We start from the raw sequence: 144,179 nt of genomic DNA, 5'->3' as shown, positions 1-144,179 counted from the left end.
TTTTCAGAGAAGCACACAATATTCACAGGATCTTTAAGCCGCAAGCATATGTGATGGAGCCATACAAATAGTTAGGAAAGGGATAGTTTCTAACTTCCATAAGCTATGACTGATCTGTATTTCTTGTCAGTTAGCATGGTCAGTTTTATAGTTTTCATGTTTCTAAGTAAATAACCTTATATTGAGCAAGGCAGTCTAATGGTATGCTGGAGAGGATTTAGAGGGATTGAATGGCAGAAAGAAATTTGAAAGAAATTCTGACTAAGTCATCAAAAATTCCTCAGGGGCATTCTCATGAAGTGCATGCCAGAATAGTGACAGCACTGCCTTGTATGAATTATATTATTGCTGTGCTTTTGGATTAGCCATAAAAATAAATATGGCAGAGATGGACAAATATATTTAATTCAAAATAAATTTGGCAATTTATTAAAAAAATCTGTTGTCAACTATGTTGCACAATAGTGTAGCATAACATTTATGCATAGGCAAGACCTAAAAATGTATACAGTATAAATCAGTGGTGCCCCAATTTAAATAGCATTACTTAACATCTCATGGGTCTGGAAATTTGGAAGCAAAACAAGTGGTGGCAGCATTAATTGTTGTGGTTCTTGGAGCCATGGGGTTAATGCTGCCACTGCTCCCTTACTATCAAATTGCTGGACCCATGAGGGACCTCATGAAATGGTAACATGGCTACATGTCAAACTAGAAAACAAACCAGTGGTTTGTTGCAAGGTGCATGTAAAGGATAGGCATTCAGCTGTACAGTCTTTGTAATATGAATATTTTTGCATGCGTTGATCATCAGAAAAACAGTTAATCACATTTAAAATACCATCATATAGCCAAAGAGTTAACAGCTGGTACCCCTAGAAATAAGCAGGGAATGGTTTACACTTCAGAGAATCTTGTTTTTATAGTCTGTCTTTGGACTTGGGAAAATATCATTACATCAGTTTACACCCAATTCATTTTTTTTATAGCCATCATAAAGGCTGTGGTCTGTCTACAGATGCAGTGACTGCTCACACTTCCAGTTCAGTTCAGCAGCAACTGTGAGTGCTTTCAAATATCTTTTTCTTTTCTTTTTTTTTTTTAAATAAAGCCAAAATTCCAAGGCATAAGACAGCAACCCGCTCCCCCACCCCCATTTGCTAAGATGCCAAAGCCTGCCAATTCCTAGCTCTAGATCTGCCTAAAAGTAATAGGATTAAATTAAAAATAAAAAGAAGTAAACTAAAGACCGAGGATCAGGGAACAGAACAGCGAGTTGTGTGAAATGCAGAACTATCTCCTGGGGGATGTGGAAGAATGAACAATGAACTTAAGAACACTATTCTTGTGAACACGCTTGCTTTGGCTGCAGAGGAAAAGGACTGATGTGATGACCTAATAGGTGTTTTCTAGCTCTGAATGATAAAAGAAGGGAAAAGAGACTAACAATAAAATACAAGCCCTTCCCAGGTTTTTTTTCTGAAGATTTTGGCTTTCTTGGGTTTTCTTCGCTGTGTCAGAGAAACTGTACCTGTTTCAGCTAACAGCCCAACACAGCGAGTGATTGCCAAGTACAATTTGTATTCCCTCTCTGTGCACAAGGGGGGCAGGAATTGTTCAGTTCATACATCATTTACAATGGGCTGCAGTGATTCCACCAAATCTGGAGGCTTCAAAAAATTAATGAGAAAGTTCTAGGGTACACTCACTGGGGCACAGTGAGCACAGTTACCAATTTCATTTTATTGTCCTTAGTGACAGAAAGTCATGTATCTTTAAATCAGCAAATACAGAAAAGAATGGGATGGAAAAGCAGAAGGAATCCTAGCGCTGTTCAAACACTGTGCAATGTTTAGATGCATTCTGACACAGATTTCGCCTCATTACAGCACAGTGGTCCCAAAGAGGATGGAGCTAGACTGTTCTCAGTGGTGGCAGATGACAGAACAAGGAGCAATGGTCTCAGATTGCAGCGAGGAAGTTAAGGTTAGATATTAGGAAAAAGTCTCTCACAAGGAGGGTAGTAGAGTACTGGAACAGGCTACCCACAGTGAAAGTCGAATCTCTATCCCTAGAGATTTTAAAGACCTGGGTAGACAAAGCCTGGGCTGGGATGCTCTAACTGGGAATGGTCCTGCTTTGAGCAGGGGGTTGGACGATGACCTCCTGAGATCCCTTCTAACCCTCATTTTCTATGATTCTGTTACACAGCACAGCTGCAACTGTGCCTTGACAAGCCAGCACCAATAAAAGCTTGCGATTTCAACTTCTGAGTTTTATTTTCCTATTTCAGGTTGGCTAAGATTTCGCCATTCGTGCAGCTGATTCATTTCCACCCCATTCTAGTCACAGAACTGAAGTGGAGCATTGGGTCAGAAATCACTCCTCCCTTGACCCCCGAGGTTTTCCTTTCTTTTTATCTCTAAAACAGCAAACAAACTGAAGGCAGACATTCCCCCTCAAAATTCCTTGTCTCAGGTCCTCTCTCTTTTATCATCTGAAGTTAGTGCGAGTAAGACCCAGATGTTCTGGCTGCCAGAATGAATCACCACGCTGGCTCTGAATCTCTCTGCTGGATACTAGAGCCTCTCACACTCTGCTTAAGAAGAAGCCACACAGACAGGAGTTTTGCTGAAATTCCTCTTTCAATGACTGCCTCTCCAAATAATAGAATATACTCATATAGAATTATTTGGTCTATCCAAAACAATTGGCTGGGGGATTTCAAGTTCAGCAAATATATATAATGCCTGTGACACTGCAGTGAAATCAAGTAGTGAGTCATAACAGTGCTGCTGAGTATCCTAATTCAAATATAACATGTTAGGGAAAATGCCATGGTAAAGAGTCCTTGTCATGGGTCAATAGTAAAATATAAAAGTGCAGTGGATGGGATATGATCTTTATTTGCAAATGTATGTGAGGAACTAAACTTTTATCATAGCTAATCAGGGCAGGTACCATGAATCAGTAGGAGTCAGGATGTCAGGTGGCATTCTTGGTGTCTGATATGAAGTAAATCACATCAGTTCTCTGGGTCAGATACTGAAATGTGAGAAAACCAAGGGAAGTATGTGGGTAGATAAAGGGAAGAATATGAGCCAGAAAGTGGCAGTACCACACCTATACCTGCTCCCTGTCCTTGCCTCAAAACCCATGATGCCAATCCTAAGGATTTCTCTTTCCTCTCTACCCCAGATGCATTTGAACATCAGAAGTGGGAGTGGCACTGACCCCTGAAGTTCACCTGGAAACTTCAAGTTAATTTAAAATGCAGAGGGCAGGAAAACAAGCAATAAGTGCCATGCTGAACACCGCATTATGCCAATCCAGCATATGCTTCATTGGCTTTTTAGCTGCTTCTGAGGTCATTTCAAGTTCTTGGTGATCCATTATACGGATATGATGCATAGTTTAGGTACCCTAGAGACCATCTCTCCCTATGAACAAACTTGCTAGTTGCTAAAATCTGAAACTTTTCTAATAACCCCTAGTTCTCATGTATTTAAGGAAATGCATGTGCCGGGCATCCACCTGAAGAAGTTGTTTTCCTAAATGTATTGACATTTTGAACCCGAAGTAATGCTCCATCTGTATTCAAGGTGCCTGGTTGAAGGCTGCTGAGAAGGACAATTATAGTGGAATACTACTTGTGTTGTTCTCTCTGTTGCGTCTTAATTTTATTTTATTTCACAGCAGCACACTGACATTTGTGGAGAAGGCTATTATATGGATGCAATTTCACTTATGATTCCTGCATATCACGTCTTGTCAAATGAATGTATTTTTGAAAATTCAGTTTGGCCCTTGGGCATCTGGAAATTTGCAGCCACCAACATCTCAAACTTCTGGTGGTGGTGCTTTATAGATTTCTAACTAAAAGTTATTTAAGCACAATGCCAATACACTGACAAGTGGAACACATGTCAAGGCAGTGCCTTTACTAATTCTGGTGGGGTGTACTACATTACCTCTGAAGGGAAGCTTTCACAACTATTCCTGGTATTGGTTCTCTGTCTTCTGTGCCATTGAGATCTTGTGCCATAGGACATAGTGTGATTTCTGTAACATAAAATAGGCAAAACATTATCATTTCAGTAATATACTACTGAAAAGCACCAATCAGATTCTCACTATTTCATGTTTCTTTCCCAGTCTGTTAATGTACCAAAGACCAAGACCTGTTGTAGTACTGTCAACAGCTAAAGGATTTGTAGCAGATGATATCTTAGGCTAGAATTAACTATGTAGCACAGAAGACATCTAAGAGCTAGTGGTGGAGAAAACTAAAATCCACAACAAAAGAATCAGGAGCAGAGTGATAATAGTGATGCTCTTAAAGCACACAACCATGTTATGGTTGGATGAGGATTGTTATAACACCAGGGAGAGCACTTTCTGTGATACAACTGTGAATGATTACCTAGATTGTAGATACTGGCTGTTCAACAATAGAATATCCAACAAAACACCTGCAGGTCAGAGATGGACAGCTATATTCTACACATAACACTGCTAATCATCTTACTGAAATCACCAGGTTTTTGACTGAGATTGAATGTGAGAAACATGTTCTCATCAGAGTTTAAAAGCATTTTTTTCCTGCTCACTAAATGCTTTAGCTTCAATTTTCACTCCCCTTCCATTAGACTGGATTTCTAGCAGTGACAGTGAATGCAAAGAAAGAAAATTGCTACTGATACTGAAAATTGCTACTCAACTGATATAAAGTGGTGCGTTATTATAGTCAGTAGAATTTTACTGATGTGTACTAGCTGAAAATTAACACCAAGTATGCTCAACTGCTAATTAGTAATTGGCATTCGCTAAAATAATTAGTCCAAACATCCAACCCATGTAGGAAAATTGCAGGGTGGGCTATTCCCTTATCTATAGGCTGCTTGTTACCTGCTAAGCCTCCTCGGTTGTGTTAGATATTTTTTTTTAAATTCTTATTCCTAATTGTGTTACTGTTCTTTACAAATAAAAGAAAAACAGAGACCATTCTGTGAACTGAATGCGAACCAAAAAAAAATCACCATCTTCTACAGGAGATATGTTGTACTGAAGGCATTTCATGATATGAAAAATTGGCACAACATCAAGGGCAAATATAATCTCACCTTAATCAATACAGTGACAAGCTAAATTCGATGGCAGCAGCCTTCACTGAGCCTGTCCTCCAAATGAACACTGAGTTCTCTCCAGAGGCCTTGTGGAGGTATGGGGTTTTTCAGTGTACATAATTGTTTCCCCAGAATAGAAACCTCCAGGGATGGTTAGTTTTATCTACTATACACACAGCTATATTGGTTTATGTCACTTTCCTCTACAGATTGATGGCATGCTGTTTAAATATATTCATATTACTACCATAGTGTGATGCTGAATCATGCTCCCAAATAAGTGGGAGTATTAGTAAGTGCATGCAATATGTATTTTGAATTAATCCCAATTACAGAAGCATTTTCCTTATGAAAGATTTGCCAAATTGAATGATTTTTCTTGGTTTAAAACTCTGGGTGGGTTGAGATGAGCAGCCAGCCAAATAATCACTTGTACAGAACTAAAGAGGAACCTCTAAAAGTGACTGAAGATTTTCTACAAAGTATAGTAAAAATATGAATATATTAAGTTTAAGTAGCATTATTTAATATCCCAGAACCACAGGAAGACAGATAGATACAAGCAATGTGGTTTAACTTGACTCCAACTATATAAATTTTACACAACTGGCAAAATCTGGCACTAATTTAACTAGTTCCTTCCTAAACCCATGCTACTTGCCCTCTACCTAGATATCTCCAAACCTTCAAACTAGTTCCAGTACCGGTGCTGGGACTATTCCAACATGTAAAACTGAACACATGCATAGAACATAAGAACGTAGAACTGGGGAAGAACTGAAAGAAACCACCTGGTTGAGCCTTATCCCTTCTGAACACAGGCAAATATGAGATAAACACAGGGCTTAAATTATGGGGCAGCTTAGAGGGGCTGAGTCCCCCCATAAGAGATAAGAGCCCCACTGCAAGATTTGAAAATCATAAGCTGGTGTGGTCTCCAGTTTTATTAGGGCACTGTGATAGGCAGCCCAATTTTTTTGCAGACCCCTCCAACAATCAAAGTGTAATTCAAACCCTGGATAAACATCTGTCCAGAAAGGCCCTGTGCTCGGCTTGTCCTATGCACCAGAGCTACAAGGCAACCCATAAACTTAAGAGCAAACTAAATCAGAAGTACCAACAGTCCACCACAGGAAGAAAGCTGAGAGAAAAGGACTTGGTGAATGCAGTGGCAGGGAGTTTGTTAGCTAGACCAGGGGTGGGCAAAATTCGGCCCATGGGCCATATCTGGCCCACCAAGCCATTCTATCCAGCTTGTGGGGCCCCTAAAAATGTAGAAAATAAATATCTATCTGCCCCCAGCTCCCTGTCAAAGATGATGGCATCCAGAGGCAGCAGGACCCAGGGGAAGCCACAGCAGACTCCTGTAATAGCAAGGCCCACCCACCTGGCCCTGCTTCCAGCCAGAAGGCCCTACCTAGCAGGGGAGCATGGTGCACGGCCTGGGACCGTGGTGCTGTTCACGCCTCCCAGGGTAATGTAAGGAGGGGGGGAAAGAAAAGTGGGGAAAGTGGTGGCAGGGGTGGAGGGAGTGGAAGTGAGTGGTGTGCGGGAGTGTGGGGCCCATGCTGGTGCTCCAGGTCTAGCGCTGGCGGGGGGCCCAGAGTGGGGCAGCAGGAGCACGAAGCATAGACTGGCAGGGGTCTGTGGAGCTGAGCTGGGCTGCACCACCAGGGAGAGAGGGGAGCTGGCCCGGCTCCACAGAGCCCCTGCTAGCCAGGACCCCTAGCGCCTGCTGCTCACTCTGAGGCACCAGCATGGGCCCTGTGCTCCCGTCTGGCTGCCACTGGCTTCTGTGCACCCACTCACTCACAGCTCCGCCTGCCTGCAGTACAGGCAAGGATGACCATAAGCAGTCCCAACCCCATGCTCACCTGTCTGGGCTGAGCAATGGTGACAGGGAACAAACTTCTGCTAAGTGTGAGGGAAAAGCACCCCCACACCCACCCCCTCCTTCCACCGGCACTCCCTGTTGCAACCACTCTTTTGTTATGTGTCAAGAAGACCATCATGATTTTTCTCCACAAAACCCTTTCTTTGCTTGTTTTTTAAACCTGAGAAATACCAGAAACATCAAGTTTAGTCTCAACTATTTTGCGTTTTGACAATCTCACAACATGTTTTGTGGGCTCTTACACCTTAATTGAAGGGTGGAGGATGGAGATTATTTAGCAGAACAATCCCTGCTCCAAGAAGTTCATTAACTGTTGGAATTAAATAGGCTCCAAAGCAAACAAAACGTAATACTTTAAACATTCTCACTACAAATCCCTTCCCTTTGAAATTGCTCAGCTTTCATTTCCTTGACTCAGGGTGTCATCATTTCACTAGATTTTTTCATTTACCATAGTGTCTCCAATAGCAGGTAAATACTGACATTTTACTGAAAAAAGAAAACAGTCTTGCCTCTGGTTTAGGGTGGGGAATGGAAAGGGAAAAAAATCTCTCTCAATCTTTATGTATTGCAGAGAAATAAAACAGGGCAAGAGGCTAGTTATTTTTCCCCATTACAAATCACATTTGAAACTAATTCTTACAGCATGTGACCAGAATGCAGGCCTTGGGATACTTCTTCTGTTTCTCATTTTCTTATAATAACATTTTTCTTACAATTAGAGAAAGGTGTTGACACTACTGTTCACTATCATTTTCAAATGTTGCTAAATTTGAAATGCAGTGCCCAAGGGTAGGCAGACGTGCCAAAATTTCAGGAAGGACCTCCCACACCCAACCAATCGAATTTCCTCACATAAGAAACTTCTTATTAGAGACATAGTTGTAAGAAAGTAGTGTATATGTTGTATGGTGACAGGATTGAAAATAAAATGACTTGCCCTGTCCTGCAATTAGAATGACTCATCCTCCTGCCCCTGTGGCCTGATTGGCTGTCATATCAATCTGCTTGGTTGACACTGGTGCACAATTTACAGAAACCAGATTAGCCATTTAAATGGGATTAGAGGAGTACTGAGAGAAAACATCCCTGGTTCCCATCATGTCTCCAGCACTAGTTCCTGCCTGGGTCCCATTCACTTGACCCTTGCCTTAAACTGCATTTGGACTGGCCTCTGGCTTCTGATCTATGTTTTAGTCCCCGTCTAGCACTGTGGGTTTGGGATTTTACTGGTTACTAGCCCCAGACTCCAGTTCTGACAGTCAGACTAGATGACCCACACACTCATCCTGACACAGCTTTAAATCTCTGAGGTATAAACATTTGTATAGAATGGGAGGATTTTTGTTCTTCTGTTTATTGAAAGTGTCATCCTGTTTCTTTGGATCCTCTGCCTGTTGTGCTAGGACCCAATGCTGCATTTCCTGCTTGGGCAAGCACCAACTGAAGCGAAGAGAATCTCATATAAACAAAGACAGGGCCCTTGAAGAAGTGAATAGCCAAGACAGTGTTGGCAGAGAAATCAAATGTGTGTTCCACAATAACTGCCAAGTTTGGGGGAAAAAAGCTGTTTCCCAATTGGGAGGGAAAAAGCTACAACTTCAGCATGTCCATAGAAAGTACATGTTACAATGGGTTTCTCTACCCTGGCTCCCTACAGCTCTCAGCACTGCATGTAAAAAATAAGTCCTGTTCACCCACTTCCATACCATATGTCCTGAACTGAGGTGTTGTTTCACAGATACCCTTAGCCACCAACCTCAAGCACACAGGAAAAAGGGAACTTGAGAGCAAAATGGAGTGGAGGGCATCTGAGGAGCAACCTCGCTTCATCAGATCTAGGCCTGAAGCATGCAGCATGGGAGTAGGTGAGAAAGACTATAGTACAGAGAGATGTAGTGTAGACGCACCCATTAAAACAGAGTACTTTTGGAATAAAACCTACTTCCCAGAATCACCTAGTTGCTGAATTAAATCTGTCAGACTATTGTTAAAGGGACAATAAGTGCCTCCGTGCTTTCCCCCATATTAAGCGATGAATATGCATACTGCCAGGCCTTCCAGCACCGTGGTAGCCCTCCCATGTGACTGCTCAGAAGCAGGAATCCCATACCTTCTAGATTCAGAGGGCAGCTTTTCCCCAGATTGTGGGAAGTCTGTCAACCAGGTGGCCAGTTGGACTGGAAGTTTGGGAGCCTGTCACAGACTTTCCAATCTCCTGACTCCTGACAATCAGGGTTTCTAGTCGGCTTGCCACAGAGCAAGAAGACTAGATCCTGATTGCCCCACGTAGTGCAGAGGCTTCTAAGATAGCCAGCTCCTCTTGCTGCCCAGCTCTCCAGACAGCTGGCTTGCTGGACTGAGGAAGTTGGGCAGACTGCATATCCAGCTGGCCTTGGAGTCTGGAAACCCTTGGCTTTCACCGTTAGGCAGTCCACATTGCAGGGCTGGCCCAGAACCGCAGACTATGCAAGCCCGGTGGTCCAAACTCTGCGGCAGTCTCTCAGATCAGCTGCCATGGAGCCAGGGACACAAGCTGGCAGGAAATTAGTCAGGTCTAGGAAACTGCCTACCACGTTTTGAAGCCCTGCTTGTGTCCATCAGAAGATTTGTCAAAAGCAAAAACATTTTGCGGGAACGTATCACATTTGGCAAAACTGCATTTTCTAACTTAAAAAAACCCAAACCATTGTTTGGAAATGTTGAAAAAATCCAGCTAGAGCTAACGTAAAATCCCTGATCTCAAATCAGAATGAAAGAAATGATATTGCTTCATGTACCCAAGTAGAAATAAAGAGGTTGGTTCTACTGAGCCCCTGAGGAAACAAGGGTCAAATGTTCAATACCTGGCAAAATGACTCATATAATATAATGCTTCCATGGTGATGAATGGACTGTAGCATTTATAATGATGAAGGCCAAAGACAGAATTACAAGCTTTTCTGAAAGATCTGAATACATTTTTAATTTCCAAAAATGCTCATCAACAATATTCACTTCTGATTTTCCTGTTTTATTTTCCTTACACAGAGATGGTTATCTAAACCTGCAAATACAGCTTATCTGCCAAGTTTATGAAGACAAAGGATTTATGTCTAGTGAGAAAATAGTTTCCTCTGCCCCACAAAGTTTGGCTTTTCAGTTAAAAATTGAGAGATTTGCTTCACAGTGATGCTGCACTTCCTTGTGAGATATAGGTTTAGTAATTTTTTTTATTTCTTCTCCTTATTTTAACAACTTAGGAGGAGCACCCACTTTTCAGTAGCTTGTTAACCTCTGCCTCACATGTCATCTTCTCATAAAATACAAGTTCTATTCAGTTTGTGACCATTGTGGGGCAAGAAGGACCTACATAATTTGTTGGAAAAACTTATTAGGTAAATGATTTGACAAATATTAATGGACTAGCCCTAATCTTCAGATGTATGTAAAATATTTCTTTTGGATAAAAGATGATAGCAGACATTTTCTGAGGATACATAAAGTTATCATTTTGTTTCTAAGTCTGCCTATTACACTTAGAATGGGAAAACCATTTGATTAGCAAATCTGAATATACTACTAATTGGATCCCTATATATTTTGAAGTCGCAGCACCACCAATGCTAACTTTAGTTGTGGGCAAGGGGATGGAGGGGCAAGCAATAGTGGTGTTTACCTTCTGGGGTCTGGAGCTGAGTGCATTTTGTTTGTACAGTAACTATTTTGTAAAGACGTTGTGAAGTACCAAGTTACTGCATGAAAGAGAGCATGAGGGTGGAGAAGTGTGAAATTTTACAATAGGACAAAAATTACAGTTCTTAAACTTAACCAGAATTTATATCAAGGAAAAGTTGCTCATATGTTGCTTGCTTACTTTAACTAATATAACTTATTCTTAATAGTCTTATAACAAGTTAAGCTAAATGCTGTTCTACTAGCTAAGAGAGTTTAGGGTTTGAACTTACAATCAGAAAAACCATACAGCCTCTCAGAATATCTAAGTAACTTTAGTGAGAGTCACTCAATGTATATGTCAATGCATGTCTACATTGCCTCTGTGGCAAACCTCACTCATTCACGCTCAGTGCATGTTATGCAGTGGAGCCAGTGGTGTGTGCCCCTGAGCACATGCCCAGAATCACATCCAATGCAGGAAGCTCAAGAGTAGCTCTGGAGACATGCTTAAGATGAAGCTAAACCAGCTACTGCCTACTTTCAGAGCTTTAGTACACTGCAACAGGTTGAGAGAGCATGCTTCTTGGCAGCACTCCAGGGTTCTTCATGGAGGCAGTGTAGACATATCTTAAGTGTCTGTCTAAAGGGGCCAATTCCAGGACCCCTGCAGTGTTGGCTACATACGGTCATCCCCAACCATGAAAAATCATGTGCCGGGCTCAAAAAAATCATGAAATCACTAACACATAATAAAACATTCTGGGCTCCTTTAATTTGCCTTCTGTTTTTGAGCCTATAGGGTACGGTGGGGGTAACATTTTATTGTTTCTTCCTTACCCTAATGTTTGGAATGTGAACGAAATGAAAAATGATGTTCACGCATGACTCCAGGAGCTAGAGCTCTAAAAAACACTATTTTTCACAAGAGTGTCAATGCCAACAAACAGTTACGTTGCTGACTCTCGTTGCTTTGTATTTTTTTAACAGTAGATTTTTTGCTATGTATGAACAACTATTCACCTTGATCAAGCATTTCATGGGTTTACAATATGTTGTCTTAATATTTATTGGATGCATTAATCTCTGATGGATTAGAATTAGTGACGTTAACTAATTCTAATACATCAGAGAAATAAGAGTCCGGAGGCATGCAAGCTGTTAATATCTCATACTTTCACAGTACTGTACAGGAAAGTATTGTCTTCTTACCCAGCTAAGAGATAGGCTATTTCATATTTCACTGAATAACCCCTGAAAATTCAACTGTTTAGGGTGCAAAACTCAATTTAACATTCAAACAGGACTACAGGAATAGTCTTGGCATATGTTGGAAACTCTATGCTGGTCCAAGATGATTTTTGTCATGTGTTTAAGTTAGATATAAATATAAATGGGATCTTAGTTTGCTGCCAAGTTTAAGAAATGATAGATGTTACCTTGGTGAGCTATATAAGAGCCTAGCATTCTGTACTGAAGATGATTAAATATCAAAGTTTGGTCTGTCATTGTTTTAATGTAGTGTTCTCCCAGAAGGAAGACTTTGAAAAGCTGGGGCACATGAAGAATAAAGTTATCTTTAATGAGAAAATTTTAAGAATTGCAAAATAATTTCTTTCTAAGTTAACGAAAACTAATTTCTGTTTACAAGAGTTGCTAATTCTAAATTTGTAGTTCCAAATTGAAGGATGTGCCGTTGTAGAACTATGGTGGTGGTAATGGTAGCATGTGTACATTTTCTTTAATGGTGTTTGAGATGTACAATTCTGCATGAGTTTCTTTTTCATATTAATCTTAGTGTTAACCCTTTCACAACATTAAAAATAAGAATTCCTACATTTTTTTACGTAGTTCATGTATTTTGTCCTCATCCACTATCCTGTTCTAGTGGAAGAGGTGACATACCACAACCAAAACCCGTTACAAAAAATTTTTTTTGATTTGTGAGAGTAAAATGATAACATGATCACTGGGGGTAATAGTGGGTAGAAGCAGTGCTGAATGAAAGATGAAAATGTCCAATGGGTCCCTTTGAAAATGAGCATTGTCAAACAGCTTCCCAGAGATCAAACTGCATTTTAAGAAACCATTTTAAGAATACCATCCTACTATGTGTCAGAAATGTTATTTTAAAAGACAGTTGCCTTTGATGTACTCATAAAAAGAAAAAAAAATGGCAGTAGATGTGGAAAAATACAGGACCAAGCAGGAATTCTTGAGCACAGCCATGCTTCCTGCAAGATAAGACATTAGAGGGGCCATAAAGTTTAGCCTTGAAGCTAACAAAAGAAGACTGGCTACTGTGCTATGTACAATGTTGTGAGCAAACACAAAAATGTCAAATTTAAGAAAACAAAATAGCTGGTCTTTTTATGACAGCTGCAAGTATCAGCTGAGCCCTGATGACAGCAACTTATGACTTTCCAGGTGCAGCAAAAGGCACTGTTCAACTCTATTTTTGCTGCAAGCTGGCAGAAGGAAGATAGGACAGGGTGGCTACTTAGAGATTAATTGTTCAGAGAGAAAGGAGCTGTCATAGGTAACAACCTACTGCTAGGAATGGATTGGCACCTAATAAAGTAGGTGGCTGCCAGCAAAAGCTCATGTACTGGAAACCGTTCATCTCTAAGGTGCTCCCCTGCCTGCCTTCAGACTAACATAATCAATGGCATAACTAGGGTGGGAGAGAGAAGGGCAACTAACTCTAGCACTGATGGTGTTGGGGAGGGGAACCATGCAATTGCAATCACAGCCATGCCACAGCTATGCAATTGCAGTTACAGCAGCAGCAGCAGAAGGCAATTGCTGCTACCCTTGTATACACTACAGCAGTTGCCCCAGGTACCTTGTAGTGTCACTACGCTGCTGAACCTCTGTTACAAGTTGAGAAGGTCAAATTCTTCTAGGTTGAAATAAATTTATGAGAGGGAAACAAGACACTCTACAGGAGGTGTTTACTGCAGTTGCCCAGTTATTAGCTCCACAATAAATATCTCAGCCTCTACACATGCAGTGCTATTAGGATGGAGTAAATTAACTCCCCCATAGGTTAGTACTTGTAAACAGAACTGCTATCCTGTGGTGGAGTTTTTTACTCCACAGCAATGCACATGTAGATGTTAATGAGGCTGGCTGGGGCATGAGGGTGCTTCAGTGTGGGGGCCACCTGCCAGCTATCTCTGTACTGAAGCACCTTTGTGGCTCAGCTAGCCCCTCTGCAGCATTATGAGCTGATCCTCCCTCAGAGACTCTGAGGCAGACAATCTTGCTCCAAGACAAGGGTGGCGAGCTCACCCATTTGCTTGTTGCACTTCCATAGTCAATGCAAAGCTGTCAGCTGCAAAACTACTCAAGGGGGAGTCAAGGATTCCTCCTGACACAGGCAAGCTCTAGAGTTTCTTACCATCTCCCCATTATTTCTATATATGGGAGTGAGATGAGGGTAGTCAGTCAGGCTAAAGGCAGAAAGTGTGAACACAGAACAGTGCTAGGATCAATCTTCAGCTAGTATAGCAGTCCCTCTGGCCAGCCAGAATGTATCAAAACAGCTTACTGCTACTTTCCCTACACCTTTCATGAACAGCAGAGATTCAGCTCTAAGAATAGACTGTATTCCCATCCCCATGAGTTATATAGATAAAGATAAAACTTTAGGGAGGATTATACTAATAGCATATGATCAGATAATTATAATCCATAATATAAAAAACCCTCTATATGTTCGCCAAGATTCAGGCTTGAGAAAAAGGTTTATAGTCAAGTTATAAACGTCAGAAAATAGGACTGTGCAATGGAAACTACAATAATGGATCTTTAACCATAGAGACACAAACAGCCCTGCTATAATTACAGCTATCAGGAACCATAACAGGCTGAATCAAGTGAAGAACAAGGAACACAGATATTACAACCCCTGCTGTTTCTGCAAACATTTTTATTAGATAGAGAAGCAGTGGAATTAGACCAAAGGGAATGAGTTTCTGGAATCTGTTTACAAACTATAAACTAGCAAAAGAAAAGGGAATTCTAGTTGTATTGCAAGCTATTAAAGGTTCCCCCTCCACTTCCTTTTTTTTGACTCTCCACATGTCTATTCAATATGAAGAATAGCTCCCTGTCAGAGGGAACACTTTCTAACCCCTTCCAATCAGCAATCCTCATTGCTTTTTTGAGAGAAAAGTAACACTGTGCATCCAAAGGATTTTACTTAGCAGACATAAAATTCTGAATCAAGACTCTCTTCAGTGAAAGCAGAAACTGAACAATACATTTGGATCCATCTATGTCAAATAAATTTGCCTTGGACCATCTAATTCTAAGATGATTTAATCCATCTCAAGTCAAGTTGTGTAAAGTGATTTATTTACTGAAGCTCAGACAAATTTTCATTTAACACATTTATTGTCATCATCATCATTGTCATCAATCACTTTTTACAGCACCTAAATGTGTGATAGACACTAATCCATACTGATACATAAAAACATAAGTGCCAATTTCCTACTTTAACTTTCATTTTCCTAAATTTTTGTGAGGATGGATTTTTTTTCCTTATGTTTCCAAGCCCTTTAAGATAGAAGTGACTAAAGCTTTTTCAAAAGAATAGTATTTCACTGGGAAATACTGTTTTGTCAAAATCAAAAAGTTTTGCATGAATGCATTTATGCCAATTAATTTTTTCAACAGAAACATTTCAAAACAATTTGAAATAGAGTGGTTTGTCACTTTCTCATTTAATGCTGACTCCCATTCTACAGATTAAATATAATACATTATTTGAATTTTTGGATCCTAACTTTCAGACTGATGCCATATTTACCAAATTATATGGCCTGGCTTTAGGATACTCACCTGGGAAATTTATTCTCCAAATGCCAGTTCTTCACTCTAGTGAATATTTAAAGAGAACCCATTCCAACTGTAACCTCCATCTTCTGGTGACTAGGACACCCACCTCGAAAGCGTGAGATGTGTGTTCAAATTTCCCCACGCAGGAAAAGGGTAGGGTGTTGAACCAGAATCTCCCAGTGAGCACTCTCACTGCAAAGCTATTCATTAAAAAAGATGCTTGTACCACCCTCCATATTGTGAGCCTAAGTGCTTCTTCATCTGCCCTCTACCCCTTACTCAGCCCCACTGATTTAGTGGCACTTTGATGAGTCTACCCCTTTTTCTCCATCGCATTGGCCACACACATTTCTTAAAAGTCCCAAATCTTTCAATGCAGGGACTGGACTTGATGGCCTCTGGCCGCACCTTCCAGACATTTTCCTAAAATGCAACTTTTCTTTTCACGTTGAACACAACATTGTGCCAAACATGTGATTTGGAGGAGGGGAAAGATAGAGGGAGGGGTTTCATTTCAGCAAGAAAAATAAACAAGAAGTTTTCATTTTGGCTCAGTCCCTGTCCAATTTTATTTTATTTTTCAGTTAAAGCTGACAAATCAGGAAAAAAGGGACACTATTCACATAGCAATCACATGCTTCTCAGTAATGATCCACAGTTAGCTATATACAGAGAGAAACTAAATCAGTTTTGCCACATGCAGCAATGTCAAATTTGCAATATCAAATATTATTTAATTTTTCAGTTAAGCTGCCAAATCAGGAAAAGGGATGCTATGCACACCGCAATCACACGCCTCTCAAGTAGAGAATACATCCGTTTTTCCCACATGCACCAATGTCAAATTTGCAGTCTTTACCTCCAGAAACACAACCTCCCCTCAACTGAGCTAACAGGGATAAATCTCTATTAGTTGTCAGTAGGGAAGTTAATAACTTCTTTTCAGGGCAGCTACTAAAAGGGTGGCACAACCAGAAACGTATGAGGAGAACTTAAATTGCATCTAGCACAGGTAGAATATACTTTTAAGCTTCTTCCTTTACTACCTTCCAGTTAAAGACTCTTTGTTAAAGAACACATTTTCTAGACAGAAAATAAAGTCCTATTCACCCTCTGGGAAGATGGCTATTAAGAGGCAAGCAACAGGAATAATTCATATCAGCTTCCTATCAAAGCCTTGATGCCATAGTCCTTCTTTTGCTTAACTACACTGTCCCACTGGGCTGGAGATTTCCAATCCCCATTAACTGAGGAAGGAGAAGGGACATAAATGTCTATGTCTTCATGTAAATTCCTTCATTCTAACAACATCAGACAGACATAAATATGTGTACCATAGAGGAGTTTTATTTCACCAACATTTTACAGCCCCATCAGCATCCTGTCCTAGATCAACAGTTTTCATATATCAAGACCTCTTGTCTGTGGAAGAAGCCACAGAATTCTTGTATAATGCATACAAAAACACTTAAAAATAATTACTGTTTGCAAAGTCAAGCACTAATAAGGCAGGCAAATGCCAAACTTCCCTGCAGTCCTAATTCAGTCCCCTTGTTCCCAAGTTCCTGTTTTCTTCTCTGGATTCTTCTTCCATGCTCTCCTATTCACCATAAGTTTTTTAAATTTTTGCAAAAAGCAAAATAATAGAGTATGAACAAACAAAAATCCCATTCTTTTAAAAGGAATCAATTATAAATATAAAAACTAAATCACACTACCTTTTCCAGTAAAATCTGTGTGTCAGCTGTTTTGCTTTACAATTAAAAATAGAAACTGTAAGGACTACACACAGTTATTATATCAATGCACAATCTACACAGATCACTCATTCCCACAGGTAGCAGCCCTTTGCACGTTGTACATCTAGAAATATTCTCCTAGCCCACGAACTATCTTATGGAAAAACAGATCAAATTCTGAGACATCTGAATGTATCCCTTTGGAAATATTTAACACACATTTAGTACATATATAATATACATATATCATTGAGACAGTATAGCTAGCAGCCTTTTTCCTTTTCTGAACAACCCCCCCCAAAAGTTAAGAAATTAAGAGTGCAGAGTTATTGGGCATAGGTACATGTTTACAGGACCCAATCTATAACCATGGGTCTTACTTTAAGTGGCATGATCATAGATTACTACTTGTGCACATGTCCACTAGTGCCAGGAGCTGCACTTGAAAAGTAATCTAAGTCAGGGTGAGAGGAAGGCCCACAACTGGCAGGATAATGGCCGGGTGGGCAATAGGCTTGGGAAAGGGGAGTTGTCAGAAGGCTAAAGATAGCACAGTTGGAGTAGCGGGGTTAGAAAAAGTGAAGCCCTGATACCGGAGCAAGTTTAAACAGCTGGGCTTTCCCAGCTCCTGGGCCACATACAAACGTTTCTAGGAACCAATGCACACATTCACCAGTGCCAGGAGCCATACCAGGAATGTAATTTAAGAGGGAGATGGGGATGCTAATGGGTCCAATGTGGTTGGCAGGATCAGGGAGGTTTGTGTGTCTGTGGGGGGCTTAGGGAAGACTAAAATTAACCCAGTTAGGATGGGAGATGCAGAAAAAGCACAACTCCAGGGCTAGGGTGAGTGACTGGGCTTTCCCAGCCTCAGGACGGTGCTCCAAACATACCAGTAGACCAGGCTAACTTATGCTCAGTCTAACTTAGTGCACCTCCTAAGTGAACTAAGTTAAATCAGGCCAGCCATTTTTTTGCCTGATCTAATCTTCCTGAATTTATGTACAGATTGGCACTCAGATTGATGTATCACAAGTTAGATCATTCTAATTGTAAGGTCTGCACATGGGTGAATTAAATTAGATTGGGCAGCCATTTATTTTAAATGTAACCTCCCCAAATGTCTGCACAGATGGGCACTTAGATCAACGCTGGGTAGGTTGATCTAAGTGTAACATCTGTGTGTACCCATTGTCAGTCATGAGTAAGGAAGAGTGATTAAAAGGTATGTAGTGCAAGGGAACAGGCCAAATCCACAATGATTTGTTTTCCCAATTTCTAATGTTGATTTAATTTTGTTGGAGGCAATGCTTTGAGATGTAAAATATTGTGCGAAGACCAGGAGAGGTATAGTAGGTGGATGCTCTTAGTGGACTTTATTAATCACACTTTCACTCTTCCTGTTATTGCTGATCTTCATTTTATACTCTCTAGCTCTTAGCCATCCGTAAACTTGTATTATCTTCCTTTCAACTGACACATCCAAATCCATCATCAGCCACAGAGACTCAGCTTTTCAGAACACTTTATAGATTCATAGATTCATAGATGCTAGGGTCGGAAGGGACCTCAATAGATCATCGAGTCCGACCCCCTGCATAAGCAGGAAAGAGTGCTGGGCCTACATTACCCCAGCTAGATACACATCCAACCTTCTCTTGAATACCCCCAGGGTAGGGGAGAGCACCACCTCCCTTGGGAGCCCGTTCCAGACCTTGGCCACTCGAACTGTGAAGAAGTTCCTCCTAATATCTAATCTAAATCTGCTCTCCTCCAGCTTGTGGCCATTATTTCTTGTAACCCCCGGGGGCGCCTTGGTGAATAAATACTCACCAATTCCCTTCTGTGCCCCCCTGACGAACTTATAGGCAGCCACCAGGTCGCCTCTCAACCTTCTCTTGCGGAGGCTGAAAAGGTCCAGTTTCTCTAATCTCTCCTCATAGGGCTTGGCCTGCAGGCCCTTAACCATACGAGTGGCCCTTCTCTGGACCCTCTCCAGGTTATCCGCATCTTTCTTGAAGTGCGGCGCCCAGAATTGCACGCAGTACTCCAGCTGCGGTCTGACCAGCGCCCGATAGAGGGGAAGTATCACCTCCTTGGACCTATTTGTCATGCATCTGCTGATGCACGATAAAGTGCCATTGGCTTTTCTGATGGTTTCGTCACACTGCCGACTCATGTTCATCTTGGAGTCTACTAGGACTCCAAGATCCCTTTCCACTTCCGTGCCACCCAGCAGGTCATTTCCTAGGCTGTAGGTGTGCTGGACATTTTTCCTCCCTAGATGCAGCACTTTGCATTTCTCCTTGTTGAACTGCATTCTGTTGTTTTCTGCCCACTTGTCTAACCTGTCCAGGTCTGCTTGCAGCTGTTCCCTGCCCTCCGGCGTGTCCACTTCGCCCCATAACTTAGTGTCATCTGCAAACTTGGACAGAGTACATTTCACCCCCTCGTCCAAGTCGCTGATGAAGACATTAAAGAGTATCGGTCCAAGCACCGAGCCCTGCGGGACCCCACTGCCCACACTCTTCCAGGTCGAAACCGACCCATCCACCACAACTCTCTGGGTGCGACCCTCCAGCCAATTCTCCACCCACCGGACTGTGCAGTCATCCAAGTCACAGCCCCTTAACTTGTTCACCAGTATGGGGTGGTATACCGTGTCAAAGGCCTTCCTGAAGTCCAAGTATACGACATCCACCCCTCCTCCTGCGTCGAGGTGTTTTGTGACCTGGTCATAAAAAGAGACTAGATTGGTCAGGCACGATCTACCTGCCACGAACTTTAACTACTTTTCAATTCAGAAAAATTCCCTCTATGACTAAGCTCTATTTTTGTATCTAGGGCCATGCCCCCATTTCCCCAGGGGAGTTGGTTATATCCCTATTTTCCCCCATGAGTCTGGGCCCTGCTCACTTTTCTCGTGTCGGGCTGGGTTGCGCCTGGACCATGCCCCTTTACCCCACATACAGCTGGGTTATGTCCTGGCAAACCCTCTTGTCCCACTGTGAGGCCAGGCTTCCCTCCCACTCCCATATCCAGATGGTGGCCATCCCACTGGTGCCAGATGCTGGACTGAAACCACCATCTGACCCATCCAGCCCACTAGGCAAAAAGTTTTGAGCACCACTGTACTAGGATATTAACATATAATACACATTACTGGCAATACTTTGAACTCAAATATTCCTTTTAACTGTACTGTGCATACTGATGATGTACTGATTTTATGGAGGACTCTACAGAATATCACTGAGTTATACATGTTAAAAATAACTGTAACTAGGAGTTTAACCTTCTAGACGCTACCTTAAATATAAGGCATCTCTACAGTAACTCCTAATATTATAGTATTTTTTTTTAAATACAGTAAACAAAGCAATTCCTTCTGCCTCATGGAGGTGGATGTCCAATATACAGGCAGACCTCGGACTTACGACACAATTGGTTCCTGAAAACCATGTCTTAAGTTGAAAAGTTGTAACTCGGAACCAATTTTCTCATAAGAAACAATGTTATAAATGGGGGATTGGTTCCTGAACCAAGGCCCAATACCCTATTTTCACAAAAAATACCCCAGAATTTTGTACTTGATCAATTATAGATGAGTAATATAGCTACACTGATGTATTTATATTGTAAATAGCAGTCATATTGATTTGCAAGGACTTCCTTGAGGTGACTTTGTTGGACTTTTTGAAGGGTTCTCGCCTGGAGTCTTCTCAGGAATCTTGGCTGCAGGTTCTTCTGGAGTCTTGTCTGCTTTCTTAAAGACAGTGTCCAAGGAAGTTTGGACAGATGTTCTCCAGGGAGATGAGCGATGCAGCAAACTTGTTCACTGGTGCGGCACTGCATTGGATCAAGCATTGTAAAGTTGAAACTGACATCATAAAGTTGAAACAGTGTCAAGTTATAAATGTAAGTGTGAAATGTTGTAACTCGAAACACTGTAAGTTGAGGACTGCCTGTACATTTCAAGAGGTGTAGGCCTACATGGCTAACTGGATCAGTTTTCAAGCTATTTCAGTTGGTTTAAAGTTGGCAAGGCAATGAAAAATAGTAGCAATTCTGATTTCTACATATGTTTCTTAACTATACCCATACATGGGTATATATTACACAGAGCATTGGATTACTCCAGTCTTGACTTTACTAATTTAATCCTGCATCTATTTTCCATCACCTGTAAGAATTGTCATGGAATAAGAATTTAAGTTCCTCTCTTGGATCTCTTGTTACTGGCAAACTTGAAAGTTCCTTATAGTGCATTAGCGTTCCATATGGTGCAAAATGTATTTTGGTGCATTTCATGGCAAATCATATGTCCCAATACCCACCTAAACATTTAAGCATGAGGGAAATTGCAGATTTCATCATGGGGCTCTGGAAAGCAATAGGAATATATTCAAAGGGCAAAAGCTTTACTGCCATGGCATGATCAGGAGAGAGTGATGGGAGGTGGGAAAGCATTAATGTCTACCCAATTCCTAGCCCCTCCAAACCTATAGGTTGCAGTAAAATAAATCACTTCAGACAACATTGTTTGCCCTTCCATACAATGGAATTCATATGGTTTCTTTTCTTGAAAAAAAAACAAAAACCCTAATTAGAGTCAATGAGATGTTCCATATTTATTTATTCATTCATTCAGTTTAACTTGCATGTTCTCTCTCTCTCTTTCTCTATTCTAATAGAGGGAAAGTTGAAATTACTGCCAATTAGAGTCATGTGGGGATTTTCTATTCTAAAATACACACAAGGTGCTTCATCCAACATATGCTTATGGAGGTATGTTAGTTCTGGTGAATTGTCCCATTGAGATCATTGGTACTATTTATATGAGACTGTGTAAGCATTTGCATAATTAATCCCAAGATTAAAATAACCATTTATTTTTCGTTATAGCTACAACATTTCGTAAATTAGGGTCCCCCCAGATGACCACAATTAAATCTCAAAATTTTTAAAGCAATTAGAAAACAAAGCAACAAAACTAGAACCTTAATTTAGCCTCTTGGCCCATGTTCTAGATGCTGTTTTGCTTTTATCTTTCTGTCTTCTCAAAATGGGAGCATCTATTTCTCATTAGACCACAGATATGCACAACATCAGAGGTAGCAAACTGTTGTGCCCTGAAAAATGTTGTTGCAGCAAAGTTAATAACAAAATGTGTCTGGTTCATTGGAATATTTCGTTGGTACATATATTTCCTCATGGTAAAAGAAATACACATGCTTTTTCTTCCAATAATTAGAACCATATAGGAAAGATTCAAGAGTGCTTTAAGAAAATAAATTCCTTCAATAAAACCTGTTTCTGTGCATACATTTTCTTACTGGTATCAATGCACAAAGATCAAGCATAGTGCTAGTCACAAATTTTCTGATAGAAGGTTTTTCAGTCATAAAATGCCAGTTTATCAAAGGTTCTAAAATCTATGGAAGCCTTTTCTCAGCAGTCCTGGCTTTCTAGCTTCCAACCCTATAGGGTAGAGGGTACCCAAGTCCTCCAGGTTTCCATTTTAGGACAGCTCTCCCCACCAAAAGTGTTTCTTTTATGTTTGATCCCTGATTGCTTTCTGGGTAATGAGCTGGGGTTCCTAGACACCCTGCCTCTCCAGCAAGCAAGCTGATAGGCTGCTCAGATCCCCAACAGAGTGTTTCCCTCACTTTGTGGGTGCATCCACACATGTGCATTTGCATCAGCTCAAATAGAAGCGGTGCAAATTTGAGCCGGGGCTTTTTGCTTCAGCGCACGTGCTTGGACATGCACTTTGTTGTGGAGCCATCAGGGGTCCCCCCCATGGTCCTCTCCCCTCTCCTCCAGCCCCCCTGACCCCTTACTCACCAGCAACACAACCCAAACCCCCACACAAGCCCCATACTCCACAACAAACCTCCCCCCTACACCTCCTGAAGGTGCATGGCCCCAGGCCAGGCCAGGCCTCTGACATGCAGCACAGGCAGCACTGAGTCTCAGGGGGCTGGGTCCATGCCATACAGTGGGGGGCTCTGCCAGCAGCAGGCCTTGAGTGCTTGACGGCCACTGCTGCTCTGGGGGAAAAGAGGGCAGTGTGCTGTGTGGGGGCAGGTAGGGAACCCGCCTCTCCAAAGCACCCTCCCACACCCACACAGACCTCCCACACACCCACAGGCCCCTACCATTACAGTCCCCCCCCAACCCTCACATCCCTACTTACCCAGAATAGCTCCTTGATCTAGGTCAAGCTGCAGCCTTGCCCCACTCCTATTTGCCCAGCATGCTAGGGAAGCAGGGGAAGGGGGCAGCCATAAAGATGCTCTGGCTGGATGCCAGAGCATGTCTTTGGAGGATTCAGCCTCCAGTTGCCTCAGGGCATGCTACAGGAACAAGCCCCGCCTGGGTTTTTTCCCGTGGGTTTTTTTTTTTTTTTTTTGATACCTGGATTTGCACATGTCAGATTTAGAGCCCACACTACAAATATGCAGCATGGGGAACATTTTTTGTTCCCAGCGTGCTTCTTGCCACGTCTCAAATTGCTTTGAGATGCTGCAACAGGCACATGTGCACTCACCTGGATGTGCCCTTGTGGTGCAGAGCATAAGCCAATCAAATTCAGTATAACCCAGTGAAGAAGCCTCCTCTGTTCCTTGTTTGTCCAATATGAGACTGATTACTTTTTCCTCTGCTCTGAAGCATCAGGCAGTGGTCATTATGAGAGACAGAAGATAGGACTAGACAAAGCCCTGATCTTAATCAGCATGGCAATTCTTATCTATGTTAAAAACATTTTATGGCACATTTCACAGGTACAGAAAATTTTTTTCTCTCTCTCTCTGGACCATTTTAACTCCACAACAATTTTTATTCATCACATCTTTTGATAAGCTATCTCATGATATATGATGAAAGGTAAAAAATGTTTCCTGCTAATAAAGATGACTTCATGTTATATATCAAATGGATCAGCATATTATATACTCATTAGTTTCATGTTGCATGAAAACCTATTAATAAAAATTAGTTTGTCAGCCACTTGTAGCAACAAAGATAGCTCAATTAACTGGCTACTGCATTTCCTAAATTACTTTTGCAAATTGAATCACAGGAAACACTTGTTACTGGAAAATCCTTTTGTTACTCCTCACCGGGTGATTGCAAATACAAAAAGGTAACACATGTCAGTACATCTCATGTTGAAATCCCAGCAGCCAATCTATGCCCACACTGCTGAGACTAGAATAGTACAGCTGGATTAATGTCATCAGATACTGTAGCCATCCTGAAGAAGTCTGAGTCTTCTGAGTAATCTGAGCATAAATTCTCATTAGGAAAGAGAAGAAAAATAAATCTAGCCAAACAAAAGGTTGCAGGGAAATTTGATCTCTGTGTTACTCAAGGAATTTTAAATAGCAAAGAGAAATGTTTTGCTCTAAGTCTCACACTGGAAAAAAGAGCACTCATATACTTCCAATATAAGGCCCAGATCCAAAAACAAAAAATGGACCTAGATAACACGGTGCTGGGTACTGTAATACAAGTTTTCAGATTCCTCAAATCCACCTACAACTCTGTATTAAATGTTTTGGCTCTTTCTAAAATGAACATGGGGCTGAAATGGACAACCTGAGTCAAATTCAGTACCTTTTATCGCATGAAATATGGCATATAATCCCCCTCATTAACTGACTGAGCTCCACTTTAAGTTTTTTTCTCCCACTACTCTGATGGCTGTCCCAGCATCTCACACATAGATACAGTCTTTTAATCCCCAGCCTAAATTTACTCATGAACAGCACCCCTGGTTAAACTTGTGCCACCCACTGGAAAACATCAACTCTTAATTTTCACACTTTTTTTACTACAAGAAAATAGTATAGCAGTTTTTCTCTCTAGTGTAGCAGGAACACAGCTGTGGGTTTGTTTGAAACCTCTCATTTTATCCTGTGAATTATGTTTGCAAATCTAGCAGCACTAACATGGCATGGTAGCCACAGCATCCTTGAAAGGATCTCGAGGCACCCCGCTGGTTGAGAATTTTTATGGCGAGTATAAAATCTCCCTTTTGTTAGGATAAACAGGCCAGGAACTTTTAGTCTTCTCTCATATGATTAGCTCTCCAGTCCTCTGACCTATTAGCCCTTTTCTGTATCTTTTCTAATTTGAATTAATCTTTCTTAAGACTGGGTGATCAGAACAGCACACAGTATTTCAGATGAGGTTCTACAGTGCCATTAATATTTTCCTATTTCTACAGGAAATATTTCACCTGATATATCCTAGGATTACATTTGTCTTTTTCATCACATCATCATAGTGGTTTTTCATAGCAATTCTGTGATCAGCTAGTATACCTGGGTCTATTTGCTCATCTTTTTCCAATTGATAAGCTTCTTGGCTTATAGTAGAAGCTTGTATTATTAGTCATCAAGTACATCATCTTTTTCACTATGAAATTTCATCTCATTTCTATTATTCCAGGCCTCAAAGTTATCCAACTTTCCATACAACTTCTGTATTATAATGCTTTCTAAACTTTGTCATAAGCAAATTTCATCAACACATTTCTTTCTTTTTGTGCCAATGACAAGAATTAAATTATTGTGCGAGCCTAAAATGTAGGGAACTATGATTTCTCCATTCTTATACTTCCCCTCTTAATACTACCCATTGCTGTCTCCCCTTGAAAGTGAAAAGCAACAGAGAAAAGGTTAGGAAATACAGAGTAAAACAAGAATTATTGGAAGACATGTCTGAATGCATTAGCAAGTTCACAAAAGAAGTGATGAATATGTCTTAACAGAAGCTGTGAATTTGGAGAAAAATATGGGGGAATACTGGAATGAGGAGGTACAGGCCATACCCTGGGGGAAAAAAAGTAAGTTCAAAGTGTGGGAGAAGACTAAATATAACAGCTTAGAAGGAGGCAAGAAAATAGTGACAGAAGCAAAAACCAAGACCTGGAAGATCTGTATAACAAGCTGCAAACACAAGGTGATGAATAGGACATATACTATCTGGCAATGGCTAAAGAGAAGCAAATCAGAGATTAGGGAAGTGTGTTGTATAAAAAAGAGAGTTAAAATACTGACAGAGCCAAGAAAGAATTACTTTGAGAGACTTATACATGAAAAGAATTGTAGCCGTGTTCAGAGAAGTTCTGGAAAACCAAACCTTGGTCAAATCAATAGTAGAGAAAGAAGTAGAAGATGCCCTTGATAAAATGAAAAAGCAAAAGGCTGGGGGGGGGGCTGAACAGAATATAAATAGAGGTATGGAAAGCACTGGGATGTGATTATGTAAGTCTCCTCACCAAGTACCTCAAAAAGATCACATTTATAAGGGAAAATTCCAGATGCACAGAGAAAGTTTTACAGTGCCTAGTTTTAAAAGTGGAGGCATTCAAGATTGTGGTGGTTAGAGAGGTATAAAACTTGTGAACCATACCATAAAATTATAGGAAAAGATAATCAAACAAATATTGAGAAGAGTCAAAACTGGCACCAGTAACTTCATATTCATGTCATGTAAATCAATGATTGATGCAATCTTTGCAGTGAGATTGCTAATTGGGAAGTAAGAAAAAAACAAAGGAAAAATTCTTTACCTGGTGTTTGTTGACATGGAAAAAGTGTATAACCAAGTGCCAAGAGAAAGGAGGCGGTTGTGCATGAGGGAACGATTTGTTCTGGAAGACTAAGTGAGACTTGTGCAAGACATGTACAGAGTCTCAACAAAGCCAACAAAGAGCATGTGCAGGGGGGTGGACAATTTTCTGATCAAGGTGGCAGCTCATCGGGGTCAATAATTAAGACCATTCCTATTTGTGCTAGTCCTGGATACACTCACCAGGACTAGCATTCACAACACCCCTTAGCACACAATGTTCTCAGGTTTTTTCAGAAGTTTGTTATTAATTACAGAAAGCAGACAGCAGGTTATGACAGTCCACCAGGGTGACCAGCTTAGTAGGTAGAGCCAGGAGTGGGAAAAGGGATTGCAGAAGTGGGGGTCAGAAGCCAGGAGTCAGGAACAAAATACCAAGCCAGGGTCAGGATCTGGGGATCAGAGGCCTAATTACCAATCCAAGGGACAATCCATAGCGCAAAGTCCAAGAACAGAGCCAAGCTGGGGTCAGAAGCCAGGAAACAGATCTGCAGGTAAATCCAAGATAAAAAACCAGGAACAAGCAAAAGGCAGGACCAGAAACTAGGAGAACCAGAGAAGTTGCCAGGACAGAAACTGCTTAAAAACTGGATACCAGTAAGTTGTACAGCAAGGGTCAGGTGTTGGATGAGTTTCTTAAACGCAGCCCCAGAACCAATCAGAGGGAAGGGACTGCGATTCACCAGGTCATGATTAGCTGACCTGCTACAAGGGCTGCAGGGAAGGTGGCTTACATAGGTCAAGAGCGACTGGGGTGGACAGAGGCACGTCCTGGAAAGGCACAGTCTATATATTAGCAGGAAAATTGGATTACGTCCTACATAGTTTCAGACAATACTGAGGGGATCACATCTATAGCACTGAATAACCAGCACATGCAACATGTGCAAGTTCAATGCCGTGTGCAAGAAAACAGAGAAAGAGACAGAGAGAGAGAGAGAGAGAAAAGTTAAGGGCAGAATAAATAATATATGGAGAAAACTGAGTGAAGTAGATTGGGACAGGAAATTCAAATTTTTGAAGGGAAAAATCCACAAGACAGTGATATGGAGAATTCTTTTGTATAGATCAAAGTACTAGGCAGTGAGGAAACAACAGAAATCCAAGCTGAGGTGACAGAAATGAGGGTGCTAAAGTTGTGAAGTCAGAAAGAAATTGTGAGAAATTAAGAGGTAAAAGAACAGCTAAAGGTGACATCAGCAGAGGAAAATCTGAGTAAGTGTAGACTGAAATGGTTTGGAAATGTAACCAGAAGGCCTGAAGAGTATGTGGGAAAAAAAGTTCAGGTCAAGATGGGAAGGTCTATGACAAAGTGGTAGCAAGCATACAAAATAAGGCTCCAGAACATTCAGTGTTTCAGAAGAGGTGGCAGTAGAGTAGCTTGTGGAAAATGAGTAGGGAGCTACTGAATTCATGGCAGAAGTGGGGTACGTTGTGGCTCTTTAATCTTGCAGATTGGTGGAGGGGCCTCACCTGTAGCTTGCTCCTGATCAGCGGGAAGTCAAAAAAACTGTGGTTTTAAACATGGTGCTGTTTTTACCTCCCACCAGTGATTGGCTGAAGGGCCCCAAACTGCCCTGCTGTTTGCTGCTGACGGGCAGGGAGGCAAAAACGGCGCCATGTTTAAAACCGTGGTTTTAGCTTCCCTGCTGATGACGGAAGAGTGGTGGGGTCCTCCACTAATCAGCAGTGGGGGGGCAGCACGCAAGGAGCAAGGTGCACGCAGGGGAACATGCAAGATTAAAGGAGCCACTGTGCACTCTACTTCTGCTGTGAATTCGACAGGTCCCTAAAAATGGGAGTCCAAATGGGGATACCAACTAATGGGAAACATGCTCAGAAGAAAATTTCTCTAATAAAATATTTCTATCCAAATGTGAAATATTTAAAAACCCAGAGTTGCAATTTCTTCAGCTGCAAATTCAGAATTTTTGTATAGAAATTATGCAGTGCTCCAGACTTGTGTACATTAAGCTATTTGAATTTTGCTTTCACCACAGTTGTAGTAATTTTCTTTTCCTTATCTAAATTCTCATTCATCCTGCTTTTGTCTCTGTGGTCAACATGACTGTCCCTATTAATTTAGTATTTGGGCCACACCTAAATTATCTCCAATCTCTACTTTATTGTCATTGTACTGTAGCCCAGAGTCTTCCTTTCATGGTCTTTTTATTTAAATAACTGAAATACATTTTTATGCATTTTCTCCAAAGAAAATTTAATGTAAAATACATTTAAAAAATTGGTCTTCCCTGTGAATGCCAAACCACTACACTCTTTATGCTCCTTGCATCTTTCTGGACCAAGAAATCACTAATTCTCTTATATGAAGTGAAATAGCTTCACCAGAAAGGATGGAGATCCCCCACTGTTTTGAAATAGCATGATTGCAGAGGCATTCACCAGAGAGGTGGGAGATCATAGAATCACAGAATCATAGAAGTAGGGTTGGAAGGGACCATGTAGGTCTTGAAGTCCGAGCCCCTGCCTGGGCAGGAGAAAAAATGGTCTCAAATGACTCTAGCCAGGTAGGCATCAAGCCTCTTCTTAAAGACCCCCAGGGTAGGAGCCAGCACCACTTCCCTTGGAAGTTGGTTCCAGATCCTAGCCGCCCTGACAGTGAAGTAGTTCTTACAAATGTCTAATCTAAACCTCCTCTCCAACAACTAATGGCTGTTATTCCTTGTTATGCTAGGGGGCTCAAGGGGAAACAAGGTCTCCCCCAAACCCTTCTGGTCCCCCCTGGAGAGTTTATAGATGGTGACCAGGTCCCCCCTCAGCCTTCTTGTGTGAAGGCTGAACAGTTTCAGGTCCTGCAGTCTATCATTGTAGGGCCTGCCCTGTTGTCCCTGGATCATGCGGGTGGCCCTCCTCTGGACCCTCTCAATGTTGTCCACATCCCTCCTGAAGTGGGGTGCACAGAACTGGACACAGTATTCCAGCTGTGGCCTGACCACTGTTGTGTTGAGGGGGAGAATCACCTCCTTAGCCCTACTTGAGATGCACCTGTGGATGCATGACAAGGTCCAGTTAGCCCTGCCAACCGTGACCTCGCATTGTCAGCCCATGTTCATCTTGGAGTCAATGACTCCAAGATCCCTTTCTGCCTGTGTGCTCTCAAGAAGCGAGTATCCCATCTTATAAGTGTGCTGCTGGTTACTAGGGCCCAAGTGCAGCACCCTGCACTTGTCAGTATTGAAACGTATCCTGTTTTTGTTAGCCCACCCCTGTAACCTATCCAGGTCTTGCTGCAGTCTTTCCCTCCCTACTAGTATGCTCACCTCACCCCAAATTTTGGTATCATCAGTGAATTTAAACAGGGTGCTTTTCACGCCGTCATCCAAATTGCTGATAGGACCAAGCCCTGGGGGACTCCGCTGCCCACTTCCCCCCAGGTCGAATGTGACCCGTCCACCACCACCCTCTGAGTACGACCCTTCAGCCAATCTGCAATCCATCTGACTGTGTAGGCATCAATGCCACAGTTGCCTAGTTTTTTAATGAGAAGGGGTTGGGAGACAGTGTCAAAGGCCTTGCTGAAGTCCAGAAAGACTACGTGCATGGCGACACCTGCATCCAATGCTTTTGTGACCTGATCATAAAAGGCAATCAGGTTGGTCTGACATGACCTGCCCCTAATGAAACCATGCTGGTTGCCCTTGAGCATCATCCCTGAAGCCGGCCCATCGCAGATGTGCTCCTTGATGATCTTCTCAAAGAGTTTCCGTAGGATTGAGGTAAGACTGATAGGCCTATAGTTGCCTGGGTCATCCCTCCTCCCTTTTTTAAAGATGGGGACCATGTTGCCTATCTTCTAATCATCTGGCACCTGGCCTGAGCACCATGAGTGCTCATAAAGCCATGCAAAGGCCCTGCAATAACCCCTGCTAGCTCCCTCAACACCTTGGGGTGGAGAGCATCTGGACCCGCTGATTTGAACATATCCAGCTCCAGAAGCTCTCTAACCCGGTCCTCCCCAACCTGAGGTCTGGAGGCATTCCCCTCAAGTCCATCTTGCATCATGGTGGGGAAGTCCCGGTCCCTGCCTAAGAAAACGGAGGTAAAGAATTGGTTAAAGAGGTCTGCTTTCTTCTCTGGTGCAACCACCAGATTGCCCAGAGAATCTTGCAGGGGCCCCACATTTCCCAGTGCTTTCTTCATCCTCCCTATATATTTGAAAAAGGACTTATTATCTTTGATTTTGGAGGCTAGTCAAAGCTCTGTGTCCGCCTTAGCTTTCCTTACAGCCCCCCTACAGGCCTGAGCAGAGGAGGTATACCCCCCTTCCACCAGTTGTACACCGCCTTTTTGGCAATCAGGCATTCCTGGACACCCTTGGTGAGCCAGGGGGGCTTTTGGGCACTCCTGCCCCCTTTGCTTCTTGTTGGGATGGTCACTCCTTGGGCCCTGAATATTGTCTCCTTAAGGAACGATCTTGGGCACTGAGTTCCCCTGCTCCCGAGAACCCCAGCGCCTCTCCCACTAATCTCCTCAACTCCTTGAAGTTGGCCCTCTTGAAGTCTAGGGCTACCGCCTTGCTGCAGGCCCTTGACATCCTGCGCTGTATGGTGAATTCTAGCAAGTGATGATCGCTATCACCCAGGTGGTCAAGAACCTGGAGGCCCCTTACCAGATCATCACCTGTGGCCAGGACCAGGTCCAAAAGGGCATTTCCTCTGGTGGGACTGTGCACCTCCTGAATTAAGTGGAGGTCCTGTATCTCGGCCAGGAACCTCCTGGAACGGTCCGACCTGGCTGACTGTTCCTCCCAGCAGATGTCCAGGTAATTTAAATCTCCCATGACAACTACATCCCTTGCCTTAAGTGCCTCAGCAAGCTGGTCCAAAAATTCCTGGTCCAGCTCCTCCCCTTGGAGGAACAGAATGCAGTTCAACAAGGAGAAATGCAAAGTGCTGCATCTAGGGAGGAAAAATGTCCAGCACACCTACAGCCTAGGAAATGACCTGCTGGGTGGCACGGAAGTGGAAAGGGATCTTGGAGTCCTAGTGGACTCCAAGATGAACATGAGTCGGCAGTGTGACAAAACCATCAGAAAAGCCAATGGCACTTTATCGTGCATCAGCAGATGCATGACAAATAGGTCCAAGGAGGTGATACTTCCCCTCTATCGGGCGCTGGTCAGACCGCAGCTGGAGTACTGCGTGCAATTCTGGGCACCGCACTTCAAGAAGGATGCGGATAACCTGGAGAGGGTCCAGAGAAGGGCCACTCGTATGGTTAAGGGCCTGCAGGCCAAGCCCTACGAGGAGAGATTAGAGAAACTGGACCTTTTCAGCCTCTGCAAGAGAAGGTTGAGAGGCGACCTGGTGGCTGCCTATAAGTTCGTCAGGGGGGCACAGAAGGGAATTGGTGAGTATTTATTCACCAAGGCGCCCCCCGGGGTTACAAGAAATAATGGCCACAAGCTAGAAGAGAGCAGATTTAGATTGGATATTAGGAGGAACTTCTTCACAGTTCGAGTGGCCAAGGTCTGGAACGGGCTCCCAAGGGAGGTGGTGCTCTCCCCTACCCTGGGGGTATTCAAGAGAAGGTTGGATGTGTATCTAGCTGGGGTAATGTAGGCCCAGCACTCTTTCCTGCTTATGCAGGGGGTCGGACTCGATGATCTATTGAGGTCCCTTCCGACCCTAGCATCTATGAATCTATGAATCTATTGGTTGGGAGGTCTGTAGTAGACTCCCACCATCAGATCCCTCTTCCCATGGACCCCTTGTATCTTGACCCAGAGCACTTCAGCTTGCCCCTCCTCTGACCCCATTTTACTGGCAGAGGATGTGTATTCCTCCTTGACATAGAGTGCCACACCCCCACCTCTCCTTCCTTCTCTATCCCGCCTGTAAAGCCAAAACCCCCTAATGCTAACTGCCCAGGTATGGGATGAATCCCACCATGTTTCTGTAAGCCCTATAATGTCTGGGTCTGAACTGGCTATTCTGAGGGCGAGTTCCTCCTGTTTGTTTCCCATACTACATAGGCATTTAAGGTCTTGCCTAGCTGCGTGTGCCACCCCCCGATTTGGGAGACTGTCTGGACCCCTGTGTCTTACCTGGGTACTCCTTGCATTTGTCACCTGTCTTGCTCGGGTGGTGTCTCCTCATCTTCCTGCAGCCCCCTCCCCCGGTGAGGCTAGTTTAAAGAGATGTGGTTTTGCATTTGCTTAGGAAGAGGACAGAACTGATCCTGTCTCTGACATCTTGTGTAAGTGTTCTAACCACTGAGGTATCGTAGAAAAGGGATAGCTCTTCCTCTAGTTTTAAATTTTGGACACAGTCTGATCTGATAGATGTGCTATCTGATGAGATAGAGGAGAGAAAATCCTCTTTTATGGATTGCAAAGGAGCTTAGGCATGTGCTACGTGTTCAGCTGCTTAGCCCTATCAAAGCTGAGGTGCCTTTGGATATGCTCAGAAGCAGAACTTTCAAGCACCTTGGAAGCTTTAATGGTCAAAATGTAAGTCCCTAAAGATTTTAGGCATCTCTAGAGTTAAGTGGCAGATGAGGGAAGGGGGATTTTGGGGACTGCAGTTCTAAAAGTTGTGTAGTTAGGAACTTAAATTTCACTAAAGTCCCATTAGGTACCTAAGTCCTTTTTGGACCTGGGCTTAACCTGCTTGTTTTAAAGGTAAGGAAAAACACATCAAGATAAGAAAAAACATAAGCAAAACTGTCATGTGGGATCATGAAGTGCACATATATGTGTGTCCCCTGTAACAGACTGTATCTAAACAGAACATGAAGCGACAGATGCCATATATTCATTGGCTAATGCAGCTGTAAGAACTGAATGTGCAAATGTGCAGACAGTTGCATACATTTCTATTCATAGATTAAAATATGGTGTTTACTGCTAACTTTCTATTACTTAGGAACTGATTGTGCTCAAACATTTTTGAGCTACCTCCTGAATCTTTTCAACCAGGGCATGGATGCCCACAGAAACAGTTAAAGCAGAATTAAAAGTTGCAGCAAGGAGGGGGGTCTTTGCACAACTAGATTAAAAACTGAAGTCAGGAACTACCAATCAGAAAGCTGAGAGGCAACAGCAAGATGCCAGCAAAAGGCAAACCTGGTCATGGAGCCTGGACAGATAGGGGCAAGGGCAGGTACAGGAGAAAGATCTAGTGAGGATCTAAAGCAGGAACATGAAAGAAGACTTCGTCTTTGTGGGGTACAACTCTGAAGGAGATACACTGAGCAGAAACTTGCCAACAGTTGCTCAATCCCTTGATGGCTGACTTTGGGAAACAGACATTGTTGTATACTAGCAAGGTTTCAGGCAGGGCATGGCCTAGCCCAGTTATTTCATGTTCCGTATATAGTCTTTGGAGTATGCCCACTAAGGTAGGGCTGGCTACACAACAATTCCATTCCCCCCATTTCTCCCCTGAAAAAGGTCCAGTATTTCATTAAAATAGAGACTAAAAATTTGGAAACATTTCACAAAGATCTTTTAGGATTCAAGTCCTCTATCTGAATCAGGTGGCTATTTTCAAGTCATTGAAGAATGTCGCACATCACATGAGCTACTGGCATATGCTATAAATCCATGCTTTGTGTATAACTTAACAGTTCAAAATACAATCAAATATCTATTGGAACAATTCATAATTATTATTAAAATAGATGACTGCTGATAACCATTTCTCTGAAATGCCTGTTATCTGGTATGTACAGAAAACATAGTGCTATGTATGCATCACTCTGCACCTCAGCAGTTAACAGAATGATAGCATTTGTTCTGATTACTTTTATTTGTGATCATTAAGATTATGAGAGGAGGGGGAAAAAGGACAAAAGAAAAATGGAAAAAATCACATATTTAAAATAAGTTGCTTCAGCAGCCCTGAATTATCATTGCATGATTGTGGCAGTTGTGAAGCCTGAAAAATGCCTATGAATACGTAATGATCAAATACCTTGTCAGTTAAACTTTTCAACTTCCTTAGTTTAAAAAGAAAGCACTACTGAATACTAATCATTTTTTTCAAAATGATTTTTCACCACAGACAGGTGGTATTCAAAGCATCCAAGGAGACAAATTATCTGCCTCGAAATACCAGTATGAAAAGATAAATCCCAGTCATCAGTCTCAAAGGAGCAGAAAACCAAGGGAAATATTTTCTATTAAGGTGTCTTGATGTGATGTAATTGTTATTCTCTTATCAAGAAAGGGCTTGTTTTGCATTTTTTAATGTTTTTTATTTGCACCTAATTTACAGAAAGAAGGAATCTGTTTGCTGTTGACAATTCTTGCATTAGTAACAGTTTTTCCTTGAAATTTGTCTAAAGTACAAAGCTGCAACTTTGAAACTTCCATAGCAGGATTTACTTATTTAGCCACATTCAAACTTCCCCTCACTCACCCATCGCTATCTTCCTCGAATTATTCCAAATTCCCAGCTCTATCCATGTCCTTTGAGGCAGCTGATAACAGCTAGCTCTTTCATTGATTTATTCCCTGACTAGGTCTGGCCAGAAAACAAGAATTCCACTTTGTGAGGAGGCAGGGTGGATTAATGAGTTTTCAATATTTATACAGTCTCTCATAAGAATGACAACTAAACTCGATGAACCTATTCACACACACAAAAACAAAAGCACCCATCACTTGACAAATTATATGAGATTTGGGCACATCATTTTGATTGGTTTCTCTTCTGAGTGAAAATAACACACTTTAAAGCTTTTCATGAAAAATCACTGAAGTTCAAGACCCTATTCTGAATCAGTTAGGTCAGGAACCTTTGGGCCTCCCATATTTCTAGTGAGGTCCCTCAATGCTGGCTACTGTACAAGAAGGGTCTTTTGCTTCCTCTTCTATTGTTCTGACTAAACTCCTAGACCCTATCAAACCTTTCCACCAAAGCAGCATTTATTTGTCCACAGAATAAAATTAAGGCAAAAAATTCTCAAGCAGTTCTATCCCTTAAGCCTTAACCCTTTAGCCAGTAACTCCCCCATTTGCTGCATCTTCATTCATTGTAGACCTATCTGCTGAAATAACTGACTTGTATTTCCTATAATTGATTATTCACTGGGTCAGTGCTGTTAAGCTTATTAGCTCCAATTTGTTCATCCATTGCTGGATTTGTTTGCAAACATGTTAGGTGCGACTCATCTATGGCTCCTTTGCAATGTTCCATACACATCTGCAATGAAACTTCTGCTCTCTTCTTCTCATCTCTCCACTTTCACTCCACTTTCCATTATTGGTTAACACTCACTCCTCTATAATTCCAACAAACTCTGTTCAGCTTCTTTTATCCACCCTCTTTCAGTCCATGACATTCTTTACCGATATGTCTATCCTCTTTTAACTTATGCCAATTCTACATTTCCCTTTCTCTTGATGTCTAGAATGCTCAATCTATCTCTAGAAATCTCCAGTCCAGCCTCCATCTCCTCCACTGAAGGGGTGCTCACTAAAGTCTCTAGTGACCATTCACAGCTAAATGGAAGATAAGTACTGCATCTTCCTCTTCCTATCAACTGGCTTTAACATGGAGGGATCCTACACATCATCTTGATACTTTACCTTCCCACTATTCCCTGGATTAAGTCTTTGTCTAATTTGCTTTCTACCCCTCTCATTACTCCTTCAGTGTGTCATTCAGAGGTTTTTCCTACTTCACCTGCAACTTTCTGTTGAGGTTCACAAAGATGTGTCTTTAGTTCCTACTGTTCCTCCCCTACTCCTTTCTAACTAATCAAATCCTCAAACACAAAATCAGCTCTCTCTCTGTGGATGACTATCAAAATTGTCTCTGTACCCTAGACCTGTCTCTTTTTTCTAAACCAAAACCTTGGCCCGTATCTGTGACATCTTTTCATTGATATCCATCTATCACCTGCTCAGGGGCAACCAACATGGGTTCATCAGTGGCAGGTCTTGTCAGACCAACCTGGTGGCCTTTTACGATCAGGTCACCAAATCATTAGACGCAGGGGTTGCTGTGGATGTAGTCTTTCTGGACTTCCGGAAGGCTTTCGACACTGTCTCTCACCCTGTCCTCATCAAAAAGCTGGGAGACTGTGGTGTCGATGCCCACACGGTCAAATGGGTCGCCAACTGGTTGGAGGGCCGCACCCAGAGGGTGGTAGTGGATGGGTTCTTCTCGACCTGGAAGGACGTGGGCAGTGGGGTTCCGCAGGGCTCAGTCCTCGGGCCCGCACTGTTCAACATCTTCATCAGTGACTTGGATGACGGGGTAGAAAGCACCCTGTTCAAGTTTGCTGATGACACTAAGATGTGGGGGGATGTGGGTGCACTAGAAGGGTGCAATAGGCTACAAGCTGACCTTGACAGGTTGCAACGGTGGGCGGATGAGAATAGGATGGGGTTTAACACTGATAAGTGCAAGGTGTTGCACATGGGGAGGAAGAACCGGCACCACACTTACAGGTTGGGGAACTCCCCTCTTGCCAGCACGGAGACGGAAAAGGATCTTGGAGTCGTCATTGACTCCACGATGAACATGGGCCGGCAGTGTGGGGAGGCAGTCAAGAAGGCCAACCGTACCCTGTCATGCATCCACAGATGCATCTCGAGCAGGTCCAGAGAGGTGATCCTCCCCCTCTATGTGGCACTGGTCAGGCCGCAGCTGGAGTACTGCGTCCAGTTCTGGGCGCCACACTTCAAGAGGGACGTGGACGATATGGAAAGAGTTCAGAGGAGGGCCACTCGTATGATCAGGGGTCAGCAGGGCAGGCCTTATGAGGAGAGGCTACGGGACCTGAACCTGTTCAGCCTCCACAAGAGAAGGCTAAGGGGGGACCTTGTGGCCTGCTACAAACTGGTCAGGGGGGATCAGCAGGTATTGGGGGAGTCCCTGTTCCCCCATGCGCTGCCAGGAGTGACCAGGAATAACGGTCACAAGCTGGCAGAGGGTAAGTTTAGATTAGATATTAGGAGGCGCTACTTCACAGTCAGGGCGGCTAGGGCCTGGAACCGGCTTCCAGGGGAAGTGGTGCAGGCTCCTAGCCTGGGGATTTTTAAAAGGAAGTTAGATGAGCACCTTGCCGGGGTCATCTGACCCCGGTGCTCTTTCCTGCCAAGGCAGGGGGTCGGACTAGATGATCTACCTAGGTCCCTTCCGACTCTAGCTACTATGAAACTATGAAACCTTAAGCTCAACCCAAGAATTCCTAACTTTTTCCACTCCAGCCCATTCCTCCCTCCTTTTGCAATCACTGTAGACAAACACCACTTATCTGTCACTCAGGTCTGTCATCCGGGTGTCATCTTTGTCTTGGCACTGTTTCTAAAGTCTGCCATCCATGCTGTGTCTAAATATTGATATTCTAAAATATGGCTTTTTCTATCATTCACACAACTAAGAGTCTCTTACAGGCCATCATTATTTCATAGCTCAGTTGCAACTACCTCTTCGACATTAACAAATTCAATTCTGCTATTAAAAATTAGTGCCACATTAGCCTGTTACTTTGACCACGTTGCCTCTCTACTTGCGTGCCACTGGGTTCCTTTCTTCCTTCACACTAAATACAAGAAACTTATCTTCATCTAGGTCATTCTTACTTAACATTTCTTACACGCTATTGAAACATTGGATCTCACTTCAGATTGGCTAAAAGTGCCAATCAATCTACTTGTTCTTAGGAGCACCATTTAAGCAGTACTGTTAAAATTGTTAAAATCTCCTCTATTGCCCCTCTCAGATTTGAGAGGACATCCCCATAAACATGCTCAGAGCCTCATTGCTGCTCCTCAAATCCTTCCTTAAAACTCTTTTGCCTTCATGCCTGCATAAAACCTGGCACCAATTAGGCAGCTGCTATGCTGTAACAGCTGCCACACAGCACACCACTGCCTGTTTTCTCACACTTTTTACTCCTATGATCCTTCTGTATCTACCCATTGCTTCTTACATTTTATTGATTGTGCACTTGTTAGACCCTACACTGCCATTTTGTTCTGCTTGTGCAGTGCCTATCACAAGTGGTTCTTGGTTTGTGACCTCAGCAGTAGGCATAAGTGCAACGTAAATAATAAGTGATATTGTCCACATGCATCCAGGTATTGTACAGAATATACTTGACAATCTGCACTGGTATGATGTTCATAATTTCAGTTGCTCTCTTAGAATTAGTTATGAATCAGTTACAGGCTATTTTGCAAACCCAACTAGAAGCAAGATGCTTGTTAAAATGGATAAGGCTTATAGGAGAAAGAAACAACATTTTGCATGGTGTTTTGCCATGTAGCATCTTTCTCCCCACCTCCCCCCCATTTCATTAGTTGAAGAAGTTGCTTCAAGAAGTCTTTTTGATATCAAAGTTATCTGAGAATTGAGAGATTTGATACTTCATTAATTAATGTGAACATTGCCACTTATATAGAAAAGCCCTTTAGTGCACACCTAAGTTTACACATCAAGAACTTGAGGCATAGAGCTTTGCATAGGTTTTGCCTATGGTTACATACAATTTTATTTTTTAAAACAGGCGTTCAGTCCTTTAAAACTTAAATAACAATTCTTCCATGAGTTACATTAAAATAAATACCAAGAAAATGGAAGCGTATGATGGTACAGACTCTTCAGCCTATATACAATTTTCTAAAATCTTGCTTTCAAGATTTCCTTTTGCTTATGTCGACATAAAACCTGCAGTTCACCCTAGACAAACAGTAATCTATCACACCAGGTCTGAGAAAGTTGGAGATGTGGAATATATGGGTTTCAGCAAAGTGGCATGCTTTGTAAGGAACTGAAATATGCTTCGTGTGGTAAGTTACTCTAGATAGTCTTTTTTGTAAGGCACTGATAAAATTCCTTTATCTGGGATACCAAATTTCATTGCATGATAGAAAAAAAGAAACCTGGGGAATTAGATAATACTGCATGATAATATATGGCTTTGCTTTTGCAATCTGCATTCTTAGTTACATATTTAAGATAATGAAGACAGCTGTAAAAGATGTAGTCAGTGAAAATTAGAGAGATACAAGTAAAAGCTTAGATATTATTAGACTACAATGGGTAAGAAGTTTGAAATCTTCAGGTTAAGACTGCAGGTGGCTTAGAGGAAAATTGAAAAAAATGGAGATAACAGTTGATGGACATGATGTTATCCAAGGAATACTAAGCATGGTAATAGCAGTCAGAAATCAAACTGATGACCTGGAAAGAAGCTCAGATTAAGAAATATAAGGTTGGTTCATGTTCCTTAAGGCAATGAGACGAGAGAAGTTCAAATATATTTTTCATAAAGGATTATGGATGGGCCAGGAATAGATAACTTTGAAATCTATTTACAATATGCCTCAGCTTGTCATATTTTTCTTCTGAAAGTCAATTATACATCATCCCAACATCTTGGTAAGATGAGAAGTTTTGAGAGAGAAAAATCAGGTTTTTTTTGTGTTCAAGAACAGTATTTTTGATTTGATGGTTCTGGTAGTGAATATGAATTAGGTAATACCTGGGCTACTGAAGTTTTTGGAATAATTATTCTTCCCTATTATATCTAACTGTTTTAACTCTATAAAATGTGCTCAAGTCTATTCTGCAATTTTATGTGGCTAGCAGGCAGTCCTTCAAAATAGCAAATTTATCATTAAATCCACATAAAAAAAATCCTCAAATCCCTCAATACTCAATTTTGCTGTATTGCCAGCAAAAAATCAACTAATGATAGCTAAATTGTGTAGTGTTCCAGGATAAATGATTACACATATTTGAAAAATACTTCCAGATTATTTCAAATCATACAAAAACATCAACTTTTCCAAGAGCAGTGTGTGACTCTAATCATACAACTTATGCCCTCATGCAAAGTCTATTCCTACTCACTGCTATGCACAACATTTCAAGAATGGACTTACGTGCCTATTGCTCTTCCTCGTTTTCTCCCTTCTTTTATTTGTTATGCTCACTCTTTGCATCATGTCCCAAAATCAGATGGTATCATAATCAGGACAGAGACTTGTACATTGTCCAGAATCACGGGGCCCCACTCTTGACTGAATTCATTAGATACTACTTAATAATAAATATTACCAGTAATTAGATATTATTACATTTAAAACATTTGTTTAAATCATGCTGCTTTCAAATCCTATTACAGCTAAAAAAATTCACAACTTTTACATTTCACCATCAGTATCTCCATGGACTACCTTTTGCCCCAAATTCAGTACCAGCAGATTGTTTGGTTTCCTTGTAGGAACATAAGGATATTGTGCTTCGATTCAACTCATTGCCAAATCCTGACATGTGCTATAGTCAATAGAAAAAAAAAAAAGCCTGGGTGTAAAAGTTTCAGGTTCCACACATCATAATTAGAGAGTTTCTGTAATTTCATTCTTGCTCTGTTCCTAAATTTCTGACTCTTCCTATGGGATCTATTCCAGCTGATTAACAGGAGAAAATATTGTGGCAAATTATCTTATGAAACAGAAATAAAAAACAAACACGTAAATCCTGCAAGTAAACAATCTGCTCAGACGATCATTCATTTTAAAAAAAACTTACAAATGTGGCAAGCAGTAAGTAGCTGCTTTCAGTATTTAAAGCTCTCAGATGGAGAACAGATCCTTTCCAAATGCCAATCAGCTTTTTCTAGGAGCTGCACTATCTCTACACAATGGACACCAAAAAGGAAATACACTCAATTACCACTCACTATTACTCTAATAGGGATATTATGAGGAGATGAGAAAATAATATCACTGAGACTCTGCAGATCAAAATGACTGGTTGAAATATCCACCCAACAGTAGTCAAAATGTAGAGTGCAGTAATGGATGTTGAGAAATACACGGGCTACCTTTTACTTAATCAAGCAAGCTAGAAAAAAAAGCAGTATTTTTAAAAAGGAACATTTGCTGGCACATTAATAGACAAGGCTTAAATACCAGTGGGGGAGGAGGGAGGAAGAAGAAAACAAGACTACTAGAAAGTCTTGCTAATTACTGCTGTAACTTGTATGGGTGCTTGTACATGTGATGGGGATTTAGTCCCCTAACTTGAAATGGTGGGTTTTTAATTGTGATGATTAAAACCCCACCATTTCAGTTTAGGAGCTTCTGTCACTGTTACGGTAAGGAGCCAGAACCCTTTTTTTTCTGTGAAGCCTGTCTGCCTCTCCCATGGCTAGGGGTGAGATGCTGGTGGGCTGAGTGGCCCTGGAGCTGTGGGGGGGCCCAGTCCTTCTCTTTGTGGTGGTGGTGCCTCCAGGGCCGCCTGGGCAGGCTGCTAGCAGGCAGGGCTGTCCCAGCTCAAGCTCAGGAAACAGTTGGATCAAGCTGAGTGATGCCTCCAAGACGGGGCAACTCACCTGGGTGGCCCCAAGGTGCACTGCCACTGTGCAGGGAAAGACCAGGGACTTCTAGGCCCACTGGCAACTCACCCCGCAGCCATGGGAAAGGCAGGCAGGTTCCACTAAAAAAGGATCGGGCCCTCACTTCTGCCTTCAGCCTCTTCCTCCTGTGGTTGTGGGGCAAGCTGTTAGATTAAAAGCTGCAATGTTACAAGTAGCTACATTGCAAACTAAATTACATGGGGATGTGGTTTAGCTTGCAACCAACTCAATTAAATCACAAAGAAATCCCGTATGTATAAAGTGTGATGCAATTAAACTGCAAAAATGGGCAATTTTCATCACATGTACAAGCTCCCTACAAGCTAGTAATCAGGAGATAAGCTACTCCAGTTCCAGTAACACTACATCTCCTTGGACAATAGAGTAGTAGTTCATAATAAAGTAGGAATGGGTATTTTACTACCTTGTCATCACTATCACTTTCAAGGCATGTCTGCATGTGTATTTAGGTGCACCTATATTTAATATGCCTATATTCAAGGCTCGTGCCTACATGTGAATGCATTAAAACACATTGATGCCATGTGTGTGGACTGACATGGGACTAAACCTATTCCCAAGTCAGTCCATACACAATGTTAATGCACCTTAACACATCTGCATGTATGTTAATGTGCTTTAGCTATTCGTGCCTAAATTTGATACCCACTTTTGCAGGTATCAAATTTAGGCACAAACAGCCTAAAATCGCCATTTTTAAGGTGCATTAAGGGAGTTCACATGTAGGCGCACATCCTTAATGAGTCTTAAATCAGACTAAAGTGTTTTAAATCACATGTAGACATGACCTTAGCTGCCAAAGTATGGATTGGTATAAATTATTCTCTGAATTAACTAAACTGCTTCTGAAATGCGAAGAGTATTATTATAGCTGCAATGAAAAAGGTAAAATTTCCTCACTTCTCTAAAGCCTATAGTTGTGGCTCTCAGGTTGGATTCCCAGAACTGACCCACCTTTACTGTGAAACTCCTTATTGACTTTTCCCATTTGTGCTTATAGTAAAATAATTATCTGAATTGTACTAAGTGAACAAGCCCACCATGTACATATGAAAGTCTTAATGATTCAATGAAATGCATTAGTTTTATTCTTTCCATGATCCCTATGAAGGAGAGTTAATGTGAACAGTGAATCATAAGACCTCAATGTGTACTATGTTTATACGCAGAACGAAACAGACTTAGTTAACATCTCCAGCTCAAACAATTAAAAAAAAGTCTGGTTGTTAGGTCAGAAGACAGAGTGGAGAGCCCTGGAGGTTGCTTGGATGATCAGAAGGTCATTGCAGAGAACCCCACCTTCAAAAGAATTTTTAATACTGTACAACTCTGCAATAAAAATGTCTCCCCAAAGGAAAGAATACAGCCCTGAAGGGATCTGTGACACAGACAAAGATCATAGCATACGAAACTCTATGGGACACCTCTTTGTGTTTAGAAGAATGGCTGGGATAGTAACTGACTGGGCACATCGAAAAACCTAAAATGTGCAATGGTCCTATGAAGAGGGGAAGAAAGAGCCAAAACCAATATAAGCTAGACTTGCAAACACTTACAGGTACACCTGTAAGGTACTTACATGAGCTGAGCTGCCTACATGTGAACCTATTTTACCCTGCTTGAATCCCTGGAAAACAGTTAACATAAAAGGTGGAGGGGTCCTCCTCCTACTTGCTGCTTTATGGCACTTAGTCTTAAAGCTCGGATGACGATATGTTCCAAAAAGAGGCATTTTTCTCAAGTCCTAAAGCAGGGTAAAACAGCTTTACACTTTGATCACACTGGTCACATCCAGACGAGTGCAGCTGTTCAATATGTGTCACCGCAGACATGTCTGCAGCACCAAATACTATACATTCAGCTGTTCTCTGCACTGCAAAGTAGCAGCGCGGGGGGCAGGGGAGGGTTTGTGATCTCAGGGTCAAAAAAACCTGTGCAAAATAAAAGCACAGTGGGGCACATGGGGACGCATGCCACCTAAAACTGGAGACAGTCTAGCAGCTGGGGCCACACTCTGGCTGCCAGCCAGGCTCCAAGCAGCAGGATCTCCACTGCTGCAGCCCCAAATATCCCCAGGACCCCAGGAAAGGCTTCTGGAGCCAATCCAATGCTGACCCCAGCCTCTTCTACCCCACCTGGGGTAACCTTCCACATGCCAGAGTGTGCGTGGCACAGACATTCCCTGGGGACAAGTAGCAGTGGCACAAGGTGTGCTTCTGCTTCTTGTTCCCAGGAAAACAAACATCCACACTCATGCGGACATGGCCACGAAGTCTACTTTGGTACCAAATAGATGGAATGTAATCTGGCCCGAAGTGCTCCCACAGAGTGCTTTCCATTACAGAAGTAGGACTGCAAGGCATCTCCAGAGGCCATTTAGTCCAACCCCTACCAGAGGTCATCTACTCCAACCCCCTAGTGGGGCTATCCACTTAGGAAACACCCATTTTGTATTTGTGTTTTTGATTATTCTTCCTGAGGGGTAGCACCTGGCATTTATCTGCATTGAACTTCATTCTGTTATAGCTTTGATGACTAGAAAATATGTAGTTTCTAAAAGCCTGTTTATGACAAAATTTAATTGGTTTCCAAAAGCCTGTTTATGACAAAATTTCATGTTCTCAGCTTTCAAGGCCCACTGTGTCAGAAGCTAGCAGAGAAACAGGCTGGAAAATTAAAGACATACAATACATTGTTCCCTGAAAACCCATAACAAAGATAGGCTTGCCGCATTGGTGCTAGGTCACAATGCCCAGCTGCAAAGGCCCTGGAATTTATGGTTTTGGTGGACAGACCAAATTAAAAAGCCAGGGTTGCCCAAATTAAGACACTGATAAATGACCAAATTAAGATGGATGCATGTGATGTGTTTGTGGAAACAGAGAAGTATGCTGATGGAACAGACAGCATGACGACCCCAGCAGGACAGCATGGCGACCACAGCAAAACCGATCAACAGTACCTGGAAATGAAGAATCTTCAGAGGAGAAAGAATACAAAAGGAGGGATTTCAAAGCAGAGCATCCCCTGAGGGGGGGAACCTGATGCCACCATGAACAGAGGGTGTACTACCAGACCATCTCACCCACCTCACTGGAGGGAGAGATGGCCCTTGGTCCTCAACCTCCACAGCTTCTGACATCTCCAAGGCCTCTGCCAGTTTTTTCAGTACCCTGAGATGAAGTTCAGCCAGCCCCATTGATTTAAATTCATTCAGACCCATCAAAAGATCTCTGACAATTTCTTTTTTATCCCATCCCTCAGTTTGCCCCTTCCTTATCAAAATAATCCTTAGCAGGTATCTGGCTGTAGCTTAAATTTTTTTGTGAAATCTGAAGGAAAGTAGCTGTTGATTAGCTCCACTGTCATTGCACCTTCTATCATGAGTTTTCCTTGGCTTGTTAACAGTGGATCCACAGTGTCCTTGGTCCTTCTCATCTGGCCAACATATTTGTATAACCTTTTCTTGTTGCCCTTAACATCCTTTACCAGGTGCAGCTCATTCTTTATCTTTGCCTTCCTAATTTTGTCCCTGTAGGTTCTTGTTTTTCCTGGTACATTTCCTTTGTGATCTGCTGATTCTTCTGTTGTTTGTATGCTTTCCATTTGCATTTGAAGCATTTTAGGAGATCCTTGAGCAGCCACATTGGTATCTTGCCATTTTTTTTTGTGCTTTCATTTTGTTGGGCCAGTTTCTTGTTGGCCTTCCAATACTGTGCCCTTTAGAAGCTCACTCCAGACCACCTAAGCACCTTTATCCTTCAATATATCCTTCTATGACACCATGCCTATTAACTCCTTGAGTTGGATGAAATCCATCTTTTTTAAATCTGGAATCCTATTTTTGCCTACCTCATGCTTCCCCTATTTCAGGATCTGGAATTTTATCATATCATGATTGCTTCCTCCCAAGTTACCCATCACATTCACTTCCTTTGCTAGTTCTTTTCTGTTGGTCAGGACGTGCTCCAAAATTAATGATCCCGTAGTTGTATTTTTCATCTTTCATCTTCACTGAAATGCATTCTGCTTTTTTGTTTTCTTCATCCTGAATCAGGGAACAAGTGTATGTGTTTTTGAGCTACAAGGCAATCCCACTACCTTTTCTCTCAATCCTGTCCCTTCAAAACAGTGTGTAATGCTCCATGTTAACATTTTAGCTATAAGAGCTGTCCCATCAGGTTTTGGTAGGCATCTTTATACATGTTCTGGGATGGGAGAGAGGTCCTTTTAATTAGAGTGGCTCTCAGGAGCCACTCTAAATTAAAACACTCGCAATGTCTCATGTATTCAGCATCCTGCACTTCAAAATGGTGGTGGAGGTGCTTTAACTACAATTAATTCGATAAGCTTTAGTTAAAGCACCCTCCCCCCCCACCATTTTGAAACACAGGGATGCTGAATACATGTGATGCCAAGGCTGCCAGAGCTTTCTAATTAGAATGCTCCAGCAGACTTGATTAATCAAGTAATTGATTAATTGAGTCTGCTCTGATGTGTTCTAATAAGAACGTATCAGAGCAGGTGTTGGGCACATGTATAGGTGCCCAGTGATACCAACATTATAGTTCTTTACAGAGGCTCTAGCTTTCAGCTCATCTTGTTTATACCTCATACTTTTGACATTTGCATATATGCACCAATGTATTTTGCATTTTGACCTACTTGCTTCCCTTTTGTGCTACTTGTTGCAGTCACTAGCACAGAGAAAAGCCTTTTCAAGGTGGCCCCATAGCTGAACTGCTTATCCTAGATTAACTTCTGTTTACTTCTCAGTTTACTCATAGATTGTACTTAGACCAAATTTGGCCACGTATGTAAATTAATCCTCTACTGTTTGTAAGGGGCAGTCTCTGATCATTTTACTTATGCTGAGGAATACCTCATCCCCCAGCCTAGGATTACAGCACTTTGCAGCACATTAGTAAATCAGAATCTAACCCTAAGAGCTCTTGTATAACCAGTCAGATTTATTTCTTGGTATTTTCTATGTTCAAAATAGCAAAAGATTTACTAGGGCATGTGTAGATGAAATGGGGGCTCTAAACTGAAGCGGTGGATTTTATAGATTCATAGATGTAGGGTCGGAAGGGACCCAAGTAGATCTTCAAGTTTGACCTCTGCCCTGGGCAGGAGAGAATACTGGGCTCATATGACCCCAGCTAGGTAATTGTCAAGCCTCCTGTTAAAGACCCCCCAGGTAGGAGCCAGCACCACTTCCCTTGGAAGTTGGTTCCAGATCCTAGCCGCCCTGACTGTGAAATAGTGTCTTCTAATGTCCAGCCTGAACCTACTCTCAAACAAGTTATGGCCATTATTCCTTGTTACTCTGGGAGGTGCTCAGGTGAAAAGGGTCTCTCCCATTCCCCACTGGTCCCCCCCTAGTAAGTTTATAGACGGCCCCCAGGTCCCCTCTCAGCCTTCTCTTGTGAAGGCTAAACAGGTTCAGGTCCCATACCCTCTCCTCATAGGGTCTGCCCTGCTGTCCCTGGATCATGCAAGTGGCCCTCCTCTGGACCCTCTCGATGTTGGCCACATCTCTCTTAAAGTGCAGCACCCAGAATTGGATGCAGCATTCCAACTGTGGCCTGACCAGTGTCACATAGAGGGGGAGGATCACTTCCTTGGCCCTGCTTGTGATGCATCTGTGAATGAATGACAAGGTGTGGTTGGCCTTACTGACAGCGTCCTCACATTGGCAGCCCATGTTCATTTTAGAATCAATAATGACTCCAAGATCTCTTTCTGCCACTGTGCTTTCGAGAAGGGAGTTCCCCAGCCTATAGGCATGCTGCTGGTTCTTACTGCCAAAGTGCAGTACCTTACACTTGTCAGTATTGAATCCCGTCCTATTCTCATTCGCCCACCCCTGTAACCTGTCCAGGTCCAGCTGTATCCTCTCCCTCCCTTTTAGCATGCCCACCTCGTCCCAAATCTTGTTGTTGTCAGTGAATTTGAACAGGGTGCTTTTCACCCCCTCATCCAAGTCATTAATAAAGAGACTGAATAGTGCGGGCCCAAGAACTGAGCCCTGGGGGACCCCACTGCCCACATCCCTGAAGGTCAAATATGACCCGTCCACCACCACTCTCTGGGTGCAGCCCCTCAGCCAATTTGCAACCCATATAACTGTGTAGGCATCAATGCCACAGTCACCTAACTTTGTAATGAGAATGGGGTGGGAGACACTGTCAAAGGCCTTCCTGAAGTCCAGAAAGACTACATCTACCACGTCACCTGCGTCCAATGATTTTGTGACCTGATAGTAGAAGGCAATCGGGTTGATCTGACAGGACCTGCCCCTAGTGAACTGGTTGCCCCTGAGCATTGTTTAAAAAACACTGTTTCAACCCCCATATCATGCACACACCCCGCTGACTTACCTGCCTCTTCTTCAGGGAGGGGAGGGTGAGCTGCCAGCAGGCAAAGCAGTCCCTGGGCTGGGCTGTGGGGGGACTGGTGCTTCCCTCCACAGCAGTGGTGGCTCCTCTAAGCGGCACCCATCCACAGGCACATGGCTCCGGTGGTCCTAGGGGGCACCGCAGTCACGGACGTTAGCACCAGCCTCCCATGCAACTCAGGCAGGCAGGCTCCAGGGGTGAAAAAAGAAAAATCAGGCTCACCACTTTTCTTGGGCGGAGCCTGCTTTCCCAGGATGCTGCCAGGGAGCCTGCAGTGCTTCCTGCAAACCCCCTGAGCTGCATGGAGCCCAGTGTTTCGCTCCACAGCTGTAGGGGCAGCAAACTAAAGCTCCTCAAAGGAGTTTTAGTTTGCTGCAGCCCAAGTCATTTAAGGTGCATTACGCCACCACATTTCCTACAGCGGCTGGAATTAATATGCAATACACCCCCCGAGGCGTGCAAACACTGACACCATTAACACAGTGCAAAAGCATTAAGCCCACTTTAAAGTGTCATGCATACAGGCCTCTTGTTTCATCTACACAGGGCTTCATAGTTTCCATCTTACAAACCAGCACAGATGATTTTAATCTGAAGAGACTGGTCATCCTGGTTAGCACAATCAGTAGCTATCAGATGGGTCTTAGAAGCAGGTGCTAAAGATCAGTCTGTTTCACTGGTAAGTAACATATTCTTATTCTCCATGGATTAGACACAGATGAGGATACACAGGCACACAGACTAATGTATTAACCTTTATACAGACAGCAAAGCCCTTCAGCCAATACAAAACATGCTGGCACACAAATGGGATGGAATGAAAAATAGTTTTTAGTTAAAAATACTCCAATAAATAAAAAGACCTACCTAAATAAGCAACTAGGAGGAAAGGACCTATCTGGAAAAGGATAAGAGTCATGGTCATTGAAAGACACTAGTATTGGACTAACCCCATGCCCAGCTTCAGTCCAATGAAAATAAGTTGTTTTCCTTTTTGGAAGGCAATTAAGAACCCAGATGCTGGGCTTTGAAAGATATTTCTCTAGCAGCAGGATCTGACTCACTGGCAGACTCGTCAAACAGTTTAGCTGGCAACCTTAAACTTGCCTCTGAGTCAGTAGCTCCATTAAGCAGCTCAGAGCAAGCTTATTTCACTGTATGCCAATTCCTTTGATAATGGTTGCTCTCTCATAAAAATACACAAATCTTATTTGCAATTTTGGCTCCTTTGATCACAATAAAAACTACTGTTTTGTTTGGACATTTTTGTGGAAAGGAATATTGTTTTTGTATGACTCACTATGTTAACACATATTGTGTTGAGTTGTGTATACAGTCAACTTCATATAATGCTTCAGTGTAATATACCACAAAATTAGTGTAACGTAATGTATTTAAAAATGTTCTAAAAACATCCAATATTTAGATTTACAGAAATTTGATAAATTATATAATTTACTTTCCATGGAATTTGCTATTAAATTATACTGTATATGCCTCTCCACCAATCAGCCGCAAGGGGCAAGGCTGCCAGGAAATGCCCATGAAATCAGTTCTTCATGCCACAAGCAAGCTGCAAAAATTACTTTGTCTTGCTGTGAGTTAAGTACACCCGTTTATAGACAGCCGGTTCTAATAATCTAATAAATGATGTCTAGGTGGTTTTACTTACATTTCTTTGTTTTCCTAAAAGTTGTTTTGGTTTTACAGATTATCTAAGCATCTTAACAAAAAACATACCTGTTACAGCAAAATAACATCTAATTCATATGGTAACATCAATCACTGCTACTAATACTTTTAAGATAAAGCTATAAAACAGTATATTTGAATTATTTAATGTATGGTCTTCCCTTATAATGTCTCCTTTCAGGCTTTGCGCATTGTTTAATTCCATTTCATTACTGGGTTAGACAGAAATGTTGATGGCTTTCTCTACTGACCAAACCAGTCAGATCTGAAAAGGCTCACATCACAGTCACTCAGAAAAGGGCTTTGAGACCTTTTGCTTAGCTACACTTCTGCAGCTTAATTGATTAATTGAGTCTGCTGGAGTGTGGTAATTACCAGCATCATGTGTATCAGCGTCCCCATGCTGAAAAATGGCAGTGGGGGCGCTTTAGCTAAAGTTAATCTAATAAGCTTTAGTTAAAGTGCCCCCCATTGCCATTTTTCAGCACAGGGGCACTGATACATGTGATGCTCCAGGTGTTTTAAAGTGTCCCCCAACCTTCATCTCCCAGGGCATGTGTAAAAATGCCCTCAGTGCCACAGTTCCAGTTTATAAACTGGGTACAAACCACCAGGGATTTACAACCAGGGATTTAATGGCTGTAAATGGCACTTATATTATCATAAGAAGTGTCAAAAAACCCCAAAACATTTGGAAAAAAATTATATTCTTTCAACAGCTGGGGTTGGAAGCTGTGCTGCAAAATAAGGCAGGGGGTCACACACAGAACAATAAGAAGATAAATTACTGCACGTAGGCCTGTGTGAAGCCTCCCATGCTGCCCGGGGGCTCTGCTTGCTGCCACTTCCCCCAGCCCCTGCTGCAGCAGCTCCAGAAGCAGCTGATACCAGCTGCCTGCACCATGGCACAGTACAGCCCAAGAGCTGGGGTGAGTGGGGACAGGCAGAGCACAGTGCAGCCCTGGGAATGGCACCCCTCCCCCTACCCCTTCCCTAGTCCCAGCTTCACTCCCTCACGACCTGGGAACCTATCCCTATTTATTACACGATCAAGTGGGTTCGCTTTATGCAAGGTAAACCTATACAGCCTATGGCTAAATCTCCGAATCAGCCCCGAATCTCTCCAAATTGATTTGGAGGCTTCTGATTCGATTCAGACCTTTTAATGGATCTCCTGGTTCAATTCAGATTTGGAGATTCGGCCGCCAAATCGGGCCAAATGTCCTCCAAATTGAATTGGCTACCAAAGATTCACACAGCCCTACTGAACAGCGGCTCATTCAAAAACCAACATCCACCCTGTACACTAAAAGGGTCTTGTGGATAAAACTGTATGTCAGTATGTAATTAATGGCTATACTAGACATACACAACTGGGTAAAATTAAGGTTACATACCAACCTTAGTTCTATCATTTTCTAGTTTTTGAGTGCCTTATTTTGCCATTTTAATAATATTCTTTGCATGTAGTTTCCTGGAAAGTCTGTCTAAACCTTAAAGGGCAGGCTCAAGAAGGTCCTATTTACGGAAAAATGTTGTATGTCAGTTACTTTGTTTCTCTGTCCTCTTTCTCATTCATACCCAAGCCCTTTAAAAGGGAAAATAAGACAAGCAAAATTCTTTGAGAACAGCTCTTCAAGATTTATTACCAAACCTGTCCCTGTATCTAACAAAAAAAAAATGGGTCCTCAAAGGTAATGTGACTTTCCAGAGACTACCATGACTTAGTTTTTCAAGCTGAACAAAGCTGAAAAAGAAGAGGAAAATGGTATTTGCATGGATTTGCATGCAGGCATGAATTTGGATGCTTAAACACTAAAGAAAACAGGATGTTTACAGCAGCAGATCTAAGATTTTGGAGGTGGGGGAGGCTACAGTGGACAGTTCACTGGTGTGAGGGGTCCAACTGGCAGTGGAGACCAGCAGCTGACCCCAGAGCTCTCAACAGCAGTCAAAAGCGAGGGGGGGAGGTACAACGCCACCCCAGTTCCTCTATGAATCTGCCCCGAATGTTCATACATGCAAAACAAACCTATTTTGCAACGGTATACACATAATATACAAGCCACAGCAAAAAAGCCGACAATGAAGAATTAAGCAATCTGAGAGTAGAGATATGCACGCAAGTTACCACAGCTAGTATATATTGAGGACCCCAGTCTTAACTGTGACACTTGAGCCATTTATGCCTTTCTGTAGCAGCTTCCCTAACCTGCATGGTGGACTTGGTTTTCATAAACAGTGGGGTCAGTGAATTTGATTAGTGATATATCACATAAAATTAAAACAAGACACATAACTATGACTGAAATGAATTCTTTGAACATTTGAAAATGAAGTAGCAGCTACTATTCTAAACAAGATCGGGGTGACTTATTTAGTGAAAGGGTGGTACTAGCCACCTGGAACCCCAATAGGAGGCAGATTCAGGTCTGTTATATAAGACATAGTCTAACTGGTAATACCTATGACCAAAAGACTATTTATGAATGATTAGATGCCCTTAGATTTTTGTGCTTTTCATTTCCCCACCTTTTCAGTTTTGTACCAGCTATGTTAAGTGCATCTGGAAATTGTTGCTCAATGATGTTTTTGTTGCGCATGAATACCTAGCTAGTGACTACATTTATGCTAAGTTCTGTCTTCATTCCCAACTGATCCAACACAATCCCCATCTAAAACACAGCAGGATACTCAATAAAATATTTCTACGAAGTCAGAAACATCCTTTGACTCATTTCTGTTAAAGAAAAAAAAAGAGATATGGGACTTGCACAAAAACAGGAGAAGCAGCAGCTTCACAGACCACATAAGAAACAAAATGATTTCCACAGCCACAGCAAGTTGCTATACACAAGCGCAACTGATGCACCGTGAAACAGCTGGGCCAACAGATACGTGAAAGAAATAACTCCAAACCTACTATGTTAATAAAAAAACTGTTTCCATTTGTCTCTGCATTTTGTGTTAGAAGAATTTTCAACTGGATTGGCAAACGAGAACCTGAGAGTATTAGATCAATGGGTTTTGCTACCAGATGAAAAGCAGCAGGAGTGTTAAGACTGAATCCTGACCCTGGTCAAGAAACAACAGGGATTGCAGAAAATATCATTCAGTGACAGAACTGTATATACCAAATTGCCTAATCCCATTTTACTTTTTTAATCATGGCCTCCAACTGGCTTTGACTTTACTTGACTCTTCAATAAAAAAGTAAGTATGAAATTTAACTGTAGAAGTACCTTCACAACCCACAGATGGCAAAAAGCTAACCTAAATTACTCCAGTGTTATAACTACAAGACAGATAAGTTGCTCTAAAAGTTGCAACTAAAAGGCTGACATGATGACAAGAGTATCAAGCTTTTGCAAAATATCTCTATAGGGCTATGGAAAAAGCACCTTAGAATCCTATTAAATACAGAATCATATGCAGAATCTCATTCCAGTCTATAACCTTATTCTATATAAAGTGGAAAAAAGAAAAACCAGAGGAATGGGAACTTCATGAATTTAATCAGCTGAGTATTCTCTTCAAAACTTACTCAAAAACAGGCAAGACAAGTTGTCAAATAATGTCTTGTATTTATTATTATATATGTTATTTATATTTATTTATACCAATTTATATCACTGTATAAATACTTTTGTTATGTTAGATTAATCCTGAAATAAATTCCTAACACAAAAATGCTGCCAAACAAATGATTGCTCAAATTCCAAGTGCCTTTTTTGGGTGAAATAAGTTTGATAGACCTGTGCAAAACATCACCATTTTGTTTTGACTTCTGTTTCACAGTTTCAATGGGACAGTGTGTCATTTCAAAGTTTTATTTTGAAGCACCATTCCACTTTGTTTTGTTAAAACTGTTTCACTGTTCGGATGCTGTTTCGACGTTTTGCCCATAGGTTATAATGGGGAATCACAAAACTGCCTATAACTTTGTCATTTATTGCTTCATTTGAATGAAAACAGCAGGGATTGTAGCACCTGATGAGGCCAAAAAGCCTGCCAAGTTTCAAGGAGTTAGGTGCAGGGGTTTCTGGGAAATCATACCTCAAGCTGCTGACGAGCAAAACTCATTACGTTTGTGATGTTGTGTGTGTGTTAAGGTGTGCCCTCGCTGGTGCTGGGGCCTCTACATGACATGACAGTGTGCCCCAGTGAGGTCTCCTCCTCCCCTACAGCCTCAGCCTAGTGCACCACTTTAAATAACAACAGGTAAGCAAGCAGCACAGTAGCACTAGCATCTCAGGCAGCCAAATTGTCACAGAGCCTTTCTTTCCTTTCCTGCAGAGCTTCTTCTCCAGCAGCTGCCAGGGAACTCGCCTTGCCAGCCTCAGCCCTGGGGCTTAGATTTGCCCAGGGCCGTGCCTCCTTCCAGTCAGCTGACCAGGGACAGGTGCTAGGGGTGCAGCTTGTAGCTGTGTTGGTCTAAGGACATGGAACTAGCAGACAAGGTTCTTTGGGTCAATCTGGTAGCTTTTAGTAGACCAACTGAATAGTTGAAGGAACATATCTTAGCAAGCTTTTGGGTTGAAGAACCCTTCATCAGGCAGAGGAAGCACCTGCAGTTGGTGTGTGTGCTGTTCCTAGATGGAAGGAATAGTAAAAAAAGCCAGAGGCTGGCATGCAATGCAGGCAAGAAAGCCACTCAGTAAAAATGGAAATGGAGGCGTCAGGGGGTGAGGGACAAGCTGGGGGGCGGGGATAGCAGTTAAAAGAGGAGAGGTACCTGGGGAGTCAGATGTCTGGCAGGTTGTAGTACATCATAATCCCAATGTCTATATTGAGTATATGAGTTTCTGTACCTAGGAGGTTGATTAAGTGCAGTTCAAAGGCTTGTCTGTAAATAGTGGTTTGTAAATTAAAACAAGCACTGAACCTTATTAACCTCATCATTGAAAGCCAATTTCCTACAGCCCAAAACACACTGAATGGATCCAGACTATGCCATGACAAGACATGCAAAAACTGCAAACAATATATCTAGTATGGTGGTATCTTCACAATACAATACATACCTCCATCAGGGCACCAAGTGCCCTGATGGAAGGTATGTAGGAGACACCAAGCAACAACTGCACACCAGAATGAGTGCACATCAAAAATCTATCAAAGACAAGAACAGAATACCACCTTTCTCCAATTTTTCAGGCCTGATCCTCAAAGGGAATTTACAAACCACTTTTCAAGAAACAGGAATCATGGAAACGAGAAAGAAAGGCACATCTCAGCTATGGAAGTGAAGAAAAAGACAAAATGCATACAATATAGTGGCTCACCATGACTTAGAAACAGCCAGTGCTAAGGGGGACTGTGCTTAATGGGCAATTCAAGCCACCAATGCAATGCCACAGCTGGCAAAGCAAATAAAACTCTGGCTTGCATCTACTGATGCATCTCAAGTAAGACCCAAGAAGTCATCCTTCCACTTTAGTCGGCCTTGGTGAGGCTGCAGCTGGAGTATTGCATCCAATTCTGGGCTCCACACTTTAGAAAGGACATGGATAAGCCTGAGAAAGTCCAGAGGAGAGCAACGTGCATCACTACAGGTCAAGAGAACAGGCCTTATGAGGAAAGGCTGAAAGGCATGGGACTTTTCAGCTTGGAGAAGCGAAGGCTCAGGTGTGACTTGGTGGCAGCCTATAAGCACATAAACGGTGTGCATCAGGAACTGGGAGAATGTCTGTTCACCAGGGCACCCCAAGTGAAGACAAGGTCTAATGGTCACAAACTTCTGGAAGACCATTTTACACTGGACATAAGGAAAAACTTTACTGTCCAAACTCCAGAATCTGGAATAGACTCCCCCCAGAAGTGATGCAAGCACCTGCTCTGGATACCTTTAAAAATGCTCAGATCCCTATCTTGCTGGGGTGATCTGACCCCAGATGACTTCCTGCCCCTTGGGCAAGGGGCTGTACCTAATGATCTTGCAACATCCCTACCAGCCCTAATGTCTATGAAATCTATAAGGTTTTTCTGTAAGAGACTGAAGAAAAATTAGAGCAGGAGAAAGCAAAGAAGATGGAAGAAAAGTTAAGCTTAAAGGAGATATAGGAGTCCTTCTTCATCATGTCTCAATTCCAACCTTTCTATATGGTCTGCTCCCAATATTTTGCACCAGCCACTGCTTTTGGTGTCAGTGTTACTAGATCTTGTGGGGTGCATTGTGGCATTACAGGGCATCTCAGGAGATCCATGGTTTGCTTCTCTTGACAGACACATTGGTCTGTTGTGTAGAGGCCCCATGATTTCATTAAAAAGTTGCATCTGCCAAGACCTACTCAGTCTGTTTAGGCTCCGCCCCATGTACCATTTATGATTAGAGCTGAATGCTAACTCCTCACTGGGGGTAATTCCCCACCAACTGCATTCATCAGCTTTGTCACCTAGTTTCTTCCATTCTTTTTGCCAGAGGGTAGTTCTGGCTGATTCCAGTGATGTGGTCAATGTTATGGTAGAGGACAAAAAGCTATTTCTCAATAAGAGATGATGGTGCGCTGGTTGATGTTCATACCAGCTAAAATGGGTATGATGGGTAGCAATCATTTGACTTTTGTACCTGTCAGTCAACGTAATCTGCTACTTTCCTCCTGATGTAAGGGGGTGCTGTGCCAGGTAGTTCATATAGGCAGGGAACAGGGGTGGGTTTTAGGCAGCCTGCTAGAATTCTGCATGTATCAGTTAGGGTGGTGTCAATATTTTTAACGTGACTTGAGCATCCCCAAGTGGTCCAGGCATATTCAGCCACAGAGAAACTAAGTGCATAGGGTGGATGGATCTATTCCCCACTTGGAACTTGCAAGCTTACGTAGAATATTGTTTCACGTGTTGCCCTTGGCTTTGGTATTTAATATGTGCTTTTTGTAACTAAGTGTATGGTCCAATGTTACCCCTAAGTAGACTGGGTGTTTCTGATGTTTGAGTCTCTGATCACCCAAGGTGACATTCAGGTGTCATTCCACATCTCAGTTTCTCAGATAGGGGTTTTGCTAGGGTTGGGTTTAAGAGAATTATTTAGGTAGTAATCTGACATCTCTCACTCAGTACTGTCTCCAGGATCGATTTTCTCTTTGTTCTCAAAATTATTCTGCTGTGTGGTAATGCAGAGATTGCCAACATAGATGAAATGCTGACACTTGGCAAGAAGTGGCTGATCCTTAAGGCAGATTTGAATAAAAGTGGGGCAAGGACACTGTCTTGTGGTAAGCTGTTTTTTTGGAAGTGCCATCTACTTTTCTGGCCATTTAGTTCCATGTAGAAGCGTGCCTGTTTTCCAAGAAGCTACAAATGGTTTGGCTTAGATCTAAGCTGTCAGCCGTAAGGTACAGTTTGTGGATCATGATGCGGTGTTGGACAATATAGTGTACAGCATATAGGTCAATAAACACTGCGCTGGTGATCAACTTCTGTTGGAAACCATTTTCAATGTGCTATTTTAGGTTAGTAGTTGGCCTGCACAGGATCAACCTGGTCTAAAACCCTCTTGGTATCATGTAAGTTTAGAATCTACCAAGGGTGAAAGTCATTGCAGCATAATAAATTTGTAGAATTTGTAGGTGATGCTGAGGAGAGAGGTCAGTCTATAATTTTTTGATGAGGAAGTCTTTCCCTGATTTGGGCAGAGCTATGACCCTTGCACAGTGATGGTATATGTTTATTCATCATGCATACATTGAATAGATCAAGGAACCATTGCCTTGCAAGGGGTCCTAGGTGTTCTTTCATCTCAGAGAGTATGTCATCTATTCCTCCTGCTTTCCCAAGTTTTAGTAGGCCTATGCTGACTGTCAGCTCCTCCATAGTAAATGAATGGGTTAGGATTTTATGTGGTTTTTATATTAGGTGATATAATACAGCGATGGTGTTCTCTGGTGTTTCTTCTATGTGAACACTTCCCATTGTTGAGTAGTTGTTGTGCAACCTGGTTGGCAGTAACATTTGATATAGTTGGAGGTGTGATGTTGTCACCTCCTAGTTTTCTTATAGTTACCCAAGCTTCCTTGCTGTTATGAGTCAGATTGGTGTTCTCAATCATCTCTTTCCAGGCGTTGCTTCTCTCTACTCCTATGTTGTCTATTAGGATGTCTCCCACGGTAATGGTAGATTCTGAGAAGTGGTCAAGATGGTATTCTCTCTCGTAGAGAGCATACAGGTCATATGTTGAGTTCAACATGCCTGTGATGCATCTTGCATGGCAGCCCCTTGGGATGGACTGGCAGGCACTTCTCTTCACAGCCCTCACAAAATTATTATAACTGTCATGGGTAAGTGTAATTTCCCCAACTGAGTCCTCCTTCTGTGAAGGCTGCCCAATTGGCCTTTTTCAGGCTGAAATGTCTGCAGAAGGGAGTGTTTTGCACCGTTACTGGGGACTGTGAGGGAGGAGAGGATCCGGACAGCAAGCACCCTGAGCTTACCCCAGCATGGAGTGGCTCCAGGAAAGGTATGTCCAGAATGCTGCAGCACTTCTGGAGCTGTTTGAAGCTCTGGATTGGAGGGGGAAGTTAACCCATGGGGGAAGCTGACTTCCAGCCCCAGAGAGTGGGACAGTGTTGGCGAGTAGCTGGAGCAACAAGCTGGAGTGCCTCTCGGTGGAAGACAACCGGAGGGTGCAGCCAAGCTGCTTGCTCAGCAAAGGTGGCAGGGTGCTCAGGGGAGCAACACTCTCCTGGTACGGAAGCTGATCCGGGACCTGATGACTGCCAATGACTAAGAGATGCTGGGAGCAACTACAGGCCAGAGGGACCTGGGGTGAAGGTGAACCCAGCAAGTTGTCTGGGTGCTTTGCCTGAACAGGCCCTGTAGATGACCATATTGGGCTAAAGGAGGCAACAGGAGTCCAGAGCCCCTTGTGACCCTTCCAGCACCGAGTACAGCACTGGGGCAAAGGATCTAAAGTGATCCACAGAATTTAGGACTAGACCTGAGACTAAGAGCCAGTGAGGAATATTAACATCCTATAAGATGGGCACTGGGACTTGAGCCATGGGGCTCAGGACTGAGTTTTGTCAAGGGCTGTACCACTTAATTAGTGACAGCTGAAGCTTACAGGAACCAGGCCCTAATCGGCCCCAAGGAAGAAGGTGGCTGCTGCAGGGTGAACATGGAAACATCAGGCTGTTAGAGTCATCAGACTCCAGATAAGATCTATCTCTGTAAGAGTCTGGATGTGGTTAGGGTGGAGTAAAGGGGAGGTTTGGAGCCCCATGAGAGAGAACAGAAGAGACTGGAAGGTTGCAAATGGGGAACTGCTGCCCATAACTTACCATCAAAGTCATGGCAGGAGAGAAATTATAACATTGTAGGCAGACCAAGTGACCTAGTCCAGTCCTGTCACCACCGGTAGAGTGAAGATCCCTGGGCCAGGGTTATGAGTCTTATAATACGTACAGCCGGCGCAGGGACCCTAGATTAATACTTATAAGGCAATGTTCAGTGTGAGGTATGGGCTCCAGCACTGCTTTCTTGTATATCTGGCTTATTCCATTGCTCACAAAGCTGATATCTGGAAGAGGTGCTATCCTCTTCTCCAGTGGCTACTGTTAAATGATTGGTTTGTTTAGCATCATGTACCATCAGGTTGCTGGTCTCTGTCCATTGTTCAACTAGAATGCCAGTGTTGTGTTATCCTATCCTCATGCTGTATTATGCAAGTTAAAGTTGCTGATCACGAAGCTGTATTTGTGTGTGCTACTGTCAAACAGATTATTCCACTGGAAAGTACTAGATGGTGGTTTGTATATAGATATTATGGTGATGTTCTTAAGGCTAAATGTGATGGTTTCTAGGGCTGTGTGAAGCTTCAGGTGCTGATCTGATTCAGAGGTGATTCAGCCCAATTTGGTGGCCAAATTTCTAAGTCCGTATCAAATCAGAGGACTAATAAAAAGGTTCAAATTGATTCGAAGAGCTTCAATGATTCAGGCAGTCCCCACCCACTGCAGCAGGGATCTGGAGCCAGACCCCATGCCAGTAAGTAAGGGCAGGGAGGCTGGGGGAGGGCCCCCACCATGCCCCATCCCCCTGCCTGCTCTCCCTAACTTCCACCTGCTCCTCCAGCCCCCCCCCCATGGCTGCCCCAGCTGCCCCAGCTGCTGGTGCTTTAAAAAAAAAAAACCCTACTCACTGGGTGCTGCTTGGTGGGGAGGCAATCTCTGCTGCCCCCCACTGCCCCACACCACATGGGGGGCTCTGTCACAAGCCCACCCCTCACTTACTCCCACAGCTACCCCACGGCTGCCCCAGCTCCCGGTGCTTTAAAAAAAAGCCCTGACTCACCAGGTGCTGCCAGGCAGGGGGGGCAATCCATGCTTCCCCCAACTGCTCCATGCTGAACAGGGGGGGTTCTGCACAAGCCCCCCCCCACCCTCCCCATGGCTGTCCCATCTGTGCAGCTCCAGCTGTTTAAGGAAAAAAAATGAAAAAAAACGCTGAGACTTACTAGTTCCTTCAGCAGCCTTGGGGCTTCAGCAGGCTCGTGAAGAGCCCCCAGTATGGTGTGGGGCAGCAGGAGGCAGTGGGGATCGCCCCCCACCCAGAAGCACTGGGTGAGTCCAAGGGTTTTGAGGGATTTTTTTGCTTAAAGGGCCAGAGCTGGGGCAAGTGGGGCAGCCATGGGGGACACTGGGACAGTGGGGAGGGTCAGAGGGCTCATGGCAGAGCCCCCCATGTGGCATGGGGCAGTGGGGATCACCCCCCCCGGCACACACACCCAGCAGCACCCGGTGAATCAGGGCTTTTTTTCAAAGTGCAGGGAGCTGGGGCAGGCAGTGCAGCCATTACCAGGGCTGGGAGAGCAGGCAGGGAATGGGCCTGGGTGATTCAGAGATTTGGCCGAATCAGTTCAGGACAGTGATCTGAATCACTGAATCGAATCACTGTCCTCCGAATCAGCTGAATCTGAAGCGAATACTAGCCACTTCACACAGGCCAATGGTTTCAGTGTTATTTTTACTTGTGCTGGTATGCATTTGCTCAATTTGCATGTCAGGTCTAACAAAAACCATACTGCCATATTGCCTATGTCTTATTTCAGCAACGACTGTTTTCTCTTCAATGATCAGACAAGAGTTATTAGGTCTTTTGTGTGTCTCAGGCATGCCCACAGTATCATACTCTTGTGATATTACTGCCAAGATATTAGCTTAGCCTGTAAGTATCCTTCAGTGTTAACTGAAAGGAGCCAGGAGCAGTGGGGAGAGGAGGGATCAAGGCACACGTGTGTCCCGCACGCACATGTGCCCCCTTACCGGACCCAGAGCAGAGGCTAACGCAGCAGCAGCAGCAGCAGCAGAGGTGAATGCTGCAGCAGCGGGGGCAGCAGCAGCTGATCCCCCTAAGGTAAGTGGGGCAAAGGGACCGATGCAGCTGAGCCAGATCCAGAGGGGAAGCACCCCAGATCCCTCTTAACTGAGCCAGTAGGGGGCCACGTGAACAGAGTGCGCAAACAGGCGTGTTCTGTAAGAGCACGCCAGCATTTGTGTCGGCATTCGCGCCGGCAGGCGAGCAGGAAGGGCCAGGAGGGAGACTCCTGCTAGCATGGGGCAAAGGCACTGCACTCAGCCAGAAACAGGCAGCAACTCCTAAGATGGTGTCAACACGGAGTGCTGCCAGGGCCACTGCCCGGTGGGCACAGCCTTCCCAGGGCTTGTCTGAGGCCTCCACCCAGACAAAGCCCACAGAGGGGCTGGCGTCCCCCCACTCCCTGGCCTGCGGGAGGGTCCCAGCAAGGCCTGGGGGGGCAGGGATTGGGGACTTGGGATTGTTTGTCTATGCACAATATGTAAGCCTGGTATGCAAGGCAGTAATGGAGGGGGAGAGGAAAGTCAGTGCATATCACCCAATTTCACACAGCTGCAATTTTGAGGCAATAGGAGTATATAAGATCTCTTTGAAGAGTCCATGAGTGTGGCAACCTCCAATTCATTGTATCAGGATGGAAGGTTTCATGCAGAGGTATAAAATAGGGAAGGTAGGGCTGGAGGCCCTGAAGGATTGTAAGAAATGGATGAAAATGGGAAGGGAGAGACAGGATGGCACCAGTGGGAAACTTCACAGAAGGACAAGTGGAGAAGGTGTGAGGAATGCTGGTGGGTAAACAGCTAAAAGAGGAACATACTGACCTAGCATGGATGGTTGTAAGAAATATCTTGCCAGTGATGGATGCAACAGAAATGGAGCTTGATGAACTCATCAAGGTGCCCAAGGTAAAGGTGAAGAGAAGAAGCAGCTCTGTATGTGTTTTGGGAATATACAGATTCATAGATTCATAGATTGTTAAGGGCTGGACCTCACATATCATTGGGTCCAACCCCACCCCCACTATAGGCAGGGAGACAACTGGGATCAAGTGACCCCAGCAAAGTGATTGTCCAGTCTCCTCTTGAAAACCTTCAGGGTAGGTGACTGCACCACCTCTGGAGGGAATTTATTCCACAGTCGGACACCCTGACTGTGAAGAAGTTTTTCCTGGTATTAAGCCTGAAGCGGCCTTGCAGGAGTTTGTATTCATTGGTTCTGGTCCTCCCCAGGGGTGCCCTAGTGACCAGTTGTTCACCTAGCTCCTGATGCACATCTCTGATGTAGCGGTAAGCCACTATCAAGTCCCCTCTCAAGTGTCTCTTCTTTAGGCTAAAGAGACCTAGGTCGCTCAGCCTTTCCTCATATGGCTTGCCTTGCAAGTCCCTGATCATGCGCGTGGCTCTTCTCTGGACCCTCTCAAGTGTTTTCCATGTCCTTATTGAAGTGCAGCACCCATATGCAAAGGGGGTGTGGGACAGAGTCCACAGCTTTCTGAGCATCACAAAAATAAACCCACTGTTGGCTTGGAAGTAGGTACTATATGGATTCATAACAAAGGAAACTTTATTAAGGACTTTATTAGCATGTGTTAAAATTACTTAATGAAAAGTAAGAAATCTCTGAGTTTTGAAGGGGTTGACTTTCACTGAAAGTACATGAACCTGGGCCTGCATGAATGAAACGCTATCTCGATCGGGACAAGGAAGAGATCAGAGAAGAGGAGGAGGAGGTGGAGAAAGGCCTGGACATGCTTGTTTCACTGAACCAACAAAAAGGACTGATGGAAAGGGCAGAGAGTTTGAGGTGGAAACTGAGGTAAAATTTTTTCATGGGGTTCTGTATGAAGAAAAAGATTTCTGTGAAAGTTTGTTTTTTGTGGAAAGTTGATGTATACTAAGGGTTTAATATATGTAATGGTATGTTTTTGGATATGTAGTTGTTTCTGCAATACGAAGTTTTGCTAAAACAAGGATGCTGAATACGTGAAGCTTTTTAAGTGTGGGGTGAGAAGCGTGTTTATTTAAAAAAAAGTTCCCATCAGTATGCTTGCCCTGCATGGGCCATGTATTATACAGTCATGCTCAGTGCCGGCTGCATTTAATCAACTTCATAGTTGGTTTCCATTACTGACCACCTGCTGCTTTTGCAGCAGTTTATTGATAGGCAGTGTATTTAATGATATTTCCTTGTATGTAAATGTAAAATGAGGGGCTTTTTCCCCATGCTGATGGGTGGGTGGAGGGTGGGGGGGGAGAACCTTGTCTTTTATTCAAGTAAATACGGCAGATATGAATGAGGTCAATTCCTTTACAGCTATTTTTTCAATTTATCTCAATAATAATTTACATTGAAATTAATCTTACCATTTCATTTTTAACGCTTAATGTTCATTTTTAAAACCAAAATAAACCCAGTTTAAATACAGTCCTTTTAAAAGAAGACATCACATTCTTTCCATTCTCCCTAACAGACACACTCCTCCCTAAAGTAAAATTATCAGAATAAAATCACTATATCTGTTGTTACTCTGAAATACACCTTCTATTAATGTTTTGGAACTGACCTCCAGAAGCATTAAAAAAAAAAAAAAAAACCAGTGTAATCTCGCTTGAAAAGGTTGAGATGTTCTTAATCACAAAATTTAAGAAAACAATAAATATCTAACTCTTTTCATTTACTATTTGTTGCTTGAGCATCTTTTTCCTATACCCTTAAAGGGTGTAGAAGAGTTAAAAACTTCATTTAAAAAAAATAAAAGCTGACACTTATGTAGGCAGGAGAATCCAGAAAAATCCTGATGAAATCATGAGTTGGCACCACTAGAAATGAAACCATCACTCCACACCAGTGGAGACGGGATGGCTGCTCTCTGATAACAGGGTAAGTCCTTCTGTCACTATGAACAGAGATGACTCCATCCTATTTCCTCAGGAAAGTATTTTCAGCCTGGACTCTTGCAGAGCAGAGGACTGTTTGCCACTGAATAGCCTTGCAGCAATAACAATGAACTCCAGTTCTGAACAAAGCTAATATTGTTAAATCCCTCATATGAGCTATCCTTCCTTTTCTCCCTCCCTACTTTTTCTCATCTCCACTTCTGTGGTGGCAGCTCTGTGAAAAATACCTTCATTTGTGGATCCAGATATTTGGTCACCCAGTATCCACGTATCTCAAGGTAGACTGTGAGTGTTATGACTGTAATGGGAACTCCATAAAATAGCTTTATGTTTTCTTGCTTTCAAACTGTACCACACAGAAGCTTTGAACACCATGCTGAAGACTCAGGAGGCAAGGGCTAGAGTATAATTTCTTTGATCTGTTTGTGTTTCCTGCCTGTACGGGTATGCTGCAGTACAGCTCCAATGTACAGCCTACTTCATCACTGTCCAGCTACTGAGGAAGCCCAGGTTTTTTTTATTCATAAAACACACAGGTGTCAACGAAGCCTGATAGTTGGAGCAGAGGTGCACTGCCATACCAGAGACCTTCAGCTATTTTGTTAGTGAAGTCAAGGCCTTCACTTTTTTTAGCTGGCAGGAAGGGAAAAAATTGCTAGGTGAAATTGCTAGGTGATCCACTTTATATCCAGACAGGGACAATTATGGTCATCAATCATGTCTCTGTCAGACCATCTCCTGCTGAATTTTCTGCTGTGCCAGCCTCAGAGGAGGATTAGCTGACTAGTTCATTGAAAACAGTAAATGTAGCAAAATACATGCCAGGTGGCAAAGTGTTTTAATGCACAATGGTTTTTTCAACTGCACGGATCTGATCCAACATCTACTTTATGTTGGTAGTAAATAAAGTGGCACTGAGCAAGTTTAGCAAAACAGGTTACAGCAGGAGGCATTTTAAAAAAAATAAATAAAACCTCACAAAGCTCATGGTCCAGGAAGAAAACTTAATTTACTGTTTCTCTAATATAAATCTGCTTCACAGAGCTGTCAATACAGAAGCTGGACATTTTTTCCAGGAACTTGGTCTGTTTGTGATGCAGCTATAAAATCCCATGCTAAACCTCTTTAGCAAACTGTATATTAAAAGACAATGCAATTAAAGAATTAAATAGGATATGTAACCATTTTCTACTTCATGTCTCCCTCCCTGGAGTGCCCTCCCATTCCCCTGTAGTTAACAGCTAGAAAGCAAAGTACAGGAATGCTGAAGGCTTTCCCCTCTAGAGATGTACACAATTTCATCCACCTCCCCAGTTTTCAAATGATTTATTTACATGAAAAATGTTAACCTTTTTGCCTTCTTACTCCTTTCAGCCACAGAGCCTTATCCTAAATAAGCAGCTGTGACTTCATTTAAATCTGTTCTTTGCTGATTTCCATAACATAAAAAACCCAATCAAAATCTTGTTCCTGATACTGCAGTGCTGGCAGATAGTTGGGTACCTCTGGTTTTAAGTACTGCTACTTTAAAAAAAGGCATGGTTGGGATAGAGAAACAGAACTAATGAGAAGGGAAAGCCTAAATGGTGGAGGCCTGCCTAAAGGAATCTCTTCTGTTCAGTTTGTACTGCTGAGCTGTTTGGTGAAAAAACAAGGTATAAGTTATTCATGAACTGTCTTGGGTAAAGTTATTAAAAACATGTCTACTGAGGAGGGCAACATATGGTAGCATAATTAAATATGCTCAGAGTTCATTCAAGGTGGTACAGGGAGAAGGAAAAACAAGTAAGTGCACTAGAATCTTGGTTGCTAGATTATTTTTCATTTTTGAGTTACTGTTGATTGGCAACTCAGCTGCAAAATATTATTAAGACAGAGTCTGTTTGACTTCAGCAAAATGACAGCTATTTACACCAGCTGAGAATCTGGTTCATTGTGCACACGTTCACTTTTTCATAATAGCCATCCAGCAATTATTTTTAAGACACATTTCTCATTTAATGCTGAATATCGCAATTTTGCATAAACTCCATTCTATTATGCCAGTGTAAGAAAGTAAGACATGTAGTGCAGACCCCTAAACCAAGGTAACATTTTTCAGTCAGGTGGAGGAATACACTTTAAAGCAGTGGTCACCAACTGGTCGATCACGATCAACAGGTTGATCACCAAGCCTCTTTTAGTCAATCCTGGGCTAAGAGGACTGGGCATGCACCCCGTCCCAGCCCAGCATGTCAGTCTGAAGGGGACAGAAGGGGCAAGCCCAGATCAAAGCATCCTGCAGTGAGGGACAGATGGTGCAGCCCAGCCAGGAGCAGAGGAAGGGGAGTGGGTCCCAGCCTGGCCGGGTGGTGGGAGGATTGGAGCCTGGGGGGCTTATCCAGGGGCACAGGGTGTGGGGGGAGGACTCCTGCTGCTGGGTGCACCCTGGTGGAAGCCCGGGGGGGGCACGTGCCCCTCCATTTCTGCATGGGGTGGAGGTGGTGGAGGCGGCTGCCACTATGCCTCAAGCCCTGCTGCAGCTGGCCACATGCAGGCATGGCTCAGTGCAGCAGTGGGACTCATGTGAGGTCAGGCCCTGGCCTGGCTGGATCTTGGAGGATCTGGTCATCCAGGAGTGAATGGGGTCCCATGCCCCACCCCCCGCTTGTGCTTGGCATGCAGATGCTACATAGAGTGTCCCAGCCATGGACAGGCCGGGGCCCAATGCCATGTGTATCTGGCCACTAGGCAAGTATCACTCAGCCTAGCGGTAGAGCTCCCATGGTGTTGGGCCTCAGTCCAGCCAGGTCTTGGAAGATCTGGTCATCTAGGGGCACATGGGGGGGAGGGGGGCTCCCGTCACTGGGTGCACCCCAGCAGAGGCCCTAGGAGCCTGTGCCCCCCACCCTGTGACAGCATCCATTCCCTTGGACCTGCGGCCCCAAGGCTGCACCCCTGCCAGATCCAGATTGGGTGCCCCTGCTCTGCCATCTGTGCAGTTATTGCCCAGAAGATGTGCTCCTTGTGGTGGCCTGCTTTGAACTGGGAAAAATGTCCTCTTGGCCCCAAACAGCCACCTCATCTGCCCTCCAGCTGGGTCCCCAGTGCTTCCTAGTCAGCTCTCCATCATTGGAGATTATTAGATCAAAACTGAATGTTATTTTAAAAATATATGTTCTTTGTCCAAAATTAATTTAGGGCTTCTATAATACCAGAAATCTGACTAGTTAATCAAAGCATGGCTTTCTAGCATCATAACTTATGCATCAAACATGTGAGGTGTTTAGTGTAAGCAAAAGACTGTACATTAAGTCTATAAAGTTCAAGACAATTCTGTATTCAATACACACCCCCTAATCTTTAAGTAGACTAGCTAAGCATGTGATACCAGTATGTTGTGATGTTTTCTGAACCTGGCTGAACAGAACAATTGTTGCCTGGGAAATCCTGTCATTTCCTATCATTCTTATCCCAAACTGAATGAAAACTGATTTTCAAGATTGCAGACAAATGAAAATTTTTTAAAAATTGTCACTATAAAATAGTTTTGTGTCAATAATATCAAAATGTTTCAACTTTATCATGTTCATTTAATTTAAACTTTGTTTTATATTAGTATCATGAAATCACAACCAACTGTGATATTTCAACATTGTAAAACATTTCATTTTTATATTTCCCTTTTCTCTCCAGGAAATTTCAATATGTTTCTGCAAATGCTTTTGATTTCAACAAAACTGAAGATTTCTACAGAAAAATGTTTCAGGCATATTGAATGTTTACACTCGACTTTCCATATAATTGTTTCTTTATAAATTGCAGGTGTAGCAACAGATGCATCTTTAAGTGCTGCAGTTTATAAAGAAACAGTGGCAGTAAAACCATGAATGACTTCATAATATGATCCCAATCCCATGCAGCGAACCCAAGAACAAATGTTCCCATCAGTGAAAGTATAGGAAAAATGACATATGGATAATAATAAATTAAATGTCATGTTGCTCACTATAAATATCCTTGCTCAATTTCTTTTTTACTCACATTCTATCTTTTCACTTCCCATTCTTTTCTTTAGTTCAGGGCTGTCCAACTGGCATTTCGCAACAGCTGAATTTGCAGATCTTAGGCTGGTACTCAGCTGCTGTTCCTCCCATTGCTTTAGCTCAGCAGCAGCCAGGGTTTCTGGACTCTCCTGCCATCCAGTGTCCAGTTCCTGCCCCCACTCCAGGTGGCAGGTTACACAGCATATGAGGCTGGAGGATCCCACAGCCCAGGGCACCCGTGAAGCACAGTGCTCGGGTGAAGCCCGTGGTGCAGCATGGGCCCCTGGCTCATGTCGGTGTGGCCTGCCTGGTGTGCATCCCCCCCAGCGTAGTCTGCTGGGCATGCAGCCCCCAGTGGCTTAGAAACTGGACAGCCTTGCTTTTGTCTATAAATCTCTTTTTCCTGACTTTTATGTCAGGAAAAATTAATACTTTCAGTCTTCAGCGTATCCTCACATGCTTCCTTCAGCATATCTCCCTCCCTCCCATTCTCTGTAACAGTGTTTTTCAAACTGTGACCCACAGAGCCCCAGCGGTTCTGCAGAGACTGGGGGTAATGGCAGAGCAGGCCAGGAGGCGGCACACCACCGTTGCTGGACTAGACCACCTACCTCTGCACCCGATCTCACAGCCTGCAGAGGCAGAGGCAGGGGCTCTATATCAGGAGTGATGTGAAAGGCTTCCATGACTTCAGGAAGTTTGAAAACCCCTGCTCTGCAGCACCTCCTTCCACCCTTCTCCAATCTTTACTTACTGTGTACGCTACCCTCCCCCACACTCCTGCTCTTTGCATCATTTCTTCCACTTACTTTTGTCTTCCTAGGACTGAGGTAAGCAAAGCCAAAGGCACTGGTTTTCTCTTCCCCATCATGCCAGCTGACTGCCCTCCCAATTGCCAGCTTCTGTGGAAACAAGTTTGACTCTCATGCTGGGAAGCAGCAGCATAGAAATGAAAAAAGAAAGGAACATGCATCTGGTCAGTGACTACTATAAATAATGTTGCACTTCTACAGCAGAACAGCATTAGCTAATCAATTGGCCATTTAAAAACTGCCAGACATCAATAAACAAACCCAAGAGAACAAGCAGTCAACTACCCTAACACTTTCAGAGAGAAATGAACAGCAAGGTTCAATGTTAGAAGGAGAGAGGTATTCTGCTGCCCCTGGTAACTGTTCATGCCAATGAAGTTTCACAGAATGGTTACTTATTCCCCACCCTCCCCCTCAAGCTTACAATGGCTCTGTTAGAGTGGCCTTGCAGCATGGGAAGGGTGAAGTCAACTGAAGAGAGCAAGAAGAAAGTGGAGCCTGGATTCTTAGACTTTCTCACTCTCTAACTCACTGCATGACTTTTAGTAAGTTAAATAAGGTTAGATTGCATTTTATTTTGTCCTGGAGACACTGGGAGAAGCAATCAAAGAATGTCCCCTCCTTACAGGTCTCTAAAGGAAGCAGTCACAATATAAATCATAGCACATGTGGAACGCAAGAGGCAATGCATCACAGACAGACGCTAGATGGGAGCTGAGCTATGGTTCTGCAACCTCTTTTCTCAATGGCTATCTGACTATTGGGTAGGGAGATGCAGACTACATGGACACATGCTCAGCCAGTTCTTCTGGAGCCTTTCAGATTGTTTCCATACCAAGTCATCTGGAGACCTGTAATGGTGGTGGAGTCCCTCTATAGCCCAACTACTGCAGGCTGCTGCTTTTATTGTCAAAAGCCATAAAACACGGCAGCTATGTGCCTTGTAATTCTCATTTGTAAAAAGGGTGTGAATAAAGTGTACCTAACACTACTGAGAAACACAAGTTTTAACTAATACTTGTAAAGTGTTGTGAAAGCCTCAGATGAACATTCAATGGTAAACGTGTTCTTATCAATAAAAAGCAGAACAGGGGAAACACAAGAGGTAAGAAGTAATGAACAATTCCAGGACCTCTTACCCCGATTCATCATGCCAGGTCACAGAAGCTCTTAATGTAGGGATTTGCAAAGACATGCCAGATGGCATCGAGCAAAGGAAGAGAAGGGATGAACTTTCAAACCAGAGGAACAGAAAATCAGTTCATTATCTGAGATCAGTCTATTAAGTCTGGACTATAAATTCACCTGTAAGAGTCTTTTCCCTCAAGCCCACAAATTGTAGCTGTCTTTGTATATTAACATAGTTCCATTTTCATGTAAAGCTATTAAAGAGTTTCAGTTTGAAAAGAAAGACTACACCCAAGGAAAAGAACGTATAGACAGATTTTTCTTTGTTGGAATATCTTCCCCTCCCTAACCCAAAATGTTCAGGATATTAATGTTCATGGTTCAACTTTGGTTGTAGAGAAATTAAAAAGCTTTCATTTAAGTACAAATGACAATAAATCACATTCTTTTAAGCAAGAAAGATTCATTCTTTCAAGCTTTTGCTACTCATTCCTTTTGTGTTTGTAGTACTGTATATCATGCAATGTGTTTGCATTTCTGGGCTGGATTAAATGTTTAAGAAAACAGTTGATAAATAATATTCTGCGCAGAGACGAGGAGATATCCATTTATCATACCTGAGAAATACTGCATTATTGATGGCAATTAAACCAAGATAGGATAGCATTATTTCTAGGCTCTTGCTGCTCCTAATTGTACTTTTGATCATTTTCTTACACTCCTGGTAGCATCTGCTTATTTATTTAACTATATTTCTGTTTCTGTAACAAAAAGACTGCTGTTCATAAAGTAAAAACAAAATATCAGTATTAATCTTTGCTGTGCCATTAAGTTGTTCTGCTGCACTAATGATCCACAGGATCAATTATAAACAAGGAGCAAGATGAATCAGACTGCTGGAAAGAAAATTACACTGTAGGTAGGTACAGAGCCTGGGGTTTAGAAGTGCTTTAAATGGCAAGGTCAAGAAGAATGAAAGATTTTGCCTGCTATCTTTCATTAAGTCTCGAACCAACCTGCCTCTGATAGTCAAGAAATCTGACCCAAGAATGGGGGGGGGAAACTAAACCTTTTACATTAATATTTGGGAAATACAAGTAAGTGCTATTGCATCTTAAGAGTGGAAAAATGCAATGGAAAAAAACTACCAGGTAGAAGGGGCTATTAAGCCTATTTACATATGTCTCTCTCCCTTTTCATCGCCTGTAGAATTTTTCGCAGAAACTAAATTAAAAACGACCCTTTTAGGAGTCTTGATGGCAAGTCCACCACTGTGTAGTTGTCAGCTTCAATGTTTAGTCATATTCATATCAAGGAAATTGTATTTTATTTCAACTTTGGATTTGAATCTTATAAATCCTTTGTCTTCCAGGTAGAAAAGTGCTCTTCATCAAATATCCTTTCCATGCATACTTCGTCATCAGTCCAACTCTTGACTCAGTCTTCAAATAACTTAATAGATTAAGATCCTAAAGCATCACAGCATTAAGCTTGTATTCCAGCCTCTGAATCTTTTTGTGGTCCTCTGAACTCTCACCTGTATTTGCATAGCTTTTTGAATTACTCTAGATGTGGTTTAACCAATACTGTCAACAGACATACTCACTTCCCTATTTCAGCTCAATATGAAATTGCATTTCCATCTGGTGCTGCACTGCCTCCAGTGAGTTTTAGTTTAAGTACTGGTATACCCTCTTTCCCCTATGGTCCAAACTCCCTGGCCGGATAGAACTTTGTAGGATGCAATACAGTTCTCCCTCTCTTTGAAAAGCAGAATGCATCAAGGAGTCACATTATTGTGGTTGTGTCATGGCAGATGTGTGGCAATGGAGAAAATGGAGACATGTAAGACTGTCCATGACCTTTTCTCCCTTTTTCGGCAATAATGGTGCAAAAGATCGAGGAAACTTATTATTGTGTATAAAGAGCCTTTGAATCATTAGTGCAACGGCCCACAGAACTACAAGACCTTGGGGGCAATGCGGCACCAGTGGGAAATGCATTTTAACGATGAATGGCCCTGAAACAAAAAAAGAAGGAAAGAAAGGTTATCGCTTTACCAAACTGAAACAAAACATGCCAGCACAAGATTGTGGACTAATATATTTCAATTCAAAATACCAACCCCAAACATTTCCCCTTCTCATCAGAATTTTTTCAGATCAATCTACTTCATAAAACCTTTCTATACTTAAATGTTTTCCCTAATTCTCCACAAAAATTTCAGAGTTCCCATAGGATGAAAATTCCGAGGTGCCTATTTCTAATCCCAATCAAATATAGGCTAAAGTGTATAGCCAGAGTAAACTGGAAGTATTATCTTTTCAGTAAAACAGGTGTCAAAGATACAGTCCACAACAAATTTCTAGCCCCACAGGCAGCCCCACAAGACAGATGAAAGCTCAACATCCTGGATCTGGCCTGCATACCAGCACTCTAGATCTGGCCCATGGGGCCAGATGAATTTGATATCCCTGAAGTAAAACATATAGGGTCTTTGTACACACAAAAAATTGGCCTATAAACCAGCTTAAATGCCCTTTTGCACCACTTTAATGGCATTGCTGTTTGCACACTCGGCAGTGTATTCTGTTTTAAATTACTTTTGTACACAGCAAGATAGAACACCTCCAAGGTGTTTTAGTTTGCTACCTAACGAAGTGCAGCTGTGCACAGGGTGCTGGAAGCCAATGTGCTTGGGGCTTGTCAGGCTTCCAGTGCCCCGTGCATTGTCCCTACTGCCTTCTCCCGCCACCAGGACACCCAGACAGCCTCCTACCACCTCTTCGCTCTGCCCCAGGGGCAAGTCAGCTATTCCTGGGCTGTCCAAGGTGGTGGAGGCAGGGCAGGGCTGCTGGAGCTTGCCTGCCCCTCTAGTGGCAGGGAGGGGGGCAAGCTGCTGCTGGGTTGTGGGATCCCCAGGCTGTGGGGGGACCCCATTCCTTTACTGCATGGTGGTGGTGCCCTCCCAGGCAGTACCTGCCCACAGGCACCTGGTGTGGGAAGTCCTAGGGGGTGCCGCAGTCATACTCGCAGAGGGAAGCATAAGGCCCCATGCAGCTTAGGGGCTGTGTGACATGATGGCAGCACATGCAGGCAGGCTCCACTGAAGAAAAAAACAAAACAAAACACAGCAAGGAGCCTGATCTTTTTTTTTTTCCTCTCTCTCTCTCTCCCCAGAGCCTGCCTGCCTGTCTGAGCTGTGCTGAGGCCTGGTGCTTCCCTCCACGGCTGTGGCACCCCCCAGGACAGCGCGTGCCAGATGCCAGCAGGCAGGTGCTGCCTGGGGGGCTTCACCACAGAAGGAAGCACAGGGCCCCACACAGCTGTTAGAAATGGAATATTGTTAGAAATGGAGTATTGTTAGAAATGCACAGCTTGCATCTTGCACCCGATAAGAAAGAAACACTGCCAAGGACTTTGTTCCTTTCCTAGCCTTGCCACAGCTTTTCTTATACTAAATCGCAGACTCTCCCCCAGCTTCTCCCTAGCCTTTCTCATACAGATTACAGAAGCTGGAATTCAACTGACTGTGTCCTTGAAAGGGGGGGGGGGGGTTGAACTCTTGGTGACCTATAGTAGTCTCTGAGCATGCTTAATTAGCTGATGCATATTTACCTCTCCGCCCTGCATACTTAAGTAGTTAATTATACTATACATGTGATGTATGTAGTGATGTAACCACATGTATGCTTGTATGAAACGGAAGTGAGCTGTAAGAGTTCCTGTTTCTGCACACGTGCCCAGGAGGAAAAAGATAAATACAGCCTGCAAAATTCCTTGGTGGGTTCAGAGTAATCTGAGTTTTTGACTCTGCTCTGACCCTATTTGCAAATACACCTTTTGTGCCATCTAATGAGTGTGTGTCTGTGATTTTGGTGGCCTCCAGAGAAACGAACCGCTTTAAGCATCACAGCCCCACACCACAGAAGGAAGCACAGGGACCGGTCAGCCTGCTGGGAGCTCAGCCCCCCACCTCCACAGAAGCAGGTAAGGATTGAGCCCCCACCCTGGTGTACCCACCATGGAGGTTTAGTTCAGTTTAATTCTCCCTAAATTGAAGCAGTGGAAATGGTGGGTTTTTAAAAACCACTGTTTCAATTTAGAGAGAAATGACTTAGAAAAATGTAGAATTGTATTAACACTGGTGAAATACAACACTCAATTTGGGCAGTATGTGTGGGAGAACCAAAGACTCTGTAATCATAGAAACCATCCCTAAGGACAGTCATTAGAAGGTCTTCCTGTTCATTCCTTAAGGACAGTCATTAAAAGGCAAGACAGAAGCCCCATGAATGTACTACATGCGGAAATACATGTTTTCTTCCCGTTTTATACCTGTTCTGATTAAACTAATTTAATACTTCTGCGTCATCCACCTGAAATCTTTCATGGTTATTAAATTTCATTTAAAGCAAACTTAAAAAGAGAAAAGGGAGTCTACTTTTTGTGACAGTAATGCCACATTGGTGTCATGCACCTCTTTACACATGGTCAGACCTGTTGACACAACGTACCAAAGAGAATATTTGAACAGTAGAGAATAGAGAGACACAAGAGAGTACTGGAGGCTAGCTTTTGAAGCATGAATAGTGTTGACTGCCTGAGAATATTTTAGGAACATAAGCAACAAAGTCTGTATCAGGATGTGTCAGTAGGCTGTGAGCACAAGGGATGAATATATAGAAATTAAAATGGTACACTTAACTTAAGGATGATACGTTAATTGAATAATTGGAAGGACCACCAAAGGATCATAAGACTAAACTGTTCACATCTTTGGCTTTCAGTAATATTTTAGAAGGGTGCAAAGCAACCAGAACTAAAAAGAGCCAGGGAAGCTTAGTATATATATTCATTGCCCTCAATGCTTTTCAGTGTGCATGCCTCAAAAGCAGCAACAAGCGTTACAATTTGAAAGAACCTATTGCATAGAATTGTCACTGTAAAATACAGTGTAGTAAATTGATAGTTTTATTTCAATTAATGTGTGTGCTGAGTCCATGATTCCCTCCTTACTCAGGTTCAATCATACCTTTGCTCCACAAACAGACTAGCCCAAATTGGGTATTATCACTCATCATAAGAAAGAAGAATCATCTTGTTTCTTAATTTAGTTGTTACTAATATGATGTCATAGCTTTAATGAACTTCATTTCTTTTCCATGATACACCAAAAATGTCAAAAACATTCCATCAAATAATATATTATTCCAATGGTCCTTTAGTTTAGAATAGAAAAATAAATTATTCTGTGTACTTAAGTGTAATACAGTATATACCCTATTTCATTATGTAGTACTCTCCTTCAACAGGATCTATCATAACTGATAGCCACTTTTTATTTTTAAAGTTGTCCATAAATGCACTACACCAGTTGTTTAGAGCTTTTAGAGCCAGAAGGCTTTCATTCAACAGATAGCTAGATAAAGACCTCTAATCTAAGACTAGACACACTGATGGTTATTCTCCATGGATTGCTCCTCTCCAATTGCTTACTGTATATAGCACAGAAGTTATTCCATTAACCTCAGACAGGGCTGAAATTGATGCTGATCCATTCTGTTAAGAGGCCATTTCATGGCAAAAATTAGGCCATCAGCTTCCTGTTGATTCAGAAGCAGTTCTAATACAACACAAAGTGAATTTTGTTTTCCTAGTTCAGCTTAGGCAGCAATAGGGCTATTACAATTCCACATCTGCAACAATATCATGTCAGATGTTATTGAGGGTTTGAATTTTTGCATAAATTTTGATGAGCTTGTCAGTTTTCCAGCACCCCTCTTCTCTGGTAGCAAGCTGTGTGCCTTTGTATTATGAAATAGTCAAAGAAAGATACATGGCCCACAACCCACACCATGTACATATTTGATTCTCAAAAGGGGGAGAAAAAGAAGTAAGAGATTACAGTGCCATTCCTGCATAACTCTATTTTGCTTTCTACTCTGAGGTATATTTTGACTCTTTCGTGACAATTTGCCAGTGCCCAAACGTAATAGATCTGGCTCATAAAGGACCTCTACTGCTGGGAAAGGATGTTTACATGGCAAAGAGCTGGTGATACTGTCCCTACTTTATTTCCACTCTTGGCTTATGTCTATACAATCCCAAAATCCACACTAAGCTATCTGCAGCTGATACCATGTCAAACAGGCTTCAGGTACAGGCCCAGCACAGAGATATTAGACCAAGACCAGGATTGCATAAGGGCACCTTTACATCCATGCCTCCAGCTGTGCTCAGACTTAGCTAAGGAACTAGTCCATATTATTTAACTGCACAACTGAAAACCTGTTTCAATTCAGTGGAGATAAGGTAACAGGATCATATCACATTAGAAACTCCTGGATCCTGGCATTTCTTTAATAGAAAATGTGTTGGCAAGAGGCAACTTAGACAGCAGCAAATTAGACAACATAGTTAAAAAAAAGTTTTGATTACTGTAACCTGGGCAGACATTAGCATAACTAGAAATGGGCCAGAACACCTGCTCCAGACACCACATTAGAGGGGACTAAGCACACCCTGCATCATGAGCAGGTAGGTGCAGGGAGACCACAATGCTGTCTTTTGAGTCCCCACAGCAAGTAATTCAGACCACCCCCTCTACCTACTCTCTGATAGTTGGCACACACAACTCCCCTATTCCCCAGCCCCCTCCCCCTACAGCAAGGTTTTGCTATGGGCATTATACTTGCTTAGGGGCAACAGTTTTATGGGAAGAGAGCAATGTATTGGAAACATATTTGATATCAACCTGGGCAGGGCCAGGGCAATGCCAAGATTAGGGGGCCAGTGCACACATCCTCAGGAGGCCTCAAATGCCTCTACACAAACGCTCATAGTATGGGAAACAAGCAGGAGGAACTTACCCTCCTGCTAGCTGACACCAACCCAGACATAGTGGGGCTCACTGAAACGTGGTGGGACCCAATGCATGACTGGGCGATGAATATCATGGGCTGTAGGCTGTACAGGAGGCACAGGACAGGGAGGAAAGGCAGGGCGCTCTACATTAAGGAGGAATACACATCCTCATCAAGTAGCACAGAGTCAGAGGAGGGGCACACGGAAGTGCTCTGGGTTAAAATACAAGGCAGTCAAGGGGAAAGAGACTTAACGGTGGGGATCTACTACAGACCACCCAACCAAGGGGAAGAGCTAGACCAGGAATTCTTAAGTCAGCTCACGGAAGTAGTTAGGTCAAAGGATGTGGTCATCATGAGTGACCTGAACTTTCCAGACATCTGCTAGAAAGAGCAGTCAGCCAGGTCTGACCACTCACATAGGTTCCTAGCCAAAATTCAAGACCTCTATCTAACCCACGAAGTGCATAGCCCCACCAAGGGAGACACCTTGTTGGACCTGGCACTGGCCATGGGTGATGACCTAGTGAGAGGGCTGCAAGTGCTCGACTACCTCGGCAACAGCGATCATTGCCTGCTGGAATTCACCATCCAGCGCACGGTGGCAAAGACCTACAGTGAGGCAGCAGCCCTAGATTTCAGGAGGGTGGACTTCAATGAGCTAAGGGGAATAGTCAGGGAAGCACTGAGGTCCTGGAGGGGAGGGGAGCCAGGTGTCCAAGAAGAGTGGTTGCTGCTTAAGGAGATGATCCTCCAAGCCCATGGGGCTTTTGCGCCCTCCTGCCCCCTTTGATCCCAACATGAATCAAAGGGGGCAGAAGGGCACAAAAGCCCCCATAGCTCACCAAAAGCATCCAGAAGTGTCTCCTAGCTAAAAGGGAGGCGTACACCCAATGGAAGGGAGGAGCCATCACCAGGAAGGATTATACTGCAGTTGTTCGGGGATGCAGGGGGGCAGTCAGGAAGGCCAAGGCGGAGATGGAACTGGGACTACCAGCTACGCAGATCAAAGACAAGAAGTCCTTTTTCAAATACATAGGGGGCAAAAAGAAGGTACGGGTAATGTGGGGCCCTGCAAGACACACTGGGAAATTTGGTTGTCACACCAGATGACAAAGCTAACCTATTAAATGACTTCTTTGCCTCCATTTTCCTGAGCAGGGACCAGATCAGCCCCCCCGCAATAGACCCCTCTCAGGCCCCAGGGGAGGCGCACCTAGGCCAAGGGTCAGGGAGGATCTAGTCAGGGAACTTCTGGAGGGACTGGATGTATTTAAATCAGCTGGTCCAGATGATCTCCACCCCAGAGTGCTGAGGAAATTAGCTGAGGTCATTGCGGGACCCCTAGCACAGCTTTACGAGCACTTGTGGTGTTCTGGTGTGGTACCAGAGAACTGGAAGAGGGCCAATGTGGTTCCCATCTTCAAAAAAGGAAGGAAGGAGGACCCAGGAAACTATAGACCAGTTACTCTTACCTCGATCCTGGGTAAACTTTTTGAGAGAATTATTCTGGCACATGTCCACAAGGGGCCAGCACGGGAGATTATGCTTAGGGGCAGCCAACATGGGTTCATTAGAGGCAGGTCCTGTCAGACTAACCTGGTGGCCTTCTACAACCAGGTCACCAAATCCTTAGATGCAGGGGTGCCAGTGGACATAGTCCTTCTGGACTTTCAGAAGGCCTTCCACACTGCCTCTCATCCCGTTCTCATTAAGAAACTGGGGGACTGTGATATCGACACCTGCACAGTCAAATGGGTCACCAACTGCCTGGAAGGCCGCACCCAGAGAGTGGTGGTGGATGGGTCATTTTCGACTTGGAGGGATGTGGGCGGGGGGGTTCTGCAGGGCTCAGTTCTTGGGCTCGCACTGTTCAACATCTTCATCAGTGACTTGGATGAGGGGGTAAAAAGCACCCTGTTCAAATTTGCTGATGAAACTAAGATGTGGGGGGATGTGGGCACACTAAAAGGGAGGAATAGGCTATAATCGGACCTAGACAGGTTACAGGGGTGGGCGGACAAGAATAGGATGGGATTCAACACTGACAAGTGCAAGGTGATGCACCTGGGGAGGAAGAACCAGCAGCATACCTATAGGCTGGGGAACTCCCTTCTCATCAGTGCAGAGGCAAAAAAGGATCTTGGAGTCATCATTGATGCCCAGATGAACATGGGCTGGTAGTGTGAGTATGCAGTCAGTAAGGCCAACCACACCTTATCATGCATCCACAGATGCATCTCAAGCAGGTCCAAGGAGGAGATCCTCCCCCTCTATGCGGCACTGGTCAGGCCGCAACTGGAGTACTGTGTCCAGTTCTGGGCGCTGCACTTCAAGAGGGATGTGGACAACATGGAGAGGGTCCAGAGAAGGACCACTCGCATGATCAGGGGGCAGCAGCGCAAGCCCTATGAAGAGAGGCTCAGGGACCTGAACCTATTCAGCCTCCAGAAGAGAAGGCTGAGGGGGGATCTAGTGGCCTGTTACAAACTAGTCGGGGGGATCAGCAGGCACTGGGGGAGTCCCTGTTCCCCCGAGCACTACCAGGAGTGACTAGAAATATCGGTCACAAGCTGGCAGAGAGTAAATTCAGATTAGACATCAGGAGGCACTACTTCACTGTCAGGGCGGCTAGGATCTGGAACCAACTTGCAAGCGAAGTGGTGCTGGCTTCTACCCTGGAGGTCTTTAAGACAAGGCTAGATAATCACCTTGCCAGGGTCGTTTGACCCCAGTACTCTTTCTTGCCATGGCAGGGGGTCAGACTTGATGATCTGCTCAGGTCCCTTCTGGCCCTACTAACTATGAAAATATGAAACCTCCTTCTAGTTTTACTTTGAAGTTCAAGCACATTTTCAAAACTGCTGTTACATGAATGTTCATCTTGAAAAAATATTATTCATATATATACCATTTATTCTATTTGTCTAACAATAATTCAGCACTAGATATGTACATATCATCAATATCGACATAGCTCCCTGTTTTTATAAGATGCCAGGTGTCAGTGCTTGTAAAAAAGAAATCCATATACCACTTATTGTCTTTACCAGAATATTTCATTCTATAACATTTCAGGCTCTGCAACTTAAAAGGGAAGGGGAACACAGGAAGGCAATTGATATTTAGGAAAGTTAATAACTGTCCTACTTCCACAGAGTTAGAGTGGGAGAGAGAGTAATGGCATAACTTGTGGAGGTACAATAAGGAAAAATTTGGCAATGCTATCAGACAAAAGTTTCTACTTTAGCAGAATTATGTGTAATATGTAATTGTATGCACATCTTATATCACACAGACTCATACCATTTGAGGAATGTCACTCCATTATATCATAAGGCCCCATGACAGATGTTAATAAAATCATGTGATTGGGATCTAAGAAATATTATGCCCAATCCCAAAAAATGCACAATTTGCCATGCCAATTGGGCATGGCAGGATGGGCAATTTTGAGGATTGCTTATTGCAGAAAACTTGGGGATGCCCCTTCGTCCAATTCCAGCAATCACTTGACTGTTGGCATGAGGCGTGGGGCAGTCCTTGGGCTCTGAGACACAACTGCCCCATGGCTGATCCCCAAAACAGAGAATATGAAGTCTCAATGTAGGGAATCCAAGAGTCAGAAAATTTACCCCATCATTAATCGTTGTTGCAAGAGTTAATTGCCCTCACTCAAAATATGATTCAGTGTTTAACTGCATTCAACCAGCACTGATTTCCAAAAAAGGGATTTTGCTGTATACCCCAAGTAAGATGAACAGACAGAAATCGGCTTATGATACATGGAGTCTTGATCTGCTCTGGACCTCACACCCCACCATCGCTGATCAGAGGGGAGTACTCTGTGCTGGGCATCTGGTGGCACAGCATGCATTTCCCATTCCAGTAATGCAAGTATGCTATGCATTACCCTAGGGTGTGGGAGAAACCTTTCAGCTCTCTCATACCCACCAGCACAAAAATGAGGAGAGTAATTAATGCATCACTGCCCAAATAACCAACCTGAGGCCTGAGAGGAAGTAGGGTATACAAGCCAGACTATAACTGGGTTCTGAAATAGGAAAGGAAGCAAAAATAAAACCTCAGTAAGTGATAACACAGAAAAGTGTCCAGGAGACAGTTGTAAACAGCTCAGTAACATATACCAAGATGATTGTTTATGTGACTCCTTCGCTAGGGACAGAATTCAGTGCACATAAACCACTTTCAAAATGACCAAAACTGGTTTAAGGTAAACCTTGTTGAATGTAGTATCAGACTTAACTGATTTAAGTCAAACCAGTTTATGGAACTTCTGTCCCAGATCCCTTCCTTGTTCAGGTTAATTCACAGTTCCCCAGCATCCCATGATTTTTTGCAGCCCTGGGCTAAGCTTCCTGCTCCAGTAGAACAGGGACTGCCTCGCCCCTTTGCTCTGTAGCCTGTTTCCTTCCTGTGTCCATCAGCCCATAGGGACAGGGGCAGGGGAACAGAACCCAGCGACGCCTAGCCAGGGTCTACACCAGGGTGGGTCCAGCCAGAGACCATTTCCCAGTAATCCTTGCTCACATGGCTGAGGCTTGTTTCAGTGGAGCCCCCAGCAGCACCTGTGCTGTGATAGCTCAAAGCCTGGGTTTCCATGAAGACCAGCCCCAGCAGCTCTGGCAGAGTGTGCAGCAGGGCGCAGAGCTGCTCCAGAGCCCAGCTGGGATCTTGTGGCAGTAACAGTGTGATCCAGAGCCAGGGCAGAGCTGCAATCTGCCAGGAGCATGTAGGCAGTGGATTGAGGCTGTACCCTGACCACCTCGCAGTGGTGACAGAGTGGTCCGGAGCCGGGGCAGAACCATGACCCACTGCCTGCATGTCCCTGCCAGGGCATGCGGGCTGCAGATTGCAACTCTGCATCATGTTGTCACCATTGCAAAATCCAAGCTGGGCTTCAGAGCAGCTCCATGCCCTGTGGCGCACCCTGCCAGCAGGGGCAGCACTAGAGAAGGGCTTGGGGGACTATAGACACCCCAAAATTCCCCACAGTCCCCAATAGCCTCTCCTCCCAGTGGCACCACCACTGCCACTGCTGCCTACCCTGCATAGGTGGCGGCAGCTCAGCCTGCTGCAGCACAGCCCCCCCACCGGGAAGATGCTAGCACTGCTGCCTGCCAGCTCCGCTGGGGCTGGTCTCCGTGGAAACTCTGGCCCTGTACTATCACAGCGCAGCTGCTGCTGGGGTCTCCATGGAAATTGGTCCCAGCCAGGAGGGCAGGGGCTGCTGGGAAATGGAGTCCCCTGCCAGCCCAATCTGGCCCATAGGCCACTCTTTGCCCACCCTGGTCTACACAGGACATGCGGGGGGCCGGGGAGAGATCCCCACTGGCGGGGGATTTTCAGTCCCTGGCAGCCCTCTCCCCTCCCGCTCTTCCCAGCTGCTGATTGTTTCACTGGCTGCCACAGGAGGAAGGGAGAAGCAGTCCTCCAGGCTGGGTGCCTGCCCCTGCAGCCTGTTGTGGGAACACCGGGGGAGCTCCTGCCTTTGGGGTCTTCCCTCCACCCCAGCACAGGGTCCCTCAACCCTGGGCAGCCCCCGAAAGCTGGAGGGAATTCTTCCCCTCCTCAATCCCTTGCTTTCACTGCTGCACAAGTCTCAGGGATAGCCCAGGGAGCAAAGGGGCATTCCTCTACTCCCTTGCATTCGTTTTGCCTCAGACTCACAGCAGCTAAGGTAAAACTGGCTGGTGAGGAGCAGGAGAATTTCCCTCTGCTCCCAGGGCTATACCTGAGACTTGCAGCAGCTCAGGCAAGGGGCTGGGGAGGGAAAGAAATCCCCTCAGCTCCCTGGGGTTACCTGGGGCTGGGGGCTGCTGGGCTGGGGTGGGGGTAAGCCCCCCAAGGTGGGGGCTCCCCAGTGCCCCCATGATGGGCTACATGAGCAGGCACCCAGCTGGGAAGACTGCTTCTCCCTCCTTCCTGTGGCAGCAGCAGGGAAGGGGGAAGGGGAGGAATTCCCCTCAGCTCCCAGGGCTGCCTGGGCTGGGGAAGGCAGGCTGGGGGAAACCGCCTGAGGAAGAGGCTCCCCCAAGGTGGGTCAGCACCTGGACAGGGGGCATCTTAACCGTCTTTGGGGATATTTGTTTGGGCTGGCAAAGGCCAGCAGGTGGGGAGGTGTGCTCTGGTGCCCCCTGCCTACCCTCCTGGGTCAGTGCAGGCCTCTTGTTGCCTTTTCCAAATTGAAAACTGAATGTCAGTTCAGCAGGTTATCAGTTCAACCTATGCAGTGTAGAAGAAGCTGCCTAGATTGAACTGATTCAGTTGTGGGCTTTTTTGACTGCATGTACCTAACCCTTAAGGACATGAGCCTTCCTTATCTGCACATCTTCATGAAATCTTTGCCTGTAATGGATTTTGCCTTAAATAGTAGCAGGTAGTCTATCAGTTTATGCTGCATATAATTACTCCAGCTTGTATTTGATATAAAAAATGTAATCTCCATAGCATTATTCCTTTCGTTTTTAAAGGAAGCAGTGAAGATTCGGATTTGTGCCTAGATTCCATTTCCATGGTCTGATATATCCCTTCACAGGTTATTGGGACATCATAGGCTTTTGTTTTTCTCACCCTGCAGGTACAGGAGATTAAAAAAGGTAACAAAGATCTGTTTGCTTACTGAGAGCATAGGCACATTACTCTAGCACTGGATCTCACCTACACTATTTTTCATGGCCTCTTATTTCAATTATTGCTAGGTTTAAAAACTAACAACAATCATTATAACAAACAACTAGTGTTTTTTTAAAAGCATCATGCTAGTATTGACGCAAATGATAAAGCAACAATATGCCCCTTTTCATGTTGAGCTATTAGAATTGCAGCTTCTAATAAAGCTTGTATTTTAATTTACTATTCTACCTAATAAGTTGGGATTCCTTTTTACTATTTTTTCTTGTTTCTTATGTGGTGAAGCTGTCCCTTTTTAAATCTTTACAGTTTTAAGTTTTGCCAAATTACCATGGCATTTCTACTAAAAAGCAGTGAAATAAACTACTTACAAATGGGAATTGTAAAGATTTCAACAACTGCTGCATGAAAAATATTTTAACCAATATCTGTTAAAAGCTAATAATCAACCACTTAAAAACCACAGTGTATAATATCCCTAGAAAGCTATCTTCTCTCAAGACACATACTTCATTTTTCCATATTTCACTGGTATTTGTTCTTAGAGTTAGGACTACAGAGTCCTCCCTCACTGCAGAGAGCTATGAAAAATGAAATCTATGTTGACTATGCTTTCATTATCCTGCTGAACAGTCAGCTACAAAATGAATGCCTCCCCAGTTTATTCCAAGATTAAGAGCCCAGTAGGGCAAGTGCTTCATGTATAGAACACCCATTGATTTCAACGGCAGTTCCTCGCACAAAGCATTTACAGGATTAGGCCTTAATTATTTATTAAAAAAACATTCCCTGGAGCTATATGGATCACAGAAACAAACACAGATTCAGACATAGGCACTGTCGTGCATGTGACTAAACTCCTCATTCATCCACCTGTCAGCCAATTTTGCATATCGTATTCATGATAACATACTAGACACTAAGGCTAGGTATAGGCATTCAAAAAGCCCAAGGCAGAATTGATCTAAATTATTACAAGGTTAAACCAATTTTGTCCTCCAAACTTCTGTTCTGTTATGGATATAGACTGGTTTCTGATCACATAACTGGTAAAAGGAATGTCTGTACCTGGTCTAAGAGGAACTGTTCATGGACTTGACAAGGCATGCATACTGAGCAATTGGCTAGAGAGTGGGGCCCACACTGGAGAGTCCGATGAGCGGCTCCTTGGGTTCACTGCATCATGGGGACCTGCTCAAGAGAGTGGGTCCTTCTGCATTGCAAGGGGCTCCACTGCTCCTGGAGAAGTGGTAGGGTGCAGATCTTTGCTCTCATGGAGAGGCTGTATGTCAGTGAGGGAGTGGGGGGTGACTGTGGCTCGACCCAGCATGCACACCCCTCAAAACTTCTAGGCTGGATTATATGGTCTGCTGAAATGAACACGGCAGGACAAACTCAAAAGGGAGCCAGGTTGATTACTGGCTACAGCTGACTCAACCGCACATCTTAACTGGAGCAAAGAGCCATCGAAAGAAACAAAGGGCGAAAAGCCAGGCCTACCTTCTAAGCCTTGGCTGCAGGTAATTTGGGTCACACAGCTCCACTGGGAGCAGAAAGTTGCAAACCTTAACCCTAGTCCAAAACTGGCAGGATTAGAAACTCCCAGGTTTCAACCATGTTTAAAACTGCCAAGTCTAATTCCTAACCAGCCAACCCAAGGAACCAATACCTTCTTCCCCAGTATTAATGCTTTAAAACCTCATAAAAGGGGAAAGAAAAGGAGGAGAGAGGAGCTCCCAGACACAAGGACAAATTCTCCTTCTCCCTCTCTTCCACCCAATTTTCCACTTTTGCTGTCTGCAAATTCCTTCTCCCTTGGAGGAGACTCTACTCTCTGGCAGCCCATAGCAGCTTCTCTTCCTCTATAAACCGGCCTAGCTCACCTTATATCTCTCCACATGACATCTCCCTGGCCTTGTCCAGTGAGGAAGTGCCACACTCCACTCTTTCTCTTAACCAATATGCCTGAAAAGTCTTTGCTCCCCCTGGCTAATTAGGCCAGAGGATTTTACATATTTTGGCCAGCTATGAGGACCCAGCTTTCTATGTGCAAAGCACATGGCCAGAACAACAGGAGCCATCTTGCCCACAAAAAAAAACCACACACAAAAAAAACACAATACACAACAACCAAAAGTATACACTTTCGTATACACAACCCAAGTATGCGTGGGTGTAAATTATAAACCACAAACTATGCAACACTTTCAAGATGCCAACTACTTAGAAATGAGTGGTCTTCAGGTGATCTAGTGCACTGTACTGGGTGAGCTATATCACAGAGAAGGTGGCACTACATTAATTGTGAGAACTCAAAAAGAAGGAAAACCTATGGGCACCTATACACAAGCATCAAGACTGCTCCCATGTGCTGTAAAGACCATGCATCAGAGAAGACTCGATGAATCAAGTCTGCTGGAGCGTGGTAATTACTATGCTTCTGCAGACTCCAGTGTCTTGTGTATCAGTGTCTCCATGCTTGCTTGATGAGCTTTAGTTAAAGCAGCCCCTCTGCCATTTTTAAGTGTGGGGATGCTGATACACAAGACACTCCGGGTGCTTTAATTAGAGTGGCTCTTGGAGCCGCTCTAATTAAAGCTCCCCCTGCCTCCACCCCACCTTCCCAGAACACATGTATAAATGCCCTATATGACTATTTAGTGGCCTTTGTCAAAAAAGGGCCTTGGGTTCAGGAAGAGATCATAGGGTACTCATCTAGGACATCTGCCAAGACCTGAGTTTAATGTCCTGCCCTGCCAAGGATTCCTGCGTGACCGTAGCCATTTGTGCCTCAGTTTCTTCATCTATAAAAAATAAAGCTAGTCATACTGTCACACCTTAGAGGGGTGTTGTGAAGATGTAAATATTAATGTCTATGAGATGTTCAGATACTCTAGTGACACCCAAGATGGAAATCTAGTGGCACTCTCTATCTTATTAATGATTGAATTATCAGAGGATGAATACTGAAATTTCGAAGGGTGTTTTGTTTCAAAGCTGTTTTGATGTGTTTCAAGCTTGAAATAGTGAACTGAAATGAAACAAAAGGCTTTGAAACAGCTCTGAAATAAAATGAGAGCACTTTAAACATTTCAAAAGTTTTGAAACATTTCAAGTTTCAAAGAACCCAGTGGCGTGAGATGGGGGAAAACTAGGGCTGCGCTCTGAGCAGCTCCACCAGCCCCACGGAGCTCAGCCTGGCGGCAGGAGGTGGCGGGAGAGCCAGTGGCAGAGCCACTCTGAGCACAGCCCTAGCCAGTGGCTCTCTCCCGCCTCCTGTTGCCAGGATCAGCTCTGTGGGGCTGTGGAGCCTCCTGCTGCCAGGCTGTGCTCGCCAGGGCTGTGCTTCAAGCTGTTCCACCACTGGCTCTCCCACCGCTAGGCTGAGCTCTGTGGGACCGGCGGAGCCTCTCAGATTGCGGCCCTGGCTCTCCCCTGCCTCCCACGACCAGGATACACTCTGAGCAGCTCTGCCAGCCCCACAGAGCTGAGCCTGCTGGCAGGAGAGAGTCACTGGCCAGGACCGTGCTCAGGGCTGCACTCAGAGTGGCTCCATCACTGGCTCCCGCCACCGGGCTGAGTTCCATGGGGCTGGTGGAGCCGCTTGGAGCACAGCCCTAGCTCTGAGGGCAGCCCCATGGAGCTCAGCCTGGCAGCGGGACAGCCAGTGGAGGAGCCATTCCAAGCGCACCCCTTGCTCTGAGCACAGTCCTGGCCAGTGGCTAACTCCCACCTCCCACCACCAGGTTCAGCTCCGTGGGGCTGCAGAGCCTCCTGCCATAGGGCTGTGCTTGCCAGGGCTGCACTCCAAGTGACTCTGCCCCTGGCTCTTCCACCACCCCGCTGAGCTCCATGGGGCTGGCAGAGCTGCTCAGAGTGCAGCCTGGTGGAGGGAGGCAGGGAGACCTAGAGCTGCACTCTGAGTGGCTCCGCCAACCCCACGGACTGGCCCTCCCAGTACTGCTGGACTCCTCCTGAGGGTTTGGGCCCCCAGATCTGTGTGTGGGATGACAGAAGGTTGCCGCTGCTGCCTGGGGCCAATGACAGCACCAGTCTTCCTGACACTGGGCAGGGCCTGCACCCAGCGCTGGTCCCAGGCGGCAGCCTCCTGTCATCTTGAGCACAGATCCAGGGGCCCGCATCCCCAGGAGCAGCCCAGCACAGCCCCACAGCCCTCCCAGGGGTGCAGGCCCCCAGATCTGCGCGCAGGATGACAAGCAGGCTGCCGCTGCCAGCAAGTGAACGAGTTTTGCTCTCAGCACCTTGAGGTGACGTTTCCCAGAAACCCTGCACCTATCTCCTTGAAACTTAGTAGGCTTCATGCCCCCAGAACAGGCTACCATTCCTGCAATTTTCATCTGAATCAGGCAAGAAATGACAACGTCATAGGCATTTTCATGATTCCCCATTATAGCCTATGGGAGAAGCATCCAAATGCGTCGAAACAGCGAAACAGTTTTGATGAAACAAAACGGAATAGCGCTTCAAAACAAAATGAAATGATGAAACAAAACACTGTCCCTTTGAAACGGTGAAATGCAAGTCAAAACAAAATGCTGCTGTTTTGCACAGCCCTAGAAACTGCCGTTTTGTATACGCTGCATGTATTTGAGGGCTAAGTCAGCTGTTTCCAAGGCCACCAACCCAGGTCCATTTGCAAGCACTAAATTCACTTTAAAAAAAGACAGAACTATAAGACAATGTGTTGAGTGTTTCTGCGTACATTAATCTCATTAGATTGCTAGCACTCTCTTAAGAGAGGAATTTCCTATGTTATAACAGAGTAAGAATAAGTGGCTGGGAAAGCAAACTGTACAAGAAATGTTCACCTTTCTAGTGTGCTTAAATAAGACAGCCACCTTTATTATGAAGACTATTCAGGACAGGGAACATGCATTATTGATCCTTGTAATGTGTGCTATGAACTTCTGGCACTGAATAAGTGTCTTACAATTAATTCATAATAATATCCTTGTCTTAACTCACACATGGAAATCTTGTTGTAGGTAACAGACATTATGCAGGCATATGGAAAGGAACAGTCCTAGTGGAGTCACTAGGCCTGAATCCACAAGAAACAAGAGCATAAGCTTCAAGCACCCTAAACTCTCAGGTACTTTCATGTAGATTGAGGGTGCATAGCACTTCACAAAAGGTGTTCAGTACCTCTCAGGGTTTGGCCCAACTTCCAAAGATGCAGAACAACTCTGCATTGCATCATGAGTGGCTCAGCCACCTTGAATTTACGCCTGTTCTTGCTCTTTGTGCTGTAAGTTGTATTACTGATGCTGCCCACTTTTAAATGCATTTATAAGATGTATATGTCATTACAGCCTGCCCACGCAGGACCTGGTACTGTTCCTATTTCTGCTAGGATCCAGCTGCTCTACAAAATCTAGCTTCCTTTACATCCCTACCCTCATCTACTGTTCTCCCAGTCTATCCACGGACCCAAGGCCAGGTTATGACAGGGTGGGGCCCTAAGATAGGAGCTCCCAACCTTTCCATGTCATACCCCAGCAAACTGCAGACTGGAAGTGGCTGCAGCTGCAGCCCGGCAAACTGCGGACCACTGCATGGAGCCTCATGGCCAGAATTTCTGTCCAGGGCACAGGTAAAGTTACTTCTATCCCCAGGTGGGGGGCCGGGCCAAATCTCAAATGCGGGCCATGCAGCAGGCATTGCGGCCTCTCCACCCGGCTCTGTGGGGCTACAGTTTGCTGGTCTACAATCAGTTCAGGCCTGGCAGCCAATGCTTTGAGGCCCCTCATAATGTGAGGCCCCAAGCTATAGCTTGCTTAGCTTGTGCCTAAATCCGGCACTGCATGGACCCATGGGTAGACTCCATTTGGAGAACCCAAACAAAGTCAAGGGAAGGCTTATCCATTGACTCCACCAGACACTATATCAGGCCTGGAAGCAGCAGTTTACATTTCCAGGGAAGTTTTCTGCTGTGAAAGAGATTGCAAGAACTACAAAATGTCAGGTCAGATTACTTATGTAGAACAGTTAAGGATCATACTACTGCTACTCTTTCATTAAAGGAGGCAGCTGACTTAGGCAAAGAAAGGGAGGAATTTATGTGCTCCATTCCCCAGAGACCTCTTCAAGACTCTACACTTTATTCATTAGTAGTGGCAAAGGTAGTTAACATTTAGTTGATATATGCAGGCAGGAAAGCAATAGCATAAAGAAAGTAGTATCAGGATATTTTACTACTGGGAACTGATAGGTTTTTAAAATTATTTTTGTGTCAGGGATATATAAATCAATATAAAAGTCATCAAATTTAAAAAAAACAAACTATTATTGCTCTCCTCTATCTTTTGTAGATTGGTATCAATATGATCAGCTGCAGAACCAGAAAATGTCTTTATTGCAATCAGAGGAGCTAGTAGCATTGTTGATGTAGCAAATAACCATAATACAGATGCTCATAAAACTGGAAATCTAAACAGCTGAAAACCTTTATAAATTACTATTTCAGATCCTGTTTAATGGATAACGTATTCATGCTTTCTCCTGTTTGTCTGTTAACAGAGTTTTATGCAGAATAGATGAAACTGCAGATATAGTGATGTTTACAGGATACTGTCTACAGACAACTTGCTGTATAGCAAAACAAAAAGTAAAAGTTTGTGTCCTTTAACATGGTTAGTTTAATATTTTTTCAGGACACCACATAATAAGGAAACTCTATGTGAACTACCTTTTACTGAAGAACTGCTTGGTGTCTCAAGGCCAAATCTTGAAGGCCTTATTAAGTCTATATTTGAGCATATCTCAGTTTGGGCTGCATCCTTACTCCCCACTACCCTCCCCACCCCCACCCCCAAAAAAAAAAATCAGTTCTTTCTCAGGCAAAACTTCCAGGCTGCAAGTATCCATCCCAAATCAACAATGGGATGCCATCTTCTGTGCACATTTCCTTTCCTGCATGGAGGGTACTTTGTGGTCTAAAATGAGTCAATATCAATCAATGGACTTGCAACTGAAAATAAGAGCAAACTAAGGGCAAATATCAGCTTGCAACTTTGGGTTACCGAGTATTCTACCTATTACTTTTGTTTTAGTGTGGATAAAGATTTTACCAGATAGCTTTGAAACTTGAATTAAATATGACAGAAATTCTTGTTTAGGTAGATATCTATTAGCAAGAGAAGGATCAAAAGGTACAGTCTATAAATATTGCTCAATTATGATATGTTATTATAGGTCCTGTATATAGTACGGTATACGTTTAAAGACAAAACTGGAAAAAAGACGCACAGGTTTTCTGTGTTTGAAAATAAATTTTTGACAAATAAAACAGTATGCAGCATAAGTAAAGGAAACATAAAAGGAACCATGTCATGCTGGTCTGGATGATTTTTTTTAACAAGTTACCTCACTAGAGACATTGGCATAAAAATTCCAATAAAAGATGTCTTACAGTAAGAAAAATCAGCATGCTTTCAAAATCTAGAATTTAAATATGTTAAAATGATACAAAGGCAGTTTTTGTTTATGTTCATTGTCTGTCTTATCCAAATGAGTAATTATGTACTCTTATGATAGACTATAATGCCCACCAGGATCTTTTTTTTAATAACAGATGCCTAGAATTGCTTATAAAAGTGCACTTGGTGCTAAAAGCAAACTTTTACAGCTCACTCTTGGTCACTGTTGAGTAATCAAAAAAGCAAACAAACCCCTGTTGGTAAAGCATTTGGTAATCAGATCTAAACTATTTACCCAAAAAATCACTCTAAATCTCTGGTGGGAGAACATGCCAACTCCCCACCAGGAACAGAAAAGAGAAAATTTCATGAAAACAAAGAAGTCTTACCTGATAAGAGAGAAGTGCAGCCTGCAACACTCATACAAAACGACCACCATAGGAGGAGGAAGCTTCCATCCTCTTCCAGATTTAAAGAATTAGCAGTCAGGGGAACAGGCTGGGAAAACCTCCTATAAGACAATGCTAACTCATGGGCCACGTACAGACGTTACACTTAGACTGAACTAGGTGATCAGAAATTGATCTAAACCTGTAACTGTACAGAAGTTCAGTGTATGTAGACTGGTCTAAAAATGGCATAAGTGGTCTAAGATAGACCTGGTTTGAGGTACACTCAAATTAGATTGATCTAGGTTAGACTGGTGCATTGAACTTCTATCAATTCAAGTGAAATTGCTGTCCTCCAGCATCCCAGCCATCTTGTGGCCTTTGCTACCCATCCCTTACAGGGAGGTGTGCTCTCAGCTGCTCTGACCAAATGCCCAGAGGGAGCCACAACTGCTACAAGCAATCCTTGCAATCACAGCGGTCTCTCAGGCTGCTGTGGCCAAGAAGCCCAGAAGGGATGGGAGGGAAGCCAGTGCAGGAATGGAGGGGTGTGGTGGACAGGTGAATTGCTAGTCTGCTCAAAGCACAGAGTCCTAGACTGCAAAATGATCAAGAAGTTTCTGTCTTTCAGCACTGGGCAGACCAGTCACCTCCCGTCTCCTCTCCTCTCTGTTTTAGATTGCAGCCAAGGCACAAGGCTCCCTGCCCCAGCCATGAGCAGTTAGTAGCCCATCTCCCTTCCTATGGGAACATAAATCTGCCTCATTCACACCTCCCTATCCTATATCTCAGGGCCATGCTCAGGTAATGGGAGAAGCCAAGCCTCCTCCCAGGTGGCAAAAGCATAGTGATGAAACAGCCCTCCCCTCCCCCTTGCACTTACAGAAAGGTACTACAAGAGTTTATTGAGCTCTGCAGACAAAATATAAAAAAGGATACAAGTGCCAGCACTTGATGCACCACCCCAATTGTCAGCACCACAGACCCAGGTGGCAGAAGGGACATCAAGGTTGGGGACAGGAGATAACATGCACCAGTACAGCAGAAATGAGAAAAAATCCACCTTGCTAAACAATCCCCCTCCCTAACTTCTTCCCTCCCTCCCAGTTCAAGAAAAGCATAGATGTGATGGCAGGAGTCCCACATGGGAACTATGATATTAGCTGATCCAGTCCCACTGCCTGGGTGACTCCCAAGTTGTACACCTGGAGAGGTTTGCAAGTGGAACTCCAGCACTTTCCCCCATCCCCTCTGATCCAATCCCTGGAAAAAGTCTATGAGTGTCAGATGACTAAGTCTCATGGCACAGGCAGTCATAGTACCAACCCCTCAAGGAAACCCCTAATCTCCACTTGCAATTGCACCTCTACCATCCTTCCCAACGTCAATCCCTGAAAGCAAAGGAACCCCTAATCCCATGCATTCCTGGAGTATTCAAAGTAGAATGGTGCTGGAAAACCAATGGCAGTGCATGGCAGGACTCTTCTTAGGTAACTAGTGTCTGGGGAACCTCTCCTGAGGTTGAGTCATGGAGTTAGCAGTGTGTCAATAGTGATGGCAATTGCAGACTTGTCCGTGGGTGTAAGCTCGTCATAGTGGAGCCACAGGTAGCACACAAGGTGGATTCTCATGTTGAATGGCAACCCTGGCTTCCCTGGTATTAATGCACAGTCAACTAATTCTACTGCTCATTAACACATCACAGTAAAAGCTGTGCTAATGAGCAGTAGAATTAGTCTACTGAGCATTAAGCATCACAAAAAGATTTTGTGCCTTTATTATTGCTCAGTAGCACCAGCACATTTAGTTAGTACCTCACAGATTCATAGATGCCTATCCCACCTTCAGGTAACCCCAGCCAGATGCCTATCCCACCTTCTCTTAAAGACCCCCAAGGTAGGAGACAGCACCACCTCTGCTGGAAGCCCATTCCAAAGTCTGGCCACCCTTACCATGAAGTTTTTCCTGTATCTAGCCTAAATCCGTTCTCTGTCAGATTGTGACCATTGTTCCTTGTTACCCCAAGAGGCACCCTGGTGAACAAAGTATCTCCAGTCCCTTGCTGCATCCCCCTAATGAGTTTGTAGGTGGCCACAAAATCACCTCATCCTTTTCTTGCAGAAGCTGAAGAGATCCAGGTCCCTCAGTCTCTCCTCATAGGGCTTCTCCTATAAGCCTCTAACCATATGAGTGGCCCGCCTCTGGACGCACTCGAGTCTATCAACATCTTTCTTGAAGTACAGCGCCCAAAACTGGACGCAGTACTCGAACTGCGGTCTGACCAATGCCGCATAGAGGGGAAGTATCACCTCCTTGGTTCTACCTGTCATGCTGATGCACGATAAAGTACAGGTACTTTTGCTGATGATTTTGTCACACTGACGACTCATGTTCATCTTGGAGTCCACTATGACTCCAAGATCCCTTTCCGCTTCTGTGCTGCCAGTAAGTGTGCTGGATATTTTTGCACCCTAGGTGCAGCACTCTGCACTTGTCCTTGTTGTACTAGGCACTAACTAATGCACATAAATGCACATGCAGACGTGCCCAGGAAATACCTTCTCTCTCAGCCTAGTCTCGTAACATGGGCTAGACCTGAACTGACTATAACCCCGTCCTTCCCTGTGATCTGTATGGGCAGTTCTATGTGTTGCTCATTTTTCAGCTGAGGTCTCTTGCAGGTCTGTGGGAGTCTCCTATTAGCAGCGCACAGGTCCTGTCAATTACTGCATTGGACAGAGGATTGTAAGATATGAACAAACAAGTTTAAAACTGGGTTAAAAAGAGGTGAAGTGTGCTTTTTATCAACTGCTCTGCAGTAACGGTTTCATCTCTCTACTCTTCACCCCTAATAAATGCAAATTAAACTGCAACAATTTACCCCTGAATAAAATAGTTACCCTGGGTTAGCTTTCACTTACCATGGGAAGGAAGCAGATACACAAAGCAGCTGCCCAAATGTTTGCTGCTCTCAGTAACTCCCAATTTAAATGAGTGTAATTTGTTTGTTTATCCATAACTTTAGTCTTAAGAACAGACAAAAATAATTTACACAAGTGGATTAAAGAATAATCACCACTACTTGAAAATATAAAAATGAACAAGACGGTGTTTTTATTTAAATTTAAATTATTTAAATTCTACACCAGAACACAAGCCCAGCATGGAAAATGTTTACAGGTTTATAATGGGAAGTCTCAGGCAACCTTAATGATGGACATTACTTCCAACTCCACTTAGGATCAACCTCTTAGGAACATTTGGGGTCCGGAAGGAATTTTGCCCACATGTCAGAGATCATTACCATATTTGAGGGCTTTCCATTCTTCTATACAGAAATGTTAATAGGTCACCTACCAGGATCAACTGGGCACATGTGAACTTATCAGTTCTTTGTCACTGTGAGTTTTTAGCCATTGGTAGCACCTCTGTTTCTCCTGAAGTGACATAAAACAGTATGCCAGTTTAGGCTCCCAAGGGCTGAAATGGATTAGTCCAATCCAAATTTTTGGACATACATAATGGGTGAAACTACATGGCCTATGATAAAGAGGAGCAGGTTGTTTAATCCAATGCTGTCTTCTGGCCTTAAGCTCTGTGGGAAATGTAGACCAGTCTACAACCGACTGGGAATATAAAGCAACCAAAATGCAATTTCCCTTCTGAGGCTATGATGCCACACCAAAATCAAATATTTTCAGCTGAAATATTTTAGTTTTCTGGCATTGCTTCATTAAAAACAGAATATCATGTGTAACATAGATACTGGCTGGGCATGTCCACACATGCAAGCATGTGTGCTTGCAGCAGCTCAAATAGAAGCGGTGCAAGTTTGGGCCATGGTTTTTTGCCTCAGTGCACATGCCTGGACATGCATTTTGTTGTGGAGCAAATTGTGCCACCTGACTCCTCCCAGATCTGCAGCCAGGGGGAGCTAGAGCCTGGGGCCAGCATCTCTGCCGGCCCTAGCAGTATAAAAACCGGCCCTGGCCAGAAGTTCAGGGCTATTTGCCCTTAGGATCCTCAGAGGCCCATCCACTTGGTATCTTGGGACACTAGCCGCTTCTGTCACCTAAACTGTTGAAGCAGCATCCCAAATTCACTTTTTAAAATACCCCCAAATCCACATTCTTTATAATTAGAACAAAAGAGAGAGAAAGAGAGGGACTGATCAAATGGACAATGTTTTAAAGAAATTTGGAGGCCTACCAGCATCATAATAAAATAAACCCTAAATATTTATATGTTTTAATGTTCGCTTTGGGTTTCCTTATCACATGGTGGGTGTGTGATGGGTGAATGTGGGGTTTGCAGGAGGGGGTGGGAAGGATGCGTGTGGGTGTGGGGGGAGGGATATGGAGGGATGTGAGTTAGTGTGTGGGTAGGTGCGGGGGCTGCTTAGGAGAGATGGGTCCCCTGCAGGAATGCTGTGCGCCACCCCTGGGGGCACGGTGGCTCCGGCAGTGGTGGGAGCATGGTGGTAAGCAGGAAGCTCCCGCAGATGCCACCAGTGGCAGAGAGGGGTAGCGAGCGCTGACCGACTGGCCACCACCGCTGGCAGGGGGAGGTGGAAAGTAGCAACTGCCCACAGGCACTGTCGACAGTGTCGGTGGCACCTTTTCTGAGGGGGTGCACATGTACCTGCTTGCACCCCCTACGGGTCACCAATGGTCCCCTGCCCCACAAAGGGCAGAGCCTCCCCCAGCACATGGACTACCCTGCCTGCTGGGTCCCAGCCCCTCCCAAGGGCTACAGCTTCCCCCAGCCCCTGCTGGTCTCCGGCCCCCTGCTCATTCCCCTCCTCCTCTCCAGCCTCTGGAGGCTGCAGATGAGCAGGAGAACAAACAGTAGGCTGGAGAGAATAGGAGAATGAGCAGGAGGCTCATTGCTCCTGCCCCGTTTGTTCCCCCCACTCCCCCTCACACTCACTGGCAGTAGCAGAGAAGGAGCAGGAGGCTGGAGAGAGCAGGGGAAGTCTCCAGCTTATCTCCAGGGTCTTGTCTCTCTCCTGCCTCCTGGTCCTTCTCGGCTACTGCCGGTGAGTTGGGGGGAATGAATGCAGGGAACTGCAAGTTTGCAGTGTGGGGAACTTTTTTTGTTCCTACATGTGCCTCTTGCAGTGTCTCAAAGGGGTTTGAGATGCTGCAAGAGGCACATGCATGCTCACCTGGATGCGCTCGCTGTGTCTATATGAGACGCTGACTGCACAGTAGCTTGTTACTACTGCACAGTAGTGCTGTATGGCAAGAAGCGTGACACAATGCTACTGTGCAGAAGTAACGAGCTACTGTGCAGTCAACATCACCTAAATGCCACTTGGCGATACAACACCAGTTACTGTGCTGTCATTTATATATGTGCTAAATGCCCACACAGTCAGTGTGTCATGTAGACATGGCCACTATGAAAACTATTTTTCATTAAAATAGTTTGACAAAATGTTTTGACTAGCATTACTCTAGAATAAAACTCAAATTCATCAAGGGGAAACCGTATCTTGGTTCTCTCTTCTGCTTTTTGGTGAATCATATTGACAAATGATATCTTGAGGTGTTTCCCTGAGTTTACAAACTGGCCCACAGTTAGCTATAGGAACCATTCAGAATGTTTTCCTGACCTCAGCATTACAGCTAGTCAGGAACTTTTCAGTGAGGTTTTATTGGAAACTTGCTCATTCTATTTAGCAAAAGGGGGTGGGGGGACACAGGCAAATAAGCTCACCTCTGAAAAATCAAATGCCTGCTAGCAACAGCACTTGCTAGGAAGGGACAGACCCAGGGTCAAGTTCTTGAATCTGTTCAGGCAGAAAGGGACACCCAGCCAATTGACTATTTTGGAATGAAAAAGAAATATATAGCCAAAGGTCTTACTTATGTTCCCCACATAGTTTCATAGTTTCATAGTAGCTAGAGTCAGAAGGGACCTAGGTAGATCATCTAGTCCAACCCCCTGCCTTGGCAGGAAAGAGCACCGGGATCAGATGACCCCGGCAAGGTGCTCATCTAACTTCCTTTTAAAAATCCCTAGGCTAGGAGCCTGCACCACTTCCCCTGGAAGCTGGTTCCAGGCCCTAGCCGCCCTGACTGTGAAGTAGCGCCTCCTAATATCTAATCTAAACCTACCCTCCGCCAGCTTGTGACCGTTATTCCTGGTCACTCCTGGCAGCGCATGGGGGAACAGGGACTCCCCCAATACCTGCTGATCCCCCCTGACCAGTTTGTAGCAGGCCACAAGGTCCCCCCTTAACCTTCTCTTGTGGAGGCTAAACAGGTTCAGGTCCTGTAGCCTCTCCTCATAAGGCCTGCCCTGCTGACCCCTGATCATACGAGTGGCCCTCCTCTGAACTCTTTCCATATCGTCCACGTCCCTCTTGAAGTGTGGCGCCCAGAACTGGACGCAGTACTCCAGCTGCGGCCTGACCAGTGCCGCATAGAGGGGGAGGATCACCTCCCTGGACCTGCTCGAGATGCATCTGTGGATGCATGACAGGGTACGGTTGGCCTTCTTGACTGCCTCCCCACACTGCCGGCCCATGTTCATCGTGGAGTCAATGACGACTCCAAGATCCTTTTCCGTCGCCGTGCTGGCAAGAGGAGAGTTCCCCAACCTGTAAGTGTGGTGCCGGTTCTTCCTCCCCATGTGCAACACCTTGCACTTATCAGTGTTAAACCCCATCCTATTCTCATCCGCCCACCATTGCAACCTGTGAAGGTCAGCTTGTAGCCTATTGCACCCTTCTAGTGCACCCACATCCCCCCACATCTTAGTGTCATCAGCAAACTTGAACAGGGTGCTTTCTATCCCCTCGTCTAAGTCACTGATGAAGAAGTTGAACAGTGCGGGCCCGAGGACCGAGCCCTGCGGAACCCCACTGCCCACGTCCTTCCAGGTCGAGAAGAACCCATCCACTACCACCCTCTGGGTGCCGCCCTCCAGCCAGTTGGCGACCCATTTGACCGTGTGGGCATCGACACCACAGTCTCCCAGCTTTTTGATGAGGACAGGGTGAGAGACAGTGTCGAAAGGAATGGAATGGATGGAAACAGGTATTAATATGTCCCCATTTTAGGAGGAGGGAAATCTTAGTTTTCAGCCAGCCTTACTCCCCTTTTTCCTGTCATGTCCCATTTTCTGTGCAACCAGTATATAAGCATAGAGGCAGGCACAGAAGAAGGGGAAAATCTCCATTCAATTGTACTGCCTGTGTAAGGGCTGTGAAAAACTGAAGTCTAGAAACTCAGGGGATTTTCTCTCACAGATACATAATGTTTCAAAGGCAGAAAAGCTAGTAGGTATCTTTGCAGCTTGGCCAATAGGGAATTCAGCTCTTGTTTAATTCTACTTTCCTTTTTTTTTTTTTTTTTTTAATAGAACTCCCTTATAATGACAGCAATTAGGATTCTGCTTTTTCTCTTGTACCTATGAAAATTATTCAGGATAACCAGGTGACAGCAACACTATAGTTATAAATACTTCTTCTAAAATCCTTTATCCTAAAGAAGAAAGATGAGTCATATGGCTTTCAGTCTTAAACAGGTGCACTTTTCTGTCTGTCACTTTCGATTAGGGAAAACATTCTCCAAGCCAATCAAACAATTTTAATTATAGCATTCACCAACACTTCCCCTGCTAAGCTGGGGTTGATCTGCCCACAGCACAAGAGGCACTATATTTTTATATTTCTCTTTATAACAGGTACACACAGAACATACATATGACACAATTTTTACAGTAAGCATCTCAGAGAAGATAGGAATAACTGCAGCCTCATTTCTGTTTTGCCATTTACTTAAGGAAACAATATAGACTGCTGCTGATAGAATTTACGTATTGGTATGTGCATATATTTTGCATTATGCAATGGAACAATCAATTGCATCACATATGGGTGCTGTTTCCAGAATTTCACATGCAGCCACTGAAAAGTGCTGTAATAAACACATGAAATACATGTTGCACTTGACAGCACGGCAGTCTCAGAAAGCTGGAATAATAATCCATAGCTAACAAATGGCCATTCCACTTACTGTATAATGAAATCAGTCTGTGCCTGCTTTTCCCACAGAGATGCAGGCACTATTTCTACCACCATTAGCTCTTTTAGCTGGTTGTAATGACATTTGCAACATATAATGACATTTAAAACACAGACTGTAATTTCCTTTTCTCTGTTCAGATTTTTTTATTGGCCCAGCAAATGACTTAATGAACCAGCCTTTCTGAGATTTTCTAATTACCAGCTGTCCCTGGAGGATTTTTTGTTTGATTTTATTATGCAGAGAATTAGCAGTCTAGTGCCTATTTTGTCTGTTCTCAGTAACATCTTTCATCCTAGTGCAAGGGGTCTGACTTTTGCACTAGGCACTGAAACAGCCCTTCTGTAGGTAATCTGTAATCACTTTGACTAGCTTTGCTGTGTGTGGTACTCTCTCTCATCATTTTCTGCATCTGGGTTTGAGTAATGTCATTTCACAAGGCTGAAGTGACACCTCTTCTCCACTAGTAAATCAGTATGGATCACTTAACATCACTGCAGTCTTCAGATTTTTTCATTTCTATAGCTTCCCGCTTTGAACCCTGAAATACATAGAGAGATGTGAAACAAAGAAATTATATATTACCAGAGTTACTTAATTCCAGGACAGGTTCCCCCACCCCATTCATCACTGGAAAAAACCAAGCCACATCTTAGAATCAAGTGTCTGACCACTCCAGCTGGAAACCATGGGGAGTGGTTGCGCAGGGAGCCCAGCCCACCGAGGAAAAGTATCAGAGGCGTACAGCATCTATTCCTCCTTTCAGCCTGCTCCCAGCCAGCAAGGGGAACAGGGGTGGGAATTCAGGCAGGGAAGAAGGAACCTACACAATGCCCCCAATTTCTCCAGCCAAGCCAGGCTTCCTGCACAGATGCTCTCTGTAGTATTGGGTAGAACCAGGTCAGGACTGGCTCTGGGGCTTCCCCTGCACCAAGAAAGCAGCAGAAGTAAAGGACAAGTGGGGAGGCAAGTGCCAGGGAACAGGCACCAAGGGAGCAGGAGTCAGTCTGCCTGCTCCACTTACCTCCCACCATCTACCCTGCCTCTGCTTTCCCTCCACTTGGTCCCTGCCTCTGCTTTCCCCAATACCTGGCCCCTTTCTTCCATCACTGCTACCTTCTATGGGTGTGCAAAGCAGGCCGTATTCAATTCAGATTCAGCACAATTTGAGGGACAGTGATTTGATTTGCTGATTTTGATCACTGTTCTGATTCGGCTGAATCCGAATCTGAAGATCTGATTCTGATTCAAAGAATCAGCAATTTGGCCATAGACACAGCTTTATATGTTTTTGCTACATACCTTGAGATATCAGGTATGGCTCATGAACACTGGGATGGTAGGGCAGAGTCTCACAGGAGCACAGGGCCCTCCTCCCCCCACCCCCCCCCGTGTGTTCGGAGGCAGACCTGGAAGTACTTCCGGTCCATTGCAGAGCATGTGGGGGAACGCCCCCCATGCCTCAGTGATCAGCTGTGGGGAGACCCCAGGTGCCCCCCCAGACCCAGGAGGCACCTGAGTTGCTGAGCTGGGGGGCAGGGGTCCCCCGTGCGCTCCACAGTGGACCTGGAAGTGGACCAGAAGTAGTTCACTTCTGGGTCTGTCACCAAGCACACTGGGAACCCCCCCATGCTCCCGTGGGATGCTCCATCTGCCCCACCATCTCAGCATTCATGAGCTGCCTGGTACCTCAAGGTATGAAGAAAAAACATATAAAGCTATGTCAAATAGTTGAATCTCTCTGCATCAAATCAGAGGCCTCCGATTCGACTTGGAGAATTAAAGGGTCGCCTGATTTGTTTCAAATTCAGAGATTCAGCCGCCGAATCTCCTCCAAATCAAATCAGTAACCGAAGCTTTGCACATCTCTACTACCTTCCCCACTGTCTCCTCCTGATTTCTACACCCCCTTCACCTCTGCATTCGCCTGCCTTTTGCCACTACTTTCCTACTGCAGCAATAGATTAGATTTATAGTTACAGGTTTCTTTGTCTGGAATCTAATTATTGGGTGGGGGGGGTCATCTTAAATTTGAAGTTACCGTGGATTCAGGTAGATATAGTACATTCTAGATTTTTGAACCCTATAATCTAATTTTTGAACTCTCCTCCTTCGGGTAGTTCTAAATATTAGTCTTTCCTCTGAGAAATCAGGTTTAGTTACTGATTTTGCATCTTATTGGAAAAGAAGCCCAAGATCTCTTTTCTCTTGGAATGCTGCCCTGAAAATTTTTTGTACCCTGTATTCTTTGTACTATGGTAGTATGTGGGAACTCAACTAAGATGCTTTGCCTACTGAGCTAGGCACTGCCTAAGAATCCTAATCACAAAAAAATTACAATCTAAACAGACAAGACAGAAAAAGCATTGGGGGAAGGGAGATAACTCATGAATAGAGGGATGGCTGTAAACACAACGTAAATGCCACCATGTGTACACTGATTTTTCTTGGGGGGGTGGAGACTGGATAGAGGGGGAAGAGAAAAAGCAAGAACAAGAAATATTAAAAGGATGGAAAGAGATATATGGAGGTTAGGAAAAAAAAGGTAGCATGGGAGACAGAGTAAGGTGAGAGTTAAGGAGCAGGAAAGAAAGTGTCTCAGAGCAAAAAGCCAGTCAGTAAAAGGGAAGGAAAGTTCAGATTGCAAAGCAAAAAAAAGAAAAAAAAATCATGAAGTCATTGATGTGATGACAGCAATAGCTTTTGTCATGGTTCCTGCCAGCTGTTTCTGTTCCATGAGCCCAGTCCCATCCCAGGAAAGAAGGAAAGAGCAGACTGATGTGTAACCCTAGCCACAGTGGTACCCGAGGCCATGTCCAGATTCAGGGTCCTGGAGTGTCAAATAGCCTCAGTCAACCCCCAGCCCCTTAGGCTGGGGCCACCTCTCCATGAAGTCCTTCCTTATGGTTTCTCCACACACTGGAGTACATACAAGCTAACTATTTACACAGCTTATTATTTACAAAACAGTCAACATATGAATAAGGTTAACAGCAGAACAGGGTATCAATAATCTAATTGTCAAAGGCAGGTATCAATGAACTAAAACACTCTATACAAACTGAATCAAAGGCACCCTCAGTACAATTCCCCAGCTTAAACCTTGGGACTCCAGTGAATTGCAGGAACACACAGGGTCAACACAAACATCAGGTCTCCTTCACACTGGCAGCACAATAACCATGGCAGTGCTGCTGCTTCAAAAGTCCTGCTCTCTGCTAGAGCCTGCATGGGGAAGAGGAGCTCTCCTCCACTCCAGCTCTCTGTGGTATCTGCAAAGAAACATACAGTCTCCCCTCCCCAAAAGCACCGTTCTCCAGTTCCTAAACACGGCCCCTCGTGCTAATAACTGAAACAATCCTGGGTTTATCATCCACCTGGCCCCAGGCTGTTTCTCAGTTAACTCTCCCCAGAGCCTTTCCAGATCAACACCCTGCCCTCCTAGGTAAGCCTACCTACCACCCTTTCCCCTCCACACACGTCCCCTGCCTCACAGAGGAAAAAAGGATACCAGATTGTCTTCTCCCTGTCACTAAGGGCAGGTTCCCTTCAGAGGGCAGCTGCAGAGTGGGTCTTCCCCAGCTCTGTGGGCCTGGGGCTCCTTCCCTTCTCTGAGCCTGGCTGAGACCCTGGGGCTGAGTTTCCTCCCCTCTCCTGACTCAGGAGCCAGTCAAAAACATGTGCATTGTTTTGCAAGCAACAATTTTCTGCAAACTTTCCCGCTCTGCCTTTGCAGGGATCCTAAGCCCTGCTGCAAATCCAGCAGCAGCTGTTACAGATGAATCTCAGTTCACTGCTATTGCCAGCTAAAATTCAGTCCTTGTCTACATTAACCCCACCCTTCTCCTATAAGTCCTGAAGCTGGGCAAGAGCTGCCATTGCCGAGCTGGCTGAGCACATACACATGCCGGGCTCATTTGATAGCTCCACGTAGCTATGCTGCTTGAGCATGGAGGCATGGCCAGGTTTGAGCTGCTGAAGGAATTACGGCAATTTGCAGAACATACAAAAGTAGCTACATACACCTTTTGCTAGGAGCAGGACAACAGCAGAAGCCTTACTCAGCTCAGCAGAGATAGGAAAATATCTGCTGGCAGAAAGGCAGTTTTTACTGCTGCAAAAAAACTTTGGAGGTTTACTTGCCCAAGGTTTTCCAGAGCTGGAGTTCTGTCTGCAAAACTCTGTAATGTTGTCCAAGTTTCAGTAAAAAGTCTATTCCTTCTCTCTGTGCACCGGCTAATTAAAATAAGTTACGTCTCTATCGACTTAGGCTTCTGTTCCTTATAACCTCTAACTTTAGTTTTTTTTTAACAGGCTCCTAAACAGTGTTGCCTTTGCTGCCCACTTTCACCCACATCTTCCCAGGTGACTAATCAACTTGGAATATGTTGTGGATCCTTTCTTGGTCCAGCTGAAGATACACTTCAAATTTTGCCTATTTAACTGTGTTCCTCTACATAGCAACAATGGATAACTTATATTTCACCTCTTTCTCTTGAGATTCAGTGAGTCACAAATTACCATCAGAAACACTTGATATTTAAATAGTTTTAAAAGTATGAAGTGAAATGCTAAGTACAATTAATAAATATGTGATGAATCTAAATTTGTGGCAAACTGGGAATATGGTATTTCAAGCCATGAACTCAATTTGTATTTCACCATTCATTATATTGTAATGTCCACATTGGATTAGGACATCCAGTGTTTACTGAAAAATACTTTGGCCCCAACATAACATTAGACATTATTGTGAAACTCACAGCACAGTGAGGCATATATGGGGAGCATAAATAAACTATGAGGTACTCAGGAAGTGTTGAGCACTTGTTTCAAAGACTAAGGTGGACTGCATAGCACAACTCTGATGGAGGACATCACAAGATCATTACCAGAGACACTCCTGCCCCTACGTGGATTCAAAGTGTGCTTAGCAGTCCATGAGATTTAAGTTAGTGCAAAGTGCTCATTCATACAGGGGAAAGGAGCTGGGCCAGGTTAGTTTGTAAATAATAATAAGAAAGGACATTTTACTGTAAAGGACTAAAGATAGTAGTAGTGGGATAAAAATATTCAAAGGCTCAAAGGCTATGTCATTACAAAATAATGGGTTCTATTTGAATGTTTTTCTTTTGAAAATCTATTTTTGACAATTACTGCATAATTACTATGTGGATGATGAGGCTCCCAAAGTAGACTATAAAGATACAGAATTCCATCACAAAAGTTTCTCCCCAAAATATTTCTGTTATAAACTACCTGTTCAGTGCATTCAAATGGGCATGTGGATACACAAAGACTGAACAGTCCTCCCAGCTGGGATTCTGTGACTATGGTTGTCACTAGGGAGGCTGTTAATCCAGTCTTCCATAGTCTGTAGCACATTTTTGCGGCCAGCAATAAAGTCCTTGGTCATTTCAAAACACTCAGCTTGCATTTCAAATTGTCAGACCAGCTGTGTATGCCTTAAGAATATACATATAAGCCAACGTTAGTATTTATAGAGGGAAAAGAAGCAGATGAGCAAACTCAAATCTCATCTCCATGCAAATATCCTTGTGATGATAAAACAACAAACAGGATTATTATAAAAAATAGAAAAGAAAGGCTCCCAAAATTTTCTAAGGCATCCACCACGTTTTAAGTATAGGGTTTTTTTATGGCTTATGAGTTCAAATTTCAGGTTGAGGGTACATTTTTGACTGTTTTGCACGCAAATCCCAGTTTCTGGAATAAGTATTCAACCAACTAGGGCTGAGAACACACAAAATTGCAGGTATAAATTTGAAGGAGTAGATTTGGGATCCTGCAAAGATTTGGCTGTGAGACACTGTCATCACCCGCAATTACCAAATTAGCATTTTTACCCATACCTGCTATTAAGATTGTGACCAAATTGTTATCCTATAATGGCTGTTTCTGAGAAAATTATGTTAATGTAACAGTGAGGACACCATTAATCTATGCCAACAGCATACAATTTCTGGGGTGACTTTCTTAGTTGCCAGCTACAATAAGCAGCGCCTTGTGTATCAGTGCATCATTTTGGGTGGACATCTTGACTGTTTTTAAATTTGGTCCATCTTAAACCACATTTTACAAATCAAATCACACATTTCCAGATGCTGGCTTTGTTTTGCACATCAGTATTCTATTTTTGTGCTTAAACCCTAATTTTACATACCTGCAAGAACTCCCTGTTGGTAAGCAATGGCACCATTGGTTATTAGAAAGAACATTTCAGCAATGTCTGAAGAAAGTCAACTTGGTATTATATCACAAAGTTTGAGTCTGGATCTTACAGTACCTGCAGTAAGTCTAGTACTGAATTGCTGATATTGTGTGTTATACCATATTTACCTGAATCCAAGACAACCTTGAATTTAAAATGACCCCCCATAATTATTTTATATATGGAAAATGTATGCATTTAGTTTAAAATGTTCCATGTATAGAATCTAACTATTGGAGAATTGTCTTAAATTAATCTCCACCACCCATGTAGCAGGGAAAGCACTGGTAGGGTAGCAGGTAGTGGGGAGGTAGGTGGTACGGGGAGGCAGAGGGGAGGGGAAGGGGGTACAGAAGTTGCAGGGGTGGGGAAGCAGGCAGCAGCTGCTGCTCTGGCTCCAACCCAAGGTTGGGACCAGGACCAGAGCCAGAGCCAGAGCAGCTCACTGCCAACCTGCCACCTCATACTCAATTCTAAGATGAGGGGTTTTTTTTCCCCAAGGCTAAACGACATGAAAAATCCTCATCTTGGAATCAAATAAATATGGTAGTTTTAAAGGAAACCAAATCCAGTGCATAAATGTAGTCCTATATTCTGCTGTAAATGCCAATGTGTGATTCTTTTATGGCCAATGGTCTGCTTCCCCACAAACAGATCATTAGATAGCTAAACCTATATAATCTGCAAATATTATCAATCACAACTGAAAAATTAGAGGCCCTGAAATGTAAAGGTCATCTTTATGTCTTGTAGTTGTTTTGTGCTTTAGTGACCAGCAACAATTCCTCTGTCATTTTTCACAATTTTTTCCTTTCAAAATATATTAATAGACTCTGCTCTTGCCTGTGTTAAAGGCAAGTAACAAAGTTACTTTGATTGTCTGGTTTTTATATTGTCTAAATCAGTGTGACTTTTTTGTACTTCTTTCTAAATTTCATAGATTTCACAGATTCCATAGACATTAGGGCTGGAAGGGACCTCGTAAGATCATTGGGTCCAGCCCCTTGCCCCAAAGGGCAGGAAGTCAGCTAAGGTCAAAGGATCCCAGCGAAATAAATGTCCAAATGTTTCTTGAAAGTGTCCAGAGTAGGTTCCAGGCCTTGGGGGCTCAGACAGTAAAGAAGTTTTTCCTTATGTCCAGCCTGAAACAGTCCTGCAGGAGTTTGTGACCCTGGGGTGCTCTGGTGAACAGGTGTTCCCCCAGATCTTGATGTATACCCTTTACATACTTATAGGCTGCCACCAAGTCACCCCTGAGCCAGCACTTCTCCAGGCTGAAGAGTCCCATAGCTCTCATCCTCTCTTCATAAGGCCTGTTCTCTTGCCCTCTGATCATGTGCATGGCTCTCCTCTGGACTCTTTCAAGCTTCTCCATATCCTTCCTAAATTATGGAGCCAAGAATTGGATGCAGTACTCCAGCTGCCACCTCACCAAGTCCAAATACAGTGGGAGGATGACTTCCTGGGTCTTGCTCGTGATGCATCAGTAGATACAAGCCAGAGTTTTATTTGCTTTGCCAGCTGCAGTATTGCATTGGTGGCTCATATTAATCTTGTGGTCAATCATGACCTCCAAGTCTCTTTCAGTCATGTTGCTAGCGAGTATAGCATTGCTGAGCCTATAAGTATGATGTGGGTTTTTATTTCCGAGGTGGAGCACCTTGCACTTCTCTGAGAACAGAGCCTTGGAGTATGCCACTAATCACTGAGTGCCATGTAGATTTGGTTTCATCAACTACCACTCTCTGACCTATTTGCTGTGGAGTAGAAGATGGGTTACAGCTATTGACACTGAGAACTGTCCTTTTTTCGGTGTACCTTTCAGTGTCTTTCCCCACTTGTAATCACTCAGCATTGCTGGGTGTTGGAAACAATAATAGCAAGTGCCTGCCCTTGACCTTTACTCATAACACAGAGAACTCTTTACTACTTCACTTTGTCACAGTAGCTCTCAAACACATAATTATAAATTAGATAATTTAATTGGAAAAGAAACAAAATATTCTTGAAAGAAAGATGAAATCACTATAAAATCTAGAAAATTCCCTTTATCTTGAGTGGTATCAAACATGGGGATCATAACTGTGAACCGTATCACCAGTGGGGGTCCATTAACTGGCGTTTTCAAAAGTTTTGCTGTCTTCTTCTATTGCTAAGTAACTTATGAAGCATGGTTAGATGCTTCTCCGTCTCCTCTGTGTATACCTCAGCCAACTGGTCTCTTGCCTTTACTTGTCTTGGTGAGCAACTGCATGAATCGTCCATGCTTAGACAGGGGTCTAGGGGCATTGTCTGGTTTATACCAACAACTTAACATATCACAAGTCTGAATTAGTTTTGGCCCCCTGCAGCTGTTTCCTTTAACAGCTTTTGAGCATACTGAGAGCTAGATGTACAAAGGTGTCACCATTTTGGCAGTTGTGGCACTTAAATTTATTTCCTGTGGTGAGGTTTGCATGCATCCACATGCTCCATACTACAACTTGGAAGAATGAGGCACCTAAAATGGGATCTGCAACAGGCAATGTAGTGAGTTGGGAATCATCTAAGATACCCATCTAAGAACATACTGAGAAGAAGGTCATCTACCCCTCTCCAAGACTTAAGCACTTGGTTTCAGGGAAGTGACTTCACCCACTTGATATTCACAGCTCAGTACCCTTGCCTGGATTAGGTATCACTTAGGCACCACTAATTGATATCTGTCTTTTCTTTTAAAAGACATCCCATGGTCTTTCAGACATTGTGCTTCTCACCCTTTTTCTAATAGAGAAATTTGTTAGAAAACCCACCCATGATATGGGAGATATAGTTTTGCTTCTGTCCTCTGCCCAAGCACACTTGAATGTTCCAAGTACATGTTCTAGTTGTTGAACTAGCAGGTATTCTAGGGTGGTTAATTCTCAATCTATCACGTAGAGCAGGGATGTCAAACTAATTTGGCCATGGGCCAAATCTAGACCATGGACTTTCTTGCAAGCTGAACAACCCACCTCCAGTGACAAAGCTGCAGAATTCCTGACCCAGTGGGCCAGATCTGGTGGTGAGTCTTCTGGACTGAGAGAAGCCCTGCAGGCCAGATAACCCACCTCCATGAGCCATATCCAGGTGTTTGATGCCTCCAGCCTAAGAGATAGGGCATTCCCCTGGGGGATGAAAGGGGTATATCTTGTTTTCAGTCACTCTTCATGCTCACATATTGTAAACTAATGTCACACCAGGATATGGGCGGCCAGGTCTGAGGCTTCTTGGAGATGAGTGTGCTGAGTAGAATCAGGAGAAGCAAGCAGAATCCAAGAGAAAAAAGCTAAGTCAGTCAAAAGCAGGGTTCAGGTGTGATCCAAGTCAGGAAGCCAGAAGGTCAAGCAAGGAAACAAGTCAGAGCAATCTGGGTCAAGAAGCCGACAGTGCAGAGCCAGCAAGCAAGCTGAAGGCCCCAGCAAAGCAGTTTTAAGGCAGGTTGAACCCTACTGCCTAGATACTTCCTATTCCTGCTCAGGGATTTTATAGGGGAGGATCAGACCGCCCTGGCCAGTCACTCCAGTGACAGGGAGTGGGTGAAGAATTATTCCCTAGTGTAGGCTTCAGATAAGCCTTGTTCTGTCTGGGTAGCCAGCTATGGGGTGGCAGGCTTGGGTCTCAGGTTCAAGGCTGCAATCTTGGAGCATCTTTACATGTTCTCCAGGGTGGGGGAAGTGCATCTTAATTACAGTGGCTCTTGGAAGCTGCTACAATTAAAACACCCCCAGTGTGCTGCTCTTCAAAATAGTAGTAAGGGTGTTTTAATTAAAGCTCGTTTAATAAGCTTTAGTTAAAGAGCCCCCCACTGCCATTTTGAAATGCAGGGATGCTGAATACAAATGACACTGAGGCTGCTGGAGCGTTCTAATTAGAATGCTCCAGCAGTCTCGATTATTCAAGTCTGCTCCACGTGTGTACCGCATGTGTACAGGCACCCTTGGAGTCTGGGACTAGAACACTTGTATCCCCTGCAGGTAAATGTTTTAACCACTAGGGTATAAAGTTATTCTCTTTGGCCCAGTGAATATTGAATTGTTCCATGTAAAATTGAGAGCCTCGCACTTAGAGTACTCATTGTGAAGTGGAAGAGGTGGATTCAAGTCTCCTGAAACAAAAGAGGAAATTGAACCTGCCTGTCCTGCCATCCCAGTGAGTGCCATAGCTGTTAGAAAAAAAGGTGGAGCAGTGCTTTTGTAAGATTCCAGTGACCGTGCTCTGATAATTATGTCCTGTAGGCAAAATACTCAAGGGAATGCACATCCTGCTGGGGTGTTAAATACTACAGTAGTGCTGCTCAGCACTGTCAAAACTTAGACAATTCTGAACGTGTCCAAGAGTTAACGGTTTTTAGCAAGAGATTTGGAGAATATAAATTTTGGACTTGGGTACCTACAGGGATAGTAAGGTAGGAATAGAGACCTCACTGCTTTTGTGGATCTAGCCCCAATACGTTCTTTAAAAATGTGTATTTTTATTTAGTAATTGGAGGAAAGCACTAAAGAAAAGCAAATTTAAAAACAAGCAGCCTACACATTTAATTAGTCCTATCTAATCTCACACATCACTGCAAACTAAATTAGATTGGCTTTTGTGTCAAATTACAGGAAGAACAGACTTACAGGAGATTTATACCTGGCTTTCAGAATGAATCAGAGCCTCTCCACAGTTGGACCCACCCTGTTTAATCCAGTTGCAGAGTACCCTGTGGAGTGGGCCATAGATCCCTAAGTTACTGCTGGTATGCCTACATTTCTTCCCCAGCATGTGCAGGGCTGCTGCTGAAAGCTCCACCAACTAGCTCCAGCTCTGCACAGGCCAAACACAAAAATGGCACACCCAATAATGTAGCTCTGGAGGGTAACCAGGACATGAGTTGGGGTAACCAGGAGCTGGGTTGGGGAGAGTGTAAGAGGGGACAGGCATAAAAAATAGCAGTTGTTCCACTGCTGTTCTGACCACTACTAGCGCAGTCACTGATGCTGGCACATGCACCACTACTGCCCAGGATACAAAAGTCCTATCTTTGCCCCTGGTGGCACCGTCCTCCCTGCCACCCTTCCTTGCTTAATATAGAACAATGAAGGGTATCCCCACAGCAGCTACTGGGGCATTTCTGGGTGTGACTCATGGCAAGGGGGAACAGCTAGGTGTAGCTGTACTTAGCTGCCCTCTCCAAGGCAAAAGGAACCCAGTGCTAGCATACCCATGCATCACTGATATTTTACCAGAGAGCTAGAAGTGCACATTTTCACATAAATGCAAGCTACTTAGTAAAGCACAGGCATACTGCACACTCTATCTATTTCATGCCCCTAAACTAAAGGCCTGTTTTGAGGGCTTAAGGGGGATTTAAGTGGTATATAAGCGTTTGGGCTGTCTAGGTCTGAAATTCACCTTGAAAAGTTCATCATTCTTGTATTGTTCATATCATAGGCCCACAGCCTGTTTTCCTCTGACAAGATAAGCTACTAATACATCCTATCCTTTGGAAGGATGGGTAGTTGTTTCCTGCTAATTCAGCATAGTTGCTTACATTTTAGATCCAATTTAGCATAGGCTCATTATTTCTCACCTGTGCTAGAGAACATACTGCAACCTAAATGTCCCAACTTTATTCTTATGTTTACCTCAAGGTTCTGGATGCTGATTTCCCTGATGGGATTGTTAGTTTTTACAGTTTCTAAGCCTATTGAGAAGCTGCTTAATTTAGTTTTCCAATCACTTTCTCTCATTAATGTGACAGAAGTATGACTAGTATTGCCACCTCCCATCATCTGTAATAGTAATTATATCGTTTGCCATCTCTCCCTAGGTAGATTTTCTGACTCACCTTATCTGTACTAATTTGACTGTATTTATATGTGACATACTTATATTGAGGGATGTCTGTTGAAACAGCACCTTGAATATGAAGGGAACCTTTTAAGAAAGAATATAGTAGTATAATATCCTAACCACTGCTCTCTGAGCTGATGAAGCTTCTGCAGGTTTTTATTTATTTATTTATTTTGCTAGAAAACTTTGGTTGGTTTGAATTTGTTGATTCTTCCAAGTTGTTCACTGAACATTTTGCACAAGTATATTAGAGACTATTCGTGGACTATTTTATTTTTTATCAACTAGTTTGTGATGATTTATAACATTCTATATTTCATTTAGGGCATCTTTACTTGTACTCTGGATGTGGAGTGGGGGAGACACTTTAATGAGAGCAGCTCTGAAAGCCACTCTAATTACAGTGCCAGTAGTATCTCATGTATTCAGCATCCCACTCTTCAAAATGGAAGCAGGGTTACTTTAACTAAAACTAAGTCAATGAACTTTAGTTAAAGCACCTCCACAGCCATTTTGAAGCACAGGGACACTAAATAAACAAGAGATGGAGGCTGCTGGAGCATGCTAATTAGCATGGTCCAGCAGACTCAATTAATCAAGTCTGCTCCAATGCTACAATGTTGGAGCTACATCCCTGCATGTCTACAGCCACCCTCAGACTGCTTATTCTTGTATATGACAAAGTCTTCAAGCAGTGGGAGTGTTGACATGAAATTTTGGTTGTTTCATACAGAGTACATGGGCAGGGGGAGCTTGGACTGAATTATAGTGTATATTTAATACCTATATAGGTAAATATGTTGATATTGAGTTGTTCCTGCCTACATCACCTGGCCAATTTAGAATATTACAATATTTCCCTCTATTCTCTTGCAAGCTAATACAGGAATGCACCATTTTAAATTTCACTACCAGAAACTCCACGCCTTTTTCTACCTGGTCAGTGTACAAAATAATAGTCTTTATAAAATAAAAGCTCAATTTTAGGAGGCCAATTACAACACAGAAAAATATTTTAAAAATTACAAAACAGAGGTGCGAGAGCTGTATTAAAATGCTTCAAATAAAATAACAGAAGGTAAAAGAATTAAAGGAATGCCACAACTTGCAGAGAAATACTTTATATCCATCTGTTGCTATCTATATGCATTTCTGAGAGAACAAATTGATATGGCAATGATCAGGAAAAAACAAAGTAAGGAAGTAAGAATATATTTAATAGACAAGAGAACTGGTTTAATGTTAATAACTAAAGATTACTTTGATCAAAGACTTAGGGGTAACACCATAACTAAAATGCACCTCTGATGGATATTCAGTATTGGTAAATGCTAGGGGTATTGGCATCTGACTGCATTAGGCATTGGATCAGATTCCACATAGGAGCTATGGAAGTAGCTACAGAAGGAAACTAACAGCAAATCAGTGTGAGGGAAAATAAGCAGCGTAAATCTTATGAACTTGATTTTAAGCTGTTCTACTATTCTAGTTTGGATCTAGGGGGTTAATAATTATATAGTGTAATTTAGGCTAGACATTCAATTCAAGAGAAAGCTTATCATGCAAAGCATTTCAGAAGTTTTCTTTCCATTGCTTGCATATAACTCATCTCTATTTGTATGTTAATACCATTCTTTTATGTTTTCAAAAGATCTGTTTTGTAGAAATTTAAAAAAATCCATAAACATGAAAGAATAATGATTTTGCAAATAACACAGTTAAGTCCCATTTCATCAGTCTTGAACCTTCTGTAGACTTTCCCATTAATGCAACATGAACATAAAAATACATTTGGGTTGGATAGTAACATTTTGTGCTTGCTTTGTAGAAGTCTAAGGGAATGTGAAGTATCATCAGTTTGGTTTTTTATTAGGAACTCAGACAATGAAACTTAATTACTATTGACATTTCTAGTGAATAAGAAGTTTGTGAGCCAAAGAAGGTGAATGGTAGAAGGAGTCAATGGATAATCTAAGGAAGGTCAAGATAGTCTATAAATTGGGGAAAAAAAGAAGTTTGGAAGCAAAGATTGGGGATTAACTCAAGTCACAGACTCCAAACTTTGATTTTACCATAGTTGATTCTGGAGTAACGTTATGCTGTATCAATACTGCTTTCAATGCAACCACAAAACAGATTATTAAATGTGCATGTAGAAGCTACTTATCTGGAACTCTCCAATAACCTTGAGGTGTGGTCTTTCTTTGCAAACTCTACCAGTACAATTAGCAAGTAACATAGGTTCCATTTTCATCACCATTAGAAATATACTGATTTTCCACACACCCTTCCAATTCAGTAAGTGATTTAAGCATGTTTTTAAATCACATCACTGTTCTAGCAGACTACTTAAGGAAATGCTAAGCCTCAAGTTTATGCTCATTTCCCACTGACTATAATATATATTTAACTGCTTTGGTAAATATAACTGACCTGAATAAGTCTGATAGTAAGGTACTATTTCTTGTGAATAAGGTTTGCAGAATCTGGCCCATAATTAGCCATTTAAAAAAATTACAATATCCTAAAGAATGGAAATGATATAATTTAGCCATATTGCATAATAGAAAAGGGTTAATAATGTGATCTGCTTTTAAAGGGATTTGTAAAAATTAGTCTTAACTTCCCCTTGTATAATTGTGACCATTTAAATAGCCCACCTTTCCATATTTTGGCTGTATTCATAAATGTCAGTCTTTTGTATAAATGTGCAGTGCTTTTCAACTCTGCGCTTCTAAGATATGTGAAATATTTTTATTAGGTATCCTTTCAAAGACAAGAAATTTTATAATTACACTGACAATCTAATACCAGGGAAAAACAGATGGGAAATAGTGAGGCATAATAAGCTACTAGGCAGAGCCCTTTCAGTTTCTTGAATGCAATGGAAATGTCTGAGAACATTTCATTTTAACTCAAAGATCAAGCAGTCTGCTAACATGTGCCTGACACAGCTATTCAGAACCTTTTGCTCACTGGCTTCTAGACACAGACTAGCCTTACTTTATTGTTATGCCAGAAGGTGCTAATAGCTGCCATCAAGCATGTCTTTGATATACAGGCAATCACAGACCTTGTTAAAACTGATGGGTGTGCTAGCCACTCTTCATTTGGAATAAATGGAAGGAGCAATTAAGCTCTTTTGTAGAGCAAGATAGCTGGAAATTGGCTTGGAAACTGTAAGCAGGGAAACTGCCTACTGTTTTTGTCACTGAAACACTACTACTATTGAGTAACAGCTTCAGCACAGTCAACAACACGTTAATAGTAAGTCTTACAAAAGTAGTGTCGAATGCTAAGTATGCTGATTTAATAGCATTTGGAAAATGAACCCTAAGGATAGAAGTAGCTGTGTGCTAAAATGCTGTGATCCAGAGAACAAAGTGAGTTCAGCTCGGCTCCATCCACTCCCATGAATTCAGTGAGGTACCACCATGGACATCCAAGGCTGTTAAGAATGGATCACAAACCAGCACAATACTAAAACATTCTTCCATAAGGAAAGGTTAAGGCAATGGGAGCCATGTTAGTGGACAACTGCCTGGCTTCAGTGAGATCCAAGTAATGGAAGACTGTGGCTATTTTACAAAGTTTACAACACTTCCTGCAGGAAATCAGAAGGGGTTTTAAAGACACTTCTTACAAGAGCTGGCAACTCAATATGTATCACTGAAGTGGAAGGGGGATTTGATCCCATGTATATTAAACAAGTCCATTAGCTTCTTTAAAAGTCCATTAGGTCACTGATAATTCTTTAGACCAGTGGCACTCAACCAACAGCTTATAGGTGGGATTTGGCCCCCAAAGTGACTGGATCTGGCCACGGGCACCCAGCTGGGAGCAGCCTGGGCTCCTGACTGGAAGCAGCTACCCAGAGCCAAGTCCAGCTGCAGCCAGGAGGCTCCAAACAGCTGTGCCGGGCTCCATGCTCCAGCATCAGCTCCGTACGGGCGTGTGCACGTGCACCTCAGAGTAGTTGGTGGGGGAGGGCCTGAGGCAGTGCAGTCCCAGTCTCTCCCCAACTCCCAGCACAGAGGTGATGGCAGGGCTCTGGAGCCTGGCGCAGCAGTTTGTAGCTAGTCTGGCCTCTGGGCAGCTGCAGCAGGCAGCTGCAGCAGGCCACAAGCAGGCTGCAAACAACTGTGCCAGGCTCCACAGCTCTGGCATCAGCTCCATGCTGGCGGCAACTGCACGGGCACCTCAGGGCAGACTGCGCTGCCCTACTGTCTGCCCCGAGGTGCGCACGCAGTCACCACTAGCATGGAACTGATGCCGGAGCTGTGGAGCCCGGCGCAGCTGTTTGCAGCCTGCCCACTGGTTGCTGCAGCTGCCCAGAGCCCAGGCTGGCTACAAACAGCTGCACCAGGCTGTGGAGCCCCACCATCACGTCTGTGCTGGGAGCGGGGGAGAGACCAGGGCTGTACTGCCTCAGGCCCCTCCCCCACCGCTTGCTCTGAGGTGCACGTGCACATGCCTGTAAGGAGCTGATGCTGGAGCCCGGAGCCCGGCACAGCTGTTTGGAGCCTCCTGGCCGCAGCTGGACCTGGCTCTGGGTAGCTGCTTCCAGCCGGGAGCCCGGGCTGCTCCCAGCAGGCAGCTGGGATGCTGCAAGCCCTGCTGGGAGCAGCCCGGATTCTGTCGCTGGCAGGAGCTACCCAGAGTTGGGGCTGGCCATGGCGTGCTGAGCAAAATGGCCTCATGTGCCATGCTTGGCAATGCATACCGGCGGTTGCCGACCCCTGATGTAGCCTTAAGAGTAGTTGAGTAACAGATCAGAGATAATCCTGCCCTGGAGGGGTATAATTTTGAGCTGCTTAATGAGTGTTTAAAACTAGTTTCAGACAGGTGTCAATGTATGGACAATCCAGGGGTTAAGAGCTCCAGGAGGGTCCAAAATTACTTTGTAATAAGGCCCTCATTTCACTCATATAAGATCAGTTTCTCTTTTCACTGAAGAGTTGCCTTTTGGAGGAATGGAATGCTTGAAAACCTTTTGTTACATGTCAATTTAGTTTATTTTTAATTGTAAATCATTAAGAGATTTCTATTTATATATGTGTGGATATGTGTATACGTGTGTGTGTGCATATGCATGTGTGTGTGTATAAATATGTTAAACAAAAGTTAATTTTTGTAAAGAAACCTAAATTACCAGAAAATTAAAAAATGAGGATTGCAATTGAAAATCTTCATAGAAACTTTGATTCATAGGTTCAAAATGCATAAAACTGGACTGTTCTTTTCTCTGTGCTTTGCCATAGTAGATGAGCACATAGTTAGGATTTCTTCACATGCTTTAGCCTTTAACAAATGAAAGATGGCATGTCTTGGAAGGTGTGGTTCATTTATATTTAGCTTACATGGCATTTTGCAACAACAAGTTTGACTTTTTATGCTTTTCTAACACAGTAAATTTCGCCCTTGCTGACAGGAAAAGTAATTGCTTTGCAGAGAATAACATTTTTAAAAAGTTTGATTCCATTTTATTGCTTCATTTGTCTATGTATTCCAACAAAATCAAGTTTCTATGGAAATAAACATTCCCGATGTTGCAAGAACAAAAACAGCTTGTCAACAAAGCAGGCATATCACTTGTATGACTCCAAAGAGCTACAGTAAAAGGAAAAAGAGCTGCTTTGGAGATAATACATTCTCTACTTATTTTCTGTCACAGGTTTTTGCTGTTACTGAAGTCAAAATGTTGATTGTGTTTAGCAGGCAAAAAAAAATTGCTTGTAAATCGTATTGGGACCATTACAAGCCAAGACTGTTGGAATAAAACCTACACTGAGAAACTAGGATGATTCATATGGAAGCTGGCACCCAGTATGTACCCAGTTTTCTGCTGGCACAACACCAGTGGATTTGCACAAAAGGTTTGCCACAAAAAATCCATCTCTATAGAAAGGCTGCATCAACTTTAGTCCTACACCATCCTTGGTAGCCTGCAGTCTTTTCTGTGCAACATTAAAACCAAGCAAAAGGTCTTGACAGGGTCTGGTACAAAGATGATGCCAGAGAAGTAACTAAGTCCCGCTTCGATACTGGAACAGGATAAAATTCACATGAAGAGGGTTTTTGCCATGGGCAGAACTCAGATGCAATCTGGGCCACCATTTGAAAACAAACCAGAATTTTCTCACAAGACAATAAAAGCCACTCTGCGCTTTCCGAGTTCTGGGAACCCATTCAAGTGAATATAAATAAAGGTTGTTGCTTGCCAGACCTCTTTACCCTTCAATTAAAAAATAGGGAGAAGTAAGTGTTTACTTAACACCCAGTCCTGTGACATATTGAAAACCTTTCAGCTACCTCAACATATTGGAAGCCAAAAAGCCTTTGTCACCTTTTGAGGAAGTGTTCACTCAGCATCTCTGTGGAACAAACCTATAAAAGCCCAGAAATTAAAATGAAAAAGGGTAAATGTGAGCAAGTCTGAGTACTGACCTTGGAAACAGAGCCTGCAAAAGATAAAACAAGGAATTTGTTTGTTCTGATTTTGAAGTGTGAGCCACTCTTAGAAGACCTGTTCCAGGACCTTCAGACATTTTACAATATGATGATTGCTCAGTGATGATTGCTCAGAAATATTTTCTTTTAAAAACATGAATAAAGCAGCCTTTACTGACAGCAGGGCTCTGAGATGGACTTTGGTTCTCTGAATCGCTCATGCACTGGAAAACAAATTAGTCAGGAAAACACTGCTCCAAGTAGTCAACCTCCTGCTTAGCATGTAGAGTCTGCTGGACCCTAGGGATTTTGTGTACCACATGTCTTTGTTTGCTTGGTTTTTATCATAAGCTAAGTGCAATGTGTAACTGAACACTGATGGCTATTAAATAAACCCAGTGGCATGTGAGGGGCTGAAAGAGCAATGATCCATTCCATGGGAGCTCTGCTAGCACAGGTTCTCAAAGTGGGGCAGTAGATATAGTGAGACCTTTGCATTCAGATCATCCTCACATCTGGTTTAAGTTTCATTCAGCTACTCAAAGCCCGAAGGGCTTTTTTGGAATCTAGAGAGAGCCAGAGCTGTGTGATATTTAGCCCATGTCCACCCTACTTTTCCCACCCGTGACCCTTTAAGGATGGCTTCCTTAGAGACCCGCATAAGTCAACTTTTCAGCCCCTTCTCAAAGTTTGGTGCAACCGAAAGCTGTTTGTGACTGGAATCTCACAGGTTATATACCATGATTTCTTCTGCAGTGATTAGGTCATCCCAGTGCGAACAAACAGACACTGAAAAACTACAGACCACTGCAGCTCAAATATTCTCACTTCTACTGCCTGGAAGGGAAAGCAGAGACACCAGCCAGGTGCAGTGAAGAACAGAGCAAATACACTGTGCTTTCCAGTCCTCCCCTAAAGGGTACAATTAGGGAAATGAACAACATCGTGTGACCCACGAGTCCAATCTAAACTCTCATCATGGCTCAACGTTGAGCTATCAAATGCTCAGAATGAACTGATGGCAAACAAATCACTACTCACAGAAAATGTTCAAAGAATAGTGCTGCCACATACATAAAAAAAAAAAAAAAAGGCAAAGCCACCCACAGACAATTCATGAACAGAAATGAAGGCAAAATTCAGGATGAATTTGTCATTCGGCTCCAGTTAGCAATGTGACAGCATGTTAGTAATGGCTGCTTTGCTCATTTCTGCCAAGGGAATTCCACAATCTGTTCTATACAGGCCCCAGATTCCTCCAGGTTAATCTAACACATGATCTCCAGCCTGAAAGGCTTAAATACTCTCAGCTCTTCTCCCCAAGAAACAAACATATAATCAAATCTCATGCTTCAGGGAATAAGCTGATGACTGCAGGCTCTGTGAGGGGTACTTTCCGTGTTTACAGCATTGCACAGACTGAGGGATTTGACTTTCCTCTGAAGCATCAGGCATTATCCACCCCTGAATACAGAACACCAGATTTGATGAAACAGTGTTCTGCTCTGGCAAATCTTACATTGTTACACTTTTATGTCTGCATCAGTGTCTTCATTTCAGACCCTAAATTCCATGAAAGGAGAGATGTATTAATAACAAATACTGATAGTGAATGGAGACGTTGCGTCCATAACCAGGGGTGTTAAAAACTGTATTTTATTACCTTGTATAGAAAAGTCATCATCTGCAATTATTTATAGGGTGCACTCTGTGCCTAGAATCTCAACTGCCTGATCTGTGAAATCAGGCAGTGGCATGTAACTGTAAGTGCAGCTTCTATGAATGCCTTTCAAATGAGCAAATACCTCCATAGATTTATTGTAGCTCTGGATTTGTTTTTTTATGGGTCAGTGATCAGCCTATCCTTATAGCATGGAAAGGAAGTGATGCAATTACTGTTCATTTTCAAGACATCCGACACAATGCTTCAAATGAGAGCAATACATTCTTCCCAGGGATGAGGGATGCAGCTGGAAAAACACCTAACCTGGACATCAGCTCTCCTCACCAAGGGACTACAGCTGCACTGACAATCAAAGGCGTAAGAAGGCAGTAATATTTATACACTTTCTTCTATTATATTTCATTCACAGATTCAGTACAAATTCTGCAAACTACCAAGACAAACAGCAACCTAGCCCAGATGTTGCTGTTAGATTATCTGGTGCAGTGGGAAAGCTTTGAATATTTTATAGAACTGAGTGGCCCTGTACTTTCCTAATCCAACTGTGCACAGTGAAAATCCACATCTGGGTTTCCAGATTCTGAATACACTGGAACTGCCAAGGCAACAGATGAGATTTTCCAGTCACTAGCTGCTTGGTGCTTATTTCTATGATGGGTTTTACAGCTGGGAGGAGGAATTTAGCCTCGTTGCATGGTTCAAGTTTGTGATTAGAGGTAACCAGGGAGAGCATTGTTTGTATGCCAATCTTCCTCCAGAAAGAGGCCATGTAATCTGACAGCACAACATAACAACAATAAAAGTGCAGTTAAATGAACCTGCAGGTGACATTTTTTAATAAGTCCTTTAAATACATTTTTTATTGTGGGACATCTAGTGTGGTTGTAAATATGGACTGACCAAAGTGGCTTCACTGAATTTGCATTTCTTCTGTGGTTTGGGAAGGTTTGCTACTTTTCTCTCTCTTTCTGCTCTGTGATGGTGGGAGGTAGGCTCATTTGTGGTCTATTCTCTGTCTTAGGAGAAAGATGCCAAGGATAAAGAGTGATATTGTATCCATGGTGGTCCACAAATTATGCAAGAGAATGTCTTCATTTGAAAGCTTGTCTAACCCTATCCCAGCTACACAGTTGGTTCAATAAAATGATATTGCCCTAAAAAATCATTGCCTCCTGGTGGATTAAATGTTTATTTCAAGCCATTCACAAACTGATCGTTTCTATGCATTTGTCTGTACTGTAGTGATGATGTCACAGGACTGAGCATGTCCCCCTATCTGAGTTCACTGAATTGCTTCAAACTCAGAAGGTCACCCTGGGGTTGCTCTAGGTTCATCTCCAGTGGGCATTCATGTTGGTTACACCAAAGACTCTAAAGTAGGGTTCCCAAGCTGTGGTACATATACTCCTGGGGATATGCAAGCCATCTCTGTGGGGTACATGGGATAAATTCTGCAATGGTGGATTTATAGATTTCATAGACATTAAGGCTGGAAGGGACCTCATAAGATCATCGGATCCAGACCCTACCCAAGGGGCAGGAAGTCAGCTAGGGTCAAAGGATCCCAGCAAGATAAACGTCCAGATGTTTCTTGGAAGCGTTCAGAGTAGGTGCTTGCACCACCTCTGGGGGGAGTCTGTTCCAGGCCTTGGGGGCTTGGACAGTAAAGAAGTTTTTCCTTCTTTTCCTTTAATTTTCATTATAATAATAATTGGTATTTAAGGGGTTAAAATATAAATCAAATGCTGCCGGGGCATGCAGGCAGCTGGTAAATCTGAAAGGAGTATGCAAAAGTTTGGAAACCTCTACTCTAAAGCTTTTCTCTCTTAGAAAAACCTCAAATGCCAATTCAGGAGCACAGTACTTCCACTTGTGGATGCTGTGGGACTTCCCTGTAAAAAAGAGAAGGTAAATCCTTCTCTACAGAGAAGAAGAATCCTCCCTTGGAGTCAATGGAGCTATCAACAATTGATAGCAGCATATGTCTTTCTGTCCTACATGGACTGACCTCCACAAAAGACTGTTGCAAATTGGAAAAGCAAGGTGGAACAGAAAGATTCCTTCAGTTTACCATAAGAACACTTCCAGAATATTTGGAGTCAGCCTTCTGGCAAGGGAGGATTAAGATAAATTGCCTTCAGACTGCAAACACTGTACTTTATATGGAAAAAGGGAACTAATACTTAAACAGAAAACATTCCTGTCATCCAGGTGCCCTATACATTGGTTCCATGCACCCTATATAACCCTTTGATCACCAAGAAATAAAAAAAATCCCAGTAAAAGTGAGTATGAGGTGATAGGAAACCTATGGAATCATGTAAAGTCCCAGAGTTTTTATAAATTAATTTAGATGTCTCATATTTCTACATCCTTAACATATATGCAGTCACACACAGAGTTGCCCTTTTGCACTTATGCAGCTGCACTGGACTTGAATTACAGACTCTATGAGATGTGTAAATTGCCTACGATAAGGGAGAAATTTTCTGTATCTGTAGGTAGCAGTTAGTTCACTGCTTGTAAACAGGTCTAAACAGAGTCAGCAATTTCATTTTGTAGAGGATATTGAGACACCAGTATTCGGTTTCCTTCCAGTTGTGGGAAAGAGAAAAACAATTTTAAATTTTTAGCAAAAAACAAAGTTACTGCAGCCTGGCACCTCCAGCACTCTGTCAGTTCTGTTCAGAACCTCTATAAGGTTAAGTCTATAAACTGTATTTGAACATGCTGTGCCCACTCGCTCCCACGCTGAAAGCTGAATAGCCATGTTCGGGCAGCGCTGAGTGGGGCTGGTAAAAGAGAGCTAATCGGCTCATATGCAGCACCACACAGATGGATCACTGCTTCCAGTTTGGAAAATGGCACAAATTGCATTGCACTTCTCATACTGCTTTTGGTACAGCTGCAAACCCTGACATGATGGCAATCTAGTAGGCTGCCATGGAACTGAGAAGCTTGGGTCCTGTGGTATCCCAAACTGCCAAAAGCCAGAGTTCCCAGGCCATCTAGGCATTTGGCTATCCAAGAAGGCAGCTGGCATGCTCCGAAGACAAGATGGGTGAGGTGTCAAGAAGCCACATAGCCTTCCAGGCAGTAGTGTGGCAAGGAAGTTTGGCATCCGGGGCAAAGCCCACAGTGGCAGCCCACCCTCACCACATGCCCCCCCATCCCTGAGACCCAGCAAATGACCCACTTGCATCTCTGTCCTGCACCCCCACCCAGGGTTGGTGCCCCTTCGCTTCAGCACCTGGGTGGTTGCCCGCTCACCTCCTCCTTGCTTCCAGGACACATTTGCCTTATTTCTGGTGAAATACGGGAACATGAAGCAGCAAATCATTGCTCAGTAATTCAAAACTCCAATGTTCTCTCTCATACTTCCCATAAACATCTGCAAAGTCAACTCATAGTCATATTTTTCTGGAGCATAGTTTATATTATTCTTATTCATGAAACAATTATCTAGCATTTCCCCCACCTACTGGTATTTGTTATATGTGCCTATTTTCTCTGCTCTTACACTTAAAATGTTAAGCCCTATGTGGATAGAGATCATTTCTCTGTTGTGTATTTTAACAATGCCAAGCATAAGGCCTTAACCCTTGGCTGACGCCAAAGTGCTAGCACAATACAGATGTATAATAATAATAATGGTGTGAAAACTGGAAGTTGCATATGATTATTTAGTTTGCAAAGGTAATGATTACCTTATGCAAACAAATGATTTTGCTTGGTTTACTGGGGCAACACGGTTGAGGGAGAAGGCAACACAGCAGGGGAGACAGCCTGGCAATGGACCAACACTGCCAATGGAAAACTTCTACTGAACCATAGTTTTTCAGAGAAGGTCGTTAAAGTAAAATAGAACTCACATTGCTCTCCCAGATAATAGGTAAGTGGCATTAAGATACCAGTGTAAAGGTAGTGAAACACACATACTAAAGTAGGAAAAAGGATGTTAAAAGTAAACAGAAACAAATGATATATGATCCAGATTCCCAAGTAATAAGAATAAACATAATAAAAATAGAATGGTGAAACTAGATAGATGGGAGAACAAATCACATGGATATCAATTTTAAAATAAATAACTTTTCAATAAAAATTGGAACTGGAAAAATGTGCATTTTCACACATCACTCAAACATCACATAAATGCCAAGTGACATGACAGTTGCAAAAATAAATGTTCTTTTTATGAACAGCAAAGTAGTAAAGTAAGCAAAATAGATGCATAAAATGGGTAAATTTCCAGTGTATTAGTTACTGCTGGCTCTGAGCGGCAGTAAATTACAAACTCATTTTTAACAATTTTTTTTGTGTTCATGAATACATTTCTGGGATTGTTCTTCTACCCCCTTTCTTCATGACTGCATTTTTGGGAGATTTATACTCTTTTTTAAAGTCTATAAATAAAAGGTGACCAGTTCCTTTTTGTGTGAGAAGAGAGGGCTGAAGACTCAGAAGAAACAATTTATGATGCATTTCTCAACTTTCTTTGCATAATTTCTATATCACAACATATACCATTTCCATAAAAAGGCACTTCATCTTAAAAAATGAAACAAATTTCCCTCTACTAAAACCATGCCCACACACCTCTGCATTTTTTGTACTACAAAATAAAACTATGTTCTGATTATTTATTGCTAGCTCTGCATATAAATAAAGGATGTGAAATTATCAAAGCAGAGTGGACCTGAGGCATAGATATGAAAGATTTACTTGAAACACTGGTTGACCATTTCCCAACAGAGAACAGAAAATTGTGGGTGAATTAAAAACTAAATAGAGCGAACGAACAGTGTTCATCACCAATTCTCATTGCATCCATATTTTACTCTCTACTGAAAGAAAAGCAACTGGAAAGATGTATGATTCTCTGTTACTACCTGCTGGGTAATCATTTAAATCAGTGTAAGGGGCCACTGTTCTGGGGAATATTTTATGCCCATGTTGCATTGATGCAAATAGCTACATTTGGTGCCAAGTGAAAGTGAATCATGTCCAAAGTGCTTAAGGGTTTTGGCGGTCAGCGTATTTGTAGAAGCACAAAGGTTTTAGTTTCTTCTGGTGGCTTATATGCATGCTGTTTCCCATGGTGCAGAAGGGGAAAGTGATGCTTGGATAGTTTTTTTGAAGATGTTGATGTGTTATTTTGAGTATGCTATTTGAATGAGGTTAAAACAAGGCACTCTTTCTTGTTCCCTTTGTGTCCCAGTTACTCTTTTTAACAAAAAAAAATCAGCAGGGATATTGAACATGAAGTTATTTTAGTGTTTTAGCAAGGTCATCACTGCCCAAGAATTCACGATTGGAATTATCCATCAGAGCTTTTAAGACCAAATCCTATATCAAAGGTTATGCTCACTGTGGTATCCACGTTTTTGCCCCTCCAAATTGCCTCCATACCTTTTTCCATATTCCTGTCTGCCCTCCATCTTCTTATTTCTGTTCCTCCTGGGTGCTATTCCTTCCCCCCCTCACCATTCTACCTCTCTGCACTACACTTATTCATGTGTCATGGGGGCACTTACTTTGGACTACCCTGACCTTGTCTGAGAGTGCCTCCAGAAGCCAGCCAAGGTGTGGTTTCTAGAGCAGGAGGGGAGTCCTGACTCCTCCCCACTTTGAGACCTGAGAATTTTGATCTATGATCTTCCCTGATTATTGGAGCCAATGCTCAGCTCCACTCCTGAGAGACTTTATCTCACCAGGGAGAACAAAGGCAACCCAAAGTTCGAAGCAGCAAAGCTTCCTGGTGCAAAGGCCACAGAGCAAGGAGATCCTGCCCCCTCCAAGTGGGTTAAGCCGTCAATCTGTCCTCAGTCCAAGCCTCACAATCCTGAGAACCCCAAAGTTTCTCAGCAATTCCTTTTCCAGACTACCCAACTCCTGCTTAGCTGGTCTGTGTCTTCAGACCCCTTAGTCAAGAGCTGACACCCTCCTTCTCCCACTTCCTTGCCTGTTTTCATGCTTATGTCCTTAAACTTCTCTAGTGCAGTCTCCTCCATCCCACCTTTGTTAACACATCAAAGCTATTCAAATGTGATGGTGCTGAGGCTCTATCTTGTCCTGCCCCTGCAAGCAGGCAACTCTGGCTTCACTATTTCTTTAACCTGTTCTTCCCAAGCGCACCAGCTTTAGGGATGAACAGACCACACAACAGTATAACAAACAAACATATTTTTAAAAGATACATTACAATCAAATCCATAGTCTATCACATCAGGTGACTAGAACTGGTCAACATTTCTTTCCCCAAAATATTTAATGGAAAGATGTAGTGCTGGTAGAAAATCAACTATAAAAATAACAGCATTTTTTAATAAAATGTTTACGGTTTAGTAATTTTCTTTTAAAATCCTAAAGCTGGGGTGGGGGTGTTTTGTCTGTTTTGTTTTAAAAAATAATTAAAAAATAAATTTGAGATTTTGGTTGTGATTGTGTTGTGTTTTGATTGTGTGCCAGTTGTGTTTCCCACAAATTGTTTTTCAAAATTACCTTAAAAAATGACATTTTTCTGAGAGCTCCTCCACATGGCCTCTCTTGATTCTAAACCTCCTTACTAAACCTTCTTACTCCTATCCTTTAAGAAACAGAGAAAGAAGAGCAATGTGATTAATATTCATTTTAATTAGAGAACAATAGTGATAAGTATCTTTATCTCCAATTAAAGACCAAGGCATAGAGAGGTGAAGCAACTAGAGCAAAGTCACCAACAGCAGAACTAGGAATGGAAGTGATACACCCCTGAGTTCCAGTCCAGTGCTTTTCCAGGTCATCATTCTGGATGCAGACTCGCATCCAAACCCCATCTTCTCCAAAATTTTTAGAAGTTGGATAGCTTGAGTATCCATTTTATCTTAACATATAGAATTGTGCACTACAGACTTCCAGGCCATGCTGCAATTATTTATTTAAGCAAAATTAACACAGATACCAAATGCAGAAGGTTATTTTGTATTTTACTGAGATCATTCCTGCCATAAGAGTCAGCAGTTACTACCACCACAACAGACATTACTACAGTGATAATACACCATGCCATTACTACAGAACCTGGTCAGAACTTATTAGTCACATCAGCAAACAGTCTGTTTTACTAATGTACCCACAGCAACTATATGAATGAGTCAGGAAAAAGTGTCTTTTGTTTTGAAATTTAATTATTATCCAATTAGCTATTGGAAAACCTGTCTGGTTGCAACACCATCAAGGCCTTGTAAGGTTCTGAAGGCATCAGAATTTACAATGTATTTGTATTTCAATCAGTGAAAGTATATCATTTCAATTAAGGAAAATTAGGAAGTAAATAGAATTATTTTAATGTCTTGATCATTTAATTGTTATAGGTTCTGTCATCAACTATTTTTCACAGTAGAAAGCTAGAATTAAAGGCTTTCCATTTCTGACAGCGAGCAATAGAGAGAGCATGTGTGCACATGTATGCACAAATTCAAGAATCTAAATCTAATCTTATGTTCAATACATGCCTATCGTTCCAAATGGAAATAGAGGTAATTTTGGAAGTGTGAGAAAGTTAGTGTTTAAACTGAACTTGGGAAAGGAAAAGAAGGAGCTCTTCAGCTATTTCACTTAATTCACTTTCTCAGCCAGGGTGCTGAGTTACCCTGGAGTGCCATGAGATATTTTCAGGGGCATTGTGGGGTGCCATGCAATATTAGCACTGTGTAGTGTGTAAACACGATTCACAAAAAAAACAAAGATTTCAAATAGAAAACCAGTGTCAAAAATATTCTGCCACATTGTGGTTGTTTTGAGTTCTTTGCAACAGAAGAATAGCTCTATTATTTTTCTGTAGTCAAGAAACAAATAAAAGCCAAGAGCTGGCATTTTCTGATGGCTGTCTGGATCCTAAAAATGTTGAGAACCACTGAGCTAATTGCTCCTACTAGGAATGCTTTTTGTTACTGGGTGTGTCTACACAGTACAGTGTCAGTACTGAAAGCAGTATAGCCATGATAGCACGCTTGGATCTACTGCTTGGACTAATTAGGACTGCTGAGAAGTAGAGTGCTTTAGCTTTGGCAGCTACACAGGGTGCGTCCAGCTGTTCACTGTATTTGGTCTATGCTTTCAGAGTTATAAGCCACATGAACATAGACTGGAAGTGGCACATACAGCTATTCACCAGTACCATGAGCTATTTTGGCAAACCAGAGTAAGTAACTCAGGGTGGGGGGAGAGCATTGGTAGGTCCAAAAAAGGGCATGAGGGCATAGGCAGGTCCAGGGAAAGATTTGGCAGGATCACAGGGGGATGGGGGCAGGGGGAACTGGTGGGTCTGCAGGGAGGGTTGTCTGTCTGTCTGGGGGGCAAGAGGGTCAGGGGGCTAAAAATAGCCCAGTCATGGTCTTGAGGGTAGGAAAAGCACAACCCTGGGGCTGGGGTGAGCATGTGGGTGCTCTCAGCCCCAGGGCTACACTGCAATATGTGCACAGGCATTCAATAGATTGGATTAATCTGTTCCAATTTTGGTTAATGTACGTACTTAGGTGAACTAAGATTAGGCCTGCCGTTTTGGGGGTGATTTAAACCCCCTGACTATCTGCATAGATGGGTATTTATATCAACCTCAGCCTAGTTGGGCATATCCAGATGATTGCACCCATTCGGTATACAGCACTGAAGCCCCATCTGCATTGGGCATTGTCTGTGCTGCTAATTTTCATCATGGTGGGCTTTTATGACACCGGGAGATCCCAGTGGCAAAGAAGCTGCTATCTAATAAAAAACAGGGCAGTGCATGTGCTGGCAGCATGCTCTGCCTGAAAGCGGAGCCTGGCTGGCAAGAGCTATGCTCTGCCTGCTGGCCAGCCTTAACATGCCAGATCACTGCCACTGGAGCCCTAGGAGGCCCCCAGAACCCCAGATAAGGCTACAGTGCTGGGCCCAGCCTTCCCTATCCCATCCAGAGCAACCTGCTGCACACCAGAGGCCACATGCATGGGCGTTCCTTGGGGACAAGTAGCAACAGCACAAGGTGTGCCGCTGCTTCTTGTCCCCAGGGAAATTCATATGCATGTTCTTTTGTATGTACCCGTTAAGTATATGCAGCTGCAGAAGAGTAGTGAATCTGGTCTAGTAATACAACTGGATATGATGTAAAATATTGAGGGTCCCAAAGCTCTTTGTAAATAGAATACATCTATGAAGAATAGTACTGTTTCCATTTTACAGAGAAAAAAACAAGGCACGGCGCAATTGCATCTGCTTACACTGGGAGTCCATTGCAAAGGAAGGAGAACAACACTTTTATATAAAGTAGGCAAAAGAAAACTTATTTTTTCAAAGGTTTTGAACAAGTTATAGAGTCAATCAGAGCAGAACAATTTTGGAGTTTGAGAAAGTTCTAAAAATGACATTTTGCTCAGCATAAAAATCCCTACCTTTGCTAAGAATTCACTGTCTTCCAAGCAGGATTAGTAATCTTTTCCAAGCTTTCTTTGAGTTTCATAAATTCCATGCCTTCCCCAGAGAGAGCAAGACCTCTTACCTACACCAGCTAAGCCTTATCAGAAGTGAATTAAATAGCCAAACCATTCTGAGATTTAGATAGCATGGATTAGATGTTGTGCTTAATTAACATTTAGCTTTGTGTCTTTCATATTACAGTTAAAATATGAACTTTTCAAAGCAGTGCAGCTAATAAAGAAAATTTCCTAGAGTCCTGAGAAGTTTCTTCAAGTCAGTGCCATCTTGAATCAAATTTTGAATCAATTACACTAGACAGTATGTAGAATCTGGAAGACCTTTCCCACCTCTATTTTTGCTTAGCTGGACTACTCGTTAAAGGGGCTAAAAATGGATAGTCTTAAAGACTACGGTCACTTTTTTCACCATAGAACAGGTAGGTACACAGTGGGTACATCTACAGAAGATGTTTTACTGAACATTAGACTAATCTAATGCACAGTAAGGTGTCACCATCTACACATGCACAGCAATTACTGTGCAGTGTATTAGTCTAATGCACAGTTTTCTAGTACCTGTACTAGATCTGGGTACTAGAAAATTGGTGTATTCACTAATGCACTGTACTGAACATGTATATGCTGACCGGGAACCAATTGCTCCTAGTCTGCCTAAGCAGTGGGCCACAAAGGGTGGGGAAAGTTCCTCCAGATCAGTGAGATGCTGCTTCCCAGCCAAGTGGACATCACTCTCAAGATTTCCATGTGGCTAGGAAAGCTGTCCCTGCTGCCAGGCATCTGCTGGTCTTCTGCCTCACAGCCACGTAAAGACTGGGATGGGTCCCGATCTCCATGAGACTGGGAGGCAGCTGCCCACCCAGCTGGGACAGCTCCCCACTTGGGGCCAGCCCAATCTCCCCTTGGCTGGGGCAGGTTCATTTTGCTTCCCATAGAGGTGCACATGTAGATATGCACAGGGGAGCACTTCAATGAGCCTGAATGTTCTGTGCAAAACATTCAGACACATTAACTGTACATGTACATGCACCCAGTGAGAAGCACCAATGTAGAACTTTCCCAGCTGGAACTATCTCTTGATTTGAATCAGCAGTGGTAGCAATCCCTGAGTTTGAAGAAGATCTCTACCATGGCTCATTAAGTCTTGAGGTGACTTAAGAGTCCAATCCTTTAGCCACAGTTCTGCCCACAGAAGTTATAAGTCTTTCCACAGGGGGAGTAATCTGTAGACAGGGATTTCTCTCTTTTTCCTTCCTCCACATCCTCTTCTCTGCTTTGAAGGCAAGGCGCTTTATCTGAAAGTGAGCTGCCATTTATTTGAAGTTGCATTGCCACTGCAGTCAGTTAGTGGCCGGCTCCACCCAGCTCTTTATGTCTTGATTTCAATAGACCTAGCTGGGCAAGCTCTACAGTGCTACGTCTGTACTTATTCACTATGTACCTGTTCTATGGAGAGAAAAAATAATTTCTGTTTTTAGCACCCTTAATGAGCAGTCTAGCTAAACAACAATGTAGAAGTGGGAAAGATAGTTCAAGTTTACCATAAACCCTAGTTGAACTGATTTAAAAAATATATTGATTTGAAGGCTCCTACTTTTAAGAGTGAGTTTGGTCCCCAAGCCCATTCATCCTTTTCCTTCTAATGAGGCTACTAGAAAGTACACATCACATTGACAGACCAGAGAAGTGGGATTTTTTAATCTAAAGTAGGTTAAGAATTCAACTGAGGCCATACTATGTGCTTCACAGGCACCCAATTACAACCTTCAGCTGGCAATACCTTTCTGCAGTTATTGACTCTGACAGAAATTTGATCCCAGGATCTATTAGCAAAAGCTCTGGCTCAGACACCTGAGATATGTAGCCTTTCCTCAGAATCATTAATGATTAATAGTTGAAGCTGTCTCTTTTTCTCCTGTCCCTCTCTGTTTTGCTACAGTTTGTTACAATGCTGCTGATGAGGGAGGCATCCATACAAAAAGCACAGACATACAAAACAAAGGGGTTTACCTTCTTTTCATTTATGACTTCTGTCTTCGTAAATATATCCAGCCTATATACATGAGAAATCAGTGACTAAAATTAATAGACTAGACAAAAACACTTCTTCTTTTGTTCTAACTGAAAAAAAGTGAATATTATTTCCTCCTGATGGATGCCTATCAATCATACATGAGTCATGAAATTCTTTTATCCATATAACTGTCAATCAATCAAACAACCCAGATGCAGGAGCCTACTGATCCAGGAGAGAGAGAGTTCCCAGTAGTATAAAATTCATCAGGGGTTTCAAGCACTGTTACAAGTTGTTCTATCATCAAAATTCTGCTTTTTTTTAGCCCAGATGACTGTTGCCCACTGTATTGTCAAAAGAAAATTTATGAGAAATTAAAATCTCTGTTCCTTCAACCTTGCTACTTGTAATGATTTTTTTTACGTTTTAGAGAGTTTGATGATCCTTTAATTAGCTGTCCTCAGTCACATCCAGCTATCCATCATTCTGTTCATCTCTCTAGATTTTACAGTCTAGCACTGAAGCTATACAGCAAAGAAGATACTTAATGGGTGGCTTTGTAAAATTCATGATTCAGGATCTACTAATAATGTCTCTCAGGTCATCATTATGAGGATTTACAAGCCAAAAGATATAGTTATTTGTGTGTATGTTTGTATATAATATGACAACTCAACTTTCCCTGTGATTCTTGTGCTTTAGAAGATATAAAAGATTTGCATATGGATGAAATTCTCAGGCTCTGCCTCCATTATTTATTTCATAGATTTCAGAGACATCAGGGCTGGAAGGGACCTCGAGAGATCATCGAGTCCAGCCCCCTGCCCAAAGGGCAGGAAGTCAGCTGGGGTCATAGGATCCCAGCAAGATAAGCATCCATCTCATCATATTTAAGACCATTAAATCTCTACAAAGTTTCATGTGCAGAAAACAAAAAGGAGAGGGAAAGAAATTTTAAGGGAACAGGTTTTGCTTGTGAGGCACATAATGAAACCACAAATGATGTAAGATTGATAGATCTATCTGTTCCATGGAATATTCAAAATATAGTCTGAAAAAGTTTCAAACTTAATTAATTCACTATTGAATGTTAATATATAGACATGAAACAGCAGCTATTTAGAAAAATGTAATATCCTGGTTATGAATGGGACATATTGTTCAGCAATTGGACCTTCTTTACAAGAGAGGAAGCAGCCTCAGATAGAATTCTATCTTGTACAGTAAAGCCTTTTAAACTTGAACTTTGAGAATGAATAAAAACTGCAAAATGGAGCGAGCTATTTTAGCACATCTGGAATAATCTGCTCAAAGCAATATTCTCTTTGTGTGGTGATGCTTTCTTAAAAAAACAGGTAAGAAACAGTATGAAGGAAAGAAAAAGAAAATCTGTTCAATTTCCAGAATCTGGTTCAATGGAAATAACAAATTAGATCATCTCATCTCAGTGCAGTTCCTTGATTAGATAGAGCTACAGGTTCACTGTGAAACACTCTTAAAGCAAGCAATGAAAAGTCATCCAGAAGTAAAGAAATGGATTGCGATTATTCCAAAATGCCCAATCCCGTTCATTTATTCATAGTCAGAAGGCTATCTAGTTTCTTTTGTCTATATTAGGGAAAGTCCTGTGAGGACCACATTTCATACACGAATTGTGCCTTGATTTACAATTTTAAAACCATCTCACCCCATGAGCTCCAAATATAAACCAGGATAAGCAAATGTTCATCAGTACCAGCCTGGATCCTGAAACTAGATCTATTCAGACAGTTGAGTCCTATTGGGTTCAATGGGACTCCATGGAGGCATTAAAGAGTGACTGCCTGGATATAATGATGGGCCTGATTACATCTGAGGACCCATGTAGAAATTATAGTATCCCCCATACAGCAAGGAGGATAAAATTAAGGTACAGCCAGATGACAAAAAGTGACACACAACACAAAAATAAAAGTAATTTAATTTCTTTACATTTTTTAAATTTAACATATTTACAAAGCATAAAGGTGTCGGGGAAAACGGAAGGATCGGGCCCCAAGGTCACGGTGGGCCGGGGTGGCAGTTAGATACGGACAGGTGGGATTAGCGGCGTAGAGTCTGGAGTTAGGGACTCGGAGCGGATTTAGAAAGAACAGGTGAATTTATTCAACTTACACTTCAGGCGTAGGCAGAAAGGTCTTCAGTTACAGTTTGGAACACAAACAAACGATTAACAACGAAGGGGTCTGTTGGCCCACGAGGTTCAGTCCAAAGACCTAGTCCCAGGGCTGGTCAACAGCTCATAAATGGGGATCACAAATAACAAAACGAACTGTAACACGGTGATGATGAACCGCGTGATGCCAGTCCACAGCAATGGACAAATCGAGTGGTCGAATACGAAAAGCCGAGGTCGGTAGCCAGAAGATGAAGCAGCGGAGACGTCAGTTGGAGGGATGAGCAGGGTCGTAGTTGGTGAGGAAAGCCGAGGTCGATGATCCAGAACCGGGTTAAACAAAGTCCAGAGGGTGATCCGAAATCGTAAGCCGTTAATCAGTTCAAAAGGTAAGTCAGGAGCCAGATGAACGTAGTCAAAACCGCAATACAATGAGCACTAAGCCACCGAAGGAGGAGATCAATAGGCCCTGAAGCCTGACTCAGAGAACAGTCCCTGCAGCAGCAGCCTCTGTCTCTAGTCCACGCGATCTCCCCCCGAGGGAGGGGCTCACAGAACTTTTATATCAATTTGGTAGCCAATCAACGTGCTCTCCGCAGAGAAATTTCTAGTCCGATTACCTCATGTCAGGTTCTGACTGAGCATGCTCTCAGTCAGAAGCTGGCACAATCTGAGCATGCGTCTGTGGGAAAAGTAGGTCAGCAATGATTGACAGCTCCGCAGGTCACCCAAGGGGCAAGGACTGGGTGAGCCTTGGAAATTTCCACTCACAGCTTCAAACCGCGCATGTCAGTTTAACCTCTTCTGTACTGGCAGCACATACTCAAAAATTTCCATGACAAAAGGTAATTCAATTTAAGGGGTTTTAAGCACATGTGGGACCTGAAAGTCATGAAAGGATGAAAAGTAAGAAAAAAATATCACAAGAACCAAGAGAATGAAACTACATAATTTCTTTTAACTTTATCTATTAAGACATTCAATTTATCAAATGACAGATTTAACATTTAATGATGCATCCAATCCCCTAAAAAACTATGTAAGACAGATATTTATTGTCCATCAGCAGTGCTTCCTGTACCCAGCTGGGGCAGTACAAAGACCGACATGCTCATTAGAGACTGCCTAACATTGGTCAAGTGCCTAATGCCCTCTTCTTGTTGGGTATCTGGAGGGTTTCCTTTGAAAGAGAACTCTCTTTACTCACCCGCCATGACTCGACGGAGAAAAGAGAACACTCAGGAGGGAGGATCCAGCAACAGGTGATACATCAGGGATGCTGTCTTTAAGCATGTTTCATGGGGTTCCTTCTCCCCTTCACCCCTTCCACATGCCAACCAGATGTTACCAAAATGGTGCATAATGACATTAGCTGATGGAACCGTGGTCTATGTACTGGTCACCAATACAATATCGCAAGTTTGCTTGTGCCAGGTGTCACCGAACATGGCATCTGCTATCACAGACTGCTTATTGGCCCAACTCAAATAATCAAATTTGTATCTTGAATCAGTTCTTGCCCCAAATAGCCTTGGGCTTGGTCCCTCAATCAAAACTCTTAAATTATAATTCCAAAAGAAATACCCAAGGGGTGCTGGTTACGTCTAGACCTAACCCTTATGTTATCAACTTCAGTCTCAGACAGTCACCCTCGGTGAACAAAGTCCATGCCCGTAACTTATTTTCAGGATCCTGGTTAGTATCCCCTCAAAGTTCTGTAATCAAATTAATTTTGTCAAAGACAGAACTCAAACTCAATTAGTTCATTTGCTGGAGCAGGGCAAACTACATGCGCTTTACCACCCTTCTCTGGGTATCTCTGGTCATAGGCAGTCCAGGTACCTGGTCTTCCAGTGGGGATGGCCCCTGAACAATAATGGAAGTCAAAGAAAACGTGGCCCCTTCAATGCCCCAACATCTGGTGCTAGACAGGGGTATTCTCATTCATGCTCCCTTACACTTATGTCTGGATGCAGAATCCCCTCAATTCTCCACATACCTCCCTTAGCCCTAGTCATTGTCCACAAGTTGTGTTTTCTTCTCTTCCTTTTACTCTCTGACAGTCCTTCTATATTTCCTCCAATGCTAAGTGCTTGTGTTTCTTTAAATCAGTGTTTCTCAACCAGTGGGACACAAAGGTCATGTAGGTGGGACTTCAACTCATTGCCCAATTGAAAAAAAATTGGTCATTTGCACTTCAAATAGATGAATCAACAGATATCTTGAACAGAGCAATTTTGTGGGGTTTTGGTGGGACCAGGGTTTTTTGACAAAATGGTTGGTGGGACATAAGGTGCAAAAGGTTGCAGACTGCTGCTTTAGATCTCTATAACAATTCATCCCCTCTTTTCCCTTAGAATTTTGTGAAATACAAATTTCACTATCTTATGCTCATCATTGCTTTTAAATTTTAAAACTAAGTAATGTCTCGTTGCACTGCTTAACAATCCTGTTTTCAGTAGGTGTTACAAAGCCACACACAACTTCTGCTACTACCATCTGAAAAAAAAAAAAAGGTAAAACTCCCTAATTAATATAATTTAGAGGTCACAAAACACTTCTTTATAAATCTCCAACAGGTCTTCCCAAAAATACCCAACACAACACAGTATAGTTCAAATTTTCAAGCAGTCCCACTGTCCAGCATCCACTCATCATATAAATACAAAAATCACAAATCAAAGATCAGTCAAAACCAATGGGAAATTTTGTAGTAGATTCTGGTTCCGTTCTGACCTTGTCACACAATTTTAGAGGGTTCTTACTGCTGGTGGAGGAAGGGAGAACGGCACTTCTGTGCTGTTCAAAAAAAATATGAGCGAAGAATACGGTGGCAGTTTTACAAAGAGGCAAGAACAATAAATGAAAGCTATCAATTGCTATTAGAAGACAGGCAGGATTTGTGAAGTATGGTAAATTGTTCAACTGGTAATACTAAGGCCCCATCTACATGTTGCACTTAAGACATAATTAATCAGATAATCATGCTTTAAATTGCCACCTGACTACACATTCAATCCATTAATGGTGTGATAAAAGGAAGAATAAGTCACAGTTATCCCACAAAATATGTGTAATAACTTTACAGATTATTCCTATCATGCCACTAATTGAATTAAGGGGTCCTGTGGCTGGGAGCCTATCAGCTAATTAGGGCTCCCAGCTGGGGGACTGTGTGCACCCTCAAGCCTGAGAGCTTTCACCAAGCTCAGGCTCCCAGCCACAGAGATGCCCCATACATCCCTGCAACTAGGAGTCCATGGCTGATGCGGGCTTTCAGCCAGGGAGGCACTCCAGCCATCTCTGAGGTGGGGAGTTCACAGCTGATGTGGGCTTCCAGCCATGTGGGTGCACTTGTATATAAATATAAATATATAAAAATATATATTTTATTTCTTGATTTAACTCTTTAAAAATAGATTTTTGCCAGAAACATATTTCAATGTAGGATACAAAATCTGGGATTAAAAATGACCTAGTATAACTTTTCTTTTTAAATATAAAACGGTTTACTAACTTCATAGGTACCTAATTTGAATAGCTTTTTAGTCATTACAACATCCATGACTCAATAATTAACTTGGTTTCCCCCTCAAAAAAAAATTAACACCCTGTTATCTCAGTTTATCAAGTCTACTTCATATGAAATGCTTAAGGGAAAGAAATTAGCATTGCATTACACACATGATGTTAACATATTTAGGTTCTGTCAGACCAAACAAGATACTTTCAAAATGCAGGACTTTCCAGAGCAAATACCCTGTTATTACTTGGTGTAACAGGGGACTCAAACCCTGCTACTTGGGTATAATGGAGGGGGAGGAGAGGGGACTGTAACAGGGAGCCAGGGGATGCCTGTCCTTTTAAGAGGGAGCAGCAGACCAAGCCAGCTTTGTGGGACCACAGCTGCAGGAGCGCAGGCTGGCTCTAAATGAACAGAGAAAACCCCTCTGCAGAGCTGGGGGAAGACACCTGACAGAAAGGGGAAGTGGCACCAAGGCTGCCAGGAGAGCGATGGGAGCTTATGGCCTGTGGAGAGGTAAAAACCCAGAGCTGGGTAGGGTTTTTTTTCTGTTAAGTATATTTATGTTGTGATTTAATGGAACCACAGGAGTGGGTATGGCTATAAGGGTTGATAAGCCCAGAGGGGTGCCACATGGGCACCCAATGTAAAGCCTTGCCCTGGGTCAAGGACATCACAAGGGCTGAGCTGAACTGGGAGCACCCTTTCCCTGGCTCACAGACACTGGTTGGGAGGGAGGGAAGGTGGGCTGAGATGAAGTACAAGACAGGGCCGAGGGGCCTGGAGGACCAGAGACAATTGAGAGGGCTGAGGGTGAGAGAGCTGGGCCCAGATCATTGGGCCAGTGCTGAAGGCCTGCAGCCAGAGAAAAGGGGAGCTAAACCCAACAGGGCTGAGGACTGTACACAAGGATCAGACTCTGCACAGAGTAACATCTGTGAGGCATGGGCATGGCTATAAGGGTGGAAGGAGGTCACAAATGTAGATCTGAAGGCTCATGAGGCCTATGGGAGCAAACACTGGGAACATTGAGAGAAAGTGCACTTAGACTCACCAGTCTCCATGGGCAGCCTCCCCTCATTACTTTCAACAATAAAGCATGGCAGCAAGAAAGCAGGGTGAGACCCTGGGACGCAGAAGCAAGAGCCTGGCAGAGTCAGGGTGGCCACCAGGGGGCACCACGGCAGCCCTCAGGCACCAATCCTATGGCACTTGGATTATACTGACTGTGCTGTGGAATTCATAGACAAGCCCCCAACATTTGGATGCTTATCTTGCTGGGCTCCTTTGACCCCAGCTGACTTCCTGCCCCTTGGGCAGGGAGCTGGACCCACTCATCTCACAAGGTCCCTTCCAGCCCTAACGCCTATGAAATCTATGAAAGCACAGGATCCTCCTCACACCTCAAATCATAATTTAAAGGAGCATCACAATAACTGTAAAAATTCACAAATATATTTTTTAAATTGTATGAGATAACAGCCTTTAACTACCTGAAGGGTGATTCCAAAGAGGGTGGAACTGGACTGTTCTCAGTGGTAACAAATGACAGAACAAGGAGCAATGGTCTCAAGCTGCAGCAAAGGAGGTTTAGTTGTATATTAGGAAAAACACAGGTGAAGCACTGGTTACCTTGAGAGGTGGTGGAATCTCCATCCCTGGAGGTTTTTAAGGCCTGGCTAGACAAAGCCCTGGCTTGAATGATATATTTGGGGATGGTCCTACAGTGAGCAGGGCGTGGACTAGATAGCCTTCTGAGGTTCCTTCCAACCATATTTTTCTATGAGAAAAAGACAGACTATGATATGATTTAAAGGGTTCAGTCGTGTTAATGCCTGCGTAGTATGTTAGCAAAGATCAAGGTAAAGATTCCCTCCTTCATCTTTCCCCAGTATCTTTTCCAGAAAGGACAAAGAAATGAGCAACTGTATTTAGTGGCAACTTCTTCAGGCAACTTTTTCTAGTAACTTGTTCATGGCCCTGAATTATCATGGTTACAGGTATCTCAGAGGAATCCTGAAGAGATTGGTAAAGAATTTAAATTGCCCAGTCTATGCTATCGAGACTCAGCCAATCAGCCAACCTGTCACTTGGGTGTCACTCTTTGAAATACTGCTGTCAGACACAATGCTTATAGGTATGTCCCCAAAGCTGCATAGTATAGTTACTCTGGGGAAAAAAAGATGTAAGAAGTTTGGCCTGCATTCATCAGTACAGTCTTTGAAAGTCTGTGAGATTAAACTCACTAATATAATATAGTATAAGCTTTTGTTCTGCTCTTATTTCTCTCTAAATTGTCTAGAAGTCCCTCATAAAACAAATTAAAATATGCCTTTAGAAACTCTGGAAATGAATCCCTTAAAATGGCTTCTGTTTGTAATCAAGGTCACAGTGAAATCACAGATGTCTACTCATTTTCCTTTTATCATTTTTGTTTGCTTTTTTGTTTGAAGTAATGTCTCATCTCTCAAAACTAGATCAAAGATGTCCTGCTAAATGAGGCATACATGTGTTTGTGTATCTAAAACATGATATTGCATAAAGTATTTTAAACATATTTTATGACATACATTTTCTTTCTCTCTAAAACGTATTTCATAAAATATTTCCTTTACGCTAACATATTTCCAGATCAAAAAACCTCTTGTCTTTCTGATTGCTCATGCTCAGTATTAAAGAGCAATAGAAAGGGCAAGAAATACTCTCAATTCTCTCACTTACACATTCTAACACTGCCACCCTTTCTCTGACAAGCCAAGCGGATGCAGGCTGAAGGGAAGGGTAAGGGATATATAAAAAAAACCCAGCTTAATAGGACTCTAGAAAAAGATCTTCACCCAGAAGTCTTTTTGATTGGAGCTGTTGACATGAGTTAGGATGCTGCAGCAATGAGAATCATCCTCTATTGTAAGAAAGCAAAGGAATCTGGAAAACAACACCAGAACCCTTTTTGTACAATGAAAAATTCAGAGATTATTTTCTTGAGGGGATGGGAAATTAAAGGTTGAGGAAATGCAGCAGTAAATTTTAGAAAAGGTAGGAAGATTTGAGGGACTGAATAGTTGACAGCATTCCAAGAACCAGTCTGTGTGGAGGTATTTATTTCAAAGTTAAATGCATCAGTACAAAAGTTTCAGTTAAACCAGTTTGAACAAATACATCTTAGTGAATAGCTACCTTTTGCTCCACAAGTCACAGTTTCCATGCAAACGAGAGTTTCTCCTAAGCATGGGTATAATGCCTGTGTGTCATAGGAAAAGGTACCTGGAATACTGATTTCCACATCTGGAAATCAAACTCTTAAACTCCCTATGATTCTTTTTTCTCTATCCTATGGCCTGTGTTGTATGCTGGGTATGACCAGAAGTGGCTGAACAACTTCAGAATGCCAAAGGGGACTTCCCATGACATTTGTGTAGGACTTACTACAGAAGCTATGCGCCATTATAGGAGTTTCCTTAGGCACTGGCTATTGCCAATTTGAAAATGTACAAACCATGATTACTACTATCTAGTTGCTGACTAATTCACCTTGAGAAATACACCATTCAAGCTTATCTACCGTCATCTAAAATATCTTGTGATGAGGCTTGACAATCCTCAGGAGCTATTAATGGCTTTGCCCACCTGGGTCCACCAATTTCATTGGTGCAGTAGAGAAAACACATATTTTTATTATTTGCTTCCCACTTCGAGCATTATAGTTCACCAACACAAAAGGAGATTTTTCTCCATTGTGCATCATGATAGGTTTACTGAAGCTAAAACAAGGTTACGGTGCTCAAATTTTCTGCCCCATTATCTTTAATGAAATTGGACAATTTGCTGGTACTGATGAGAAGAAACAGGGCTAGAAGGAATCTCCAGAGTTATTACCAAGTCCCTGCCCCACAAGCAACCACATAATCAGCATGTTCCCAAAGATGTCCACAGGAACATTAACTTCAGCCCTTCATGCACACCACAGCCAGGAAGCGCTTTCATCATAGGAAGCTGGACCAGATTCTGCTACAGAGGAAGGCAAAAAAAAAAAATCCTACACAGGAAGTGGAAGAAAGATTATTTTCTTGAGGGGAGAAAGTGGTACACACATGCACACCACAGTCCAGGCATCTGTGGGATGCAGGCCATATCCACATGAGCATGGACATTTGGTTCCCCAGGGACAACTAGCAGTGGCACACCTTGCACACCTTATGCCACCGCTAGTTGTAGTACCTGTGCTACATGCTCTCTTGCATGTGGCAGGTAAGCCCAGGTGGGGCAGGGGAGGCAGGGGCCAGCACTAGACTGGTCACAGCAGCCTTACCTGGGGTTCTGGGGCATCCTAGGGCTGCAACTGTGGCAGTCCTGCCAATCCCTGCATGGCTCTGGGTGGCCAGGATCCACTCTGCTTTTCTTTTTGTGTGGGTTTTTTTTTGATCCCTGAATATCCAGGGATCTGGATATTGCAGTGCAGAAAACAACTGAATATGCAGTATGCGGCACTGCAGACACACACACAGAGTACCCAGCTAAGCCAAGGTGCATAGATAAAGTTGTAACTGCCTACTGTGTTCTGCCCAACCAAGAGTCTTGCTCAGGAAGTGGCAGATGGAGTTTCATAATCTCTGTATAGTACAAAAGAATAGGACTGCTTCCAAAGTTTGTCTTATTCAGTCTGACTGAGTATATTTCAGCATTTCCAAACCAAGTTTTTCTTTGCTGGACCAAAACATGTGTGCTTATTTAGACTTCTATATGTTGAGGCTGCTGTCATTCACTTTTAAACAGCATAAATAAGTTTAATATTTTCTTACCTCCCTTTCTATCATTCTTTTCATCCTTAAAATTAAAATATGCACAATGAGTAATTTCAATGACAGATCATTTTAAAAGTGTCCAGTACTGTCTAACCATGATAGCAAGTTGTCAAGTCCCTTAGTTCACAAATAATGAGCTAAGAAAATTACAGGAAAAATTGCCTATCTGTTCAATTAAAAGAAGATGAGTCAGAATTAATTGATAGAAAAATAATATTACTAATGTATTTGGGTGAAAACAAATGACAAAAATGGCCAGCCTTTCTTGACATATTTAGGGACCTGAGAACAAAGATCAAGGCTTGGAAAGAAAATAATTTGGATTTAAAATATTTTTAAAGCACTTAGAAGCAATCAGCTTTGCTCTGCATTCTATTACCAGTTATGGAAGGACAAAGTTACAAGAAAAAAATAGGTGGTATATTTGTTGTAAGCAGAAAAAAGAGGAAAAAAAGACATGCTTCTCTATAATATGCAGGATCAGATTAGCAGTTCCTGGCTATGTACAGGAGTTCAAAAAGCCCTCAGCAAAAGCATCCTAACTTTAAAGCTTGACTCTAAGTGCCCCTGTTTAGATTGGGAGGAAACAAAAAACATTAGCCCTTGTGGGAGGGGCAGCAGGGGGGGCTCAGAGCTTGTCTGCATAACTTGAGCTCAGCAGGTAGGGGGGCTCTGGTATGACTACCAGCCTGCCCCTAGGCTCCCTGGGCTGCTGAAGACTTCCAGAAGGAGTGAATGGGAGTTATTGGCTAACAGGGACATCATGGATGCCCACCTGGTTCTGATGCATCAGTAACTTGTCATGGTCACCAGCCAGCCATCCCATGTATGCCCACCCAGCACACCCTGTGTCTGCCAAGTGTGTTTGTGTATGTTCCAGATGCCTGGGTTCTATGCATGTGTGTCCATGTCTGTGTAGTCATGTGTCCTGGATGCCTGTATTCTCCCTCCCACCCCTGCCAATATTGGTGGCCCCAGCCCCCGACTCTGGCAGACTGTCTGGATCTATGAAGTTCTGGCTGAGTAGTTCCTCATCTGCATGGACTGGGAGCCTGTTAGGGTAGCTTGTCACATTTAGATTTAGTTGCACCTGAGTGGTGAGTTGAGTGCTGAATTATATTATTATTTGAATGTTTCTTATATTCAGCCTTATTTAACTATTGCTTAAGATTGGTATTATCTTCAATCTGCAGTTTCTTTGCGGGAATCTTTTTAAGCCACTTGTCCATTTTGTGAGGGTTAGTTTAGTTAAAACTAGATAATATAATCTGTAAATCCGCTTAACCGGGCACACGTAAACTGCAATATGCTGAAAGCGAACAAACGCTTCTTCCCTCAGGATACCTCACGTACCATACGTGACACGTGACCGTCCAACATACGGACTGAGTGAGGGCGCCAGTGTCAATCTGTATATTAAATATTAGTAAAGCTTAATTTCTTTCTTATTTTTTTAGATTAAAAATAAATAAAAATACACGTTCTAATATGTTCTTCACGCACCCCCTTGGGTGCACACACCCCACTTTGGAGACCACTGATCTATATTATGCCCAGTTTAAAAAATATGCAGTCACTGTCTGCAAGATGTGTGTAATTCTCAATTTTAGCAACCAACATAGAGAGAATAAAGTACGTGGCAACAAGTGAACACTCCAGCACTTTAATGTTAGTATTTTCATAACATCATCATCCTGCCTGATATTAACAGACACAGAAGCCCTGCCCAAAGATTTTACAAGCTACTGCCCTGCTTTACGAATACACATAAGCATGTTAAATTAAAGCATTTTCTGAAGTCCAATTGAACTTAACTACATCCATAAAATTAAATGCATCTTTAAGTGCATTTCCTAAATAAGCATTTAAACACCCAATCATGTACACTGTTTCTTAGTAATCTTTGTACAGCTTAGTATGGGTATGTTTCTAGTCAACAGAATTGTGCCCACCTCTATATAAAGTTGTCTCATTTTATTCCATCCTTGTCTTAGCTAGCCACCCTCTGTTTAGCAGGCTTGCCTGCTTGGCTGTATCCACATACTTGATGACAGCCCAAATGACTGTACAGTATTCACCATTCCTGA

The sequence above is a fragment of the Crocodylus siamensis genome, chromosome 5, assembly GCF_052110815.1.
Source record: "Crocodylus siamensis isolate JL-2025a chromosome 5, ASM5211081v1, whole genome shotgun sequence".
Taxonomy (NCBI): domain Eukaryota; kingdom Metazoa; phylum Chordata; order Crocodylia; family Crocodylidae; genus Crocodylus; species Crocodylus siamensis.
Note: the sequence above shows the minus strand (reverse complement) of the source record.